This window comes from Tamandua tetradactyla, chromosome 2 (genome assembly GCF_023851605.1).
Source record: "Tamandua tetradactyla isolate mTamTet1 chromosome 2, mTamTet1.pri, whole genome shotgun sequence".
Taxonomy (NCBI): Eukaryota; Metazoa; Chordata; class Mammalia; order Pilosa; family Myrmecophagidae; genus Tamandua; species Tamandua tetradactyla.
Window position 1 is genome coordinate 207,410,255 of NC_135328.1, and position 141,515 is coordinate 207,551,769.

At 50.1% G+C, this 141,515-nt stretch overlaps 3 protein-coding genes and 1 pseudogene across 3 annotated transcripts; 3 read left to right on the forward strand and 1 right to left on the reverse strand.

Annotated features, from left to right (window-relative positions):
* The window catches only part of LOC143658578 (integrin beta-1-binding protein 1-like), an 11,912-nt pseudogene extending 6,211 nt beyond the window's left edge, over nt 1–5,701 (reverse strand).
* A 25,038-nt stretch (nt 5,702–30,739) lies between these two features.
* On the forward strand, nt 30,740–78,406 carry IFFO2 (intermediate filament family orphan 2). The gene is made up of 9 exons (XM_077151083.1): nt 30,740–31,423; nt 61,799–61,859; nt 63,771–63,866; nt 65,053–65,193; nt 66,518–66,657; nt 71,250–71,370; nt 71,550–71,642; nt 72,566–72,696; nt 73,936–78,406. Exons 1-9 carry the CDS (start codon nt 30,762–30,764, stop codon nt 74,039–74,041), a joined length of 1,551 nt encoding a protein of 516 aa, XP_077007198.1. The 5' UTR covers nt 30,740–30,761; the 3' UTR covers nt 74,042–78,406.
* Nucleotides 78,407–79,696: 1,290 nt separating this feature from the next.
* Nucleotides 79,697–111,113, forward strand: ALDH4A1 (aldehyde dehydrogenase 4 family member A1). The gene is made up of 15 exons (XM_077151084.1): nt 79,697–80,001; nt 89,762–89,855; nt 90,838–90,930; nt 96,798–96,845; nt 97,584–97,739; nt 99,474–99,623; nt 99,695–99,769; nt 100,953–101,140; nt 103,609–103,682; nt 105,867–106,063; nt 106,245–106,292; nt 106,954–107,106; nt 107,790–107,911; nt 108,674–108,792; nt 109,586–111,113. Exons 1-15 carry the CDS (start codon nt 79,940–79,942, stop codon nt 109,696–109,698), a joined length of 1,692 nt encoding a protein of 563 aa, XP_077007199.1. The 5' UTR covers nt 79,697–79,939; the 3' UTR covers nt 109,699–111,113.
* An 8,484-nt stretch (nt 111,114–119,597) lies between these two features.
* On the forward strand, nt 119,598–140,229 carry TAS1R2 (taste 1 receptor member 2). Its single transcript, XM_077130683.1, is given in 14 exon segments — nt 119,598–119,603; nt 120,142–120,247; nt 120,336–120,389; nt 120,392–120,459; nt 125,164–125,347; nt 125,464–125,555; nt 125,557–125,947; nt 129,236–129,468; nt 130,620–130,637; nt 138,108–138,151; nt 138,153–138,217; nt 139,355–139,560; nt 139,562–140,087; nt 140,090–140,229. Coding segments are annotated over 14 exon segments (2,133 nt in total).
* Nucleotides 140,230–141,515: the final 1,286 nt, after the last annotated feature.

Below are 141,515 nucleotides of genomic sequence, written 5' to 3' on the forward strand. Positions count from 1 at the left end.
ACTGAGTCCAAAGTGCAAGCTCATTACATTATACCCCCTGCCTCTCCTATTCACTGCCCTTCCTTCCTTCCTTCCTTCCTTCTTTCCTTCCTTCCTTCCTTCCTTCCTCCCTCCCTCCCTCCCTCCCTCCTTCCCTCCCTTTCTCCCTTCTTCCCTTCCTCTTTCTCTTTCTTTCTTTGTTGTCTTCCATTTTCTTTCTGACTTCTCTGGTTTTAATTGAGCATTTTATGAGATTCCATTTTCTCTTCCCTATCATGCCAATTATACTTCTTTTTATAATCTTTTTAGTGGTTGCCCTAGGATTTGCAGTATACATTTACAACGAATTTCAGCTCATTTTCAAATAACATTAAACTAGTTCACGGTATGGTAGGTACCTTATAACAGAGTATTCCCAATTCTTCCCTTGTGTGCCTTATGATATTGTCTTCATTTCCTGTATCCATAAGTCATAATCATCCAAGATACTGCTGCTACTATTATTTCAAGCAAACTATTATCTGTTAGATGCACTGATAATGAGAAAAATAAAAGATTTTATTTGAATGCTTTTCTTTTCTTTATATAGAACCAACTTGCTGATCTTTATCATTTTTTTTCTCTCTCTCTGAAAAACTTCTTTTAATGTTTCTTGCAAGGCAGGTCTACTGGCAATCCATTCTCCTGTTGATGGACATGGGGTTGCTGCCATCAATATTTATTACATCTCCCATGCTGGTGTGTAAGAGTTCTCAAGGTAATGTATGCAGGAGTGGCATGGCTGGGTAGTAAAGTATGAACATCTCATCTTGTCTAGACAGTGTTCCAAGTTGCTTCCAAAAGGGTTGTGTGAATTTACACTCCCACAAGCAGTATATGAGAGCTTGCATTGTTCTATAGCCCTAAAAAAACTTGATATTGTCAGACTAACATTTTTTTTGCCAATAAGGTAAGTATAAATTTGCGTATCATTGAGATTTTGAATTTGAATTTCTCTGATTCCTAATGAGATTGGGTATCCTTTCAAGGTTATTAGCAATATTTGTTTCCTTATCTGTGCAATGCTTGGTTATATTTTAGCCTTTATTCTATTGTGCTGTCTTTTTCTTATTGATTTTTAGGAGCTCTTTGTATATTCTGATCCTAATCTTTTGTAAGTTTTTTACATTCCAAGTTTCCCACTCTTGTGACTTGTCTTCTCATTTTCTAGATGGTGTGTTTTATGAACAGATGTTCTTATTTACAGTTTAGTAGAATGTATCGATATTTTCCTATTTGGTTTGTGATTTTTAAAAGAAATCCTTCCATGCCCTGAGATCATAGATATAGTCTCCTATATTTTATTCTAAATGAATTCACCTGGAATTGATTTTGTATAAATAATCATCCGATTTCAGTTTTTCCCATATGGGTAAGCAGCTGCCCTAGCTCTATTTATTTAATGGCTCATCTACATTATTTTGCAAAGCTACCTCTTCTATAAGTCACATTTCCATTTATGCTTGAGTCTGCTTCTAGACTCTCTAGTCTGGCTACCGGTCTATATCTCTATCCCTGAGCCAATACCACACTATCATAATTTCTGATGCTTTTAAAGGAGGCTTAATTAACACTTTGCAGCATGTATTGATATCTGGTAGGCTTAGCTCTCCTCCTTGTTAACTTTCCTCATGAATGTTTTGGCTGTTTGCTTTTCCTTGTAAATTATAGAAAGGAGGTATCACATTCAATGAAAACCTTGTTGGGATTGTGTTTGAAACTGCATTGAATATATAAATTAATTTGTGCAGACATTGTATTGCTTTTTATAGTTAATATTTGTTTATATTCATCCATTTTTTACTTCTTTTTTTCTTCACTGTTCTATCTTGCCTTTTATACCTTACACCTGGGATCATTTTACTTTTTCCTGAAGTACATCTTTAGAAGTCTTTTGATGAGAGTTTATTAGTGGTTAACATACTGAATTTTAATTGGTTTGAAAATTTTGTCCTTGATCCTAAAAGATAGTTTTGCTGTGCACACAATTCTGGTTGACAGTGATTTTCCCTTAGCCCTTTGAAAATATTATTCCATTGTTATCTGCCTATGGTTGTTACTATTGAAGAGTCTGCTGTTAGTTAATCCTGGTTTCTTTGTTGGTTATCTATTGTTTTTCTCTATGATTGTATTTTCTCTTTGATCATGCTCTCCTATAGGTTCATATTGTGTATAAAATGTGGACTTTAATCCCATATTTTAGACAGCCCCTTCCAACATTAAAAAGTTAGAATGGCCATAGCCCAAACACCCCTAAAGAGTAGGAGAAAGATCAAAGGTGATGGTGGAGTTATATGGAGAAGGTTGGGTTTACCAAATGAGTATGAGTGCAAATCACTATGCTGATATTTCTTTTAGCCTCCAGTACCTTACAGCAGCTAGAAATAAAAACCTAAAATTGTGGAATTGTAATGCATACCAAACTCTGAAATCTGTTCGACAACTAATTGTTGTGATGTGCTTTGAAATTTATTGCTTTTATGGATTTATGTTATTTAAAGAGAAGGAGGAGTTTAACAGCAAAGATAGGATTTAACAAATTTGCATGACTGCTGAATCATTATGTTGATATTTCTGTTAGTCTTTAGTGTCTTGGAGCAGCTAGAAGAAAAAAGGAAAAATCATAGAACTGTAATCCATACAAACTTTAAAATCTGTTCTACAACTACTTGTTAAAATGTACTTGGAGGTTTATTGCTTTTTTGTATATATGTTATATTTCACAATTAAAGAAACATTAAAAAGGTGGACTTTAAATTTTTATATTGCCTGGGATTTACCGTGTTTCTTGAATTTGAGGAGTCACATCCTTCATAAATTCTGAAAAATTCTCAGCCATTACCTTTGTATTATTGCTTCTCTCCCCTCATTTTCTCTATTATTTCCCTATGAACTTGAATGTGATTTATATTCGATCCTCTCACTGTCCTCCATGTCTTTAATCTCTTTTCCATTGTTCATCACTTTTTCTCTGTGCTATGTCTTGGATAATTTCTTTAGGTCTATCTTCCATTTCCCAACTATCTTTTCAGTCCTGTGTGATCTGTTGTTTAATCCAGCCATTTATGTTTTCATGAAATTTTATTGAGATATATTCATATACCATATCATCATCCAAACTGTACAGTCAGTGGTTCACAGTATCATCATACAGTTGTGCATTCATCACCACAGTCAATGCTTGAACATTTTCCTTACTCCAAAAAATAAAAAATAAAAATAAGAATAAAAATAAAGAACAACCAGAACATCCCATACCCTTATCCCCCCCTATTATTTATTTATTTATTGTCTTTATTTTCTTACTCATCTGCCCATACACTCCACCCACTGATTTTTTAAAACTTTTTTATTGTATAGTATAACATATATACAAAGCAAATAAAAAAGCAATAGTTTTCAAAGCACTCTTCAACAAGTAGTTGCAGGACAGATTCTCGAGTTTGTCGTGGGCTACCATATGACCCTCTCAGATTTTTCCTACTAGCTGCTCCAGAATATAAGAGGGTAGAAGGCTTAAATATTTTTTTTTATCACCACAATTGACTTTTTTTCTTTCTTTTTTTGTGAAAAATAACATACATACAAAAAAAAAAACAATAAATTTCAAAGCACAGCACCACAATTAGTCATAGAACATATTTCAGAGTTTGACATGGGGTGCAATTCCACAATCTTAGATTTTTACTTCTAGCTGCTCTAAGATACTGGAGACTAAAAGAGATATCAATTTAATGATTCAGCAATCATATTCATTTGTTAAATTCTGTCTTCTCTGTATAACTTCACCATCACCTTTGATCTTTCTATCCCTCTCTTTAGGGGTGTTTGGGCTGTGGTCATTCTAACTTTTTCATGTTGGAAGGGTCTGTCACTAATATGGGGTAGGGAGATGGAACTATCTGATGTTCTGGAGAGTATGGGCCCTCTAGGTTTCAGGACTTACCTGCTCCAGGGACCCATCTGGAGGTTGTAGGTTTCTGGAAAGTTATACTAGCGCATGGAACTGTTGTGGAATCTTATATATGGCCCTAAGTGTTCTTTAGGATTGGCTGGAATGGTCCTGGTTGGGGTTTAGCAGGTTATGATAGGTAGCAATGTCTAACTGAAGCTTGCATAAGAGCAACCTCCAGAGTAGCCTCTCGACTCTATTTGAACTGTCTCTGCCACTGATACTTTATTAGTTATACTTCTTTTCCCCCTTTTGGTCAGGATGGAATTGTTGATCCCATGGCGCCAGGGCTGGATTCATCCCTGGGAGTCATCTCCCACGTGCCAGGAAGACTTTCACCCTTGGATGTCATTTCCCACGTAGGGGGTTGGGCAATGATTTCACTTGCAGAGTTGGGCTTAGAGAGAGTGAGGCCACATCTGAGCAACAAAAGAGATCCTCCAGAAGTAACTCTTAGGCATACCTGTAGAAGGCTAAGCTTCTCTGTTACCTATGTAAGCTTCACAAGAGTACGCCTCAAGATCAAGGGCATGCCCTACTGGGTGTCCCTAAAGTTTGACACAGTATCAAGGAGATTTCCTGATAGTTCTAGCCATTGATTTTTTTTTTCAGAACAAAATTGTATTAGGAGTACAAAAAGAGGGTCTTTTGTTAATATATTACCAGCCATTGATTTTTTTAAAATTTCAATTAATATATTTTTATTCCTAGACATTCTATTCAGTTCTTTTTAAAATCTTCATGTAATTGTCATAGTGTTTTATTCCTATTCAGTGCTTGATTCTCTCTCTCTCTTCTTTTTAAGACACTCACATTTTAATATAAGAACAAATGATCAACATTTTATACATTTCCTATTCTTCGGAAAAATCTAGAACAAGGAATCACTTCAAATTTCCATAATAGTTCAACATTGTAGATTAAAAAAAAAGAACTATTTAGAAAACATCTGAACTTCCAAATGAAGTTGACTTCCACTTGACTGCCGAATTCAGAATTTCTTAGATGACAGTATGGAATCAAAGCAGTGGATAAAACTTTACAAATGGTTCTTGCTTGTTCCAGGCTGTCACACTGATAAACCATAGGCTGTATGCTTCATTACTAGCATCTGTGGTTTTCAGAGCCAGGAAGCTGCTTCCTGCCCCCAGACCATCCTCATAGCACACCATCGGATGATTAAATACAGAGCATCCTGTGCAGAACATCGTACTGATCTGATGTTGAGACTTTTGTACCATACTTGGAAACTCCCAGAATAGATTCTTCCACCAATGGAACAAAGGGCAACTTGCCCTCCTGCTGGGCAACATCTATATAATTTAACAGGACTAGTGGTCCTTCAAGATTTTTTCCCTCACAGACATTCAGTTTCTCAATGGCACCAACGGATTTTATTTGAAATCCTGCCCAGGCATCTGAATTTTTGTTGCTTTGTGCTGAGCTTTTGGTAGTCTGTATCGAGGCTGGCTACAGTACTAGACCAGGAGTCCCCCCAAGGCTGGAATCGCCACATTTGCTCTTAGTACTGATTTCACTGCTTTGGGAGCTGCTACTACTGTGTCCTTTTTTTGCCATAGCTTGACTCAAAGAAGCTTCCTATTAGAAATGAAGGCTATTTTATTGTCTTCCAAAGTGGCCCAGACAGCACTCTGCACAGATAGCTTCCTCTCTTTCTGACATGATCAATTCCTTTAGGAAAAACCACGTGCCTCACAGCCGCGGGCCCATCTCTGGAGACGCCTTTGGCTGGAATCAGAAGCGTCCTCTCCGGCAGCCAGTGCCCAGGGCAGCTCTTCTTTGATTCTCTTTTCATTTCCTTCAAGTTGAATGTGGTTGGAGAAAAATCCACGCACTGTTGTGGATTTTTACTGTGGAAATGATGATAAACATTTGCAAGTAGCAGGAAGCGGGCATGGGATCAAAATAAAAAATAACAAAGTTAGAGAAATTTCCTCTAAGGAAATAAGTGGAGAGTTGTATGGTGATAAGAATGACCCAGAGAGAGAGGCCATTGATAGAGCAATGTCCTCATACAGGGGAGAGTGGTGGGATCTGTGTTAGTTTCATAGGGCTGCCTAACAAAGCATCACAAAGTAGGAGGCTTAAAACCACAGAAATTTATCCCTCGCCTTCTGGAGGCCGGAAGTCTGAGTGGAGGTGCAGCAGGCTGCACCCCCTCCAGAGGCTGGTGGAGGGGTCCCTATTTCTTGCCTTTCCCAGCTGCTTCTAAGCTGTTGGCATTCCTGTGGCTGCATCACACCAGTATCTAACTCCATCCATCCATGACCTTTCTTTTTCTCTGTCTGTGTCTTATAAGGATGCTTGTCATTGGATTTAGGGCCCATTTGAGGAATCCAGGAAAATCTAATCTTGAGATGATTAATGTGATTGCATCTGAAAAGGCCCTTTTCCCAAATAAAGTCCCATTCACAGCTTCCAGATGGACATTTTTTTTTTCTTGAAGATGTGTGTGATCTGGTTACATTTTTTCTTTAAGGTATGGTTGTTCTATTTTTTTTTTTAACTCTTTGGTTTTAATTTGAGAAGTTGTAGGTTTACAGAAAAATCATGTGTAAAATACAGAGTTCCCTACTGGCCATGCCAGAGACCCAGGTTCAACTCCCAGTACCTGCCCATGGAAAAAAAAAAAAGAAAGGTAAAATACAGAGGTCCCATATGACAGCCAATTATTATTAATACCTTGCATTAGTGTGGTACATTTGTTACAGTTCATAAAGAACATTTTTATAATTGTACTATTAACTATAGTCCATCATTTACAATAAGATTCACTGTTTGTGTTGTACAATTCTGTTTTTAAAATTTTTTATTTTAATAACATATCTGCAACCTAAGATTTCCTCCTTTAGTCACATTCAAATATATAATTCAGTGCTGTTAATTATGTTTACAATGTTGTGCTGTCCATCAGGTGGACATATGTTTTGGGGACCACCATTCAGTCCACTGCAGCGTCCACTGCACAAGGGGAGCAGTTGGCCTTAAGTAGGAGCTGGTGAGTCCACTCATAGCAAGGGGCAGAATGGCAGAGCACAAGGTCCCAGGGATGGAAATGAGGTGATGGATGGGTGTGGGCCCTCTCATCTAGTTGCATCTGCTTTCTTAGGAAGTAGGAAGGAAGGCCATTAGCTGATAAGGAGGTTGGGGAAGAGGTGTCAGAGATATGGGGAGAAAGGAATGAAGTTGTCATCTGGAAAGGTAGGAGAGCAAATGGACTAGAAAATGGAGGGGGATTTCCTGGCAGCACAAAAGGCTAAGTGAGGGCTAGTTGGCTGAATTTAATATGAGACCAGGCAGTGTGGTTGTGTTTTCCAAAACATACATTTGACCGTGGTCCTCCCCTGCTGAAAACCCTTGAGTCTTCTTCCTCCAAACTCCTTTGAATGCCATTCAAGTTCCTCCATGACCCCAGCCTTCTCCCTAGATCCACATCCTGCCCTTTGACCCCAACAACCCAGAGCTGCGGTTCCCCAAATATATTTCACATGCCTCTGCCACATTCTTGCTGTTCCTACTGCTTGAATCGTCCTTCCCCCATCCCTGCCCTCCATCAGTGAATCTGGCCCTGACGTTTGCTTGACTTCCACCTCCTGCCCCTCACCCCACAGTTCCCTGTACAGACTTCTCGTCTATTACAGCTCCCATAAAATCTCATTGCCTTCAGTTGTTTGCGTGTCTTCTTCCTCTGCAGTCTGAGAGCTCATTGCACACTCTTTGTCTTGTCCCCTCTGTGTCCCTGGTGTCCTGCATGGAGAAGGTGCTAAGACTAACTCCGTTGAGAGGATTGATGTATGACTTCTTGATGAAAGCTGGGTCAGGCTGGCAGGGGTGAGAACCAGAGCCATTCATGGAATCACTGGACTGTGGAGAAGAGATAAGAACAGTAGCCAGGAAATATTGCCAAGGCCTGAGGTCAGGAGAAAGCAGGTCACGATTCCCAGTGGAGGGCTGAGGAGGAGGGGTGGTCCAGGAGGATGGAGCGGGGATAGCCAGGAGGCTGAGGCCAAAGGAACAAGGAGAGAGTGGTGCAGGCGTAGAGTTTCATGATCCACAAGGCATGTCTTCAATCTCAGAACACCTGGCATGATAGTCCTCTGCTGTGACCTAGTCTGCTATGCTGGGGATGAGCACAGGCATATCAGGGTAAAGGGAGCAGACTGCTGCTAAATACTCTTCTCTCTGGGAATCACAGACCTTTAAAGATGGGAGAGATATGAGGAGCCCTAGCTCCTCTTTTCCAAAGAACCAAACATTCAACTCACATCCAACCTCCAAACATGTCCTCAGGGGAGAAAGCCAAGTGGAGATCTGGAGTAGCTTGGAACAGAACCTAGGCTGCCTGGTACCCACAAGCTGTGGTGCTCTGGGCAAGTTGCTTTGCCTCTCTGACCCTCAGTCCTCTCATCTGTATAAGAGGAATAATGAAAAAGGATAAATAACCCAATTTAAGAGTGGGCAAAGGACTTGAATAAACATTTCTGCAAAAAAGATATACAAATGGCCAGCAAGCACTTGAAAAGATGCTTAACATCATTAGTCATTAGGGAAATGCAGATCAGAACCACAATGAGCTACTACTTCACACCCACTAGGATGACTAGAATAAAAAAGGCAGAATATAACGAGTACTGACAAGGAGGTGGAGAAATAACCTTCATGCATTGCCATTGGGAATGTAAAATAGCACAATCATTTTGGAAAACAATTTGGCAAACGTAGAGTTACTATATGTAATTCCCAGGTATCTATTTACTCAAGAGAAATGGAACCATATATCCACATAAAGCTTACACACAAGTTTTCATAGCAACATTATTTATAACAGCCAAAGACAGCTGAAATGTCTATCAACTGATGAATGAATAAATAAACAAAATGTGGCATATCCATACAATGGACTGTTATTCAGCTCTAAAAAGGAATGAAGTGCTGATACATGCTATGATGTGGATGACTTAGAAAACATGCCAAGTGGAAGGAACCGCTCATGAAAAACCATATATTGTATGACTCCGTTTATATGATCATGAACTTCTAGAATAGGCAAATCTATAAAGACACAAAATCAATTAGTGGTTGCCGGATGGTGGGGGATGGGGTGGGCGATGGGAAGTGACTGGAAATGGGAAATGTTCTAAAATTAGATTGTGGTGGTGGTGGTACAAGTCATATTAAATATACTAAAAATCCTTGAATCCTGTACTTAAAATGGGCGAATTTAATGGTATGCAAAATTATATCCCAATGAAAATGTTACGAAGGGGCAGGAGATGCCATCTTGCCAGGTTTTTGTGGAGACTGGGTAAGAAATCGTGCATATAAAATTCCTGAGTCTGGAACATAGTAGGTGCTTGTAGCTGATGCAATGGATGCCCCACCTGTAGCCCCTCCCCCTCCCCACTTCCTAGCACGCTGGCTCCCTTCCAGCTGCCCTCACCTCCAGTTCTCTGCCCGAGGGCTTTCTCATGCCTCCTCCATAGGCTGGACGTCCCGGGGCATTAAAAAGTCGCCCTGCCCCGCCATACACACAGCAGTCCTCAGCAAAATGGCTGACAGGAGCCAGTGCATGGAGACCCCAGCCGCCGCACACCTGGGTTGGGTGGCCCTGAAGTGTGGGCTCTGTGCTCCCTCCCAGGGGTCCACAGCAGGATCGCACTCCAGCTGCCCCCAGAGGTAGCTGGCTTGACTAGTCACCTGTGCTGACTGTCCTCCCTCTCACCTGGTGTTGCCCGGGCCCACCTCCCCAGTGAACTACCTGACCAGGTACCTGACCAGGTACATGAATCCTCAACTCGGTTCAGCTTCCTGGTACTCTTCCCTAGCCCTGGCTGTGATTATAGTCCTAGTGGGGTGCACTGAGCCCCGTGACCTGGCCGGCCCATCTACCTCTTGCTCACCAGCATGCTGTACAGCCCTGGGCTCTCTGCTCTGCTCTGAGGAGGTGGGTACGAGGAGGAATGATTTACCTTGGAAGGAGCTGCGGCTCAGAGAAGGCAAGAGATGGACCCAAGGATTGTGAGTGAGTCAGAGGTGTTCGCGATGATAAGAGCTAAGTGAAAGGAGGATCTACTTTGTGCCTGGCACTGTGCCCTAAGCACTTTCCTGGTAGTATTTAACCCTCATATCAGCTCTGTAAGACAGGAGCTACTATTCCCATTTTACTGAGTTGGAAACAGGCACAGAGAGGGGAAGTGACTTGCCCAAGGTCATGCAGTAATTGCATGGCGGTGCCGAAATTCTTACCCAGGGCCTGAGCCCTTTGCCATTGCACTACCCTGCCTTCCATGGGGCCTGCCAAGCAGCCGACCTCCAGCTTTTCCTTTAAGACTTAGAGAGCGGGGCAGGGATGCAGCCCCTCTGGAATCCGGTTTTCCTGGGGAGGCTTCGGCTTGCCCTGACCCTCCTGCCGTGGCCCCAAGACCAGCTGTAAGAACACTATTTGGGCATGTCTTTGGCCAGGTGTTTTTTAACAGATTAATGTTGGGGTGGGGGAGGGGGCACTCAGAGGAGAGAGCCTGGGGGCTGGACAGGAAACAAGGTCACTGATGTGGGCTCCTTGAAGGTCCACTGACTCACTCCCAAGGCAAGCCTCTTCAGCTGTTTCCCCCCCCATAAAAGAGCGTTCACAGAGCACTCTCTGCAGGTCTGTGGGCTGCTCAGAAGGCGGCTTCCAGGCAAGGCCCAGGGCCTGGGGCCTGGGTTTCAGGGACCTCTGGAGAGAAAGCTGAATGGTCCTTGGGCATGCTGACTCCCTCGAGCCAGTAGGCTTGGTTCAGCCTGGGGGCAGGGGTGAAGGTAGAGGTGCTGGGGTGGGAGGGAAGGAAACTCACATTACTGAGTATCTAACCCAGATCTATACCTAAACCCTGCATTGGGCACTGGGGAGTCACACATAGATAAGAGCCCAGTCCGTGCTAGCAGGGAGTATTTATTGAGCGCGTACTATAAGCAGAGGCTCCCACAGGCATTATCTCCCATTGGTTCCAGGCAAAATCTACTGCTGCTGCCCCCATTTTACAGGCAAAGCAGCTGAGGCTGAGAGGCTCAGTCACTTGTCCAAGGACACAGCTAAGACTGGGAAGAGCCAGGTTTGAACACGGGCAAGTCTGTCTCCAGAGCTGCAGGCTAAGCCACCCTATGGCCTCACCCATAGTCAGGGGCATGAAGGCAGCCCAGGGGAGAGAGGGATCTGCTTTGTTGGGGACAGTTGGTCCTCATACTGACACCTGAGCGAAGCTTGAAGGATGAAGAGGAGTTAGGTACAGCAGGGGCAGGGAGCATGTTTCAGGCAGAAGGAATAGCCTGTGCGAAGGTGGAGAGGCCTAAACTAACAGGATGGGTTTGGAGAGCTACAAGTGGTTCAGTATTGCTGGAGTGTACAGCAGAAGCAGGGACGGGGTGAGAACTGACACGGGCACAGAGGCCTGTCCTGTCCTGCTAAGGCATTTGAACTTTGTATAAGTCACCGTCCCTGCCCTCCAGGGGCCTTTACTGAACTTGGGGAGATGAGCCATATCAGCAGGAAATGCTGATGAATAGTCTGCCGGAGGTGCAGGACCTGTGCATGTGGGAGGGCACTGTTGGCAGCGCTTGCCTGGGCCTGGGTGAATGGGGCAGTTGGGGGAGACTTCCTGGAGGAGGGGCCATTTTGCAGAAGTGAAAAATGAGAAGCGAAAGGAGGGCGCGTGAACAAAGACGTAGAGGTTAAAAAGTGTCAGGTGTGGTTGGGGGCCACAAAGGGATGGGAATTGTGGGGAGAAAGAGTGACAAGCTTTGTTATGTTCAGTCCTGCCCTCCTGCCCCCACCTCTTTGGCATCTGACCTGTGTTCCAATCACAGCTCTGCTGCTGAGTAGCTGTGTGAACTTGGGCAAGTCACTAAACCTCCCTGAGCCCCATCTTCCTCCACCTGTAAAGTAGGTGGAAACAAATGATGACAATGAACAAATGACGACCTCCCAGAGCTCCAGTGAGAGATTCCCTCAGTCTCTGCCATCACCAAGACCTTTGTCAAATCGGCCAACCACATCAACCAGGGATCAGCAAACTTTTTCTGTAAAAAGGTCATATGGATATTTGAGCCTTTGTGGGCCATTTGGTCTCTGTGGCAACTGCTCACTGGGCCAGATCTGACCCATGACCTGAAGTTTGCAAACTCCTGAACTAGATTATTATTTCCTTAATAATTTCTTTAAGTCAACTTTTACTTAAATTCATTTGAAAAGAAAACTTTATATCTCACCAATACCACATACCATCAATAAAAGTGATCATAAAAATAAATATAATAAAAGAAAACTGGTGTTATTAAATTCTGGACAGGTCCAGCTGAAGGATCTGAGCTTGGGGCCTTTTCTTTCTCTCTTAAAGAGAGCTACAGAGGTGTCAAGGACATATGGGAACAGGACTGAAACATTTTCCTTGTCATATTCAGAAAAAATTGAAAAAGAATGAACAAGAGGTTTTCTTATTATATAATTCAACATTGACTGTACACCTTGTTTGGACTAAAACCACGCTGGAGACCATGGAAAGAGGCAGTCTGTACTCTAGGAAGCACTGAAGTAATTTTGCAAAGTGCCTAATGTTGCTGGTCGAGTGAGTAGACACGGATGGTGGTGGCGAGACGTCCTGAGTGCTAATCAAGGGTTTCTGAGTATCTGGAGAGAAAAAACGCTATCTCTAACTAGGCTGCAGGGCGTGAATCAACCTTTAAGTGTTTTGAGATTGCTCAATGACAATTTGATGGTTGGTGTAAAGAGTTATTATTGTTAATAAAATACTAATCACAATGATGGCTATGAGTCCAAGTTCGTGCTTTGGAGCATTTTTAAAGGCATCACTAAAATAATAATCTAATAATAATTAAAATTACAGCAAGAGTGAGTCAAGCACATAAGAGCAGCTTAGACCCGAGGGGAAGCCAACCAAGAGAGCCTCATGATCCCACCTGCCCCTTCTAGATGGAGGCGTGCATGGGTGCTGTGCTATAATGAGACAAAAGAGGTTGGGAGGCTGGGATTGTAAGGGCTCAGGTGAGGTCATGGCTTCTGCCATGGGGGCCTCTTGTTGGAGGTCTTGTCTGAGAATGTCCTCATCTAAGAAATGGGGATAACACTTTATCTCAGGAGGAAGGGGCAGGACCAGGCGAGCTCTTTAGGTCTTGTTCCACTTCTGCCAGCTCATGCCTGCCCTGGTCCTCTCAGTGTGCCACCAGCTCCCCTTTGGGGAGAAAATACCTAACTCAGAGGGTGCAGACTTGCAGCCTGGGAACCAAATCTGACCCTTGGATATGATCTAATTGACTGGCATAGTTTTAAAAACAAGCAAAACTTTAGGCATTTATGACATATTGTGAATAACACAGACATTAGAAACTGGCACAATACACAATTAAATCGTTTAGTGAGCTGTCACATAGCAAACAGCTGCATAACCACCAGCCAGGCCAAGAGAGAGAGCATGCCATGGCCAGTCCCCAGAAGCCCCCTGTGCTGCCTGCCAATCATTTGACATTGTCTCTCTCCCTTTATTTTTTATTTTTATTTTGACTGTCTTTAAGCAAGGGCACACATAGCTCAGTGTGCTTCAGGCTGCACCACTCCCTATTGTTTCACCCTGTCCAATTTATGTATTTTTGCTGCCTGCTCAGCCCCTGTAGGCATTTGAGTTGTGGACCTCACTGTGCTAGATGCTCCTTGTCTTAATAGTAGTAGAAACGTTAGTAATTGTCATAATGATAATGATATCAAAATGGCTGTGATTGCTGGATATTTATAACGTTCCAGGGTCTGTGACGAGCACATACGATACAGTATCTCATTTAATCTTCACAGAAATCCTTTCCTTTTTTCCAGAATCCTTTTGATAAGGAATCTTTGTTCTCCCATTTTTCAGATAAGGAAACCAAGGATCAGAGAATTTCAGTAAAATTTCTAAGGTAACACAACAAGTAAGGCAGAAAGGTGGATTTGAGCCCAGGCTTCGAGGGTTTTCCCAGACCAGTTCCTAAAATGAGAGGGGGGTCAAGTGGAGATTGGCAGCTCTAATCCTTGGAAGCAGTGCAGGCTTTGGGGTGCGATATCTGGGCTTCAACCTTCATACCACCATCCTACACACGTTCCTTGGTCTTTTTCAAGTCTTAATTTCTCTATTTATAACACGGGCACAGTGTCATCCCCCACACAGGGTCACTGTCCATATTGTTTGAGCTAAGCGCAGGGCAGAAGTTGCAAAAAATGATTCTTCACTGCATCCGGCCTAAGCAAAGGAATTGCTAGAAGGCTGGGGTCCCTGGGGAGTGCCTCATTTGTATCTCCTTCAAGACTCATTCAAGGTCACCTCCTCCCGGGTTCTAGCAGCCCCATTGTCCTTGCTCTTACTTTCAGATCCCCCAGGACTTTGGTTTATGGTTCACAGCACCCCGTCCCACACCTGCTGCCCCTCCCAGCCAGGTGTGTTTGCTCTCATCTCTGAACCCCTCTGACCTCCGGGAACACTGTAGACCTTACAGCTCATCACTTTTGACCTTCCATGGTCATCCCTAGGGCCTGTCTGGTCCTCTCCATTGGACAGGAGAAGTGCCTTGAGGTCATGGGTTCAGTGGAGAGTAGGCAGTAAAGCTGTGAACTTTTACCTGCCTTGCTACCTGCCAATTCAGTGTCCTCCTTAATTCTTTCTTGGCAAAGACACTGTGCAAGGATGTTATTTATTCAGCCAGATACTGTTTTGGGAGCTAACAGACCTTTTCTCATTTTACCTCATCAGGATTTTAAGGGTAGATATTTAGCCTCATTTTAAGTGAAAGGGAACTGAGGCTCCAAGGAGTAACCCGAGGTCATGTACTTGGAGCTGAGACATGAACCCAGATCTCTGTGGCCACAAAGCTCACGGTCTCCCCAGTACCCCCGGCTGCCCACTTGAATTCCTTGAGGCTGTGGGCCATGTCTCCCCATCCCTCTGTGGACACCAGGAAGGAAGGGAGCTCTATCCCAGGGCCACAGAATGCCAGGGGACTGGAAGATCCTTCGAGGTGGTCTGGTTCAACCATAGCATGTTTCAGACGGAAAGGCTAAGGCCCAGGGAGGGGCAGGAGCTTGTCGAAGGTGACACCTGTGTGAATGGAAGGACTGATGTCCTGAAGACCAGCCCCAACCCTAGTCCTTGGGTCCCACCAGCATACCTGGAGGCATCCTGCTTTGCCCCTGCCTGGGCGCTGCTGCTCTGGCGACTTGCCACCTCTGAAACTGACCCATGATCTACATGGGGGCAGGGAGGTGGGACTGGACTCTAGCTTGGGTGACACAATGTCCAGGTCATGGGGGGGTGAGCTGCGCCTCCCCAGTGGCTCTCCCAAAGGAGAAGTCTCAATCCTGCCTGTGGACTGGGGAGATTTAACCCTTGCCTGACACTTGCGGATGGTGGCCTGTCACAGATAGGGTCACCAGAGGAGGAGGACAAAGGTCAGATGCCTTCTGATACCCGGTTAGCCTGTCTCTTCCCCTCCAAAAACCCCAATGATTGTCCCCAAAGGCGGCCAAGAGGTCCCGTGGATGGAGTTCCATCCCAGTGGCTGAGGCTCGTTTCAGTGCATAGGATGTGGGGACTGCCTGACTTGGGGGAGCCAGAGGGTGGAGGGAGGTGTATTTCCATCCCCTGTGTCAAGAGGCATGGCAAGCTAAAAGGACAGAGTTTGGTTTAGAGAAGGGGTGTGGGCCTTGGTTTGGTGCAGTGCTGACCCCCCCATGGATTAACTGTGTGATGTTCGCTAGTTGCTTGAACATCTGGGCCTCAGTTTCTTTGTCTGTAAAATGGGGATTTGAGCACATCCTCGTGGTGCTGCTGTTAGGATTAAGTGATTACTTGTGCACACAGGGTTGAGCATGGTGACTGACCCTTAACAACTGCTCTGTGGAGTTTAGCTGTAGTTAATTACTATTTCCTACCTGATCTTGAGCTGCTAGGATTGAGCTGGATTAGGTGCTAAATGTTAGAGTTGTGACGTGCCCCAGGCAGTCTTTCCTCCCAATCTATGCTTTTCTTAGAAACTTTCTTTCCCCTCCCACCCAGGCCCCTCAGGGTCCCAGTTTCCATCCCTTGTTGCTGCCTGTGACACCATCTCCTTCCTCTAGCCAGGAGGTCAGCAGGTGGTGACTGGTGGCACTAAGCACCTTCCCAGGGATGATTTCATTAAAAGGGGCCCTTGGAAACCCCTAGTGGCTCTAATGACTTCAGAAGACCTTGCAGTAAAAGATAACATTAATACTAATGACCATTTATAGGGCCCTACTATGTGTCAGGCATTGCTCTGAATTCCTTCCATGTATTATGTTATTTAATTGTCCCATCATAAGTATGATGTAGGGACTTTTTTTTTTGTATGCTGTATGGTGGGGGTCACATTTCATTCTTTTTCCATGTGAATTTCCCATTACTGCAGCACCATTTGTTGAATTTTTTTTGTTTGCTTGTTTGTTTGATTTTTGGGAAGTGCATGGGCCAGGAATCAAACACAGGTCTCCTGCATGGCAGGCAAAATTTCTGCCACTGAACTATCCTTGGCCCCCACCCATAGGGACTTTTATTACCACTCCCATTTTACAGATGAAGAAACTGAGGCACAGAGGAGTTAAGTAACTTGTCCAGCATCTCACAGCTAGTAAGTGGCAGAGATGAGATGCAAACCCACATATCCCGACCCTGCCTAACACAGCACTCGCTGGGTGCCAGGCATGTTTTCAAGGTGCTTATACGTGATTACCTCTATTGCACCCGCCCTGCAATTGAGGGATTTCTCTTTTCAATCAACCCTATGTAATAGGCAGTATTGAAGGTGAGGAATCTGAGGCCTGGAAAGAATGGCTTTCTTTTGTCTTGCCTGCTGTTAAAATATTACCTAGGAGTCAAGGTCAGGCTTGAAAACTACTTTGTCCTTAGCACTACCCTAGGGATGGTGGCAGGGGTTGGGGTAAGAGAGATGGCATCGGATTTGGAGACAGAAGTTTGAATGCTGTCTCCCCTACCACTAGCTTCCTGGCTCTAGGAAAATTACCCAGCCTTGTTGAGCTTGGTTTGCCTCATAAGTAAAATGGTGGAAGCTATGCCCACTTCAAAAGCTGCTGTGAGCCCTTTAAGTGAGTAAAGAAGAAGGTACTATGTACGTACTCGATAATTCGTTTGGCCCCTAAAGCCATGTCTTGTTGTCCTGTATTCTCATAGCCCTTCACTGGAGCCTCTTGGTCCACTTACCAGGTGTAGCCTCATGGTCTAGTTATTTAGGTACATGGGGCTGGAAGTCAGAGACCACTTCCTCCCACTTGGCCCTATGCCTTTTATACGTTGGGACTCAATAATTTTTTTTTAAGTGAAAATAGCTTTTGTGTTTTTCTCCTTTTAAAAGTGATAAGTGCTTGGGTGGGCCACGGTGACTCAGTGGCAGAGTTCCTGCCTGCCATGCTGGAAACCCGTGTTTGATTCCTGATGCCTGCCAATGTAAAAAATATATTTATATATTTGTGATAAGTGCTTATTGTAAAACGGGAAAATAATTTATCTACCTCATCATATAAGATAGAAGAATTAAATGAGATAATGCTGATAGAGTATTATCCTGATATATACTAAAAGTTTCAAATCTATAACTATCATTATTATTAATTCAGAAAACATGTAAAGGTATAAAAATCAAGTAAAAAATCATTTGCTCACCTTTTGGGATGTCCTTACAGATTTTTCTCTCTGTATATACATATAGACATAAAACAAACACTTTTTAAAATGAATCTTTCTGTATTTTATAGTTTGCTTTTTTCTAGGCTGATAAATATAGATGTGTATTAGCCTTATGGGTTGTCATGGGCATCACATTTTATGGATGTGCCATGACTTATTTGTTCAATCCCCTCTTAGTGGGCACCTAGGTTGTTCCTACCATCTTTGTGTGTTAAACTAGAAGGGGGGGGGGGGTAGGATAGACCAGGGCTGATGGCTGAAGTCTTTGCAGTTACAAAACAGCCTCAGGGAAGTCAACAAAACTGACTTGGAGACTTCTGCCTGGCAAGTAATTTCGAAGTTATGTTAAGGACACTGAAGAACACTGTTGTCATTAGGGCCCAGGGTGAGCTCAGATCAGATGCAGTCGTCCTTTTAAGGCCATGGAAGGGCAGTCCTCCGGGGAAGAAGGCCTTTTGACTCACCGCTTTCTTGCAGTCACCTCCCAGTGGGAGTTCCCATTGTGGGGCCATCTGTTTCAGCAGAAATAGGACAACAAGGCTACAGAGGCCCTGCCCTGCTTTTTGCTTTTCTCTGAGGGCTTTCCCTTGACATGTGGGAAAGTTATTTACAAACCAGAAATCGGAGGTCGGTTAGGTGGGATTTTACCCAGCTTTCCTTCTAGTGGAGAAGAGGCGGGAGGGGTCCCGTGGAGTGAGAATTGCCCTACCCTACCTTGCCCTGTGGTTTCTGCAACGCCCTGGCAGTGATCACTCATCCTGGTCCTTCAGTGAACTGCAGGGTCCTCCCTTGCCCTGAGGTCGGTGTGGACATTGCAGCATCCATGCAGGACCTGGTTTAAGGTTTCAGACCTGATGTCTGGAACTTATAACCTGGAGCAAACTGCTTCTCCTCTGCAAGCCTTGGTTTCTTTATCCATAAAATGGGATTAATGGTCCTTCCCACAAATTGATGAGACTACGGTAGAACAAGGTGATGCATGTGCAGCTCTTAATCTGATGCCTGGCAGGTACTAAGTGCTCCATAAATTATTGGTATTAGTATCGATCTGAGCAGGGCCTACTGAGGAATGAGTGAGATGCTGCACAAGGTGCAGAGAGAAGGTGTTCGGTGAACATTGGTTTCTGAGGTCAGGGACCCATCTCTTTAGTCAGAAGTGGACACATCGCTTTGATGCATGTTGTAAAGCGTTCTGATGATAAGAATGAAGGAGCAGAGGTCATCCCTTCTGAGAGAGGGCCACAGGCTTTAGGGTGACCTTGGGGAGCCACCATGGTGGAGCACTTTGCCTCTGCCAGGCATCTGTCTAAGAATTTAATATACAGCATTTCAGTTAGTCCTCACCACAATCCCACAAGGCAGATCTATCATCCCTATTTTATGGGTGGGAAACTGAGGTTCAATATTATACACCGGTAAGGAAATATCTCATTAAGCATTTATGCTTTAGGTTAATTAGGGCATATCAAAGAGAGTGGCCCTGTGTCCTCAGAGCGGGATTTTTGGCTGCCCTGGGAGAGTGTGGAAGAGGGTGAGTGGTCAGGACTGGGGTGACAGGGTCTGGCTTCTTCCCAGGGGAGAATGGGTCAGTTAGATGGCAGCTATATTAGTTAGGGTTCTCTAGAGAAACAGAATCAACAGGGAACACTTGCAAATATAAAATTTATAAAAGTGTCTCGCGTGACCATGGGAACACAGAGTCCAAAATCCGCAAAGCAGGCTGTGAGGCCGACCATTCTGATGGAGGGTCTGGATGAACTCTACAGGAGAGGCTCACCAGCCGAAGCAGGAAGAGAGCCTATCTCTTCTGAATCCTCCTTAAAAGGCTTCCCGTGATTAGATTAAGCATCACTCATTGCAGAAGACACTCCCCTTTGGCTGATTACAAATGGAATCAGCTGTGGATGCAGCTGACATGATCGTAATCTAATTCTATGAAATGTCCTCATCGCAACAGACAGGCCAGGACTTGGCCAACCAGTAAAACAGGTACCCCCACTCGGCAAAGTTGACACATGAACCTGACCATGACAGTCCACCCCTTGTCAATTTGGCAGCTATATATATCATCTTAAACCATACCTAATTTCTAAATAAAAAACATTAAAACACATTTTTTTTCTTTCACCTAACAATACTCAACTGTTCTGCCTATAACTGGAAACATTAACTCTCTCCAGAATAGGGTGCAAGTCCTTGGGTAATATTCATTCTTAAACTTGATATCTTACAACTCAAATAGTCTAACAGGAACAAAACAGCATTACAGTCCTCATTTTTGTAACTGATCATGTGGTTGTAGTTCATATTTATCACTAACTTCTTCCAATACCCATTCCATGTTCCCTTTCCCCTCAGCAAGCACTTCAGCTGGCCGTGGTTCTTTGCCTGGTACGGTGACCCAAACCTTCATTCCTGAAGTTTCAGAGCCATTGGTAGTCTTGCCTGGATTGGGCTGTTGCAGTTTTCCATTGATTTTAATCACAGGGCATGGTAGTACTAATAGCCGCCCTAGGGGATCTCCTATATTCCAAGAAAACTCTTCTTTACCTCCATTGTGTAGTTGCAGTCCTGTTTCCCCCACATAGTCAGGCTCAATCACCCCAGACAATAATGTAATCCCCTTCTTGGCTTGTTGATCTGCCCAAAGTGACCAGGTGGCAGTCTTAGATTCCAGTTCAATGGAAACATTGTTGTTTCTCCTGGTGGAATAACTCCCCCTTTTGGAACTAAAACCTGTAGACCAGCAGAGATCAGGGTCACAGGGACAGGAAGCAAAAATTTTCCTAGTGGCTCACTAGGGGTAATAGTGAGTGGTGCCACTCCCATTTCTACCCCTTGGTTCCTGGACCCATGCATCCTGGCTATGGGAGAAACAGCACCATACAGCAGATGCTGATTCAGAGCATATACAGCTTCCTGGAGAACATTACCCCAGCCTTTCAAGGTATTGCCACTTAGTTGGCACCGTAATTGAGTTTTCAAAAGGCCATTCCACCGTTCTATCAATCCAGCTGCTTCTGAATGATGGGGAATATGGTAAGATCAGAGAATTCCATGAGCATGTTCCCATTCCCGCACTTCATTTGCTGTGAAGTGTGTTCCTTGATCAGAAGCAATGCTATGTGGAATAATACCATGACGATGGATAAGGCATTCTGTAAGCCCATGGATGGTAGTTTTGGCAGAAGCATTGTGTGCAGGGAAAGCAAACCCATATCCAGAGTATGTGTCTATTCCAGTTAGAACAAATTGCTGCCCCTTCCATGAAGGGAGTGGTCCAATGTAATCAACCTACCACCATGTAGTTAAAACTCCACTGATCACTTGGCCTCCATAAGCCCGCACTCTGACTGGTGGACCAGAGTGACGTTTTGGGTCCCCTGGAATGAATGTCACTTCTGAACCAGTGTCTGATAATCCTCAAAATATCTGATCATTTCCTTTTCCCCAATGCACAGTTACCCTGGTAAAAGGCTGTCTCCTTGGGGAAGGCTTGGAGGAAGAGTAACAGTATAAATTTGTGGCAGTGTAACAGGGTACTCCCCCAAAGGGACCTGGCCTCCCCTTCATTCAAGGGGCTCTGGGTCTATAAACTGTCTCAAGTCTGGAAATTGATTAAGGGACCAAGACTCTTTGTTTTTGTAATTCAGGTTAGACTTCTGTTCACTTAACCTAGAACTCTTTTGTTTATCCAGCTCAAACAAGAATTTAGTAGACTGACCTTCTATTGTATTTCTAGGTACGCCTTGATTTACTAGCCAATGTCACAAATCTCTGCAAGTCATATAATTTTAACTCCTGCTTTGAGTTTGCTGTCTATTATAATAGCCACGTCTACCCTGTCTTTGGCGATAAAGTGCTGCCATCTGGCTTCTGCCAACTCGGGATCCTGTCATCCCCATTGTGTTTAAGGATTCCAGCTCAGTGACAGCAGTTCCTATAGTAATATCTGACCTACAGAGGAGTGCAACCACAGAGCTCTTCAGGGATGATGGTGCTAGTCTCACAAATTTATTTCTCACTGTTCTGGTAAAAGGTGCATCCTCCAGACATTCCTGGGGTTTAAGAGTAGGCTTTGCATGACAAATCCACTCTAACATTCCAGTCTCTCTAAGCCTCTGGATCCCCTCATCTACATTATATCGGGGCAGTTCTGACATTTCAACCTCAGGTAATGTTGGCCACCTTTTGATCCATGTTTCAACCAACCATTCAAACAAACTGTTAATACCTTTTCTAATCTCTTGAGCTGTAACATTGAATGCAGAACCTCTGCTTAGTGGGCCCATATCTATAAATTCAGCCTTATCCAGCCTTATATTCCTCTCACCATTATCCTACACCGTTAAAATCCATTGCCACACATATTCCCCTGATTTCTGTCTATATAAGTTGGAAAGCTCACACAGTTCTTTTGGAGTATAACATACCTCCTCATGTGTGATACTTTGTACCTCACTTTTAGGGGCCTGTTGGGACTTTAATCTAGTTATAGGTCTGGAAGAAATGAGGGGTGATGGGGGTGGGTAATGAAAAGAATTAGAAATATCTTCCAAGCCATTTGCTTCAGGGCCTTCATTTGCAGTTTCAGCTGGTGAAAGAGGATTAATTACTCTAGGGCTAATCCCTTCAGGAGGAGGTTGGGGGGTCAACTCCTCAAGGTGGGCTGGAGGTAGGGCAGCTATGTCCTCAGGGCAGACTATTACAGGGTTATCTAGAGAAGACTCAACATGACCTAGGGTTTCAACCTCACTGCCGACATCATTATCAATCCATATGTCACCATCCCATTTTTCAGGGTCCCACTCCTTTCCAATCAATGCCCTCACTTTAATGGCAGACACCATGCAACACTGAGATTTCAGGTTATGTTGTAAAGTTTCTACTCTAGCAATAAGATTCTGAGTCTGATTTTCAGTGATCTCAAGTCTACAGCTACAGGAAACAAGATTTTCCTTCAGGATACGCATAGAAGCTTCAACATCTGTCAGAAGGCGCTTAAGCTTCTCGTTTGAAACCTTAATAAGCCCATCCCTTTCACTCCTTAATGTAGCCAATGTATCTAACAACAGCCAGCCAACATCTCTATCCCTCTTATTTCCACAAAACTGTGTAAAGGTGTCAAAAACATTATCCCCCAGAGCATAGCTTGATACAAGTGAAGCATTAGGAGAATCGAATGGTGATATTTTGACTATCTCTTTTGCCAACTCACTCCATTGTTTAGGAGTGTCATTCTGATTATGGGAATCAAAGTCCTTAGTACCTTTGAATACAGTCAGAGCAGAAAACCATTCATAAAAACCCATTTTTAAGATTCTGTTTCTTAAGAACCACTCCTGGTATCAAGATGTATTAGTTAGGGTTCTCTAGAGAAACAGAATCAACAGGGAACACTCACAAATATAAAATTTATAAAAGTGTCTCACATGACCGCGGGAACACAGTCCAAAATCCGCAGGGCAGGCTGTGAAGCTGATGATTCCAATGGAAAGTCTGGACAAACTCCACAAAAAAGGCTTGCCAGCCAAAGCAGGAAGAGAGCCTGTCTCTTCTGAATCCTCCTTAAAAGGCTTCCAGTGATTAAATTGAGCATCATTCATTGCAGAAGACACTCCCCTTGGCTGATTACAAATGGAATCAGCTGTGGATGCAGCTGACGTGATCATGATTTGATTCTATGAAATGTCCTCATTGCAACAGACAGGCCAGCAGTTGCCCAACCAGGCAAACAAGTACCCCCAGTCGGCCAAGTTGACACATGAACCTGACCATGACAGGGGCCTTGCCTTTCCTTGAGGACCCCTCCCTCACTCTAGTGGGAATGTGACAACAAGAGAAATGCTACAATGGAGAAGAACAGGGGACCCCTAACCCTCCTGTTTGGGGGTGCAGAATGACTTCCAGAAGGAAATGCTACCCTTCACCCCTGCCAGAAAGTCTAAAATAAAAAGGACTGACGATATTCAATGTCAGCAGAATGTGAAGCAACCGGAACTCTTATTCACTGCAGGTGCGGATGTAAATTTGCTTTGAAATTGGAAAATTGTTTGGCAGCATCTACTAATGCTAAATGTGCACGTATTCTATGACCCAGAAATCTATCCCTAGGTCTATACCCAAGAGGAACAAGTGCTTATGTTCACCAAAAGACACATAAGAGAATTCTTATAGCAGCTTTCTCCTGGTTGCCCCAAACTAGAAACATCCTCCATGTCCATCCAAAGTAGAATGAGTAAATAAATTGTGATATTTTCGTGCCATGTAATACTATACAGTAAAGAAAATGAATAAAACTATACGACTGCATGAATGAATCTTATACACATAAAATTGAGCAAAAGTCCACATACAGTATCTGATTCCATTTACATGAAGTTCTGGAACAAGCTAGAAAAGAATCTATAGGAAGAAAAGTGAGAATCTGATTACCTTTGGGAAGATTTCATCTGAAAAGGAGAATGAGGGAGGCTTCTGGTGTGTGGGAATTGTTTTAGATTTTGATCTGGGTGGTGAGACTTGGGCGTATGCATGTGTAGGTTTCATAATGCAATTGATATTCGGGCTTCACTGAATGTCAGTTACACCTCAATTCAAAGCCAAAACAAAACAGTCACAAATGGAGAAGGAGAAGTGCAACCAATGCTAGGATTTGAAGAATCAGTAAGAGCTAGCCAGCAAGGAGCAGAAACAGCCTTTGGCAGGAAGAACCAGCAGCTGCAAAGGCCCAGAGACAAGAGTCCGTGCATTGATTCTATCTTGACTCTGGGTCAACTGGTGACACCAGTAGGACCTGGCCCTCCCTTCTCCATGCCCCTTTCCACTCATTCGAAGGTTCCCACCAATGCTGGGGACTAGGCTGGCAGAAATCAGCCAGAAAATCCTACTTTGACAACTCACTCCTACGGGTCATGTTTGAACATTCCACCCTGTGAGTCGTGGAAGGACCTATAGCCAGAGCGAGATGGACTGATTTTAGAGTTCAACAGATTTGGGTGCAAAACTCAGCTGTTCCATGAATTGTGTGTTCTTGGATAAGCCGCTTCACCCCCATCCTGGGCCTCAGTTTCCCCACTTGTAAGCTGTGTCTTTGATGTCTGGAGTTTCAGACAGTCAGAGTGAAGGAGATGCTGAATAGGTACCTTTCATTTGGCTAGAAACTACTGATAACATGCGATAGCGAATCAGGGAATATGGCCTAAAAGCAAGCACCCCCTCCACCCCTAAACTTCTAGGTCTCCCTGGCCTCGATTACCTGTCACGTGGCGCACAATCTACCACCTAGAACAGTGACTGGTACATACTAGGGGTTCAGAAAATGTTGGTTCATAACAGCTGGCACTTAATACATGCTAGGCACAGTGCCCAGTGCTTTATACATGTATACTTTTTGAATCCTCTCAGCAACCCTATGAACTGTGACATCCCATTTTATAGAAGGGGAAATTGAGGCATGGAAAGGTGGAGTAATTTGCCCAAGGTCACAGATTAGCAGTTGATGGAGCAGGATTCAGACCCTATGCCAGTCTCCACAGCCCCTGCTCATAACCACCCCACTACAGAGCAAGAATAAATGGTGCTGCCCAAGCAAGGCCTCTGGGACACAGGCCCGCAGAGCCCTGGAGAAGGTGCTAGAAGTCACCAGAACTTTCCCATGGCTGCTTGGGTGATCAAGATCAGCGCTCATTGGGGCAGCCAGTGGGACACTCTGGCGCCCTGACTGCAGGGAAATCCACACCCTTTGCAAGGAAGGCAAACCCACCCAGAGTAATTGTTAAGCCAACAAGCTACTGAAGCCACTCATAGGCCTGGAGGTACCCAGGAGGGATGAGGCCAGGCAACGTGCCGCCACTGCTGAAACGTGCAGGAGTCACACTTTCTGCCAAACTTTTTTTTTGGCTGTTGTTGTCATTATTAATTTTGGGGAGGAGAAATGGGGAAGTCTCAAGAATTTTCCTGTGCTGCTTAAAGGATTAATTTTCACCTGCAGCATCATGTGGGACTTGCAACCACTCCCTTTCTTCTGTGCCATCATGTTTTACTGCTGTCTTTTATTTCACCGTGAAGAAACCTGATGGGAATGTTCTAGAAACTGCAGCCTGCGGGTAGGGGTCGGAAACACAGGGGAGAGGGAGAAGTTTATTTTTCTGGCAGCGAGACTGAGCTAAGAAGTAAGAAAAGGCCTTGACTCCTGTTCTCTTACACGTTTATAAGCTTTCCATATTGGCATAAGCAAAGCAAAGAAAAAAAATTATTGAACGCTTCATATCTGGTTTTTCATGTATCAACTGTTTTAACCCTCACAAGCACCTCATGATAGATATTCTTATTAGCTCTCTTTACAAATGAGAAACTGAAATATGGAAAGGTAAAGTGTACAATATAATGAACATTCAAACAAGTAAAATTCAAAAAGAAATGGTTGGGGTGCATGGATAGTTCAGTGGTAGAATTGTCGCCTGCCATGTGGGAGACCTGGGTTCGATTCCCAGCCTGTGCACTTCCCAAAAAACAAACAAGCAAGCAAACAAAAAAAAAACAACAAAAATTCAACAAATGGTGCTGCAATAATGGGACACTCAAGTGGAAAGTGAGTATTGTTGGGGAAGATGAAATTTTCTATAACTGATTTATCATGATGATTGCACAACTTGGTAAATACGCTGAAGATTGTCTAAATGGGCAAAGTATATGATATATAAAATATGCCTCAACTAAGTTGTACAACAAAGAAACTGTAAGTTTTGAAAAATCTAACATTTATTGAGCACTTGTTACATCCAATACTCACAGCTCACTCATTTATCGCAACTCATCTTTCTTGAGCACCTAATATCTGCCAGACACCAAGCCAGGATCTAGGTTTATGATGGTGAACTAGACCTGGTTTAAGGTCCCAGCTTTGATGGACAGCACCATCTGGCAGGTGTGGGAAGGGAGGGGCAGGGGGTGCAGATGAGAAAGAAAGCCAGCAATGAATGACAAGAGGGTGTACCTGGGGCTGCCATGGGTGGGTGTGGCGCTTACGCAACCCAGAGGAAACCGGACTTGGGGGTTGCTGGAAAGGTTTTGTGTATGACGCTGGGCCCAAAAGGATCAGGGGTAGTTACCAGGTGAAATGGCTGGGAGTAGAGTGGGGAGAATGAAAGTCGTTATCGTTATTCTTTTATTCATTCTTTCAGCAACTGTTTATTGAGAGCCTGCCAAGTGGCTTGTGTTTGACTGAAGAAAGGTGGGATAGCTATGAGAGATGTGCCAGGGGTATAAGAAGGACCTTGGGGGTACATTTATGTGCATTTCGCTGCTGAGAAAGTGGAGCTTCCGAGGAGAGGAGACTAGCCAGTTTACACCGCTGGAGCAGAAGTACAAACCTAAGCCAACTTTGAAAGCCCATCTCTTTCCACTCCATCCCTCTGCCTCCAAGAAGAAGCTGGGTGAATTAGACACACTGTGGTGATATGGAGGGCTTTGGGATGGTGCACCACTAGGAACCATCTTTGCTCAGTGGCATCCTCCTGGGGATGCTACTTTGTTTGTTGGAATGCTCCCCACTCCTCCTGTGGGGACCTGACTCTTCAGCTTCCCTTTGGATCTGGGAGAGGGGAGCCAGCATGAAGGATTCCAGGGCCAAGGGAAAGTGGCCACTGACGCCTGCCTGGACTTAGGACTGAGCATTGGATGGTGAGGGATCAAGACTAGAAGTTCTAGATGAGGCTTTGCCACCAGTTATCTGTGTGATCTCAGACTAGTCCCAACTTATCTCAGGGCCTCAATCCCCTCATCTTTAAGATGGGCTTGCTGCACTCTCAGCTTTCTCTGGCTGACACTGATGACTGTAGAAACTACAGAATCCTGGGCAAATCAGGATGGTTTGTCACCCTAGCTGGAAGGACATTAGGGACCACCTCTGTTCAGCCTTCCTGCTTATCTTATCCACAAAGCACAAGATGCCCGTATCTTGCTTTTGCACCTGTGTGGTCATAAAACTATTCTCTAGCCATTTTGTATGCCCATATCATGTGTCTATGACTCAGGTGAAAACCCCTTCAAGTCCAGGTGCGATTTCCTCCATTCCCTTCAGATCTTCCGCTCTCTGCTCAGCTACCTCCTCTGCGAGGCTTTCCGAGTCTGGAACAGTCTCTCCACTCCAACCCCACTCGACTCCCTCTCACAGGACCCACTGTAGCCCTTTATTCACTCTCAGGATGGTCTGGTTGATTGTCACCCCATTAACTCCCTTGAGACCTCCAAAGCTCTCCAGACAGGCTTGTCCACAGTCCCCCTCCATCACTTAAGTGCAGGATCTAGCCCAGAGTAGATGCCCAATAAATAATGATGGACTGGCTGAATCCCTCCAGTGTCAGAACAGCCCTACCATACCCCGACCCCTGAGGAGGGATTCACACTCCAGCTCCAGGGTGACTTTCTTAACAGGTTGATCCTTCCTGCAGGAGACATATCTCAGGGGTGACTTCTTACCCCTTTCTGTTTCATGGACCCTGTTAGGCATCTAATAAAGTCTATGGACCCATCTCAGGATAATTAAAAAAAAAAAATTAGGATTACAATGAAAACAGTTTTACTAAAATGCAGTTATCCAACATTTGAAAACAAATTTCTTTATTAATACATTAAGCAAGATTTAGTGGCGGGTCTAATATGACCTTAATTAAGAGTTGTGGTAGCTTAAGTGGTATTTTAAAATATCTACAATAAATGTAGTATGATATGAAAATATCTGTTTCAATAGACGTGAAAAACCTTTTTGGGGGGGTTGTATGGTCCAGGAATTAAACCCAGGTCTCCTGCATGGAAGGTGAGCATTCTATCACTGCAATTTTCATTAGGGACAAGATCACAATTGTCTACATTCACTAGCAAAGGAAATGCTAAATACCATTTAGGGATTAGTGAAAACAAAGATACAACTTTTGTCAATCCCAAGGTGATGAAATCCTCAGAGTTGTATTAGCTCTCTTGGGGGTTCTTGAACCTCTGCTTTAAGGCAAAGGGTTTTGATTATTTAAGTTAGAAAGATGAGAAAACCATCAAGAGATAAGCTGATGAAGAGTAAAGAATGGTCACCAGATGGGTTTGGATTCAGCATAGCAAGGTTTAAAGACTGGTGAGTTTCAGAGATGAGTTGTAAAAGGTGAATCCGTTTGGGCAGGGAGCGAGGAGCTGGGGTTGAGGGAAGGGAATACAGGAGATTTGCTCTTGTGACTGAAGTAAAAACACATTACCAACATCACAGCCAGAACAAGCTTGCCTTTCCTTTATGTCTCCTTTGTCTCTGAGAACACTAAGGCATTGTCTCTGTCAGACAGGGTACCCGCCCTCAAGCTTACACACAAAGAGAAAAACAAACACAAAAGTTAATAACGAGACAAAAAATTAAATTGCCATTCAAAAAATGCAGCCGGGAGAATCTGGAACAGGCCACATGTTGGGTTAAGTGTACACAATGTGAGCTGTAAGAGATGGAAGGTGGCGTTACCTCCCTTCTGAATTTGTGGTGAGAATCGGATCCGGTGATGGACCTGGTTAGAGCATGCCTTTCAGATCGCTTGCTGTTTCTGAGGTCTCAGTCATCTTTTCTGTAAAACGAGGATAATAACTAAGTATGGCCCCTAACATATATTAAGCACTCAGTAATGGAAGCTATTAAAAATAAGGATGAATGTTCCCAAACTGGTTCAGGAGACAGCGGGAGACTGGACAACTTGGTCCTTATTTAGGGGGAGAGGTCCAAAACCAGATTTGAATGAATGAATGAATGAGGGACTGAGTCTTCCGGTTGACTCGATCCCCCAGGCGGGTTCGGCCTCCATGCTGCCCCCTGAGGCGGTTCGGTAAAATGGGCCCCAGCTTTGGGGTCAGCAGGAGACAAGGGTAGGTGCGTGTGGTGGTGGTGGGGTATCAGTCGGGGCTGGTGAGCGGCAGCAGCCCAAGGAGGCGAGGGTCTTCGCTCCGTCTCCAGCACCCCCCTCTCACGGGGCCGGGTGACAGTGGACTGGGCAGTGCCCAGGCAGATTTCGGGACAAGCCTGGGGGCGGGGGGCGCCGGCGGAAGCGCTGCTCCACCCTGGGAAGGTCGATCTAGGCCGACCCAAGCTACAGTGGGGGTGGAGTGCGGATGCGTCTTCGGATGCTGTGGTACCCCAGCCTTCGTGACCTTCCCGGCCAAGGTCTCCCGCAACCCAAGCTGGGAACTGGGGCGGGGGTTGGGGGCAGGAGAGAGAAGCGGAGCCTCCTCCGCAGATGACGTGGGGAGGAGCGCCGTAAAGAGGGGAGCGAGCTGTTGCCTAGGCTGCGGGCCCCTTTAAGAGGCCGGGCTGGCTCTGCGGCGGCTCCAGCTAACCAGGTTCCCGGTGCGGCTCTGCGGTCCCAGTACCCGAGCAGAGAATCCGAGCCCAGCCGGGCAGTAGAACCTGGCGCAGGGGCGGGCGTGGCCCAGACAGGGAGGTGGGCGGGGCCAGCGCTGTGGACAGCCAGTCTCAAAGAGAGAGAGAGGGCGGTGGAGTCCGGGAGTGGGCGGAGCTATGGGGATATGGGCGGGGCATTCCGCGGGGGCCGGACGTTGGGTTCCTGGAGCACCGCTAAGGGAGCAGGGTAGGCGGGGCTCGATGCGAGGGAGGAGCTTGGGTCTGCAGTGGGCGGGGCCCGCCGCAGAATGGGCAGTGCCGGCTGAGAGTCCTTTGCTTGCGGCTGCCGCGGCCCCTCCACAGCTTCTCTGACAGCCCCGGCGGTCGGACCCGCGACCCTCGCTAGCCTCGCGCAGCCGTCGCGGCCTCCTCCGCTGCCCGAGGAGCGGCCGAGCGCGCCCGAGTCCCGGCCCTTGCCTCAGCGCCCACCGCCGAGGACAGCCCGGCCCGCCGTCTCTGCGGAGGCCGCATCTGGCGCGCATCTGGGACCGCCCGGCCTGCCGCGCTGGAGCCCGCGCCCGCCCTGGCCCGGCCACGCCGGGAGCCTTGCCCGGAGCTGGAGCCGCACCTGGAGCCGCGGGCCCTGGGCCCTGAGCCACGCAGCCGGCGCATGATGAACTCACTGCTGTTCGGAGAGATGGCCTTGGCCTTCGGCTGCCCGCCGGGCGGCGGCGGCGGCGGGGGCTGTCCCGGCGGGGGTGGCGGCGGTGGCGGAGCCGGGCCCGGGCCATCGCCTGTGACGGCGGCGCTGCGGGACGACCTGGGCTCCAACATCCACCTCCTGAAGGGGCTCAATGTGCGATTCCGCTGCTTCCTGGCCAAGGTGCACGAGCTGGAGCGGCGCAACCGGCTGCTGGAGAAACAGCTGGAGCAGCAGCAGAGCGAGCGTGATCGGCGGCTGCGCTACAAGACCTTCTCCCGCGAGCAGGCCGTGCAGACCGGGCCCGAGCTGCTGCGGCCACCCGCGCCCGGCGGCGGCCACTGCAGCGGCGCGGCGGCCGGCGCCAACGCCAACGCGGTGGCCCTGGGCGGCCTGCCCCCCGGCGGCGGCTCGCACCCGCAGCACTACGGCCGCCTGCCCGGGACCATCTGGAGCTACACGCAGGTGCGGCGTACGGGTGGCGGCGGCGTGGAGACGGTTCAGGGTCCTGGCGTGTCGTGGGTGCACCCCGACGGCGTGGGCGTGCAAATCGATACCATTACGCCCGAGATCCGCGCGCTCTACAACGTGCTGGCCAAGGTGAAGCGCGAGCGCGACGAATACAAGCGGAGGTGAGTAGCGGACGCGCCCCCTCCCCCAAGTCCCTCCGGGGAGCGGGTGTCCAGGTCCCGATGGCCGCGGAATGTCTGCTCGGGAGGGGCTGCGGTCGGCCAGCTGGTCGAGCAAGTGGGCTTGGAAGTTGTGTTTGCAGAGCGCCTAACACACTCTTGGTTATCTTAGATCCAAGAATGGGGGCAGGCGCCGGCTACCTTGGGGGATATTTCGGCGCCTTCATTGGTCCGGGCACATTGTTTTCTAGGTGATATCATAACCATAGTGTTATGATGTGATCTCATTTAATCCTCACCATAATGCAGAGTGGAAGGCAGCCTTATCCCCACTTTGCATGTAAGGAAACTGAGGCACAGAGGTGTTATGTGGCTTGGCTAGTAGGTAGTGAAACCAGGATTTGAACCAGTGATTTGAACCACTCCTGGGTAGTCTGTCTCCCACACTAGGTATTCCATCCCCTGTACCCTCTCTTCCAAGGATGTTGGGGGAGGGCCCCCCACCATTCATGGGAGTAAAGAAAATACTCTTAACTTACCCGTTGCCTTTGTGTTCTTGGCTGTAAGTGAAAATCATGTGTTGTTGCATGCTGTCCCAGCTCTGTAAGGTCCACCTGGGCAGGCTGGCAAACCTGACCCACATCAGGTTAGCTGTGGGCTTTTATAAAAGCTTCCCTTCACCCCTTCATCCCATTCTCCCTAGTCCTATGGTTTATTGGGCTCCAATAAACTTAGCCCAAAGTCCCCCAAGAGGAGATAATCTTGGGCTGGAAGACTGGACAGCTGAATGGGTCCAGACTGCCTTATCTGACTTCTGGCTGGACTGGCCAGCACATTCCTGTCCTAGTGCAGATGCCCTGGCTGGAAAACTGACATTACTTCCTGCCTTCTGCTGGGCTGATAGGACTGTCTGTTTGATTGGCTTCCTGAAGGAGGAGAGTGGTCTGTCTGTAGCATCTCAGGTCTGAGAGGTGGGGGAAAGGTGACTTCTGACCCAAGTGTGGGCAACCCTCATTGGAGCCGTGGATCACTATTCTAGGGTTTGGAGGATGCTCTGAGAGGGACCCACTCCTTAAGCCCTGGCACTCCATGAGCGTTAGGTTTCATGGCACAAAGATCTGCCCTGGGGGGTGGGGGGTGGGCATGGGTCTCCTTCCTTTTCCTCCCACTGGGCAGTCTGGGCACTGAGCCAGCTCCATCACCTGCCAGTGAGATTGTCGAACCACTCGGAAGCCTGTTTCCTCATCAGAGAAATGGGAACAATAAAATCACCCAGTGCTGAATGAAGGGAATTGGATGTGATGGTGACACTTTTGGAAGGTATAAAGTACCAAGATGTTATGATGAAAGATGACAGGCATGTGTCATGGCTGGCTGGGAGGAGAAGTGCCCTGAGTCTTGGGTCTCTTTCATGGAGGACCTAGCTTTCTGGGGATAGGTCTTATACTCCTCCGAGGTTGATGAACTACTCTCCAGGAGTGGCTGTCTCTCTTGAGGACTTGAGAGGAGCCTGGTGGCTCACCATGGGGAGGCCACTTGTGGGCAGCCTCTCTGGGGCAGGGTAGCACTTGCTCTTGAAGGTGAAACGTGTGAGGCATAGTCCCTCCTGGCCACCACCACTACTGCGGATCATGTCGTCATGCCCCAGGCTTGTACTGTGTTTGTTTTATTGTGTGTGTGCTTTTTGAACCTGGCTACCGAGGAGATGGAAAAACTGTGCCCAGTCTTTGAGGGAGATGGGCTGGCGTTGAGCAATGTTCTGTACAAGTTGCACCCAGGGTGTGGGGTGTGATGTCAGCTTCTGGCACCCACCTGGAATGGGATGGGTGCTGCCGAGACAGGTGGAAGGCGGGCGTCTCTCTTCCCGCCCTTCTGGGGGAGGTGTGCACCCTACTCTTCCAGCTTTTAAAAAATTTATTTGGTGAACTGGGGAGATGCGTCTTTTCTGGAGGTGATTCAGGGCTTAAGTTAGGCTTTTCCAAAGTAAGTGTATTTTCTTCCCTGGGCCTCAGTTTCCCTATCTGTAAAGTGAGGTGATGGGCTAGAACTGTATTGTTCCTTGAAGTCGCAGAGTTCTTCACAAATGATTTAGGGGTTTCTTAAATATTTACTAACAATTATGTTTAAAAATTTTGAACATTAATACGGTCAACATATGCTCACTCGCATTTAAGTTCTCATTGTTAATTTGTTGGTGCCATCCAGCATGCTGGCTTGTTAGTAGTTGGCCCTTGTTTAAAGCCACTTTCTGCCTTCTCTTTTAGCTGAGCAGTGTTCTGAGATTGCAAAGCAAGCTGCTAAAAAAGTATTCCTCTTTGTAACTACTTATCTGTGCGAGTCAGGATTTTCTTGTTATTCTGCAGCCAAAATTGAAGACAGAATGAAACGGATATGGAATTGTCTTTCATAATCCCAATTCTAAATAATAATGGATCAAAACAGCCTCTTCAGTTTCACTGATTGGGTTTAGAAAAGGTAATTTAGAATAGGTTATATATGTTTTAATAGAACTTTTTTTATTAGAGAATTTGCAGGTTTACAGAAAAATCATGTAGAAAATGTTCCCATTCTCTGTTATATGTATCTTTTTTTACTTTTTTTTTTTTTGAATGGGCAGGCACTAGGTCTCTGGCATGGCAAGTGAGAATGCTGTCTGCTGAGCCACCGTGGCCCGTCCTCTCTTATATTTTTGAATCTACAATATTAACTCAAACAAGTAACTTCGTATTTTTATTTATCTGTGTTTGGATTTCTCATAAGAATTTTTAGGGGCCAGGATGTGATCAGCTTTAATAAAAAGCTTAAAAACCACTGGGGTAGATGATCTCAAAGGGTCTTCCCTGTCTTGACAGTACAGTATATAAATCTGAGTTTGAGCTCCTAGTCCAAAAGAGAAGCCACTGTCTGTGGGATGAGGCCAAGGTGTTCGCCTGGGGTCTTGGCCACCAAAGTCTTCAGATCTTCTAAGGATATGTTGCATGAGCCCCAAGCAGTAACCAATGGAGGGGGGCCCTGTGCAAAGAAAGGAAAGGTTCTTGGGGGTCCTCTGGTCCACTAGAAGAATTTGGACCCTCGATCCTTGCTTGCTTTCCCCAAAGGGCAACCTGGGATGTGTGACTGAGTGTTTTCCAAGGTGGAGGTTTTTTGAATGTCACCTCCTGATTTTTTGCCATAACCATCTGTACTATTACTTATGTAAAATATTCTTATCCATCTTATTGAGGTATGAATTGCATCGTAAAATTCTCAATCGAATGATTTTTAGCAAATTGACAGTTGAGCAACCATTACCATATCCACTTTTAGAATACTTGCATCACCCAAAAAAGATCCTTCATGCCCATTTGCAGTTAATCCTTGTTCCTACCACTTGCCACAGGCAACTACTAATCCACTTTCTGTCTCCATAGATTTGCCTTTTCTGGACATTGCATGTAAATGGAATCATAAGATATGCCTTTTTTGAAGTTTGTCCATGCTGAACCATGTATCAGTGGTACATTCCTCTTTATTGCCGAATATTCTACTTCAATATATTTTGTTTATTTATTTTTATTTTAAATTTAAAAACTTATCTGTGTGCCACCAGTGGTAACCAAGCCATGCTTTGGAAACACCTGTCCAAACCACAGCCTGTGACCTGGGTGCCTGGGCCCCAGCTTTTTTTTTTACCAATGCTTTGGTTTCCCCTTGGTCCCACCCAGTAGAGCTCTGAGACCTGAGCCTTATACCATGTGGGAAATGTAGTTACTGAAACTGTAACTCGGACAAGGTTGTCGAGCGTTGGTTTGGCAACCAAACAAACATTTCTGTGGGTGACAACCCATTGCCACTGAAATATCTTGTTCTGTGTTTGTAAGCTGGGGGCTTTTGCTGGGAGATTCCCCCTGAATTTATCTGAACTTTAAACAAGTGGCGAGGTCTCTGAATCAGCATCCAGGAGACCTAGGTTCTAGGGTCTGGCTCTGCCACAAAGCGCTGTGTGACATTGGACCAATTGCTGCCTTCTCTGGGCTTCAGATCCTCCACCTTTACCTGAGGGTCTCCTTTAGGTGCCTTCCCAGCTCATTGTACACTGTGGGTCTGTGATTTAGGGCAGGGCTGATCTCTCTGCCTCCTAGGATGACTGTGTTCACTGTGGGCCTCCCCTTCTCTCCAGCCCCACCTCGAATGACCAGTGTCCAGGCTTGGGGCATGGGCAGTGCTACCTAGTACCTCCCAGGCTGAACTGAGCCATTTTACTCTCTGCACTGGCTCCAGAAGGCTGCAGTGAAGCCTGTGGTTGTTAAGAAAAAGAACCCTCTAGCTTGGCGGCTGGGAGAAAAGTTGTCCTGGGGTTGGGTGAGATGGTACCAGCCTGGCTTGGCCTTTTGGTGGGGCACTTTTTGGGGGGCCTGAGGCTCCTGGTCTCAAAACCCCTCTAGTTTCCTGGCTTGGTGTGATCTGGGGTCACTGCCCTTTGTTCCCTCCCCCTGCAGGATGCTGACTGAGTGTCCACACACCTGGCTAAATTAAGTCAGCTTGACGGGGTTGGCTGGTTCCTCCCTGGCGGCAGGAGCAATGGGCACCTTGTGTTTGAGAGCTGGAAGGGACCCTGGTGACCATTTAATCTGGCGTTTTTCAAGTGGACTCTTCTTTCTAGAACCCTAAAGTCCAGAGCAGAGTGCCTTGGGGGTGATTCTAGGGCAAATGTGGGCTGAGCGCCTCATACTCAACCTGCAGTGACCACAGCAGTCCCACTTCTGCCTGACTCCCAGATTGGTTCCAAGGAAGACTCAATTTTCAAACAAGTTTCTGCTATTTATAAAAAGAGAGGAAGGAAGGAAGGGAGCACGGAAGGAAGGAAGAAAGAAAGAAAGAAAGGAAGGGACTCAATTCAACTGAGTACTTTCATTTTAGAGATGGGGAAACTGAGGTCCATAGGGAGACTGACCCCTAAAGCTGATCTGGGCCCACCCACACGTCTCATCTGCCGTACAGAGCTTTTCCGCTGCCCGAAGGTACTGCCCACGTCATCTGCCAGGGGTCTGGGCTTTGCATAGTTCTGTCTTTTTCTGTGTCTGCCCTTATGCATTTTTTAAAAGGCGCTTTTAAAGATGGGAGGGACTTTTGTCTCAGCTATTTTTGATTTGAGCTAGAGGGGGCTGGGCTGTGTCAGCCGGAATGGAGGTCCCCAAAAAGGGGTGGTACGTGGGTCAGCTGGAATGGCCCCTGCCTTCCCCGTCATGCCGCAGGTGGCCCTTGAACAGGTAGGTGCTGAGCTCTGAACATCCCAGAGCCAAAGGACTGCCCCAGAAAGCCGGACAGAGGACCAGAGGACTTTGCTCCCTGCCACGTCCCTTGACACTTTCGTTATTTCTGAAGCCGCTGCTGATATGGCTTCTTTATTTCTGATTCGCCCATGAGGCAGGCTGGTGTGGTGGGAAAAGTGTTTGAATTTCATCTCTGCCACTATCTGTGTGTCTCTGGGCAAGTTGCTTGGCCTCTCCCAGGGGTCTGAGCCCCGGCCTCCTCTGTAAGAGAGGCGTGATAACATCACCCCCCGCAGGGGTTGCGAAGGTATAACCCAGCTCCAGTCTTAAGGCCCCAGGGCCTTTGTAGGTGTGTGGTATCCTCCCCACCCCTCTGCAATGTCTCTTCCCTTGGTTTACAGGGATTTCTTGGCATGGCCCTGAACTGCCCAACAAATCCATTTCAGGACACGTCGCCCGGCTCTCTGTCCCGTGAAAGGCGCCAGAGACGGTGTTGGGGGCGGAGGCAGGAAGGGCTGCTGCTTTGTCCAGCATCTAGCAGGGTGCTCTTCCCCTCTTAGCGGTTGATTTGTGCCTCCGGAAATCTCTCACCACCCCCTCCCCCCTTTTCTTCCAACCTCCTTTAAAAGAAACACACAAAACCCTGTCCATCTCGCCCTTCGGTTCACTTGAGAACCGTATTTAAAAGTCTCTTGGCTGGGCAGGCGTTCTCTCCGGGGACACATTTAGAGGGATTTTCAGAGCCTCAAGCTAGAGGGAGAGGAATGAGGTCCCAGAAAAGAAAAAGAAGCAGGAAGACAGCTGACGCTGAAGATTCCTTCTTGTAGGAATGTGAGGCGGGGCTTTTGCCTTGGCGGACCGGATGCACAGCCCCTGGGCTCCCCCAGCGCACGCACACACACACACACACACACATGCACACGCACACACACACACACACACACACACACACACACACGCTCCTGGCCCACATCTCCACATGTGGCTGTATTTGAAGGACACACAGGAGGAGAAGTGGGGACACCCAGAACTGGAGCATGCCCTTTGCCGCAATGAGATGCGATGACTTCCAGGGGAATTGATTTAAACCATGTCATGTATCAGTGATACACAAGGTTGAGGACTTTGCATTTACAGTCTTGGCTTTGATTGTTTCTGGGAGAAGATGTTGGCTTGACGTTCTGCTTATTCCCAATGACATGGATGGCTGATGACCTGGGACAGGTAGTCCCCTGTGTCTGGGATTGGGATGTGTCACTCCTGCCTGACTTTTGTTCGTTGAGCATTCCCGAGTGCCAATAGCTCTCCCCCACTGCGCCCATGGCTTGACTCCCAGTGGAATGTGTTCTGCCTCCTGCTCCGACCCTAAGCTCTGCAGGGACCGGCTCTTCGCCTCCTACTCTCAGAGGCCAGTCAGGGCTGGGCCAGAGTTCATGCTGAGCAAATGTTTGGGCAGTGAGGGAGTGCCCTGTGCCTGGCTGCTGCATGCCGGGTGCCTGGCGGGACACAGGCGACACAGCCTCTGTGCCAGGGCACTTGATAGCTTGTGGAGGGTCACACACCTGGGTTAGGAGTCAGGAGAACTGGGGTTCAGTCCCGACCCATTGTGTTTGATGGACATGCACCTCTAGGTGCCAAATGCCAGGGCCCCCCAGTCTCTGCCTCCAAGAAGTGTGTCCAGCACAGGTGTTAAAGCTGAGCTAGCTTGGGCTAGTCACTTTGCCCCTCCGAGTGTCAGTAAAAGCGGGATGCTGAGCTCTGTTTCCGCAGGTTGCTGGAGGCGTAAATGCAGCTACAGCACTTTATAAACCATGGGATGATTTCACAAGGCAAGAGGGGTGGGTACCCTAAGGAGGGTGAGTGGTTCCACCTGTGAGGTGGGCAGAGCCCAAGAAGCAGGCTGGAAGCGGGGGGCAAGATGGTCCACGCCCTTGCTGGCAGCCTCTGGGGGTCATGCAGTCTCTGGTCATTGCCACATTGCTAGGTGCGTAGAGGGTTCTAGGCCAGGTGGAAGGAGGTTGGTGAAGATTTCTGGTGCTGCTGCCTGCCTACCAGGAGAGCACCTGCCCGCCCACACCGGGCAGGGGCTGCTTGGTTTCCTGGGCAGGATGTGGTTTCTCACTCTCGTCCTTGGTACAAAAGAGGGTGGTTGTCACTCAATAGTGACCCTGGCAAAGGCCCCTGGTCCTCCTGAGGTGCTGTGACCTGTGGAGTCCAGGTTCTGGTCCTCGCATGCCTGTGACGTGAGCTTTGCTTCGCTTGGTCATCTGGGACTGGGATGTGGGAGGCAAGCTTGCCAGTATGTCCTGTGAAGACTGTGTTTTCTGTACACCCTTGCTGGAGCCGTCTGGGCTCTGTGCATGCCAGTCAGTCTGTCTGCACACAGTTTGGGTGAAATGGGGATAAGTCTGCTTAAGGATCTACCTTGTAGAGTTGATACTAAAATCAATTGAGATAACAGAGTATGAAACTATTTTGAAAAAAAGGTTTAGAAATAAGTCCTCATGATGTCATAGCTGTCGTTTATCAAGCACCTACTATGTGCTAGGCTCTGTAATGACCTGTTTAAATAAATTGCTTCAGCAACCCCAGAAGGAATTCAATTCACCTGTTTTATAGATGCGAGGCTATGAGAGGTGGAGAAATCTACCCTAGATCTCACAGTGAGTCCGGTTTGGATCTCTGACCCCAAATTCCGTGCTCTTCCCAGGCAGAGATGCAGGCTGGCCTTGCCTATGCCGCCAAAAGTCTGGCGAAGGCCATCCTGGGGAGTAGAACCAAGGACAAGTGGGCAGGTGGGAGGCGGAGCTGGGGTGTGGGGCTCTCCCTAGTGCCTGTCACAATATTGCCACTGTGGGTGGCAGAGTAGGAAGCGGTTGCTACGCTGGGGAGTCTTCCTGCTGTCATTTTACAGTAATTATTTCTTGAGAAGCAAATGAATCACTGGCAATGGCAGGGAGATGAGCCTCCCAGGCCACTGTACTGGGCTCGTCCAGCCCTTCTGCTCTTTGGAGATAGAACTAATGGGGATCAGGCCCTGGGGAAGGGGGTTCCTGGTCAGCCACAAGGCTGCCCATTGAGGCAGGGGGAGGGATGGGCGCAGAGGACACATATCATTACCCATCAGGTGCTTTCCATGTAGTCCCACTTAAACCTTGCAACAATTCTGCAGGGGGAGAAATTATTTGTCCCAAGTCTCATAGCCAGGAGACAGCAAAGCCAGGGTGGAGATGGGCCTTAGATTCTAAGTGAATGCTCGTTTTATCATGCCTACCTCGGTTCTCTCTGACGGAACACAAGCAGAAGCAGCATTCTGGTGGTAGGATGGAAACTTGACCCTGTCCTGGGCCTGGGTTTTCTCTAACGTTAGCTTTTGGTTGGTGTCATGAATTTTGTGAACTAGTTTCAGCATTCCATGCCTCTTGCTGGGGAAGAGGAGGCTGCTGCCTGTGGATGTCCGAGGAGCCACAGTTCTGTTCTTTTCATGACAGTGGCCGAGTACCCATGGCGTGCCAAGGCCTGGATTGGTCCCCAGGAGCTCAGAGTCTGGGGATGCCGGCAAATGGTTCATACCACATGACAATGTCATGTAACAAGTGCCTGCTGGAACCCTGCCTGTGCATACCAGGAGCACAGTAAACATTAGTTAATTAATTTATTAAGCAAATATTAATACAGTGTTTGCTCTTTGCCTGTCTCTAACCAATGTAATTTACAAACAAACATTTAATGCATGTAGTCATAATAACTCTATGAATTGGGTATCACCACTGGCTCATTTTAGGGATGCCGAAACTGAGCCACAGAGACAGTAAGGGAACTTGGGCCGGTCACTACTCGTGAGTAGATTTGAATCCAGGAAGTCAGGCTCCAGATGCAACCTTTACCTTAGGCTGTACTCAGAATGGGACATGCCCATTGCAAGTAGCTTGCCTGCTCCGAGCCTTAGTTTTCACCTCTGTAAAATGGGGATAGTGAATCTGATCTCATGAGACTATTTGAAAGACTAAGTGAAGCTGGTGGAAACACCTTGTAAACTGGTGAACGTTGTGCCTCTGGGGTCTAAAAGGCTGTGAGCTCTGGAACCTACTCTTGGTGTTTCTTCTCCAACTTTCTGTGCATTCTGGAGCTGATCAACGTTCATGAAATAACTCCCCCTCCCTTGCTTTTATATTATCCCCTCCCTTAAATTCCAAAACAAGCTGTGATGGGATGTTGGACAAAAAACCTGCAAAATTAGAGAGTTTGTGTGGAATTTTGAAGCTGGTATTTTAGTTTCCTAAATGCTATTGGAATTACAATATACCAGAAATGGGTTGGCTTTTATATTTATAAAAGGAATTTATAAGTTTGCAGTTATAAGGCCATAAAAATGTCCAAACTAAGGCATCCAGGAAAGATACCTTGACTCAAGAAAGCCGATGGACCTGGAACACCTCTGTCAGCTGGACGGCACGTGGCTGGTATGAGCTGGTCCTTTGGCTTCTGGTTTCAAACAGCTTCCCCAGGGGCATTTTTGTTCTGCATTTCCAAATGTCTCTGTGTCGGCTCTGGGCTTTTTCCAAAAGGGTTCCCTCCTAAAGGGCTCCAGTAATCAGATTAAGACCCACCTTGCATGGCAGAGGCATATCCATGGAAACCACCTAATCAAAAGTTCCCACCTGCAATTGGGTGGGTCACATCTCCATGGAAACAACTGAATCAAAAGGATCCCACCCAAACAATAGGTCTACCCCTATAACATTGGATAAAGAAGAAGTGGCTTTTCTGGGGTACATAACAGCCTCAAACCAGCACAGCTGGGAAGAGAGGGAACTGCTTATCAGCTGTGTGGTCTTGAGAGCACCTTTTGCCTCTGAGCCTCTGATTCCTTATCTGTGAAATGGGGATAGTCATACTGCATGGGCTGCTTGGAGCCCGGCAGCTGCATGGTGGTAATTACAAGAGGCAGGGGCTTCCCAGGAGAGGAGCAGGGTGGGAACTGAAGGGTGTTTGGGTGTGGGCCCAGGGAGGAGCCCCTCCACAGCCGGGCTGGGCAGGGGCTGTCTCTGAACTGCCTGCTCAGTGCTCTCTGGCCTGCGTGCTCTGACTTCAGGATATCCAGGTTCACACAGCCCCCTGCCTGTCCACTGCTCTCCTGAGAGTGGCCCCCACAGTGGAGACATTGCCTTCCGCCCTCCTAATTGGCCATTTTTATTACTTGAGTTATTTAAGATGGTTCTTGGCTCCCTGCCACTTGTATGCTGTCTTGGGGGAAGGGAAGAGCTACTGGTCTAAGTGGACCTTGTGAAATTCCCTGGCAGGCAGGCTCCTCTCTGGGCAGGGTCAGTACATCTTCCCAGGGCCCATGAGGGCCCCTCTTTTTACCCCTAGCCTGCCTGCGGTAATGGACAGAGGCCATTTTGCAGGGTTGGGGTGGGGGCATAGGGGAAGTAGTACCAGAATAGCTTTGTGAAAGTTTTGCTGCAGAGTTAGTCCACTTGACCAGGGAGACTTGGAGCTCTGGGTGGGATCCTGGTAGGACCCCAGGGTCCCCAAAGCCCGGGGATTCTGGAATTTGCCTGAGTCAGTGTAGCGGCAGTCAAGGAAGGCTTCTTGGAGGAGGTATCACCGAGTTTAGTTTTGAAAGCCCCGTAAGAAGAGAAGTGGGGGCGGGCCATGGTGGCTCACTGGCAGAGTTCTTGCCTGCCATGCCAGAGACTGAGGTTCGATTCCCGGTGACTGCCCATGCAAAAAAAAAAAAAAACCAGAGAAGAGAAGTGGGGAGGGTGTTCCAGGTAAAGCTCGGACAAAGGCCTGGATGCCTGCTCTTTCTTCTTCCTCTTCTTGTCCTCCCACCTTCCTGGCTCTTTTCCTCTTTTGTTTTCCCTCCTCCTGCTCTCCTCGCTGTCTTTCCCTTCTTTCTTCTGTTGGCCTCGCTCCCTGCGGCTGTCTCCCTCGGAAGCAAGAGCAGGGCTGTGGGGAGGGGCTGCGGGCTTCTGGGCTGGGCCCTGCGCTCCTGCCCCCCTCCCTAAGCTGAATGCCGGGACGCGGTGGGTGGCTCTCTGTCCCCCGCTGGGGGGTTGTGTGCCCCTGTGTGTGCGTGTTTGTGAGCACGTGTCTGGCAGCCTCTGTCTACACCCTCTCGACTTCGAGCCCTCAAGATCAGGCCCAGCCTCTGGCCTCCCCAGACCCGTTCTGCTATGGGGCTGGGGTCTTGGCATGGTGGGGGGCAGAGATGCTGCTTTGGGGTGGGGATAGCTGCCGGGTATCAGAGCCCAGTACTGGCCATCGGGGAGCCCTCAGCCTGCCCCGCCGCATCAAGCTCTGGGGCCTGGGATCAGACACTGGGGTGGGGAGGTTAAGCTGCTCACCTTACCTCTCCCTGCCTGGCACTTTATCTGTTCCTTCCCCTCACACCAATGACTTTCTCTTACCCCTTGGCTGGCCCAGAGAGCTTGGGGTACTCTCTGAGGTCATTTCATCCATCCTCCTGCTTCCTGGCAAAATTATTCCTCTGCCATCCCACATAGTAGATGTGCCTTCCCTCTTTTTAAAATAGAGTTTTCAGTATTTCTTTCTCTATCCCCACGCACAGGCCTGTGAGACCATCTTAATGGTATAAACTGAGGTCCAGAGAAGGAAAGAAGCTACCTTGAGGTCACATAGCACAGGAGGGGCTGGAAACCAGTTCTTCTCACTCCTGCCCCCTGAACAGGGCTCCCTTGAAACTCTCGAGCTAAGGGCTCCTTTTGGGGGCCACTAGTCTTTTAAGGAGGGGTTTCAAAAACTCCCAGAAGCCAGAGCACTCAGAGTGAAAAAACCTCAGCCAAGGACATAACTTGGAGCATGTAACGTGGACCACAGAGGCCAGACCCTCCCCTCAGCAGGTCCCACTTGGTGCTGCAGATGAAGCTTTCTTGGCCTTTTCTAGACTGATGAGGAGTCTGAGGTTTCCAGGGGGGTTGTCTCCTGTAACAAAAGGCACTTCTTCGACTTAGGCTTGACCTTGGCTCACTAATCATTTGTGTCTGCTAGCCATGTGCCAGCTCAGTTTCTCTGTGCCTCAGTTTCCTCTTATATAAAATGGGGCTGATGAGACCCACAGGGTTGCTGATAAGCCTCATCCAGGGAAGGCAGTTCCCATTCCTCTTTCTTTGAGGTTAGCTCTAGAATTGAAAGGTTTGTGAACTTTGCCTAAAGTGTCGGAGCTGAATGAATTATAAAGTCAATCCTCCATTCCCTGCAAAGACCACATTCTCCATGTCCCTGGTCTGGGAGTGTGGCCGGACAAACAGTACTTTTGGGTTTGTATACATCTTTGTATGAAGAATCTTAATATCAAATTGCAATTGGGGTTACACTTGCCCTTAAACAAAATATTAACATTTAAACCACTATCTCAGTTGGGGAAACTGAGACTCAAGCTCACTAGGCCACTGGCAAACCTAGAATTAACCTGATACCAAGTTTAGGGGGACCCCCAGCTCGTGGGGTTTTCCTTCCTGAGCCTGGGGAGGGCATAGCAATTCCACATTTTGTTTTTGTTCCTTCTTCCTTGGTGTTCACTGTTGGCCTGTGGTCCAAGCTTTTTACTTAAGTGGGAGCTCTGGCTCTGGACTGAAACTACCTGGGTTCGGGCCCCCTCTCTGAGCCTCATTTCTCCCATCTGCAAAATGGGAATGATGACCTTAGCTCATAGGGTTGTAATGAGGGTTCAGTGACTATTACCTGTGGAGTTCAAAGTGTGGTGCTGACACAGAGAGGGCTCTCTACACCTCAGCTGTTGTTACTGCTCTCTGCCCTCTGCCCAAGCCCGGCCCTCCCAGCCCCTACGCCTGGAGGCAGTGAGAATTTCCCACCTCCTTCCTCCTCTGGCTTCAGAGGCGCTTCCTCTGTGTGCAGGGCGCTTCCTTTCCCCAGCCAAGTGGCCTGCCTGGCCGCCGCAAAAGAAGTTGTGTCCCCTCTCCGCCCAGTTCACTGGGAGGGCAGGACCCGATCCAGCACAGCATGTCATCTGGAGTAAGGCCTCCAGGGCTTGCTGGAGAGGGGACAATCCCTGTCCTTGCCTCCCTGGATATTGCAGCATGTCCAGGAGGGGCTCTCTAAGTCACAGCCTTCTTATGCAGATGCAGAAGCAGCCGCAGGGTCACTGAAGTCCAGCTAGGAGGTGGGGCAGAGCTCGGATTTGAACCTGGGTCTGGGGGACTTCTCACTTCGAGTTCTTGCTGCCTCACTCTGGGGCTCAGTCTCCTAGACTGAGAAACAGGTTCATGGGATATGGGAGTCGGAAGATGGGCTCAAATCCTGACCCGTCCCTCGGCCGGCAACGAGGCAGCCACTTCTTCCTTCTGGGCCTCTCTAAGGCCACGGGCACATGGGTTCCGATCTCGCTCAGTTCCCAGACTGCCCCACCGGCCTGCGGGTAAAGCGCTTGCTTGCTTGCAGCCCTGGGCCGCGGGGTGACGTCGAAGGTCATCTCGGCATTGTTCTTCAGGGTTGGCATCAGAGCAGCTGGGTTTAGGGTTTCGTCTGTGAGACAAAGGCCGCTTTGTAGTTTCTTCCTAGTTTAAGTCCAGGCATATCACCCCCCGAGATGGGAAACAAGGTGGAAGAGATTTCAAGATCCAATAGAGAAGCCCCGAGAGGCTTGGTTTGCCCTCAACTCCTCCAGAAAGGGGCCCTGATCTCACAACCCTGTAGCAACTCACTCACTTCCCAGGCATCCCGTGAGCCCCTCTGGTGCCCAAAGCCTCATGGACGTGTTCTTGAGAGCATCACAACACGCCTGAAAGGTAGCTGTGCTTATGCTCCTTGTACAGACAAGGAGACAGTCTCAGCAGGTGAAGTGACGTGTTCCTCATCGTAGCTAGAAAGTGGCAGAGCTGGCATGTGCACTTGGGTTTCTCTTGCTTAAAAGATGACACTGGGTTCCACCCCTGTTGCGTCTCAAATCAAGCCCAGCTTCAGTAGTGTTCTTCAGAAAGCCAAGGGGGTACTAGCTCCTACAGTGGGGATTGGAAGGGGTTAAGCAGTTCTGCCAGCAGGAGTTGGACTCCCAGCTGGTGTCCTGGCCCCGCGAACCAACCAGGCCATCTGGCCCACCAGCCACCACACTGTGTCCCATCTGTCCCCAGGCAAAGTTATCAGGAGGAGGCTTGCCTGCAGCCTTCAGGGTTGGGTGTGGACTGGGCTCTCTGTCCCCAAGAGGCCAGCCCAGGCCAGTCGGAGAAGGCCCACCAGGCAGGCTGCCTTCTGGCCACACTCCCTGCTGTCCTGGGGGTGGCTGACTTAGGATGTCTCTGAGGAGCAGAAGGAGGGAGAGTCTGAGCTCCCAGGGGCAGTCAGAGTTTCCTTGGGCAGATGGGTCCAGAGAGGGGCAGCACGGGCCCAGGGCAAGTCACTACAGGCCAAGCAGTTTCACCCAGGCCCTGCCTGCTGTTCTGCCCCAGCTTCAAGCTCATTCATCCTGTAAATGCAGTTCAGGGCCTGCTATGCAGGAGGCTCTTGGTGCCTGGACAGCTCCCCAGTCCCAGCAGAGTGGGGGGCAAAGCCTCTGAGGGGAACAAGGACACACCTTAGCCAAGCCCAGGGCCCCAGACCCTGTAGTCTCTCCAGAAGCTTGAAGCGAGGCCTGCTTGCCAAAATGAGCAAAAGAATACCGGACGCTTGCTGTTTACCACCTTTGTTGGGTTTTTCTGACCCAATGAGGCAGGTACTTTTGATAACCCCATTTTACTCAAAGAAGTAAAGTCATTTTTATTAGGTCACCCACTGGAGAGTGGCCGAGCTGGGCATCAATCCCAGATTTGTCTGATGTCAAAGTGTTTTGGAAGAAGAGGCAGGGACAGGAGCCTGGGGACAGGTGCAAATGGCCTCACGCCTTTCTCCAGGTTGGCTCTGTCTGGTCCCTCTCTCTGGGCCTGTCTCTTTTTTGGCTTCAGGTTGAGTCCAGGCCAGGGACTGTGTGGCCAAGGACCAAGTCTCAGGAGGAGCGAGACCCCAGTTGGGTTTGAGTTGAGAAGAGAAGCTGTGCTGTCCGTTTAGCATGGCTGGGGTTGGTGACCTTCTGCCTCTCCCTGCCTGAGTGTTTGGGAGGATTCCTGAAGCTGGGTGGCTCCCTTCCCTTCGCAGGGCCTCAGGGTTCTGTCCTCTAGTAAGGCTGGGCCATGCTGATGGAACCTCAGCCTGGGGGCCACATAGTCAGTGGGGTACATTGTGACCCCTGGAGACCACGGCACATGCTCTCTGACCTTCTTCCTCCCATATGAGGCTGCTGCACAAAGAAAGGAGCCCAGGCCTGGGGGTGGGCAGATGTGGGTCCTTGTCAGTGTCCCCCACTTTATAAGGAGAGCAGGGGCAGGGGAGTCTGGGGATTTTGAGCCTGGGCTCTGGAGCCAGACTACCTGGGTTCATGTCCTGCATTTACCAGCCTCCGAGGCACCTCCTTTCCCTGGGCCTCAGTTTCCTCATCTGTAACATGGGCACAATGATAGTACCTACCTCCTAGTGCTGTTGTGAGGATGAAATGAGTTATAGTGCCCAGCATATACTAACACTTTGTAATGTTAACTATTACAGTTGTGTAGTCCTGGGCAAGTTGCCTCACTGCCTTGAGCCTCAATTTCCCTATTAACAGAATCGGGGGGAGGAAATGAGAGCCTCCAGTAAGATACTAAGCCAGGGGCACAGAAGTTTCTCTGGGAGTCTTTGCTCCATTTCATCCCCACTCGTCTTTATGGGACTGACTTCTCTCTATCTCCTGAGAGGGGCACCCTAGTCCCATGGAGGTGCAAGAGGAACGCTCCATATATATCTGTAGATGTGTGTGTATCTGTGTGTGTTTGTAGGTATATCTGTGTGTGCATGTGTACAGATGTGTGATTGTGCATGCATGTATCTGTGTATGCATTGTGTATGTGTGTGTAGGTATCATCTGTGTATTTGTGTGTCTGTATGCGTGTGTGTGTGTGCAACTGTATGTGTATGTGAATTGTGTGTATATGTGTACAGGTGTGTAATGGTGCATGAGTATCTGTGTGTGCACATGTACAGGTGTGTGTAACTGTGTATGTGCGTGTGTTGTATCTGTGTGTACATATGCATAGGTGTGTGTGACTCTGTATGTGTGTATCTGTGTGTGCAAGTGCGTATGTATGTCTGTGTCATCTGTGCATGTGTATCTGTGTGTGCATGTGTATAGGTGTATGTATCTGTGTGTGTGTGCTGGGAGGCTCCCACCTTCCCCACTGGTTCATATCGAGTTGAATTTCAGGCCCTGCCCCAAACCAGGAGGGTGGTATTAAGTAATGAGTCCATCCCCTTGAGCCGTGTTTAGTCACTAATCCCTCTCTTGGTGGAGCCATTTCCAGTCTAATTACCTGCTCCAGCTGTGCCTGGAGACTTCCCGGACAGTTATGACAATTATGGTGCTGCGGATGCAGGCGGTCCCCGCCTTGAGCCACCCTCAGTTGCCCAAACCTCACGTGTAATTGGTTTCCTTGGTTCTTGTCACTCTTCTTTCCTTCTTCCCTGGTGATTGCTCAGGAATGTTCTTCTCCCTTCAGAGCACTGACCTGGGTCTATCCCAGCTCTGCTGCTGCCTGGCTGTGAGGCCTGGGGTGAGTCACTGGATTCTTAGTTTCCAAACGGCCTGGTCTTTTGAGTGGCTCTCTCTGGTGTTCTGGGATCCTGTGTTCTGTGCTCTTTTCTCCACCCCACATGGAGCCTGTTTATGCTTCCTAGTCTCCTTCAATCCAGATGGGGTGATTCTCACCATTTTCCAGATGAGGAGACTGAGGCCTGGAGAGCCGACTTGCTCGTGGCTGCAGAGCCTTGGTTTAAACCCAGGGTGGGGGCCAGTGTGTCAGCTTGTACGCTGTGGGCTCCACCTGGCCACCTGCCCCTCCTTTGTCCAGGGCACAGATAATAAGGGGAACTTGGAATCCTGGGTGGTCAGCCATAGGATTCCAAGTTCCCCTTATCATCTGCCGCAGGGTCGCAGGCTCTGTGTGAGCATGCTCCACGTGGCTCTTATTAGCACGTTTCAGTATTTAGAAGTGATAAATAGCAATCTTATTTTGATCTTCTGACTTTCACCTACAGCTGTTGTGATTTGTATTACGTTAAAATAATAATTTCATTACAGTTGTGTTTTCTCAAAGAATCTCATTAGTAAGTCTACATAGAGCCCACAAATTTGCTTTTTTTGGCATGGGCAGGCTCTGGGAATCGAACCAGGGTTTCCCACATGGTAGGGGAGAATCCTAGCACGGAGCTGTCCTTATACCACCCCAAATTGGCATTTTAACAAGTACCCCAGGGGATTTTGATGTTGGTCCGCAGATGGGAATTATTACATGGGTTTTAAATATGAAAAGAAACATGAGCAGTCTTTAGAAGTGTAACACACATTATCGGTATGATGTTTAGGTTTGTGGATAGTAAAACTGAATTTGGCTTTTCAGGACTGGAAAAGATGGCATAGACTCCCTTCTCCCTTCTTATCTCTGCAAACTGCAACTTGAAATAATGCAAGAGGCCACCAAAGGAGAACTCTGAAAGGTAGAAAGAAAAAGTCAACTGTCAGGAACCCAATGACTGGAGGCACTACAAGTGGCTGAGTGTGTTACAACTGCACACCCAATAGCAGAAGCTGCCTGAAACCCAGCGTTTTCTGACCCCCAGCCTAGCAACAGAAAGCAATTTAGTTAAAGCTTTTTCCTCGCCGACATGGAATTAGAGGACCACTGACATTGTGAAGTTAGCCTGTCAACACTGGCAGAGGAAATTAATTGGGCTCCACCTGACATTAAGTCACACAGAGAAATCTACTTCTCCAGAGCTGAACTCTCCTCCTCTACCAGAGACACCAAGAAACCTGCCAGCACTGGCAAGGGGGATAATGCCACAACAACATCCCAGCCTGGGAAGTATTTTGGGGGGAAGTATTTTTGTCCATGCAGGCCAGAAAATTGTTTTCTGGGAGGGAGACTCATAATCCACTTTTGTGTCCCTAGCTCTTGGTTCCTGAGTGGGCACTTGGGAAATGTTTGTTGAGTCTATCGTGGGGGAAAGAAGATGAAATCTAAGCCAGCAGCCAGATGGAATTGGGCTGCAGCTGCCGCACTGAGGTTGCGGGGCTTGGGGTGTCTCCAAAAACACCCAGGGTACTTACTCAGGCTTCCTCTGTACCAGGTCTCCTGCCAGACCCTGGGACGTGGCACTGAATTGTACAAGAGGGAGATAAGAAGTCTTCCTGCCTGACTTTGAGGGTCTCCTGTGTTCCCAGGCATTCTTAGCAGTGGGGTGTCCTGCCTGGTGTCCAGGCCCCTGCCCAAGCTGACACTACCCATTCTCCATGCTGGGAGGTTAACACAAAGACCACATTCCATGGCTGATCACAGCCTCCTCTTATCAGGCATTTCCTAGGAACAGGGCTCTGTTCTAAGTGCTGAGCGTGTATTGACTTAGTAGCACAAAGCCCCATGAGGTCACGAGGCAGTGGGCACCAGTCCTAAAGACGGGCAGCCTGGAGCATAGGGGGTGAAATGATTCACCCAAAGGCACACAGGTGGGCGGCACACAGAGGCTTCCCTGTCCCCTGGGGAGGCATGTGGGGTTTCTGCAGCCAGTACCTGGGAGCCTGAGGACAAACTGTAGCCTCACAACCACCCCGTGATTTCCATAGAGCTGCAGAGCCAGAGAGACAAGGGTGCTATTGCAGGGCCTAGAGCTACCCAGTGTCGGAAGAGCAGAAAGAGAAGGGGGTGGGGAACCACATTCATTCAGCCCCTACCTGTATCATCTCCTTCACAAATGGCAACAGAGCCAAGGGGGCCATTACCATCCCCATTTCATGATGGCAAAATGGAGGCTCAGGGGTAGGAAGTCAGTCCTTTGCTCAGGTGCATATGGTACATGACGATGGGATTTGAACCCAGTTCTAGCCAACTCTAAAGCTGGTGCCTTTTTGGCTAGCCCCAGCGGATTGTAGGGGTGGGACGGGCAGTGGAGCTGTGGGATCCCTCGCAGAGCCACGGGGACACAGCGAAGGTGGTAGAATGCCAAGGCCTTTCTCTGCCTGGGTTCTGGGATCTCGAAGTGTGAGTAAACGAGCACAGCAAACACTCTGGCTGGGCTGGTCCTTTTCAAGTCGGTGGCTGAGGCCCCACGGCTCCACATCTGTGCAGAGCACCCTGGTATTGGAATCTGGGGACGTTTTGAAAGCCCTGTGGGGGTGGGGGGGGGCAGTGTTGGGAGAGGAGCTTATGCAGCTCAAGAGACGCTGTCCTTACTGTCAAGAGGCAGCTCAGGCCTGGGAGTTAGACATACCGGGATGGACTCGAGCAAGGCATTTCACCCTCTGAACCTCAGCTTACTTGTCTACTCATCTTTAAAGTGCGAGTGATCGTGCCTCACTCACAGAGCTGCGGTAACAATTACAGATGGTGGGAGGAGAGCAACCAGACTAGTGCATAATAATCACTTTATGGTAAGAACAAGTCCTGTCTGTGCTCCTAGGAGACCAGAGCCTGATGAGAGAGAAAGAAAAGTGAAAATGTAGGGTCCCTGGATGCCTCGATGAAGTCATGTGCCTGGGACTGGAAGCACTGGGACGGGGGTTGTGAGTCATCCTGGGGAAGTCCTGAAGAGCTCCCTGGAGGAGGTGATGAAGACATACCCAAGCACAGAAAAGGCCCCAGAAATCTCGTGGTGACCTGCAGTTTGGGAGCCTGATTCCTGCTCACTGTGACATGCTTATGGAGTCACTTTCCTTCTCTGAGTGGCCTGTTTTATGGGGAGCAGTGCCCACTTGGGTGCGGCTGCTGAACAGAGGCAGTCAAAGGAGGGTGCTGACCAGCACATAGCTCCAGATTACGAGCGTCCACAGAGCTTCTGTTTCTCCAGAGGTGTTTTCAATAAATGACACCAAAGTGGGAGTGAGTCTGAAACCTCAGCAAATATCAAATGCTGGGTAACTGCAGCAGGTGGCTCCTATAAAAACTCTGAACCCTCAGATTGGCTTTGGAGCCGGTGACCAGGGGCTTCTCTAGGCCTTGCTTGGTCCATGAAAGTCAGTAGCTGGCCTGGGAGCACACCCTTATTGCCTCATGCCTGTCGGCAGGACGCGGGGGGACCTCCCTAGCCTGTGGCAGACCTCATGTCCTGAACACATACCCATTGACTCTCATTCATTTGGAGAGGTGTGGAGGGCAGAAGCAGGACATTTGCTGGGTTTTGCTGGTGGGAGGAATGCATCCGACTTCTTACCCTCTGCCACCCCCACTCCCAATGGACGCCATCCCAGCCCAGCCAGGTGACAGCAACACATAGCTCACTCTCATTATCATCATCAACGTGACTACTATGGAAGCACAGTGGCTTTGGAGCCCAACAGTCCTGGGTTCAGATCTGACTGTCATTTCCAGTGCGGTACTGGACCGTAGTCTGTGTCTCTCCTGACCTCTCTGAACATCACTCATGGGGTCGTGAGGATGACACTGACTGCAAGCTTATGTACGTCAGGCACTGTTCTAGGCACCTTTCATGCAGTTTTTTTTCCCGTTGAATATCTGCGAAGAGTTGAGGTGAGTGGTAGTTGGTATCACCGGGGCTCGGGGAAGGTCAGTAATTTGCTCATGGTGACAGAGCTGGGGAGGTGTAGAGCTGGGATTTGACCCCTGGACTCTCTGGCTCTGGAGCCCCTGCTCTTCTCTTCCCTACACTCGCTGGCTTAAACTTATGGGTGGATGTCCCAGCTGGCTTTTGAGACTTTGCAGTTGGCCAGATAGCTTTGTGGTAGGTGCAGGTTGTTTGCCCAGGGAGCACGGAAGGTGTTTTCTGGGGTGGGCCTTTAGAGCACATCTAGTTTGACACCCTGGCATTATGATGGGAAAGTGAGGCTGGAGGAGGGTAAGGGATTTGCTCAAGGTCACACTGCAGGTTAGGGGCAGGGGCAAGAATCGAATGGGACCGCCTGGACAGCCAGGACCTTGCTGCTTGAAGGTGTGTGGGACTGGGGCTGGAGACCAGTTAGGAGCTTTCCCCCCTCTCTCCCTATTACCTATCAAGGCCTGGCAGCTTCCTATGGAGAGCCCCAGATATCATCCAGCTGCCCGACAGTGGTTGCCTGTCATGCCCAGGAGGCAGGCAGAGAGAGTGGAGGTGACTCTGTGCAGCTCAGCTCCACTGCCTGTCGCCAGAGCTCACTTTCTCTTTGCTGGGAAAATTTTCTAGCAACTGAATTGCCGTGCAGCCTCTAGAAATTGCTGCCAAATCGCCAGAGGGTCGGGACAGGGTGGGGAAGTGTCCCTGCTTAAATGGTCTACCTGTCCCTCAGTCCCTCCCTTCCCTAGGTAAGCAGTCAGGGTGATGCCAATGGGGATTGAATGGCCACTGTCCATCAGGGGTACCTGTGTGCCTGCCCTCACTTGACTCTGCTCCCTTAATCTGTCCAGGAAGCCTACACAGTAGGACTATTTACAGAAGAGGAAACAAGAAGACTGGGCCCTTGGGGTGGCAGTCAGCTTTCTTAGTTTGCCTGCCTTTCCTAGTGGGGTTGGTAGACTCCTGTAACCTTTGATTCTGTCATGCCTGTGTGCCTTATGGCAAGCCCTTGGGAACTGTTTGCGGAGTGAATGAGTGGAGAAATGAACACATGCTGCCACCCCATCCCCTGCCTGTCGGTGAGGGAGAGAAAGCACAGGGGTATGGGCCGGCCACAGAGCCCTGATGGTACTACCCAGGATGACTCCGCCATCCCCCAGGCTGTCACCTCCTTGGTGCTTCAACTGAAGGGCCACATTCAGGGGCTGCAAATAGTGCTTCAAATATATCTAGAGGGGTTGGTGGGAATCATATTACAGATGGGGAGACTGAGGCCCAGGGTAGGGAAGGGACATGCCCCAGGGTCATGCAATCAGGAATTTAACCACTTTTTTGGCCTCCTAGCCCAGTACCCTCTCCTCCCCAGGGTGCTACCCTGTGGACATCAGACCCCCTGCCCCCTCCCTGTGCAGCCTTGCCAGACCTTGCCCTCTAGGCTCCCTGGAGGAGGCTGTTGTAGCATGAAAGTGGGTCCTTGTGTCTGTCTGGGTGGCATGCTGAGTGGAGTGGCACACTCAGTGCCGTGGCTCCTCAAACCCAGCCCCCTTCACCAGTAATGGCCTTCCCAGACCATTACTGCCTGCCTGTAATGGAATCAGCAGCCCTGGTTAAGTGTTCACATTAAATTAATGCCTCCTCCGTGGAGACAATCAGTTGGCATTTCATTTGTTTCCTTTGCGGGTGGTGGAACTCAGCTGGGCAGCTGGACCTCTGATGGGCACATCTGCGTGGTGTTCCTTCCCTCGGGTCAGGGGCTCCTGGGGATGGGGCAGTGCTGTCCACAGGGAGGAGAGGCCATGGGGAGCACTGAGAGAGATGGTGGAGCCGGTGTGGTACCCATAAGAGGTGGGGCTTGGGGCCTTGGCAGGCAGGGGCCGGATGGGAGAGTTGGAGGGGGCGATGGGCAGTTTGCTTGAGCTTGCTGGCCCTTCATTTTCTAGGCAGGGAAATTGCTCACACTAGGTCAAATGGGAGAAGGAAGTCGGGATGTGAAGAGTCTACATGTGTTTCCTCATATGGCACCTGGGAGAGAGAGCAGCCCATGCTAGCAGTCTCCCACTCCTCCATTCCAGCCCCACCCCACTCCCACTGACCTTTTTGCTTGTCTGTATTTTTTTTTCTGCCATGAACATGAGTTGTTTGTGGTATTGAAAAAGCAACCCAAAACACAAACAGAAAACACGTGTTGGTGAAGATGCAGAGAAATCGTGCATTGCTGGTGGGAATGTAAAATGGTGCAGCTGCAAAACAATTTGGGGGTTCCTCCAGAAGTTAAACACAGAATTACTGTATGACCTGGCAATCCCACTCCTCGGCGCATATACCCCAAAGATAACAGGGACTTGAACGGACACATGTACACACGTGTCCATAGCAGCAAAAAGGCAGAACCAGCCCAAGTGTCCATCAGTAGGGAGAGTCCCTGTGGCCAGGGTGGAGCAGGAGGACACGGGGCCCACGGCCCATCGAGAAGCAAGCTGCCCTCTGCCCCACCTGCCCACGCTTGGCCCAGAATGAAGTTTTCCACTGTCAGTTCCGGCCCAGCCTCACCTGAGCGGTGTCCCCTCCCCAGAGTGAGTCAGCCAGGACGTGCCTGCCACTCGCCTACCCTGGCAAAGTGGGGACCTGTCCTGTGGTCCCTCCCAGCCCTCTGTCCCAAATTAAAATCAGTCGCTGAGCTCTGATTGCTCTGCGCCAGGGGTGGGACTGGGTGTTTTCACCCAGGAGGGCACAAGTGGTTCTGACAACCGCTGTCTAGAGGTGTGCTCCCCTCTTACAGGGGAGAAAACCGAGGCCCACAGAGGGTACCTGGTTTGCTCACGGTCCCAAGCGGGGAAGTGGCGGGATCAGGACGTGAACCCACAGTCTCTTGAACCCACAGGGACTGGAACACAGAGTCTCTAGGACTCTCCCCCTAGGAGGCCCCGGCAGCTGTCTGTCCCCAGAGCCTGAATTGCCTCGATGGGCTGCACCCACTTTCCTCTGGAGCTGGGGAGCAGGAGCCTTTTTCTCTGGCGGGACAGGAAGTGAAAAGTCTGTGAGTCAGCCCCTCTGCCAGTGATTCCAGCTCGGGGCTCCACACTCTGCAGGCCAGGCTTTGTCAGCCCCTTTCCTGCGGGTCTGTGTGTCATCAGGAGCCGAGGGGGGCTGGGGAGGGGGCGGCGCCGGCCCTGCCCGCCCGGCCGGGGGTGGGGCCCGGGGTCCAAGCTGCCCTCCCCCTCCCCCGGGGGCCGGCCGAGACTTCCCGTCAGTCACGTGGCCGGGCCGCTGCAGCAGCGGTGGCGCCTCAGGCCTGCGGTGCTGCCACATCTGGCAGGGGCGGTGCTGCGGCCTCCCCCCTCCTCCCGGCCTCCCCCCAGCGCTCAGTCCTGCTGAGCTGGAGGCCGAGGTGCGGAGTCATTTCCCCCACCCCCTGTGCTCATTGTCCCGACATCCTCGCCTGCCCTCCCCAGCCCCCACCCAGAGGGGTGGGATGAGAGTAGGGGCTGTGGGAAGCAGAAGAGGGACGGTTTCTCCTTCTCCCTGCTCATTTCCTTCCGGAACGTCCCACCTCCTGGCCTGGTGTCCCCCAGGAGGGAGGCTCTGGCGCCGGTGGGCGGAGCGCCGAGTGAGGTGCTGGGAACGGGGCTCCCCTGAGCCCCCAGACCCGGCGGCACAGACTGAGGTCAGTCACGGGGAGAGGGGCTGCCAGACCCTCTGTCTCACTGGCCTAGCAGCCCTGGCCGGGGGAGGGGTGAGCAGGGGTGGAGGAGTAAGTGTAGCTTGTATTCATTGATTCATTCATTCAACAATTCAGTCAGTAAATGTTTGACTACTTACTTAGCAAATGTTTTGGGTTTGGGGGGTACAGCAGTGAACCCACACGTCATGGAGGTTGCACACAGTTCACTACGGGCTTACGGGAGGGGCTGGGCCTTTAGCCCTGGGCCCGACCCCTGCAATGACTTGTATGTTGGCAGCACCTCCTCTGGCCTCTTTTTTCCCACCTAAGACGGGGATCTCACCCCTTGTTTCCTTCTTGCGCCACATAGCCAGGCACCAGCTGCCTCAAGGCCTTTCAAAATAGGTGCAGAAGGTATTCATCCTGCTGCCCACCTGCCCGGACCCCACCCAGGGCCCTGCAGCCCTGCCTCTGATTCCCCTGCTTGTCATTCCGCTCAGGCACAGAGCCCCCTCCGTGGTTGCCCTTCCCCTGTCCAGCTTCCCTGTCCCTACTGCTGTCTTGTGGGTCTCTCCTGGTAGCTTCCAGGGGCCTCGGGGGTGCTGTGCATCAGCCTGTCCTCCTGGGGAACCTGATTTCAGTATCGTTTCAGAGTTATGGCAGCGGGAAGGTTTGACACTTTGGGCGGCCCTAGAGGGATCTGAGTTGCAGAGGGACAGGAGATGGCCAGGAGATAGGCTGTGGGCCAGCCCCCATCCAGCCAGACCTGCCCACGGCTGGGTGGGCCAGGTGCATGGCTATTAGCGAGTGTGGGGAGCAGAGGGGTTGTTATTGAGTGTCTGTGGGGTGTGTTGGGTACACACTGTCTTAGTGGCAGATGGAGAGACTCAGTCTCTGCGTAATGGGGGCGGGAGTCACGCTCACGTGGCTGAGAGGCTCAGAGCTGGAAGCATCCGCTGGGCCAGGGGAGGGGTCACTCTGCCATCGCCTCGCAGGGAGGCATGCCTCCCTAGGCCGAGTTTCCTTATCTTTACAATTGGAGGTTTGGTATAGATGAGCTCTGCGCCCCCCTTAGCTTAACTTTTGGGGATTCTGAGTCTCCATTTCCCCCTCTGTGAAACAGAAACAACCACATCTTCCCAGCTGTGTGATCTGGGGTGGGATACTTCAGTGTTTTGTGCTTCAGCTTCTTCTTCAGTAAAATGGGAAAAATAATAAATCCTACCTCAAGGTTCTTGTGAGAATTAAATAAGGGGACGCACTCAGCAAGTGTTAGCTGCTGCTGTTAGTATTATGTCGTGATCACTCTCATTATTAGTCTCTGTTGTGTCTGCTCAGAGGCTGGGCTGCTATGAAGGGTGTCTGCAGTGGGAGGGAGAGGAGCCTGGGGTGTGAGGATGGGGCTGGAGAAGCAGATCCTGGGGGTCAGCCCAGCCCTGGAGGCCAGGGCCCTTTTGGGGTATGAGGAGGATGGAGAGAAGTTGGCTTCCCAGCGGAGTCCATTGCTGTCCTTGGCACCTGGGCCTGGCTCCTTTGGGCGAGGGCTGTGCATGATGGGGTGCCACGGCCAAGCCGCCCAGGAGCCGGGTCCCTGGGGCCTGGCCAACTCAAGCTAAGACTAGATAGAGTTCAAGGAGGGAAAACAATTGAAGTGGATGCTGAGGCTTAGGGAAAAGATGACATTTGAGACAAGCCTGGGAGAATGGATAGGATTTCAGGAGGCTGAGGAGGGAGGGAGGGAAAGGGGAAATGAACTCGTTACCTAACCTCTGAGCTTCTATTTCCTTATCTACAAAATGGAGATGGTCCTGAGGGAGGGATTGTGATATATTTTGGATGACTGGAAGGATGGGTTGGTGGATGGATGGGTGGATGGATGGACAGATGGATGGGTAGACAGATGGATGGGTAGACAGATGGGTGGGTGGATGGATACCTGACGTGGTAAATACCTCCAAAAAGGTGTTCAGTAAATGTCTCTCCTTTCCATTCTCTTCCTCAACACTTGAAGTTTTATGAGCTGTGGCATCGGACGTGGAAGGGCTGCCTCTAAGTGATTCAGGCCACCTTGGCCAGGGCTTAAATTGGCCATGTGCTCTGGGCCTTCATTTATGCACCTGTGGAGTAGGGAGGGAGGCTTCTCTGTGGTCACACAGCCCACTGTGTGTGAGACAGCAGGACTGACCACCTGGCAGAGAGAGTTGGGATGTGTGCTCACCCCCGTTTCCTCCAGGGGCAGTTCTTCTTTGGCCACTTCCTCCTTGTGCCCCAGAACGGCTCTTGGACTGCTGGAGAGGACACAGGGCGGCACCCTCATGCTCCAAGGGTTGTGTTTCACTTCAGCTGGTCCTTCTCCAGCTCTCGGTTGCAGGGATCTGGGACAGCACTTTCAGCCATAAAGGGCTCAGGGGCGCGATTCAGCCAGACCCATTTTCTGGCAGTGCTGCCCTTGGTCAAGTCGTTTTGCCTCCCTGAGCTTGTTTGCTCAACTGTGCACTGGGAGTGAGAGTAGGGACGACACCGGACAGTTAGGCTCAAAGGAAACCACACCACCACCACCCTGACCCATCGGAGGTGTGTCCCCTTCTTGATAACAAACAGGGCCGTTTGCTGACACCTTCCTGGTGCCCCATCTTCGCTGACATGCCCTCCCTACTGAAACCTTACCCTTTGTGGGCAGATCCAGGTCAGGGAAAGGGATTGTCTGGGAAGCAGGCGTTGACATTTCAGAACTAACAACTGGGTTGACCAGTTTTTTGTTAGGCTGAGAATTCCCTCCCTCTGGGCTGAGTTGCAGTGAATGTGGGGTGACTGGGCCCCTTAAGAAACCCATCACCCATCCTTTCACCCCAATCAGCCAGAGCAGCTGAAGGGCAAAGCTTTTCTGCACTGTCAACATCAGAGCTGGCGAGGCCAGGCCCTCCCTGCTGCCGCGGCGGAGAGGGACGTAGGTGTGGGCAGCAGGTTCGGTCCATCATGCCAGCTGCTGTCAGCACGTGAGGGTCCATCCTCGGCCTCCTGGAAGCAGGCGAGCCGCTTGTCCACCCAACCCAGCTTTGGAAATAAAATGCCCATAAACGCCTTTGTACCAGTTCATCTGCAGGGATTTGGCTCGGTGAACACCCATGAGGCGTGGGGCATGTGCAGGACTCGGAGCTTGGTAAGCAGAGGGGAGGGGTGCAGGGGGAGAGACTGGATGGTGTGGTCTCCCGGCATCTGGCCACTCAGAGTGTGGCCCGCAGACCAGCATCACCAGGGCTCATGAGAAATGTGGCCTCTTGTGCCCATCCTGGACCTGCTGAATCAGGTCTGCACATTGCCAAGATCCCCAGGTGACTCGGCTGTGCTGTAAAGTTTGAGACACGCTGATTTAGAGCTCAGGCTACATCCAGACCCGCCTCGGTTTGAGTTCCAGCATCCTGCTTTCTGGCTGGGTGACTGCAAACACGCTACTTCACCTCTCTGAGCCTCAGCTTTCTCATCTGCAAAATGGGTCTGGGTAAAAATCCTCTACCCGCATGGGTTATTAATTCACAGTGGGGATTAAGGCAGGCGTTATGTGTGTATGCAGCCCCCAGCCCAGTGCGTGGGACACAGGCTGTGCTTGCCAATAAGTGGTTGCTCTTGCTGACAAATGTGTCTGGAGAGTCAAAGACAGGGACTTGCGTTCTTGCTCTGGGCTGACCTTTGGGAAAGTCATTTTCCCTCCCTGGGCCTCATTTTCTCTGTTCAGCGGGTCTTTGACCCCTGCCCCGTCTTCCCCACGAGGAGGATATAATTCAAAGGAGAGGTGAGGGGGTGCCTCATCCCAAGAGACTGGGGCACGGGTGTGTGTGGTGGTGAGATGTCTCGGTACCAGCTGCCTGCATCCGAGCGAGAGGACGGATCACTCTTCACTCCCCATTGCCCCTTCTCTATTGCTGCTGCTGTTGCCGCAAGACGCAGGAGCGAGGCTTGTCCTCAGAGCCAGGCTGCAGCCTCGCGCCCTGCTCAGCAGCTTTGGAATGGAGTCCCCTGCCCCCAACAGGGCAGTGCGTCCAGCAGAGATGATTCAGCTCAGGACCTAGGTTCTGGGCCTTCGCCTCCCTTGAGGGAAGCCCCAGATACCCCATGCTGCTGGATGGGGGGCAGGGCACCCTATGAGCTTCTCCCCGCTTGAGATTCCTGTCTACCACATTGGGCCTGCCCTTCTCAGCAGGAGTGGCCTGGGGCTGGAGTCCTGGCCCTGCCTTGGCCATACGGGACATCCTTGGCAAATTACTTGTACACCCTGGGCCTCAGTTTCCCTGTCCCTACAATCAAGGGGTCTAGTGAGATAGTCCCACTGGGGTTAGACCCTTCGATTCTCTGACCATTCCTCATTACCTACCCCTCTTTCCTTTGTCCCTGGCAGTAGCCCCAGCCCCACTGCCCTCCAGGTTCTGGACCCTGGAGCCAAACCCACAGCAAATGTAGGCCTGGCAGCTAATGTGGGGGCCTAGTAAAAGACCAGAGAGTGCGGGGTGGGGTGGGGGTGGGGGCCCTGGCTAGGGCACCGGCTGTGGGAGAGGGGAGGAATTTTCCTCTGTGTGTGCAAACAGTATCTGTTTTCTCTTGTTTCCAAAAGCCGGTGACGTAACTGACTCTTCATCCATTCCTCCCCTCTGGCCTATTTTTAGCTGGCCCCGACAGCATCCTAAAAGGTTTCTAGACTGCCCTGCTCTGAGGCTGTGTAGGGGGTGAGGCAGTAGGGTGAGGAAAGGGACAGGCTGGTCTGTCTGTCCCAGGATGGAGGGAGGGAAGGAGCGTGCCCCCGGCCTCTGGGGAGGGAGTTTGCATGGGGAGAGCCGGGTAGGTGCCTTTGGGCCCTGGTGTGTCGCGGGGAGACTGACAAAGAGGCACAGAGGGCTCAGTCTGGAGCCCCACTGCCTCCGCCCTGGCTTTAGCCTTGTGAGTCTCTGCCTGGCTGTCTTCACCTGTAATGGGGGATAATGCTGGTCCCTACACTGTGGGGTTGTCCCAAGAATAGAGTGCCCTCATGTAGCACAGCACCTGGGCAGTGAGCATGCAATAAAGCTGAGCTAGCATGGAGACCGCTATTGTGATTTCATCATCCGACCCCTGGAAGCGCCCCGACCTCACGGCCAGTTGGTGTTGGGGGTGCACCGTGAGCCTGGTCATACCTTCTCCCCTCAGGTCTTTTCTGTTCAACTTCACTCAGTGTGTGGATGAATGAATTAACAGGTGTAAAGCGCTTGGAACACATCCTGGCACAAATAAGTGCTGAGTAAATAAGAGCTGAGCTTATTTGTGTGTGTGGTTTTTTTTGGTTTGTTTGTTTGGTTTGGTTTGTTTTAATGTAATAAAATAGACTTAGATTTGAATCTATTTTTAGGCAAGGTGTTTAATCTCTCTGAACCTCAGTTTCCTCATCTATAAAATGGAACAATAATAGCTATGTAGGAGATTTCTGAGTCAATTAAGGTTTGCCTTCAAAATTGCAGTGTTTAGCACAATAAAAGCTTGTTTCCTGTGGATGCAAAGAAGAGCTTGAGTGTGGGTTACATGCAGCCTTCCTGGTCTCTGAGGGCCAACTTTACTACTGCATCTTGCAACAGTATTGGGGGATAGTATCTGTGCAGCACATTACAGTTTGAACAGGGGAGAGGTGTGGTGGTCCTTTCCACCTTTGTCTTCCCATAGCACTGTGCACAAGCCTCCAGCATGGCACTGGGCTCCGCTACCTGTTGCAGGATGCTGGCTCTGCTCCCACACGCCCCCTTCCCCCCTGCACCCGCCCCCCGGGACAGACCCAGGGTGGGTGTTGGCTTTGTGTCTGGGGGCTAGACTGCTAGAGGACATCACTGTCTGACTGCCTGTCCTTCTTGGCTCTTGCAGATGGGAGGAGGAACTTGCCAAGCGCATGAACCTGCAGACCATGGTGGACACGCTGCAGGAGGTAAGAGCTTCCAGAAATCCCGGCCTACAGAGGCAGATGGAAACCTGTGGTCAAGGGGCAAAGCTGGAGTTGATTTCCAGTGCAGCCTCTCCTCTCTGTTACCTGCTGGTGCCTCAGTCTCTCCTTTGTGTCCCCAAAGGCCTCTTCCTCTTCCCCTACTTGTGGGCCAGCATGGTGTTGCAGAAGAGCTCGGATACGGGACTTGGGAAGGCGCTGGCCACGTCCTAACTCTGTCCCCAGCTTGCTGGAGGAGTCTGAGCCGGTTGCTTTCCTCTCCGTTTTGGTGTCCCCACCTGGGGCTTGGATTCCAGGGTCTCTAGGGACCTCAGGGGCTGAATGCCGGTGGGCACCCAGCCCGGGTGGGTTCCCCACGACCAATGTTGAGGAATCTCCCTTGCCGCTCTGGCTCAACAGCTCTGCCTCTAGGCCCTGCTGTCTGCCCGCCCGCGGTGAGCCCTGAACAGCCTGCCTTCTTGGCTTCTCTTTTCCTCCCCGTCTAAGGGGAATAAGAATAGCAACCCCACGAGAAGGCGTGAAAAGTTCCTTAAAAATTCTTTATTTAGAAAGGGAGGGGTATGGGGTATGGTACGTATGAATTTTTTTCTGTTTTCTTTTTATTTCTTTTTCTGAATTGATGCAAATGTTCTAAGAAATGATCATGATGATAAATATACAACTATGTGATAAAAAAAAGCAATGTTCATATTATATGTTGATTGGTTTTATTAATAAAAATTTAAAAATTTATTTAAATTGCTTTCTGATATTTAAAGCATTTCATCTTTTAAGAAAAATCAGAGACAGATTAAAATAATATAAATGTGTAGAAGGAAAAGAGTAAATGCCCCCCTTTCTTTTGTAAAAAAAATTCTTTTTTCTTTATAAACAAAACGTGTTCAAAGTCAGATATTTGGAAAATTCAGAAAAGCACAGAGAAGAAAATACAAATACCACTAGTTCTTCCATTCCACAGTTGATAAATTGTGAAACTACCCTCCAGTCTTTTCTGTGAAATACACACACACTGTAGAGGCACATGTCAGATTGAAACACTTGATGTTGTCATTTCGGAGATCAGAGATGGCCAAATATTGACAATTTCACATGAATCAAGCTAATATTTATATTTATTTTTAATTAATTTTATTTGCAACTTTCTCTATCTGCTAAAAACATGTGCTGCCTTTCCCCTCCCTCCATGCCGTGGTAACTTCTCATCTACTGTCTGCCTCTGCAGATTTCCTATTTCCAGGCATTTCTTATGAGTGACATCATACGATATTTGTCCTCATGTGTCTGGTTTATTTCATAAGCGTAATGTTTTCAAGGAGCAGCATCTCAGGACTTCATTCTTTCTTATGGCCAAATAATATTCCATTATGTGCATATACATGTTTTGTTTATCCATTCACTTGTTGAAATAACTTGAGTTGTTTCCACCTTTTGACTATTGCGAATAATGCTGCTATGAACATTGGTGTCCAAGTATCTGTTCGGGACACTGTTTCTCACTTTCTTTGGGTATATAGAAGTGGAATTGCCAGGTCATATGGTAATTCTATATTTAACTTTATTGCGGAGCAGCCATATTGCTTTTATCAACCTCATATTTTAGCACATTGGAATCATTTGTTACATTAACCTGCTCTGTTTCTATTAATGTCTGTCATGGATTCTTCCATGCAATAAATACTCCTTTGAAAAGTGTTTTAAGCTGAGTGGTGCCTGTAGCCAGCAGGGCTCAGAGGGAAGCCAGGCCAGGGTGATGCCATGGCACCCCATTCCTTGGCATGCAGGCGACCAATCCAGTTGGATATTGGGTGTCCAGGGTTCTGGAGCCAGGTGTCCAATCACCCCTATCCTTTGGGGTGCCCCGTCCCCCTAAAGCCTCCCCATCTCCATCTCCCGCAGGCGGCACAGGAGGCCGAGGCCATCCAGGAGGAGATGAATGAGAAGATCGAGAGGCTCAAGGCCGAGCTGGTGGTGTTTAAGGGTCTCATGAGTGATGTAAGTGCCACAGCCACTGGCCCCAGGCGTCGTGCCCCTCCCCACCCCCATCATGCAAAATGCTTCATTCACTCTGAGGCGGAGGAGCTCGGCTTCTAGTTAGAATCCTGGCTGGCTGTGTTTGACCCTTGAGGATGACAGATGCATCGGAGACCAGGCACCCACCTCCCACCCCCCTCCCCACTTCCGCTTCCCCTCCGTCTGAGTAGAGATGCATTAATCTGCCGCTTAACCCATCCTGCCCACCCCTAGGGCTCCCCTGACGGTCTGTGTGTGTTCGATGGGGCTCCTTCCCTGCTCGCCACTGGTGGGGGCAGGTGGTGGCTGCCGGCCTCAGGGTCTGGGCATGGCGGGAGTTAGGGGGAACTGGCAGGTCGGAGCCCGACGTGGGGATGAGGGTGAGCCCCCAGCTCTGAACTCTGCAGGCCTGAGAGGCTCAGTGGCCTTCGGTTGGGCTACTTTGTAAAGCTGGGAAAGACCAGTTTGAACTGTGTGTCCTTTTGACAGTTTAGGGGGTGAGGGGGGGCTGTTGGCAGCCAAAGTCTTCTTCCTGCTGGGATCCTGGATTGGCTGCTGCCTTCAGGCGGTGGGCCAGATAGGGAAGGAGCCCGAGTCAGGGCGGCTCAGCCTGGCTCCATTGACAAGGGGGTGGTTAGAAGAAGCTTCCCGGGCCCCAGATGGAGGCCATCTGGCTTCTCTCATTTGGGTCCAGGGGACCCTGCCCCCCCCAATCCTAATTGGTGTGGGAAGAATCCAGGAGAGAGCACCGGCTTGGCAGGCATCCTTGGGGGCACAGGTTGGGCATGTGGACTGGGAAAAGAAGGGAAGTCTTTCAACACTGCAAATTGTCTTTCTTTTTCCTTTGCTTTAACAAAATAAACACCGGCTCTGTGAATCTGCAGAGAGGAAGCCTTCTAGCCCTTAGGGAGACCAGCAAACATGGTCTCAGGTTGTCCAAAGATACACCCGCCCTCACCGTCCCCAGCCCGAGCAGCGTTGGCCCAGACCTTCACTCCCAGGAAAAGCCCAAGGCACCCCTCGAGTCTGCAGGCTGCCCGCCCAACTCCTGTGGTTCTGCCCACCTCTCTGCCCAGCAGGAGCCTGGGACTGCCCCCCTGCCCCCCAACCCGGCCCCTCATGCTTGCTCCCTCCCTTGCTCACGTAACCCCTGCTGTCCTCCCTGCAGCCCATGACAGACCTGGACACAAAGATCCAAGAAAAAGCCATGAAAGTGGACATGGACATCTGCCGCCGAATCGATATCACGGCCAAGCTGTGCGATGTCGCACAGCAGCGGAACTCGGAGGACGTGTCCAAGATCTTCCAGGTGACTAGGGCCGCCCCTGCCCACCACTGCACCTTGCACACCAGCCCTGGCCTCTGCTCCTGCCCGGCCAATCCTTCCTTTCCCCAACATCCGCTCACTGTCCTTCCCCAGAGATAGCGTTCACTCAGCCGTGGCTCCCCAGGAAGGCGTCAGGTCAGGGACTCGTCGTAGGTGCTCCACCTCCGTCGTCTGGTCCGACCGGACCATCCGAGGGCTGAGGGGATGGAGGTCTGGAGGGATGACGTGCTGTGCTCAAAGAAGGGAGTGGCAGAGCAGGGTCTAGAACCTGGTCTCCTGACCCTGGTCCCACCATCCCATGCTGTCTCCTGACCTGTGCCCCATGGCTCTGCGTCCAGCCTCTTCCTCTGGGCGCCAAACTGGGCATCACTCCCATGTTTGGGGGAGCCCTGGTCAGGCCATGGCAGATGGGCCTTGGAGTTCAGAAGAGGAGCTGTTGATCTTGAACTATTCTTTGTTCCCATTGAACGGTCTCTCAATACAATACCCCCATGACTTAGAGAGAAGGTGTGTGTGTCCCCAAGAGAAGGTGTTTTGACTCACACTGGCAAGGGCTGTCCTTTGGGGGGGGCGGGGAGGACATTGGGGTCTGGTTCAGCTGACTGACGGACACATGCCATTCCTGGAAGGCTGCTTCTTGAGTTTTGGGTTGTGGTTTTACCTTTTGCTTGAGCCGAGGACAGTATGGTGTATAGTGGCTTTAAGTGTGTGACTTTGAACATAGCTCGGCGAGATCTTCTCTGGGGCCCTTCCTCCACCTCCACACCCTCTCGCTGCCTCTCTGTTGGGAAGCAGAGGAGACCAGTTCTGCATTCATTTGCCCATGTCTTGTCTGCTTGGAGTGGATGCTTCATGTTCCTTGAGCTCTTGAGCAACCTGCCTATTGCCTTTGCATGTGAGCAAGAGGGCTCTGGGAAGCCTGGAGTGGTCTTGGCCCTTGTGAGGGGTTCTGTGTCTCTTTGGGGCATCCTAGGTAACTCTGTGCCCATTCTGGCCCACTGCTCTCCCCAGTTCATGGGGCTGCTTCTCTGGGGCTGGGGTAAGCCGCTGAACCAGCCCCACCACCAGGCCTCTCAGGGCAGGGGAAGGGTCCGGGCCGCCTGTTTCCTCCATCCTGCATGTCCCCCTACGTCATGCTTCCTGCTAATGCCGCCTGCTTCATAGAGAACGTGTGTCTTTCCCAGCCGTGGCTGCCCCAGCCACGCTCCATCCGTCACGTGGGATGCCGCCTCCTTTCCTGCCCCATGCCCACCCTCCATCTCACAAGAGCCTCGCAGTTACCTTGAGCTCTTCCTTTCTGGTTCAGGTGGTCCCCAAAAAGAAAGAGCGTAAGGTGGCTTCAGACGACGACAACTCCGAGCAGGACGGAGAGGCGAACCGGTTCTCGGATGAAGAGGTGGGTTCCATGAACATCACCGACGAGATGAAGCGCATGTTTAACCAGCTGTGAGTATCGCCCGCCCCCTGGCCCAGCCCTGCGTGCGCCCCTCTTTTTCCCCAGATCGCGACCTGGTGGGCTGGAGCGCGTGCAGCCTGCACAGGGGTTTTGTTTAGCTGGCATGGGTTTTTATTTTTCAGTTCATAAATTTCATTAAACAAACAAAAAATACCAATAACAACAGACAGGAATGAAAACAAACACCGGGCAGGAGAAGGAATCTGAATTCCAGAGGTGCCACACTCTAGTGCTTAAAATTTCCAGTTAGGATTTATGAAAAGAAAAAGGAAAGTATGATTGATACATAAGAAAATAAATACTTAAGAGACAATTTCCCTGAGGAAACCCATAGGTTTATTTGCCATCCATATATCTTCTTCCGTGGGTGAAGTGTGTGGTCTGATTTTTTGCCCATGTTGTAAATGCGTTGTCTGGAATTTTTTAAAATGTTTTTAATCATGAAATGTAACATATATACAAAGAAAAGAAAGAAAAAGCCATCATTTTCAAAGTACACTTCAACAATTAGTTACAAAATGGATTTCAGAGCTTATCATGGGCTACTATCACCACGATCTTTCCCTCTAGCTGCTCCAAAACACTGGAGGCTAAAAGAAACATCAGTACAGCGATCCAGCAGCCACACTCATTCGCCAAATCCTATTCTCTCTGTTGTAACTCCTTGCACTCCCTTTATCTCCCTCCCCTGCCCCAGGGATCCTTGGGCAATGCCTGTTCCAACTAGCCCACCTTGAGAAGGGGTGTTGAACTAAAGGATAGGGCGATGTAAGTAGTCGATAATCTTGGAGCCGCTGGTTCCTCTGGGCCTCAGGACTTACCTGGCAACAGGAACCCTCTAGAAATTATAGGTTCCAGGGAAGGGAATGTATAAAAGTTCCAGTCCAAGCCCTAGGTGTTCTCAAGAGTCGACAGGAATGAGCGTGGGATTTTGGAAGTATTTGGATTCATTTTCAATTTGTAATTTGGGAAGTTTTTCATTTCCATCCTGGTATCCCTGGGCCCTCTTGGCACAGTGGCCTGGAACTGATTAGTGGGTAATGACTTCATGAGACCAGAAAGAGCCAAATTGTTTAGAAGTGAGGCAAAATAGAGTGGGGCGGGGTCATGTTTGTGGGCTGTTCTCGATCCAGGCTTACACCCAGTCCCACCAGTTTTCCTCCAGGTGGGATGGTTGAGTTCATCCAGACCCTGGGTTGCACGGCACTGGCTGAGGAAGGTCTCCCGACATACGCTGAACATCTTACATGGGGAGGGTACTTTACAGATAATCAGCCCGGGAGTCAGGGACTATCACCTTGGTTTTGTAGATGTGAGAACTGAGACTCAGAGAGAGTGACTTGGCCATGAGCACTTAGCTTATGCACAGCAGATTAAAACCTGGGTTGGTCTGCCCGTTTCTCTCAGTCTGTATGCTGTCCAGGCTAGTGGCAGAGTCTGAGCCTGGGTGTTGTCTGGGGTGGGCTGGAGCCAGCTTGTACCAGCTTGCAAAAGCTGATGGTGCACATCTCTTCCCATTCCAAGTTTGGTGATGTCACAGTAGTACCTTAACATTGACCCCAGGGGGCAATCAGTAAATGCCAGAGAACTGGTTTACCAGTCCATCACTGGGTGGAGTCTGCCTGGGGCAGGGACATCATTGGCCTATCCAGGGCCATGTTCTGAATCCTGTTCCATCTTTATAATCTACATATCACCCTAAAATTGGATGGAGGTGGGGAGGGGAGGGGAGAAGTACAACTGCTGGCATTGGATGGCTTGCCTGAGGGCCTTGAGTCAAAGGGCAGGGCTGGGACCGGATCTCTGAGGCCCGCCTTTCCCCCCGGGCCCACCAGCCTGCTCTTGCCTGCCCTCTCTGCATTCCTCATAGTCGGGCACCTGGATCCTGAGAACTCGGCGTTTCCCCAGGTCCATTCCCCTCCAGCCCTCATTCCCATCCCAGCTTCCATTCTTGCACGTCTCAGGTCTGAGCAAGCTGTCTGGCCTGGCATCCCTTCCCTGCAGTCCTGGGTTTCCAAGAGCAGGGCTAGGTGTGAGCTCTTGGCTCTGATGAGTATCACACAACCTCCCAAAGGCCTTCCAGCGACAGCCACTCATTTTAGCAGGTTCCCCTGACATCATATTCATTTCAAAAGCCAGGGGCATGTGGCTCTCCTAAACCTTCCTGAAAGCTCTGGGGCTGACTTACCCTTACAGAGTCTAAAATTCTTTCAGTCCAACATCTTCACCATATAGATGAGGAAACTGAAGCTCAGAGAGGGACAGTGCTTGTCCAAGGGCATGCAAGGAGTTTGTGTCAGCTGGGCCCTTGGTCCAGTGTTCTGTCTTCATGCTCTCTTCATGCTTAGAATCAATTTCCTTCTTCTCCCATCTTATGCAGCCCTGTCCCAGCCCTGGTCCCTGTGCCCGCTGGGCCGGGGTGACTCCTAAGGAAGATGAGGACTCATGGGTGGGGATTAGAACCAGGGCAGGGATGGGGGTCCCTTTGCCTGATACTTCCCTGTATCTACTATTTCCTTGAAACAACTGAGATGGGGGGCTGTATTTTGGGGGTTTGCTGTGGCAAGGGTGACATGGAGGACTTCCAGCTCATTTCATTTTTTGTTCCAACCCTACCCACCCCCGACTCTCTTATGCTTATCTTTTACTGAAGAGCAAAGAGGGCCTTTGATTGGGTTGAAATTTTCTGAACACTACTGTAGTTATCTCTGAACCTGAGGATTGTATGCCCCAGAGACCACACACTGGGTTCATCTGGTTGAAATAGTGGGTCCATGGTACCTCCAAAGAAGTACTGTTCCTGTTTGCATAAAGCTGACCGGGAATGGGAGGAGTTGAAAGGGAACATCCTAAGAGCCAAGTCCAGGGGCTCAAATGGCAAATGGTTTCATCAGATCGAAGTTGAGTGGAGAACAGAGGCTGCAAAAATGGGGGCCTCAGTGTTGCCAGATCAGAACTGGGTTTAGAATCCAATTATAGATTTATCTGGTTGTAAAGTTGCCTAAGTTTAAAAAAAACCAATCCCCTGAAGACACTCCCTCTCTCTCCTGGCTGCCTGCTGACCTAGAGGGCTGGGCCCTCTCCCATTGACATCTCCCTTCACAATGGGTTGAGACGAGGAAAGTTTGCCCCAGGCCAGTTCCAGTGAAGTTTTTGAATAATGCACTCGTGTCAGGGCTGCTTTGTTTAGATCAAAATCAGTTGCATGGGCTTCAGACCAGGGGAAAGAGAAGGAATTTGCCAAGCCTCTTCCCCAGCCCTGCCCTCCAGATGCCTGGGCAGTGGGGAGGGGCTCTTCCAGCCCCTTCTCTTGTCCATCTTCCTGTACTTTCTCCTCAACTGTGGTTTCCTTCAGACCTCAGGCGCTGGAAGGAAGTGAAGTCAGAAGCCCAGTATGTGATGCGGTGCCCGGCCAGCCTCAGGGACTCGCTGGAGCTCTCTCTAGCTCTCCTTTCCCCATCTCTGGTCCCTGGTCTCACACAGCCACCTACAGGCTCCGGCAAGAACTGCTTCTTGGCAGAGAATCAACCCAGCTTGGCTTCAGGGGGTGCTCTAGGCAACGTTTTACCAATTTAACCCAGTGGTCCCTAGATGGGTCCGTTGGCTGACCATCCTGGGAGGGTCCAGAAAGGGACTGAAGGAGGGAGTGTAGGCCATGGGAGAAGCCCGGGATGGGAAGCTAGAAGCTTGGGTCTCACGCCCTCCTCTGCTGCTGATTTGCTGGGTCAAGTAATTTAACCTCCACAGGCATCAGCTTCCCATCTGAACAGTGGGTGTGTTGGACCAAGTGGTCTTTACATCCCCTTCTGGTTAGGACAACTGATGCATCACGGGAAACCCCTTGGTTCCAGGCGAACCCTGATGGATGACCCCCCACTTCCAGCTCACACAGGCTTTGAATTCAAATCAAATTTCCAGCAGGTCACCTAATCCCTCTGAGTCTCACTTTCCTCATCTGTAAAATGGGATAACTGTGCTTACCTCACCGGATTGTCAAATCGTAATATATGATTAGCAGCTAGTCCAGCATCCAGCATATGAGGCATGCTTGGTGATTTTATCAAGGAAAAGAAAAAGCTGTAAGAAACAGAAAGATCTGGCTCTGAGCCCCAGGTTTTGCCACTTGCTAGCTGTGTGACTTTGGACACGCGAGTTATTCTTTCTGGGCTGCAATTTCCTTGTCTATAAAATGGGAATAATAATTCCAACCTTTTGGAGTTGCTGAGAAGATGATGTAAATCACCTTATCACAGTAGGGATGCAGGAAATTGTTAAATGAATGAAAAAAAGTTACAAGACTGGACTTGGGGGGACAATATCTTTAGTTTCTACTAATTGAAGCCTGGCATCTTAAAAGTGTACATTTTTAATTGTATAAATAACATACAAATACATCTTGTATCTCAAAAAACTTAAGCTCCATGGATAAGATGAACGTCCCCTTTGGTCACCACCCCTGTCTTTTCTAAGGGCAGCTTTGCAGGTGGATGCCCACTGGGGCAGCTGTGTCTCTCTCTCCCCATGTGGGCCCCTGGGAGCTGGGCTTCTGTTCAGTCACGTCCTTTGGTGTTACCCCTACTAGGCGGGAGACTTTTGATTTTGACGATGACTGTGACAGCCTGACGTGGGAAGAGAATGAAGACACACTGCTGCTCTGGGAGGATTTCACCAACTGCAACCCATCCATTGACCTGCAGGGCGAGGTGAGCCCAGGACCTGGCTTCCCCAAAGGCCAGGGGTGTGGCCTGGGGGACCCATCTCCCGTGAACCCTGTCCCTCCCCGAGCCTGCCCAGCATGTCTTTTCAATTGCCCCTTCTCCCTGATCTTTCCCCACAGCCCCCACCACCCAGCTAAGTTGTCCTCTTTGTTCTGTTTCCTCAGCAAGAGGAAAACTTAGGCAACTTGATCCATGAGACTGAATCCTTCTTCAAGACCAGAGACAAGGAGTACCAGGAAACAATAGGCCAGATTGAGGTGAGCCCTGGGGCCGTGGAGGCTGCTGGTCAGGCTCCATTGAGGTCCACGCACTTGAGGCCCCTACTGATCCAGGGCCTGTGTGGGCAGGGGCTGGAAGTGTGGGGTCAGCGGGGGTTGGAAATTGGGAGGCCTACCCATTCCTGTTGTCTCTAGGCAAGTCGTGTCCCTCTTGGAGCCTCAGTTTCTTAATCTGTAAAATGGGAACGGTAATCCCTGCCTTCCCTGGAGACCTTTTTATTTTCAATTGAGCTGAGATGATGATCTGAGGATTATCAGAGCTAACATTTGAATGACATTGCATGACACTAGTCCCTGAGCAAGCCTCCCCAGTGTGTCACCATGACCCTATGCAGTTGTTCTCGTCCACCCATTGTTCAGAGGACATGAGGTTAGAAGAGCCTGAGTGACGTGCCCAAAGCCTCATAACCAGGAAGCGAGGGAACGGGATCCAAGTCCAATTCTCTTTGGCTCTGGAGCTTGTGCACTTGACCGCTTTGGTAAATGAGAGCTTGCTGTTACCACACCGAAGAAAAAGAAACCCAGCTCCTTCCTTAGAGGAGGAATCCTTTGGTAGGAAAGGGTTGGAAACATCAGAGACTTAGAGATTTCTATAATCAAGTCCATATAAAGAAGTCCAGAGATGCTAAGGATGGTGGAGTTATCAGAACCACGTGGGGTTTATCAGGGAAGACTGCCCATGGGCAGACAATCTCTTTGACAAGAAGCAGTATTTGAGGACCAAGATGCAGAGAGCAGACTGATATGTCCAGAGGCCAGGGGAGGTTGATGGGTCCTGAGGGCATGGAGTCCCGTGGGAGCCTTGATGGTGCCACCACGGAGGAAGCAAGGAGGGAGGTTCCCAGGGGTCCTGCTAGGAGGAGGGCCCACCCTCACCCTTGTTCCGTGTTGCTTTCTCTCAGCTGGAGCTGGCCACAGCCAAGAGCGACATGAACCGACACTTGCATGAGTACATGGAGATGTGCAGCATGAAGAGGGGCTTGGACGTGCAGATGGAGACCTGCCGCCGGCTCATCAAAGGTTCCGCAGACAGGTATCTGGCCATGCCCTCCTAGGGGAGTCGGTGTTCGTGTCCTTGGGGGAAATGTGTAAAGGCTGCTATTTACAGCCTGGCTATGGTACATCTACCCAACCCATTCACCCACCTGTCTGTCTGTCTGTCCATCCATCCAGCTACCCCTCCAATGATTATTAGATCATCTAAATGCTGCTAGACAATTTACCTATCTATAATCCCTTCTCCCCAACAGTCCTGTCCCCCATCAGTTCAACAGATACAGTGTTGAAGGCCTTTCCCATGTGTGTGCGGTGATCAACAGAACAGTCACAGCCCCTGCCCACTTGGAGCTTACACGCCATTTTCTGTTGAAATGGGGATTGGGGAAGGTGGACGGGCCGTTACTGATTGGGCTCACATTTGTCTGTTGGAAGCAGTTTCCCTTTCTTTCCCATCTTCTGTCTCCGGGCCAGCAGAATCTGTTCCCAGGGGACTGACATGCACCAGGCAACTTTTATTTGCCAAGGGACACAGAAACAAAGATAGAGTCCCTGCCTTCAAGGAACATGCAGCCTTTTTGGGGTGACAGACGTGCTCATGATACGATGAGATAATGTGTGTAAAATGCACAAAATGCACAATGCACAAAATATATGTTCATTGTACTTGCCTCTATGGAGGATATTACTGCAGGAAGTGGTTCATCTGTGGAAGAGGAGAGGCAGCACTGTGGGAAGCAGGGGGAGGAGCCCCCAGCTTAGAGGTCATATCGTAACTCATGAACCCGCCCCCCATCATGTTGTCTCCATTATGCAGATAGAGGAGCAGACGCTTAGGTGGGTTAAATAACTTGCCTGAGGAGCACCAGCTCATCAGCGACATCAGCCGGAATATGAATCTAATGTTGGCTTCCAACTCTGAGTTAATTGGGGTTTCCTTGCGCTAGGTGATTGGAGGGTAAGAACCAAGGTTGATCCATGGTCCCTACCCACTAGGAGCTTGCATTGTAGAGAAGCCAAAGCCCTCAGACCAATTAGAGACTGGTGCAGGGGTGGGGGTGGGGGGTGGTCCCAGGAACTCTCGAGAGCCATGTTCAACTCAAGAACTGAGAAGTTTCTCAAGAAAGCAGTACAAGGGCAGATTCTCTGTGTAGGAGCTCCTTTCTCGGGTTAGACTTCATGGGAATGGCTGTGCAGTCTCCTTGGATCCTGGGGTCCCTTTACGGGTCCCCAGACTGCCCTCTGAGTGTCCCCCTTTCTCTCTTGTGCCTTCCAGGAATTCACCATCCCCCAGCTCCATGGCCAGCAGTGACTCAGGAAGTACAGACGAGATCCAAGATGAGTTTGAGCGGGAGGCAGATGTGGAGCCCATGGTCAGCTGATGACTGAGGCCCCATGTGTCTGGGGGTCTTGGTGATGGAGCTGCTGCCTTCTTCCCCCATGGGGCCAGGAAGACACCTCAGTGTGGGCTCAAGTTCTCACCATACAGACCTCCTCTGCCTTCCCTTTTCTGGAGGACCCGAGGAACTGCTGCTTCCTTCCTTCCTTCCACACCACCCACCACCAACCAGTGCCCCCTCTCCATCCACCCACCCAAGGAATGGTGCTGTCAATTTCTATTGTTCTCCACATTACAAAGGCAGACTTCTGTCCGGATGATGCAGTGTTAACTGTGCCTTTTCCCTTAAGCTGAGCCACTTTGAGCTCCAAAGAATTATTCCTAGCAGGTGTTTTTATACAAAACTCTAAGGTGAGGGCGCCCCCCCCCACCCCCCCGCGGCGGGCATGGTGTAATGTGGTTTTCTACCCTCCTACCTGCTCCTCTGATTGGCCATGAGCTCTGCCTTCCCTTCCTCTACCTGCCAGCGCTGACTGAGCTGCGGCTTGGGGGTATCTGTCTCCTCCCAGGAAGGAGTTGTTTGCCTCTGCACCCTTTCCAGCCCTTGGTGGGGACCTCCTACATGTTTCTCACTTGCTGAAGGAGAATAAGATGGCAGGAGGAAGGGAAGACAAATTTTTATTTTCTTTTCGGATCGAGTGGCAAAGTGGAGGGACAAGGCACTGTGGGGGAGGGTGGAGCCTCACTGTGTTTAAATTACTATGCAAAAAACAAAATTAACAACAACAAAAAGCAGCTTGCCTTATTTCATTGTGGAAGGTAGGCCCTCTCCTGGACCCCTAGTTTTCCCCTGTGCTGGGACAGCCGCAGAAGCTAGGGCAATCTCTCCCGGCCTCAGAGGGGCAGCACTGGCTGGGGAGGGGGGTTTGGCCAAGGTTGGTCATGAGGCCTGGGTTTTTGCAAGGCCTTGGCCTGCCGGCCTGCTTACTTGCTTTGGGACCTCTGTGGGTTGGGGGTGGTGGTGGTCTTTCTTGCCCTGATGACTTGATGCATGCCTCTCCCTCTCCAGCCAACTCCAAGAGGTTAGAGGTCTGTAATTTCTCTGTGAGAAAGTCTGGAGGGGGCCAGTCCTGGTAGCCACCCCCTTTCCAGGGAGGCTCAGGTCAGTATGGGCCAGCCGCCATCTTGGTTCTCTGCTGTGCCCAAGTCACCGGCTGTTTGGCCACTGGCAGGAAAGTGGTATTGGAAAGGGAAGGGGCAGGAGACAGTGAGGGCCGCTGTCACATCGGAGGTGGCGAGATGAGGGGCTTGGGTGAGGACCATCTTTGGTTACGCTCACGGAAATATGCAAGCCCCTTTCCACAGTCCCCTTGACTGACCAGTTGGGGTTTCCTCTGAGCCAGTATCTCCCCTACCTTTGAGTGGGCCTGAGTTGTACTGTTGTATTGAGTATTGAGATCACCCACCATATCTCAGCTTGGAGAAGCCGAGCGGGAATTTTTGTGTGTGTGTAATTTAATTTCTTTTCATACTCAGTACTGTGGTGTGATTTTGCCAGTTTTTGTTTTTGTGGGCCCAGGAGCTCCCCCCTGGAGGTCAAAGGAGCAAAATGTACTCAAGGACCAGAGCTCCTTACTCCTGGATGGAGAGGGGGCACTCTGGCTTTGAGTGGGATTGTGGTCCCCTGTCTTTCCATCCCTGGGTACCAGCGGCCATAAAGGGCCTTCTCTCTTTTCTGTTCCCCCACCTGTTTTGCAGTCTTAAAGCCATTGTACATAATATTCATATAATATATATAGAGAGAAAGAAAGCGTGAAAATGTGTTAGCGACTGTGTGTAATTTATCAGACCTTGGTACCTTGGTGGCCTTTATTATGAGTTTTTTCCATTTTCCTTTTTTTGTTTGTTTGTTTTGTTTTTGTTTTTAATTGTTCGGGGGAGGGGTGTTCTGGTTCCCTGTAGCACCCTGGCCAAGAGGCTTCCATTCCCAGCCTCTCTATTAGCCAGACCGTCCCTTGGTAGGTACTTGGAGGGATGATGGTTTTGGAGGAAAGAAAGCTCCTTCCTCCCCTCCTCACCGACCCTCGTTCTAAAGGTTACAGGGTTCAAACATACCTTATTATTATTGTTGTTGTTTTATTTTTGTTTTAACCAAAGGTTCTCAGAGCCAGTTGGGTTTAGACCTCAGCTGCTGAAAAGGTTTTCCGTTTTCCCGAGGGCAGGAAAGCAGCTGCTATCCCAGGCTCTTCTTTGCCTAGGGCTGAGGGAGGTGTTGGACGACATGCTTTGGGGATCAGGCAGGCAGAGTGGAAGCCAGTCCGGGCTCATTGCTCAAGGTGATGGGAGGATGACAGACATAGCTTTTGAGTTTAATACATTAAAGTAACAGTGTACGTAGCTGAAGGTGACAGTGGTGACAGGTGTCTGGTGGTATTATTTTTGCTTTCCCCCTTGTATACACGGGTCGTTTTTCTCTGGGGATTAGGGTGCTGTGGATGTGACAAGAGAGTATGGAGAAGGTAGGACCCAAGAGCTCCTTCCTGCTGCTCTCCATCGGAAGCAAGGATTTGGGGTAGGTGGATGGGGGAGGAATGGCAAAGGGTGGGGCTGACCTGCCGACTGGGCTGGTTCCTGGGTCTTGGCTTGGCTCCCTCCCTCCCCACCAAATTCTTTTTTGAGTTAGTTGCCAGTGGGCTCCGCTTGTCCCCTCACCATGAGCCCACAGCTTGCCAAGAAAGACCCCAACGCTCACTTGGGGCAGCATCTGGCCAGGTTGGGACGACCTGATCTGTCCTTTGTAAAGCTGTAAATACTTAATTTTGTTTTCTATTTCTAAGCCCAGTGTCATATTGACATTGGTATTTTAGAGTTGTTCTCAGATGGGCTCTCCTGCGCTGCTCTCTCTCACTCTCCTGTGTTGGGGGGTTTTTATACAAAGAGAGGTTTGGGGAGGGCCAGGAGAGTAGTCTTCTTTTGGCTCCCTGGTTGTGGAACACACACACACACTCACACTCACACATTCACACTCTTAGGATACTCTGAACAGATAGAAATATTATCTGCAAGCAAACACATTTTGGTTTCATGTGGCCATATGTCTTGAGGTCTCTAAAGAACCAGGCAGAAATTATATGGCCGTGTGTCCTTCACAGACTTAGCTCTGCGGATGCAGCTCAGATGACATGGAGCATCAAAACCACTTTGGCTTGGGATGGGGGAGAGGGTGTGGGGTGGGGGATAGCATAAGGTGTAACTTAAGCTAAATGTAATCTATTTATAAAGCAAGAGACTCTCATCTATTTTTATGAAAGGAAAGGTTTTTTAATCTAGGGTAGGCAGTCATGGTAGTCCAGCATTTTTCTGTGGACAAGATAATCGTGCATGTTGCTGCTGGATTTAATATAACCAGTCCCCCTCACCCTGTCTTTCCATCCTCCCCTCCTCCTTATCCATACCTCTCGCTTCAGCAGAGAGTAGGACCCACCTCGCCCCATTTCCCTATTCCCTGATTCTCCCATATCCTTGGCCCTTGGAAGATGTTTCTTGAGGGGTGGTACTTGTGAGAAGGATGGGCAGCAGGGAATTAGGAATTGAGGTGGGTGAAAGGAGGGGAAAGGGGCACTCAGGTAGGAGCAAGCCCTCCTTCAGAGGGTAGGCTCGGATTCCTTTCTCTAACTCTGCTCTGCTGAGATCCAGCTCCAAGCAGCTGTATTTGGGAGTAGGTCAAGAAGTAGCAGAGTAGGTCAGTGGGGTGTCAGTTTGGGGAAGACACAACTCCCTTGGCACCCGGGCCTGAGTGTGTGCCGGGTTGTCAGGCAGCTGGAGTAGGAGTGGAAATGCCACGAGCCCAAGGATCGGGCTGCAGTCTTGGTTGTGTTCCTTCAGGACCCTGGCCGAGGGATTAGGGTGCTGGAGCTTCCTCAGCCTTGGCTCTCCAGCTCAGACACTGAGCTCTGGTTCTAGAAGGGCTTCTCCCAGAGTAGGGAGTCTGGAGGCAGCCAGGTGGACATGGGTAAAGCCAGATTCTCTCTGGAACAGAACTTTATATGGATGGAGCACGCCAGGTTCAGGGAGGGCCGTGTGTTAGTATTGGGCACATCCTTCACTGTTCCTCCTCTCAAATTCTCAAAGAAATGGGGCGATGGCCCTCTACAAAGACCCCTGTGTGGACATTTTAGCATCTACCTGATTTTTAGCCCCATCCAGGGAGTCTTTGAATCCCTTGGTCCCATCCTACCCCACTGTTGCTGTTTGTCTGCCAGCTGGGTCTAGCATCAAGGGGAAGGGGGGGGTTTATACTCATTGAAAGACTACTGAACCTACCAAAAACCAACCTGTTTACTGTACTGTTGTAAATATTATGCCCTTTATATCCTGTATATTGGCTTCTTTTAAATAAAGTGAAATGTCTTAGAATTCAGCGTTTGTTGTTTAATTGAGGGTGGAAGTGGTGGCATGGGAGGGGCAAGAGGACTGAAGGTCACATAAAACACTGAAACAAACTAATTAGCCAATTAGTTTCACCTGTTATGTTTGCATCTCACAATAAAATCTCTGGAAGTAGCAAAGCAGAGATTATTAATATACACATTTTGTGGAAGGGGGAGAGGGCCAAAGAGGTCATGGGCTGAGCAGTTGCACAGCCTGGTTTGGGACTGAGATCTGTTAACTACAAAGCCCACTTCTCAAATCTTCCCACAGTACTCAGGAGAGGCCAGCTCCCAGGGCTCTGGATTTGGCACTGTCCAATGCTCTTGTTAATGGCCAAATTCAGGGCCTCCAAGGTCTTCTCCAAGAAGACTGCCAATTCCAATTTTTTGGTATCTTTCTAACTGGCACTCATGTAGTTTTCCTTTCCTACTCTGCACTCCTTGAATGGTTAAAATCTCCAAAGTGTCTTAAATGATGTGTGATCCTGAGGAAAAGGAGGAGCATTCTGAGGTGGGTAGTATCACTCCCATTTTATAGAAGAGGAAACTGAGGCCCAGGGAAATTATGTAATTTGCCCAATGTCATATGGAGGAACTGGTGATTCCTAAGCGGATGTTCGGTCCACACGGCAGGAAAATATAAACGTACATTAGATCACAGTGCGAAAAAAAAAGCTATAATAGCGCTTTAGGAACAGAATGGGTCCGTAAGACTCGGTCACCAGGGAAGAATCCGAGGCTTTGAAGGAAAAGCTAAGGATAGATTACCTCGGGCTTTATCTTTTATTGGCCACAATCTGCTAGGAAGCAGGCCGATTTATCTACCGCCCTGCCCGGGGAAGCTGGGTGGCCCGCCGCCAGGCCGGGAGCTGAAGGGCGGCTGGATCCAGGCCAGAGGCTAGAGGCAAGGAGGGCAGGCTCACCCCGGGGGTCTACCGCCCCGGATGGAGGCGGGGAGCTGGCCGCAGTGCGGTCTTGCAAGAACGACTCTGGTAGCGGGGCAGCTTTCTGGCCTGCCAGCGGCCAAGAGGAGCGGAAGGAGAAGGTTAGGAACTCCTGAGGCACCTGACGCATAGACTTTCCGCCCGCCTCAGCACGTGCTCGTTTCCTGCGCTCTTATTGGCTCTTTAAGTCATTCACTACTGGCCGCCGCATGGTCGCCCCTCTGATTGGCTTAGGAGCGTCCATGTGTTCCACTGATTGGTCGGTAGGACTCACGCCCCCGCTAGTGGTTGGAACAGACCATAAGGACAGGAGGGAAACCGCGTAGATTTCATGGTTTCTTTTTCCTGTTACCTTATTCTGTGTAACAAAGCGACCTCTATCATTTCTAAACAGATAGGGTTTTTTTTTCACAGAGGTAGAGATAAGGGAATTTTGGCTGAAACCAAGCTCGGAGAACGGCCGGTGATCTGCTTCCCCCGCCCGCCCGAGTGGTGCGCTCTGGGCAGGGCATCTGCTCCTCGCAGCGCCCGGGGACGCTCGACTGAGAACCGCGTTGCGAGCTGAAGATGTTGCTGCTGCCGCCCGCGCTCCGCCGCGCCCTGCTGGCCCGCCCCTGGAGGGGGGCCGGGTGAGTGAGCGCCGGGCCTGGGGATCCCCGACCGCGGCAGCTGTTGACCTGGGGTCCGGGAGTCGCTGGGCACCCTTCCTGCCGGACCCCTCAGGCTGCTCCGGTCTACCCCGGATTCCCAGCAGCTCCCCTCCGCCCGGGCGCTTCCTCCACAGCAGCCCACCCGGGCCTTCCTCCCGCTGAGCCCCTCAGCCTCCTCCCCCCAGGCTCCCCCAGGTGGTCACCTTTCTTCAGGGAGGGGTGCCCCTCCCCGAATCCTGCGACCGGTGGGCTACTTCGGGGCTCTTCTGGGTCCCACTCGCGGAAAGTGGCTTCCCCAGTCACTGTCTTCCTGGATTTTACTGAATTTTCGAAACGTCCTCCCCCTCGGCGTGCGCTGACTTCCTCGAGGGTCTCCCCTATTTTTAGCACAGCACGCATCTCTCTCCACACCTCATTTTCACATTGAGGACCCAGCTCTGGGATTCGCTGAGTCTTCCTCTCCCCCCCGGGGTTTCTTCCTCCCTGTTTTGCGCTTCCCCGTATTTTCAAGTTAAGTTCTAAGGGGTGCTTATAATGTACCACCCACCGTGCAAGGGACTTAGTTTACAGCTTATTTGAGGATTAAATGACTTCCCATCTGCAAAGTGCATGGAATGGTGCTTGGGAAGTGCTCCGTTATTATCATTGCAAACCCTAGTGCTGTGGAGTCCGTTTTCCTGCACCCGTGCCCACTCCATGACAAATGTTCTCAGCCCCTTCCTGCTCTGGGTTAGGTGGGGGGAGTTAGATAGGGCACAGAGGGGCTCACACCCTGGTGAGGCTATCCCTGATGGACCTGTGTGCCCGTGTCTCTTTTGGCCTCCCGTTCAGAGCTCGGCAGTCCCTGCCAAGTTCAGTTTGAGCTTTGTTTGTCTGACCCTCAGGACTGTGACCGGTTCTGTCTCCCCTGCTGAGCTGTCCCCTTTCTGAGTTAATCAGTGTCCCATCTCCTTCCCTGCCCCCAGGGATGGCTCTGGGATGCCCAGGACCCAGGTAAGGAAGGGCGAAGGAAGAAAACATGGGAGAAGGGCACTTTTTCCTAACAGAAAACAGGGGCCACACTTGCCATGCCCTCAGCATGGTCCCTTTTGGTCTCTCTCTGCACTCTGAGACCACCCCTCTCCTATGCAAAGCCCTGGGGAGGTGGGGCCGTCACATACATGTGAGTTTACTGAGTACCTGCCATGTGCAGGTGAGGGGTACCCCCAAAGATTTACATGGGAATGGGGCCTTTAGGAAGTTTTCAGCTTAATGGGTGTGTGGAGGGGTAGGTGGGTGGATTGGGGGGGACTTAGATGTGAAACAGTTTGTAGTATCTGGTCAAAAGAAAAGCCTGTAATCATCATAATAATATTTATTAAGCAATCAGGTGTCATGGACTCAGCACTGTATCAAGTGCCAGCTAAGGAGTCTGAAAAGGTTCTGATTCCAGATTCGTGCTCTTGATTATCCCCAAGTTGAGAGGGGAGAGAGAGCATTTTGCAACCAGATCCCCAGGCTCAGGTTTCTTCTTTCTGTGTAGCACTGGCCCTCGAACAGGGCTTCCTGGCCTTGGTGCTACTGACATGTTGAGCTGGATAACCATCCTTTTGGGCGGGGGGTAGGTAGGAGGGGAGTTGTCCTGTGCATTGTAGGATGTTTTGCAGCAGCCTTGGTCTCTACCCACTAATTCCTGGTAGTACCAACCCCAAACTGTTTGGGGGCATTTTTAATGATCGCTCTCAGTTTCCTCTATGTAAAACTCTAATACTTAGAAAAAGCATCTCTTTTGAGTAACTGGTACCAGCAGTGCTTTAGCCTTGCCCTTTTTGCCTTAAGTGCCAGGAATCTCCGAACCAATTTTTTTTAATGCCTTTCTTAAAAAAAAAAAAAGCCTTTCTTAATATATTTTCTTTTTGTTAATGAATACATTAAAAACTGTAAAAGATACAGATAAAGCAAAAAAAATAAGAATCATCTGAAAATTCAAAACCACATAGAAGTGACCATTGTCACCATTTTGATTAATATCCTTTCAACATCACATGCATGTATACGCTTTTTAAAAAAAAAAAAACATAAAAATGGGCACATCCTGCCCATTTATGAAAAATTCCTTTTTCATAGCTTGCTTTTTCATTTCAAAGACTTATCTGCTTTACTATATGTCTCCAGGTTCTGTGCCTGGCACCTGTTAAGGTCTTGACAAACATTTGGTGAATGAATGAATGAAAACCTGTGAATCCTACATTGTTGAGAAGTATTTTATCATAACCAGGCTTGAGCCTCAATCATCAGAAACACATGGCTCTTTATGGATGGCCCAGTAATGGCTGCTGATGACAAGAGCTACCTTTTGCCCTTTATGTGGATGGTTTTACTTCCTTTCCTCAGTAACCTATGATATAGGTGTTACTCTCCTCAATTCAAAGAGTAAACAGCTGTGGCCTTTGAAAATTAAGTGAAACTTCGCCAAGGCCTCAAGCTCGCAAACACCTGGCCCCCCAATTGACTGCTTCCTTTTTCCTTTGACCCTGACTTCCTGCCCTTTTCTCTATTTTCTTAACTCTATCACTGGTGTCCTTGTCTTTGCAAGTTCTCTTGGGAAGAGACAGGTTGGAGATATATGTATTTAAATGTAAACTTAAAGAGCTATCCCAGGCACATGGTAGGCTTACAGTAATGTTCATTTCTGTTCCTTACTTGCCCTTGGTTGCTGGGGGTGGGGGGGAAGGTCTACAGATGACTCAAAACTGGGACACCTGCCATCCAGGCTTGCTTGTAGGCTGGGGTTGACCACCATCATCCTGGGGGGCTTTGGACTCCTTTCAGTCCACCTGCTTGTTCAGTTTTCAAAGAAAATCCCTCCCCCCCCCACAAAACTTTTCCCCACCTGCCCACCGTTTGGAAGGACATAAATTGTCCTGGGTGAGGTACTGGCCCCTCCCCTCCATTTCCTGGACATACTCTGCTGGCTCACTCCAAGTGGTGCCTCTTGCCTGGAGGGCTGTCTTGGTGAACTCTTACTCATCAGTGCTTTGTGGCCTTGGTGACCCAGCTCTTCTGTGGTCCTTCAGGGTCCTCATCTGTAAAATGGGGATAATCATATTACCAGCTACACGCAGGTGGTTGCAAGAATTAGAGACGATGCGACCAGTGGCTTGCTTGGTACCTAGAGTTTGCTCTGTACGCATTTGAGAGGATGAATAAATAGAACCCACAGTGAGTGATCATACTTGTTTCTAAAGTTGGTGAAATCTCTGCCTGGGGACAATAGGCCCTGGCTCTCGCTTGGAACACGTTGTCCCAGCTCTGTTGTGCTTGTCGAGGAGGCTTGGGGTGTGCGATGTGCTAGTCTGCTGCTCCCCAGCTTGGGGCGGCCCCAGCTCTCGCCTTCCTGTACCCAGCACCTTGCTTGGCTCATAAGAGACACTGGGTGGCCTGGATTCCTCCCAGAACAGGGAGCACGAGTTGCAGAGCCAGACCTGTTGGGTTGAAGCCTGGCTCTCCCACTCACTAGCTCAGTGGCCTACAGCAGGTTATGCAATCCCTCTGTGCTCATCAGTGTTCTCAAGTAGAAAAATAAAGATGGTGATAGTAATAGTACCCACCTCATAGTTGTCTTGGGGGTTACGTGGATTCTTACCTGAAGAGCACTTAAAGAATGCCAGCACTGAGAATGCTCTGTACCTCTGTGATTATTGCTGTGGGTGCCCTTTCCCACCTCCACGCTGCCCTAAGTGATTATCCTTGGTCAGGAATATTCAGACAGGAGGGTCCCAGCAGTGCAGCGATGGTGGAGGAGGGGAGGGATGTGGAGCTCATATGTCCTGGGTCCCTTCCCTTTGTCCAGTAAATTACCCCAGAGACAACATGTGTTTCTGGAGGGAAGGGAGAGACCTGCCCTTCTGGGAGGCTCCTTCCCTCCAGACCTTTCCTTTCTTGGCTAGAGCCCTGCACCGGGCCCACAATGCCAGTGGCCAGCTGTGTGACCTTGGGCAAGTCACTGCCCGCTTCGGGGCAGCCTCTGTCTTAGGAGGGAAATAGGTTCCAGCTGGATGGTGAGGGGGACTGATCTGTCCCCTCAGCCCCAGCTGTCCTCTAGAGGAGTGGGGAGGACGATGGGTCTCTGAGATGTTATAGGTGCTTCTGCCATAGCATTTGGCTCCTGAGTGGGGAAGAGCTGCGTTCAAATCCTACTCTCTGACTTAGCTGTGACCACAAGCAAGGAACATAATCTTCCTAAAGCGGAAGTAATAGCAGTACCTCCCTCTGGAGTTTGTAGGGAGGATCCCTGAGATAATCCTAGGAACCTACTTAGCCCAGAACTTGACTCTTAAGTGCTTCACAAATATTGCTGCATGTTTTTCCAGGGCCAGAAGGTAGAAGCAGCTTGTCCTGGGCATGACTACTTCCCCTGGACTTGGCTCTCCCTCCCTCCTGCACTTTCTCTTTTCTCACCTCCACTGCTGGCCCTTATCTCAATTATAAGGTAGATTAGCCTTATCAGCACCCAGATAAGGAAAAGCCCAATAATAGAAAAGACCAAAGCTGAAAGAGGCAAGGCTCATTTCCTTTCTGTAAGGGATCGGGAGCTCGACTCCAGCTGAGTGGAAAGTCCCCCCCAGACCAGTCTTCTTTCCTTGGCCTGTGCCACTCCCCACCCTGGCCCCTGGGGAGTCCAGTGGGCCAGCGTCCAGCCCAAGGCAGAGCAGAGGCGTGCTTGCCTGGAGCCCAGCTCTGACTCTGCTGGTTTAGGAATTATTACAGATGGTGTTTGTTGAGTGCTTACTTTGTGCCTGGCAGTGTGTTAGGCTCAGGGTGTCCAGCGGTGATCAAAGTGGACATGTACCTGCTGTGCGGAGCACAGGAATGCAGAGCTCCGTAATGATGGCCATCACCAGGGCTGGATGAAAAGTCTGGGCTGTGAGATGACCTGATAGGGCCCGATGCAGGCTGTGTGGGGATAGCCAGGTAAAGAGATGCAGAGGAGAATGTCCCTGGCAGAGAAGACTGCAGAAAAGACCAGGGTGGCTGGATTGCAGCCAGTCGGGTGGGGTGGGGTGGGGGATGGTCATGAGGTTGGAAGCCTTGGTGAGATTTCTAGTTTTTTTAGTTTCAGAAGGAATGAGAAGCCACTGAGTAGTTTTGAGCTGAGCTGTGCTTGTGTTTACGTGAGAGAGAGATATAGAGAGACAGATGACGTCATTTCCAAATACAGCTTTGGTCGCCGTGTGGAATGTGGCTTGGAGATGAGAGTGGAGCAGTGAGCGTCTGTTGCAGAAGTCCAGGTGAGAGCTTCTGGACCAGGGTGGAGGCCAAGGAGAGGGTGGGAGCAGACTCCACTCTACTGTGTGACCTGGGAGTTCAGGCCCGCAGTGTACCCTTGGTTTCTCCATCCCTGCATTCCTGAGGTTGCATTGGATGCCCATGCGCCATCCAGCCCTGACCTCCCATGTTCCACTGTAGGACATGTTTTGATATGTGGCCTTTTTAGCTCAGATCCTCGTCCTTGCAGAGGGGCAGGAGGGGCTACTTGAGGTCTCTGCCCATGAGGTCCCCAGGTCCCCCAAGGTTGTTCGGGGAAAGTGAGTAAAATTCAGATTCTGCCCAATGCACATAATAGCACACAACAGCCAATCCATGGCACCGGGGTTTCATGCAGTGCACAAAGCAGATCAGATGGCATATCTGCCCCAAAATCTGCTCCCCTAGTTTAGTCTAAGGAGCTCAGGTTTTTATGGATTCAAACAAGGGGGAATGGAGTTGTTACCATTACCAGGCTAGAGTGACCGTTATAATAGTAAGTATAAACAGGGCTGAGACCAGGTTGACTAACCATTACAATAGTCTAAACAGAACTGAAACCAGGCTAGAATAAATATGACAATAGCAGCTAAAAACAGGGCAGAGACTAGTTGAATTTCAGGTATTAATTTCCACCTATTCTATAATATAGAAAGAGAAAACATCTATATAGTGATTCATTAATCATAATCATTTGTTAGCTCTTTTTTTGTATGCTGTATGGTGGGGTCATATTTCATTATTTTTCCATGTGAGTATCCATTATTGCAGCACCATTTGTTGAATTTTTGTTTGTTCAATGTTTTGTTTATTTGTTTGTTTTTTGGGAAGTGCATGGACTGGAAATCGAATCTGGATCTCCCATATTACCCCCTCATTTGTTAATTTTTAATTTCTTTGTTAAACTTCCTGCAGTGGGAGGGCTGAATGCCCCTCTAAGAACGGTCGAGTTGGATTCATTTCTGTACTCCCAGTGGCAGACAGCTCATGGGTGCTCAGAAAATGAGTAATTCTTCCCGGGTTACTTCTGTGTCACAGCCTGGTATGGAGTAAATGGGCATGGGGTTAGCCAGGTAAGGAGACATGCTGATTGAAGGCAGTCCTGCCTAGAAGGTCTTCACAGATCCTCAAACAGGCCCTGTCTTGTGGGTAATTAATTTCTGCCTTCACCTGAGCCGATGAAAGGCATGCTTGTTAATCCAAATGGCCCACGAGCAAAAAAAAAAAAGTGTTTGACGGGAATCCTAGATTACTTTGGGCTGCAGTTGAGTTTCTCTAACAACTCAGGCTTATCTTTGAACTAGCCTCTGTTCCCCAAGCCATGCTGGGACGGAATGACAGCTCTGTCAGGGCCTGGAGACTTTTCCAGGCATAGAGAAAGTCATGAGGTTTGGTGATCCTGAGGTCACAGTGGGCCTCTGCCCTGGGGAGGGAGGAGAGAGGCCTGCAGGGTGTCTGTTTCCGACACAGCTTGGGAGGAAACAGGGAAAGGAGCTGGTAGCTGCTACATTTTCAGCTTCTGCCATGGGTAGGATATGGTGCTGGGTTTATTCTACCAGCAGCTGTAAAAACTGGGTAGGTTTTGCCTTAAAGTCACTGGGCCAGTCCCTGAGACTGTGCTCCTGGGATTGTCTGGGAACCAGTTTGCTTTGAGAGCTGGGCCTGGTGAGAAAATGTCTTCCAGGGATGAAGTAATATCCTTAAAGACCTTTGCGATTTCCTTAGAAAAGCCTTGGAACAGGTGTGGGGCTGGGGAATGTGGGCAGAGGAAAGATGCTCGGTATTATCCTGTTTTTCAGGTGGAGAAACAGACTTGCAGTTAGTAAAAACTTGCTGAGGTCACAGAGCAAGTGTGGATTTGAGTCCCAAATTTGTCTGCTTCCAAAACCCGTCCTTTCCTCATTACTTCAGAGAGGGGTGCTGGCAGGCCCAGCTATTTAATGCGTGCCCACCACTTCCTGCTGTCCAGCGATTTCTGACTTAGCTGATTAGTGGTGGATGTAGTGCTGCTGAGTCCCAGAGAGGGACAGATGACTTCCCTCAGGGCTGCAGAGGCTGCTGGAATGCTGTGGCCCCTGAGTCCTTGACTCTGCTCAGAATCCCAGCCAGAACCTTCCAGATGCCCCAGGAAGTAGGCTTTGACCTACTTTCTTTCCTGGGGGCTGTTGAAACTTGTGGCTGCTGGTGTCTGTCTCTTCCTAGGTAGGTTTTGCCTTAAAGTCACTGGTCTGAGTTTATTAACCCTTGAAGGGCTGTGCAAGGACCTCTCCTTTCCCAGGGCAGTAGGTGGGAAAAGGAATTGCAGATTTTAATTTGTAGGGCGTGTCTATGGTTACGTCATTTACATAATTATCTCATTAAATCTTTATAGTTAACTGGTGCAGCAGACTCCCCATTTTACTTAGGCTTTGAGAAAAGTGAATTGCCCAAAGTCACACAGCTAGCCCTCAGCAGAGCTAGATTGGAGCCCAGGTCTGTTCTAATACCGCATTTCTTCATTTGGGATGGGACAGGGAAGATTAGAGTGAGGGGAAGGGCAGGGTTTGAGGAATGTACCCCTGGCTTCCTGTGGTATGGGAAGGGGCCAGAAGCACCAGCCCGAGTTGGAGGTGGGGTGGGTGGGTGAGGACATTGGAGCCCTGCCCACCTCTCTGCCTCCCCTTCAACAACCACAAGGTCCCTTCCTCCTCCCTCCCCTGGGCCTTTGCACTTGCTGTTCCCTGTACCTACAATGCTGTTTCCAGCCCTTTTGAAGCCTGCCCATTTGTCGTCTTCAGTTCTTGGTTGAGAGGTTACCTCCTTGGAGATACCACTCAGAAGGCCCCACCCTTCTCCTTTTTGATTTGTTTTTATGCCCCTTCTGTAGTTATGTTTACTGCCCCTTCTGTAGTTATGTTTACTTCTAGAGGTCAGCTCCCTGCGGGCAGAGGCCTGGCCGTCTAGGTCACTGCTGTATCCATAGTGTCCAGAGCGGTGCCCGAGACATACCAATAATCAATAATCTTATAGAATGCAGGAAGGACCTGCCCATATGGTTCCTGGTCATCGTCTCCTTCCTTTGGGGCTCCCAGACTGGGTCTTTGAGACCCTAAGCCCCTCCCCAGTGAGAAGGAAAAGTGGCCCCTGACATCTGGGACTGATCTGACGCTCACAGCCAAGCTCTTTGTTCTGTTGGACATCAGCAGTCTTAGGGCCTGCCGATCTCAGACTAGGTCCCTCTGAGACAAAAGAAACCCACTTTGCAATTTTGTCTAAGCTCAGACAAAAACAAGGTCCCACTGCAAAGTACCAACCACCCCCTCTTTTCTACATGTGTGACTGCTCCCATTTTGTCTGATCATAGGACTGCCCCGCTTTCTGATAGCACCCAATCCAGAGCACACCCCCACATCCTTAAACCCTCTCCCAAATCACCCAACCGAAGGCCAGATCCTGTCACCGGTTCTTTCTAATACTGTCTTCCGAGACTCCCCGCTGGCCTTCATTTTGTGCATTCTCCTTCACCAGGGGAGATGATATCTGGCATTTTCTGAACTCAAAATCCACGGTTCCTGATCATGTAACCGTGAACAAGTTGTTTTCCCTTTTAGGGCCTGGCCTAGCTTCCCTTATGCCTGAAAGGAGACCTGTGATGCTTTCCTAACGCTGAAATGTCGTGTGTGCATTCGTGGACTTGTTGTCAGTATGGTCCTTAGTTCAGGTTGGGGACACCTGGGCCCAGAAGGGATGTCCTCCAGCTGAGAAGTGACTGACACAAGGCCCTGCAGTTACCCACCTGCTATCCCACCCTGTGACCCCCAGTCACGTCCTAGGGGTGGTGGTGAGTGGTTACTGTCAGGTCCTTGGGTTCAGGATGAAACAAGCTCTCCAGGGCATCGGGCTCTAGAAACTCAGTACCCCAAAATAGACATTGAGCCCCCAAACTGGCCCTCGCCATCTTCGTGATCTGAGCTCAGGATGGTCCTCCAAGTTCACTGTCCACGTCTCGCCCACCTGGTGCTCTCAGCCCTTTGCACCAGGGAAATCTCAGCTGGGTCACATCCTGGGAGATTCAGCTCTGGCATGTGCTGCCTCTTCAGCTTAGAGAAAGCAGGAAATTGGGTCTGTTGAGGGTATAGGCTCCATTGAGGGGACCAAAAGGGAGATTCATCTTGTAAATGTGCAAAATACTTGAAGTGTTTTGTATTTATGAATTTAAGCCTCAGACAACTTCGTGAGTGTGTGTGAGTATTCTCACTTAATGGATGTAGAGGCTCAGTGAAGGTGAGCCACGTGCCCAGGGTCGCATGGCGGCAGGACTGGGACTGGGCTCTTGGTTTTGGATCCCAAGACCAGTCAGTTCTAATTCTCACCCCCAGGTGTTCACTTGCGCTGGATTTCAGACTAGGGGCTGGCCTGGGAGCCACCATTGCTCGCTCATCTGTCTGCCTCTGTCCCCTCCTCTTATGCCCAGGCTGTGGTGGCAGCATACCTCCTCCCTGAAGGTGGCCAACGAGCCTGTCTTGGCATTCATGCAGGGCAGCCCTGAGCGAGAGGCACTGCAGAAGGTAAGGGGACGTGGGGGTGGGAGCACCCACCAGGACGTGGAGCAGAGGCAGCCCCCAGTGGGTCACTCCTGCTTCCGCCCCTGCTTCCCAAACTCAGGGCAAAATGGATTTGGGGAGAACTGTGAGTCTGGAGGGTAGGGAGAAGCTGGGAGCAGCGTGGCGGTAACCAGGGGCCACTTTAAGACCCCCAATCTAAGGATATTACTTTTCTAGACTTGCCTTAACAAATTACCATCAGCTGGGTAGCTTAGGACAGCAGAAGTGTATTCTCTCACAGTTTTAGACGCTAGAAATCCTAAATCAAGGCTTCGGCAGGGCCATGCCCTCTGTAGGGCCTAGGGGAGGCTTCTTCCTCACCTCTTGTGTGGTGGCCCTGTGTGTTCCTTGACTTGTGGCAGCATCACTCCAGTGTCTGCCTTTGTCTTCACACAGCCTTCTTCTCCTGGCGTGTGTCTGTCTCTCTGTCTCTTTTCTTTTCTAATGACCCTAGTCATGGGGTTTAGGACCCACGCTCATCCGTTATGATCTCAACTGATTCCATCAGTACCAACCCTATTTCCAAATAAGGTCCCATTCTGAGGTACTGGGGGTCCTGACTTTAAAAGGATAGAAGCATATCCTTTTAGGGGATGCAGTTCAACCCATAACAGAGGTCTCCAGCCCAAAGATGCTTTATGCTTAAAAGCATTTTCAAGTTAATTGCCAGTATCTTAAAACTCATGTGGTTTCACATAAAGTTTGTGATGGAAAGACCCAGCTACTCCCACATGGTGACAATGGACTGGACCTGAGCAGCCAGCTGTCCCCACCCCCCAGGTACAGCAAACTCTCCTTATTGACCACAGACTCAGCTGGCTCCCTTCTTATTTACCTTTTAGCTTAGTGTCTGGGTTTGCAGACCCTGAAGCAGGGTCTTAGGTAGGGGTGGGGGTGGGGCAGCGAATGGAAGGAAGTGTCACCTGCACTCTTGCCCCTCTCCCAGGCCTTGAAGGCCCTGAAGGGCCAGACAGAAGCCATCCCATGCGTGGTGGGGGACGAGGAGGTGTGGACCTCAGACGTGCAGTACCAGGTGTCGGTAAGTCCAGTGGGCGGGCAAGGCTTGGTGCCGGCCTCTGAGCCTGGGGTCTCCCTCTCAGACCAGCACTAAGCTTATTATGCACGGTCCCTGCCTTCAAGGGGTTCATAATCCATTCCCAGGTTTTGAGTTCCAGGGACTGGTAAAATTTGAAAAAGCAATCTTGGATGGATTATCGTAAAACTGCGAATGTCACGCCCTGCCACCAGCTTTGACATCTCATTAGAAAAGTTGGTTAGAAGTGGAAAAGCTAGAGAATTCCAGAATAGAAGGTAATCCTTCCAAAGAAGGGACCGCCCCAAGCCCTGGCCTCTGTTTGGGAATGACTAGTCTGGCTGACCATGAGCCCACCGTGAGGTGAGTGCCAGGGCTGTGGCCACAAGTCACCTCCTCCTGGAAGCTTCCTTCTGGAGCCTGTTCTCCTTCCCCAGCCCCCAGCAGCCCTTGTGCTTGGCGCTGGCTACCCATTGACTGGGGAACAGGTACAGAGGAGTTAATTGCATGCCCCGGCTGGTGCTCTTAAGAGAGATGTGAAAGAGGGATGGAAATCCAGGTTTTCTAGAACCAGTGGCCTTTTATTTTGATTCACATACTGTACAATCTGTCCATCCAAAGTGTACAACCCGTGGCTCTTGGTATGATCACTGAGTTGTGCATTCACCACCACAGTCAATTTAAGAACGTTCTCATTACTCCAAAAAAACAAAAACGAAACACAAAAATAGCCCATATCCCTCATGCCCCCCCCCATGATTGTTGCTTAGCATTGGTACAGTACCTTTGTTACACTTGATGAGAGAATATTACAGTGTTATTGTTAAGTGTAGTAATACAAACGGTTGTATTTTTTCCTATACACCACTCTATTTTAACACCTTGTAACAGTGACATATATTTGTTCTAGTTCATGGAAAAACATTCTTGTATCTGTACTGTTAACTGCAGCCATCATCTACAACAGGTTTCACGTTTTATCCTCTAGCTTTCCTTTTTAGTGACATACACGACCCTGGACTTTCCCTTTCAACCATACTCACATCCATAATTCGGAATTGTTCATTACGCTTACGGTATTGTGCTACCATCACCTCTATCCATTTGCAATTAACCTTATTAAAAATTCTGTACACCTTAAGCATCTCCCCTCTTTCTACCCTCTTTCTGTCTCCTGGTAACCTATACTCTAGATCTCAGCTCCTGGAGTTTGCTGATTACAGTTAGATCATATTATTGAGACACCCCATCTCTGTTTATCCCTAATGTACCCATGATAGTTCTTGCCCAGAAAAGTTTAAAGCAGATACCGACATTGGCTGTGAAAAGAAATGAACAGTATGTAAGTTTGTTTTGAAACTCTATATAATGTGTGTATAGATGGAGTTTTTAGCTTTGTGCAGTACAGCCAGTTGCAAAATATATGCCAGGGTATATAAATGAGGTGACTTCCTCTATGGCATTATCAGCTAGAAACCTGTTAAAAGTTGGAAGACAGTGTCCAAAATGATGACTTTAGCTTTCTTTCTAGCAGAGGCTGTGATCTGTTAAGGGTCCTTTAAAAAAAAATAACTTTTTTAAATTGTGAAATATATATACAAAAAGACAGTAAATTTCTAAGTACATTTTAACAAGTAGTTATAGAACAGATTTTTAAGTTTTAATTTTTTTGTTGTATAGTATATATACAAAGCAAAGAAAGCAGTAATTTTCAAAGTACCCTTCAACAAGTAGTTACAGGATAGATTCTAGAGTTTGTCATAGGCTACCATTCCATCATCTCAGGTTTTTCCTTCTAGCTGTTCCAGAACAGTGGACTCTAGAAGGAATATATGTATTTTTATCATCACAATCGACTTTTTTTGTGTGAAAAATGACGTATATACAAAATAATGAATTTCAAAGTACATCGCAACAATTAGTTGTAGAACAGATTTCAGAGTTTGGTATGGGTTACAATTCCACAATTTTAGGTTTTTACTTCTAGCTGCTCTAAGGTACTGGAGACTAAAAGAAATTTCAAGAGAATGATTCAGCACTCATACTTATTTGTTAAACCCTACCTTCTCTGTAAAACTCCACCATCATCTTTGATCTTTCCCCCACTCTTTAGAGGCATTTGGGCTGTGCCCATTCTAACTGTTTCATGTGGAAGCAGCTGTCGATAATATGGGGCAGGGGATGGAACTAGTTGATGTTCCGGAGAGGTTGGGCCCTCTGCATTTCAGGACTTACCTGGTCCAGGAACCCATCTGGAGATTGTTGCTTTCTGGAATGTTACCCTAGTGCATAGAACCTTTGTAGAATTTTATATAATACTCTAGGTATTCTTTAGGGTTGGCAGGAATGGTTTTGGTTGGGGTTTGGCGAGTTATGATAGGTGGCAGTGTCTAACTGAGGCTTGCATAGAGTGACCTCCAGAGTAGCCTCTCCAACTCTATTTGAACTCTCTCAGCCACTGATACCTTATTTGTTATATTTCTTTCCCCCATTTTGGTTAAGGAGGCATTGTTGATTCCATGTTGCAGGACCGGACTCATCCCTGGAAGTCATCTCTTCCACTGCTAGGGAGACTTTCACCCCTGAATGTCATGCCCCATGTGGGAGGGTGGGCAGTGGTTTCACTTGAGAGTTGGGCTTAGAGAGAGAAGGGCCACATCTGAGCAACAAAAGATGTCCTCGGACATGACTCTTAGGCATAGCTATAGGTAGACTAAGGTTTTCTGCTACATACATAAGCTTTGCAAGAGCAAGCCTTAAGATCAAGGACTTGGTGTATTGATTTGGGTGTCCCTAATGTTTGACACAGTATCTGGGGTTTCCCTGGTGGTAAAGTTTAATAATTTCATATTTTTTCTCCCTTCTTTCAAGGGACTTTGCAAATACTCTTTGATTATCTGCTTAATGTATTCTGGGATGTATCCAGGCATTACGCTAAGCTATACAGGATTAAAGGCTCTCATTCTTATTCTGGGCTCCCTGTGTTTGGATTGTTTAAATGATCTATCCAGACAGGTTGAGTTAGATTTATATGCTACAGAAAATTTAGGTTCTGGACAAAATAAACCTTTCTTCTTTGGGCCTCAATGAGTAGATGAAATTCTAAAATATAGACAATATCTTCCTTATCCCTGTGTTCTGAATGATCTAATCCTGACCTGATTAGCTTCGTTCATATCTCTAAATAAAGGGTCCTTTTTAAATCCTGATAATAAAACTCTACCCATTCTCCCATTCATTCAACAAAATGTTTAACAAGCCCCTCACCACCAGGCCCAGCACAGGTGGGAACGTAGCAGTGAATGGAGCAGAGGGGTCTGCCCTGATGGAGCTGAATTTCATGGCGAGAGAAGGCACACATATCAACAAAGAAATAAACAAGAGCCTTCCAGATGGTGAGAGGTGCTGTGAGAGAAGCATGGTGATGAGCTGGAGGTGTGAAAGTCACATCGAATGGGGTGGAAAGGGGGGTGCTGGCCAGATGACTGAGGACATCAGAATTGAGCCTGAAGGAGGAGGCCAAGCCAGCCACCAGCCACGGGAAGAACCCAGGAATCACCCCCCCAGGCAGAGGAGACAGCAGTTACAGAGTCCCGGGGGTAGGGAGAAGCTCGATGTGCTGCAAAATAGAAGCAGCCAGGGGTGCTGGAGCATAGCAGATGACGGGGAGAGCACAGGAGGCGGGGCAGGGGATCAGTATTGAAAGTTGGCTCTCATCGGCTGTGGTTACAGAGCATTTTTGGAGCACTAGGAAGCCACTGGAGGGGTTGAAGTAGGGGGAGGCTTTCAAATAGAACTCGATTACCCTTTAGAGAGCATGCTTTCTAATTTCAGGGTGGCAGAGTGATTGAGTTTTGTGGCCGGTGCTGAACTTGGATTTAGATGGGTTCAAGTAGATGGCTTGTGGGACAACCAAGGAACTGGAAGGAGAAGGCAGGCTAGAGCTACAGAACGTTGGGGGGCTACCAGCAAGTGGATGGCCAGGGAAGCCTCCAGGGAATGCACTAAGGCATAAACCATGATTAGAACTTAGGACAAAGCCCAGAGGGTCCCAGCTCAGGACAGAGGCATGGTGGATCTTGGGCGGGTCTGCCCAAGTCAGCCAACTCAGCTACCCCAGTGCAGTGAGCCTCTGGGAGCCGTTGAACAGCCTGACCTGCTCCCTGCCAGGTGCTTGGACCTTGATGGACAGGCCAGTCAGAGTTACCCTGCTCTGGGACTTAAGAGGGACTTGTCATATCGGGGAAGAATAAAGGGTTTGCTGTTTGTAGGTGGGTTGCCATGTTGGGGTGTGTCCAGATGGAACCCTGAACAGGCCCATGGTGGGTAAGGGTGGACAAGGCTGCAGGACCCTGGCCTCCACTCCGAGGACCTGAGCATGCCATGTGGCAGAAGTTATCCACAAAGGCGTCCCACAGCCCTTGCTGCTGGATCAGCCCCAGCAGGCTTGACACCTGGAGCAGTCAGAGTGCTGCAGTCTCATAGCCAGTTCACTTGGCTCCAGAAGTCTCTATGGAGTGCGTGCCCAGGTGCCTGGTGGGAGCTGGCTTCCGTGACCTCACTCACTGTGTCCCTGTAACTGCCTATAACTTGCACCGTCCTGCAGATAGATTTCTGGACCTTCCACATCTGTGGCCAGCACCTAGAGTGTTTTGAGGCAGGAATTACACTGGCCACTTCAATATTCCTTTCCCCTGACGCGTTGCTGACCGGCTGGAGGTTTTTGGCCATTTGGCCCTCCTCCCTCCGTTTGCCATTATCTGCAGTCCATTGGAAAGCACAGGATTTGAAGGCCCTGGGTCTTTGCCACCCCCTTGGCCTCCATGCATCATGGACGGGCCAGTCTCAGGTATGGATGGGATGCAGGTGACTGTGACAGGGGTTAAAATGAAGTGAAAAAGCCCACCTTCTGCTGAAACGTGGACCAGTGCCGTCCAGTAGAACTTTCTGCAGCGATGACGATGGAAATGGTCTGTACCCACTCTGTCTAGTATAAAGCCATTAGCCACGTGTGACCTATAAGCACATGAAATGTCTCATGTGACCAAGGAACCAAAGTTAAATTTTAGTAGCCACATGTGGCTAGATGGCACATACTAGATGGCACAGGTCTAAATCCATTAAAAACAAGTGGGGGACAAAAATGGTGATAATTATGGTGTAAACTATACTGCCTGCCTGGTAGGGAGGAGGTGAAACTTCTCCCTGCCCCATTCGTTGAGTTCTCAGTGAGCACTGGCAGGTTCTGTTTGTAAAGGTTTGTCAAGGCTATATCTGGGCTCATCCAGGGGGCTCAGGAAGTAATTGCCCTGTTTCTTGGTGACGTTGGCGGTGGCAGAAATCCTGAGTGTTTTCTGACCCCAGCTTTATCATTTTGAACCTCACGTGGTGACAGGGCCCGTGTACTGAGATGCAGCCTCATACCAGACCTGGTTTGGAAGAATTTTCATCTGTGACCCTGTTTGATCCTCACCTTCCTGCTGTGAGATGGGGGTGTCATCCTTATTTTCCAGATGAGGGAACTTAGAGGAAAAGGGAAGTTACCTTGTGTAAGGCCCCCCACTAGTAAGGTCCAGGCTTTCCCTGAAACACTGTGTGGCCCATGTCCTCTTCTGGACTGTGGACTCTTCTGGAAGGCAGTCTCATCACCGCCTTATCCCATACAGCAGGCACTCTATAACTGCTGAGGATAAACAAATAGAAGTTCCTGCTCTCAAGAGGGCCAGGCGTCTCCAGAAGGTTTCGTGGAAGGAAGAGAGCATGTCAAGCAAATCTGGCCTAGAAATGAGCTCCGAGCCCACCCCTCACCCCACTCCTGCCTGCCCTAGCGTCTCCCTCCTGGGCCGTGACCTCCCTCTTCTCTCTTTTTTCAGCCCTTTAACCATGGACACAAAGTGGCCAAGTTTTGTTATGCAGACAAGGTGAGTCCCTGGACACCTGGGGGTTGGGCTCACTGCCCCCACCCCGCCAGCTTCTGATGTGGAGGTGGGCATGGGTGGATGTTAGTCTCTGTATCCTTTGCTTTTGTGGGGTGGGGTGGGGCTGACACTGAGGGAGTCCTTAGACGTGCAAGGGTTATCTTGACCCAAATGAGAGTTACCTTGGCCGGACCTGGGACTGGGACCTACTGGACAGGCCTCTCGTGGTAGAGCAGACCCTGGTTTACGGAAAGTCAAGTCAGAGAAATCGGGGATGGATAACTGGAAAGCCAGGCGGGAAATTATCATGGCCAGTGAGAGGGGATGAGGCAATCTGTGGGGAATCTGGGAGCTGGCCTCACATTGGCGTCTGGGTGCCAGCAGCAGGTGGACATCTTGGGCTCTGCTCTACCCTAGCAAGAGCAAAGTGAGACCTCGGGGTGGGAGCTTCTGGACCGTGGGTTTGGGAGCACTAGGTCATGGAATAAGGTAACGCTCTTGTAGACCATGAGTAAGAAGGCCAGAGCAGGTTGAGCAGCTGAGGGACTCAGTGCTAACCAACCCGGTGGGTCCTCAACTTCTGCAGACCGGCAGCCAATGAGCTCAGAGCCTGGGTGGTCCAGCCAGTGATAGGGCGCAGCACCTGCCACTGTGGAAAGGGGGCTGAGGGCCAGGGGAGCACGTCTCTCCTCCCTCGCTGCTGCAGGCAGGGTGCCCCCAACCTTTTACTCTCTTTCTTAGGCTCTGCTCAACAAAGCCATCAAGGCTGCCCTGGCTGCCAGGAGGGAGTGGGACCTCAAGCCTGTGGCAGACCGGGCCCAGATCTTTCTGAAGGCAGCAGACTTGCTGAGTGGGCCTCGCAGGGCAGAGATCCTTGCCAAGACCATGGTGGGACAGGTGAGGTGCAGCCTGGGCAGAGTTGGGTGGGGTGGACGGCAGCACTACTCCACTCACATCAGCAGACATCGACTGAACAGCCTCTGGGGGCCTCTTCCTGCTCTGCATGCCTCAGGGGAACAAGGCCTAGGAGAGGGGACAGACACACGTGAATTATTAGACAGTGGATCATGCAGAGCCTGCATGTTTTGCCACGGAAATGTCCTCTCCCCTCCACCTCTTCTGTCCTACCCTAGTCCAGGCCTTTGTCCTGCCCTGCCTGGACTGGCAGTTGTCCTTTGTAGTGTCCTCCTGGCGTCAGGAGTGTGTGAGGGCTTTGAACCCCCAGGGTCTCCCCGCCACCCAGAGGCAAGCTCCAAGGCCTGAGTCCTGGGCCCTGCCTTCCCAGTGCTTGGGCTCACCAGCTGCTCTGCCCATCCCTGCTGGGCTGTCCCCACCTCTGGTGTCACCTGTTGGACTTGGACACTGTCACCTCCTGGGTGTCTGCCTCTGGCCGTGGCTGCCTGGTGAACTCTTACCTGGCAAGGTCCATCCCAGTGACCGCGTCCTCTTCTCAGGCCCCAAGGATCCATCGTTCCTGCCTCTGATCTTCCAGAGCATGTTGTGCGTGCTCCAGTTACGGCAGCGATTACATTGGAACCTGACAAGTTTCTATGTATTTATCAGCCCATTATGAACTTTTGCGGGGGGGTAGTAGTAATATCTTAGCGTTCCCAGCCTTTTTCTGGCCCTCGCACAGTGTCTTCTTGGGGGTTGTAGAAAGCTCTTGATAAATGTTTCGTGACTGAATCATGCTGAGTGGGGAGTGCATGGTCTGCAGTTGGTGTGCTGGGGAGAAGGGCTGAAGGGGATGTCAGTTCCACCATCCCCAGGAACTGAACCTGACAGTGCCAGCTGACTTGGGTTCCGAAGGACAAATGTTAGAAACCAGGCACAGGCTGCTTTTTGGGTCTGCCCATTTGCTCCTTTCCGCTTACCCAGCCCCATAGGGAGGGCGCCCTCTGCTGCTCAGATGTGGTATGGCAGCTCCATACCTTCGGCTGCAAGCCGCACCCCCTGCTAAATGTCTCCTTTGATTCAGCAGCCCTTTGGGGTGAGTGAGGCCTGCATTGACAGGAAGACACACACACTCTAAGATCATATTAAGTACCCCCTTTGTTTGGTGAAAGATTCAGAAGCTTGTTGGAAGAGTCTGTCCCATTCTTGCTGCCCAGAGTCCTTTTCTCAGAACCCATGTTCATTGTCAGAAAGAACAGATCGTCTGCGGGAATGTCTGCAGCCATTGGACATCTTGGTTCTTGGCCCACACTTTCCCTGGCAAGGCAGCGTCCACTTCCCAGGCAGAGGAGCCACCCTGTCCCTGAACTCAGTTTTTCCAGCCTCCCAGAAATTCTGGAAAGTTCTGGCCCTGAGCTTGGTCTAAAGGTCAGGATTGAAGAAGAGGCTCCTTGGACCACCCTCCAGGGTCGCTGTGAAGGCGTGGACAGTGTACGTGAAGTGTCTGCCCGTGACTGCTGCTTATACCCATCCAGCCCAGAGGCCTGCTGTGCCCGCTGGGTGAGGACGTAGCGCAGACATTTGGAATTGAGGTCCCATCCTTCCTAGCTCCGCCACTACCAGACCCTGCTGGGGCCTGGCACACTGCTTGCCATGGGCCCTGGGCCAAAGGTCGGAAGAGGGCTATCAGGAGGCATTTCTGCTCTCTCAGATCCCCTTGCGCCCCTGCCTCCCCAGGGGAAGACGGTGATCCAGGCGGAGATCGATGCTGCTGCTGAGCTCATCGACTTCTTCCGGTTCAACGCCAAGTTTGCCGTGGAGCTGGAGGGGGAACAGCCCATCAGCGTGCCGCCCAGCACCAATAGCGTGGTGTACCGGGGGCTGGAGGTACCCACGGTGGGCAGGGGGCAGGCGGGGGCTGCTGGAGACCCTGACCTCACCACCTCCTCCTTCCCCAGGGCTTTGTGGCGGCCATCTCCCCCTTTAACTTCACAGCGATCGGGGGCAACCTGGCGGGGGCCCCAGCGTTGATGGTAAGCTGGGGGGCGGCAGGTGGGTCAGGGTGGCCACGACTCAGCCCCTTGGCCCTAGCCCTGGGTCATGAACTGCAGCACAGAAAATGAAGGCAGCTCGGGGCAGAGGAAAGGCTTTGGGTCAGAGACCTGGTCTGAGCCCCAGCTCTGGCAAGTCCCTGAGCTTCTCTGGGGGCAGTTTCCTCTTCTGTGAGGTGGAAATAATAAAAAAAAGGTACATGCTAGGGTTGTACAGGTCAAAAGATACCTGCAGGCCCAGTGCTGTCTTAGTATATGGTGGCACTGTGAATGATGACAGTCATAGTTGACTTTTGAATGCTTCCCACGTGCTTTATAGCATTAAGCACCGTGTGTAGTTGAGCTCACTTGATCCTTGGCAGTTCCCAACAGAGTGGGCTCTGATCGTGTCTCTTTTTCAAGTGAGGAACTGAGGCACAGGGCAGTGATTTATTGGTCAGGGCTGCCCAGCTGGTCAGAGATTTGAACTTGGTCTATTTCAGGCTGGGGCCCTTAAAGTCATGGGGCTCCCTGGCCATCTGCCGAGTGAAGGTGGCGTTTGCCCTTGCTGAGCTCCCTGTCTGATGGGGTAGGCACAGTCCCTGCTCTCGGGGAGCCTTTGTGGCTCATTGAGTTGTAGTGGTCTGGAGGCCTGGGACCCCAAGGTTGGGCTGGATGACCACGAGGGGCCCAGCTGCCCAGCTGTGGGAGGTGTGTGTGTGCGCGGGGACGTCCTTGGGCCCCCTGCCCTGATGTGGGACCTGCCTCCCAACCCCCAAGTGCCATGCCGCTGCACATGCCCTCACCCAGAGACCTGTGCAGAGGATGCCTTGTGAGCACTTGCCAGCTGCGCCCAGGAAGCACACAACTCAGAAACACCCAGGACACTCACGCCCAAGGGGTGATGGCAGGACCAGCTGGCACAGGCGTCCAGGGAAAGGGTGCCTTGGCGTGGTGTGGAGCAGACAGGGCGGGGTTGTGGTGTCACTGGCAGAGGCCTTTGGAGCACAGAGTGGAGGGGTGGGGAGGGGGCCATTGCAGCCCCCACCACGGGCACTACAGGCCGGTCCGAGGTTGCTGAGGGCAGGAGACAGCTCGAGGTGAGGGGTGGCTGGGCTGCGGTGGGAGTGGGAGTTGGGGCCGGTGGCCGTCGGCCTCATGAGTCATTTCCTGCCTCCTGGGACAGGGCAATGTGGTTCTGTGGAAGCCCAGTGACACTGCCATGCTGGCCAGCTATGCCGTCTACCGCACCCTCCGGGAGGCGGGCCTGCCACCCAATATCATCCAGTTTGTGCCAGCTGATGGGCCTGTTTTTGGGGACACCATCACCAGCTCAGAGCACCTCTGTGGCATCAACTTCACTGGAAGCGTGCCGTGAGTGCCTGGGCACCGGGGGCGGGGTGCATAGGGAAGTTCACCGGGCCACCACCTTGTCACCGTCACCACCGTCCATGGACCTGGGGCTGTAACCCATAGATCAGCCATCTCCCATACCCACTTGCTTGCTGTGTGGCTGTGAATGAGCCGCCTCACCTCTCTGAGCCTCCATTTCTTCCCTGCACCACGGGAGCAGTGAGTCCAAGTTTGTGGGGATCAAATGAGTTAATGACCAGGAAAGAGCTTTGCAGGCTTGAAGTGCAGCCTGTTCACGCTGTTAATTGGCATTAATGATTTCGATGCCATCTCTGCTACTGGAAAGGGCGTGAGAGAGCTCAGATTTAATTGGAGGAGGAAAGTCAGGAAGGCTTCTTGGAGGAGGTGGCATCTAAGCTGAGACTTGAAGGTAAGGGTTGGCCAGGTGAAGGGGAGGGGGTAGGGAAGAATGTTCTAGGAGAGGGAGCTGAACCTCTGGAGGGAGGCCTCAAGGCGAAAGTGTCTGTTGCATTCTGGGAACCGCAGAGTTCTGGGCCTGTGAGGTAAGAGGGTGGAGGCAGGATGTGGTGTGATACAGGGAGATAAGGCCAGCAACTGTAATCACCCGCATTCACTCATTCAGTCAGCCCCCATGTACCAGGCACTGTGCTGGAGCTGGGGCTGCGACAGTGAACACCAGAGACAAGGTCCCTGCTCTTGGGGTTTAGTCCAGTGGCTGTAAATGCCCTTGTATGGCTGCAAAGGGGTCTGGGCTTTATCTTGGAAGTTGGTGGGAACCATTAAAGGTTCTAAGCAGGAGCAGAGACTCAGATTGCTATGGCAAGCAAGGGCGACCTGGCAGGTGGCTGCTGGCTTTTCTTTGGCCCCTATTAGTGAGTTCCAACCTCTTCAGATTGGGACATGATAGGAAAATGTGCATTTGGGCTTCACTTGAGAAACCGGATGCCCTGGCCACCTTGGGCCTGTGTTTCCATGTGGCACCATTGGCGGCTGTAGATGGGAGTGTGTTCCTGGTTCCCTCCTGTCCCCCTGGCCCCTGGGGTTCCTGTGCCTGGTCTGCCTCCTTTACTTTGCCTGTCTGGCCCTGACAGGTCCCTGCATTGGCAGCCTCTGTGCTAGATGGTCACTCTAGCCTGTGTAAGAATTCTCCAGTGGCTGGAAGTAGAGCCCAGTTAGGAGCCTGTCAGCATCCACAGAGGACATTGGTGGCCAGGGGTGAAGATGGTGGAAATAGGGAGGGACGGGCTGACTCAAATGAGAGAGTAGCAAGGAGGCCTTGTGGTGATTGGCTGAGGGGGGTGGGGCAGGGGGCCTGGTGGGGACGGCTGGCCTCTGTGTGGAAAGGGCATCAGTCCCAAACGTGAGAGAAGGTGAATTATATTGGTCACCTTCAGTTTGAGGTGCCTGCTGGGCATCCAGGTGGAGAGATGTGGATCAGCTAGACGTCTGTTCTGAGACTCAGGGTCCTTCCAGTTCTCCCGGGGGCGGGGGGAACCTGCGGTGGCCTCTCATCTCCTTTGCCCGGCCTCAGGTTCTGCTACCCTCCTTCCTGGCCGAGGGTTACCAGGTGGCGATGGCAGGGTTAGAATTGCTGAGAGAGGCCGTTTCCCAGAAGGCTGGCTCTGCCAGCTGCAGGCCCCAGGGGTCCCTGGCTCTTTGCAGGCGGAGCGGGCCAGGCCCCCATTTGCCATGCTGTGCTGAGCAGCGGGCTTAAAGGTGGGACACTCATAAATTAGTGTTAGCTCCTGTGTTGCCTGCTCCTGGGTGATTAGCATTTTTATTGTTTCGTGGTGCTGAGGTTGGTCACACTTGGGAGCCTGAGGAGGTGGCGCGGACCTCCAGGGTGGCAGCTTGGGGCGGGAACTGGAGCTCCCTCTCCCAGGCCCCAGCGCAGTTTGGCATCTCGAACTTGGGTGTTGGGTTGGGGGTGCTGCTTGCAGACCGTGGCAGTAACTGGCCCTGGCAGGCACTTGCCTGGTTCTGACATAATCACTTTTCTTACATTAGAGCTAATCATAGACCATTCCTGCCAAGTGGGAACTGTTTGCTCCAGGTTGCACATGAGGTTCACAGTTTGAAGCTCAGAGAGGTTAAGTCATGAATGCAAGGTCACACAGCCATGGGTATCAGAGCCAGGACTGGAAGCCAGCATCTCTGACTTCAAAGAACCATCTCCTCATGCCATTTTGATGTCAAACTCTGTGCCGCACTCCCCACCCTCAGACATACAGGCACGGAATGTAACTCTTTTCCAGCTGCCACATCTACTGGGTCCCCTCCCACCACCGCCACCGCCGCCACTGCTGCAACCTGCTTTACTACTACCCTGGCACCCCTCTCTGGATTTTTGGCCCTCTCCTCCTGGAGGCCCCCCCAAGATGGGCTGCTCCCCACCTCCCAGGACCCTCATCCTCTCAGAGGCTGGAGCCCAGCTCCCTAATCCTCTCCCTGCGCTCCTCTGGTTTCAGCACCTTCAAACACCTGTGGAAGCAGGTGGCCCAGAACCTGGACCGGTTCCGCACCTTCCCTCGCCTGGCTGGAGGTAAGGGCTCCTTCCCCTGGCCCCTCCACACCATCTGAGCCAGGAGGAGGGGGAGGTGATGCTGCCTTAGTGCTGGGATCTCTGGGGGAACTGAGAATTGGGAGGACCCTCAGAAACTGAGCCTCTGCTCTGGGATCTCTCACAGAGCATTTTTGCCTCAGTTGTTCATCTGTTCATTCATTCATTTACTCACTAATTCAACAAATAAGTGGCTGAGTGTCCTCCCCTGGCATTGTTCTGGACACTGGCGATGCACTGATGACGAGACACCCACAGACCCTGCCCTCCCATCCTATATGTATGGATGTCCAGATAAGATAACAGCAGGTAGCAACAAGGCTGGGAAGAAATGAAGGAGGGAAGAGAGGTGAGAGGTAAAGGCCAGAAGGGGTGGGATGGTGACTTGGGGTGGTCAGGGGTGGCCTCTTCAAGGGGGTGACAGTGATGCTGAGACCCAAACAGCACGAAGAAGCCATCCCCTCGCACACAGAGGCTGGGGGATGCACCGACCCAGGTACCAGCTGTCCAGTAGCCCTGCCTGCTGTGATGAAAGTGTTCCGTCTGTCCAGAATGGGGGCCACCAGCTGCGTGTGGCTACTGAACATGCAGAGTGTGGCTCATAGGACCAAGGAAGTGATTTTTTTGTTCAATTTAACCTTTATTTAAACAGTGGCACATGGCTGATGGTTGCAATATTGGACAGTACAGGTCTAGGTAGAGGAATTGCCCAAGCGGAAGCTATGAGGTGGGAATGAGCTTGAATTTGGGGAAAAGAAAGAAGGGCCAGTGTAGTTGGGGCAGTGAGGATGGAGAGGGTGGTAGGAGATGGAGCTGAGAGGTTGGCAGAGGCCAGGTCTTGTTGAAATATTAATAATTTTCCCACAAAGAAACGGTTTCATGCTCAAGGAGATTCGGCACATGCTCTGTTAAAACAAAAGGGATTCTTTCCCGCAGGACTTCTCAGAGTCCTTAATGCTCCAATATGCATTGACATCTTCAGGAGCAAGGTCTGATGTGCGATGCTTCCCAGACTCATTGTGCCACAGAATCCCATTTTGCAGAGGCCTCATGGGCCAGGTGTTTTGTGGAGCGCACTTTGGGAAAGTGCCAAGACCTAGAGAACAGGAAAGCTTGTCCAGGGCCGCAAGGGCCCTCTGCAGCAGAGCTGGGGCTGGCAGCTCAGTGTTCTTGACCCTGGGGATGAAGTGGGGCCCACAGGGAGGCAGGACCCCATTCCTGGGCTGGGGGGAACTTTGATGAGGTATCAGGAAGGTGAGCCCTCTTCTGGGCAAGCTGAAGCTTTCAGCGCCCCCCCCCAGTGTACTAACCCAGTCCTACCTTTCCAAGACGGACAACAGCCAGCGCCTTTGCTAGAGCTGTCCATGGTTGGCTGCTCCCCGAGTCTCCTTCCCACTTCCTCCCCAAGGGAGAGACCACTGCTTACTCCCAGCTGGGCCACCTTGGGCATGTGATTGAATCTTTGAGTCTCCATTTTGTCATCTTTAAAATGGGAGTAACAGTGGCGGTCTTGTATGGATTCAGTGGGACGAAGAACATAAAGTGCTTTGGATGAACTCCGGCACTTAGTGCTTTGTAACCATGAGCTGCTGTGGGCTACCATTTAGTCAAGTGGGAAAACAGACCTGGAACGGGAAGTGCCCTGCCCGAGGCTTCTTCTTGCCAAGGAAGCTGGGGAGTGGTTTCCCGCGTGGGGAAGGAGGAAGGGGCCCAGCCCTGTCGTTGGGCATGAGGCTGACCCCCTATCCTCTACCCGGGCATCAGGGGAGGTCTCAGGGAAAGCTCTACCCATTGCCAGACATGGAGAGAGGGTGGGATTGGCTGTTGGGAGCCTTGGGTTCTGGTCCTTCCTTTGCCTTAATATCAGGTGCAGGATCCCCACCTGGGTCTCGTTTTACTTCCCTTGTGTCCTGTGTCCTGATGACCCCTGTGCCCTTTACCCTTCCCCGGGCCTCAGTTTCCTCATCCATAGAATGGGAGAGAGGCCAGGCTCAATGGCTTTTGAGATTTTGTCCAGCTCTAAATTCATGGCATCCACAGCTCCCATCTGCTCGGTACTGGGGGTGGATCAGGGGCTCCTGTGGACTCTGTAGGTCATGCTTTGAGCCCCCGTGCTGGCTGGTGGAGACTGCTCCCTGATCACTGCCCACCCCCCTGTTGCCCTAGAGTGTGGTGGGAAGAACTTCCACTTTGTCCACCGCTCAGCTGATGTGGACAGCGTGGTGAGCGGGACCCTGCGCTCAGCCTTTGAGTACGGCGGCCAGAAGTGCTCAGCCTGCTCCCGCCTCTACGTGCCTGCGTCGCTGTGGCCGCAGATCAAAGGGCGGCTGCTGGAGGAGCACAGCAGGATCAAAGTGGGCGACGTGAGTGGCGCCTTCTTCCCCCTCCACGGCCCAGCGGGGGGCTGATGGGATTGGACAGCTCGGCCCTGAGCGGCTGGGGAGGCTCCTGCATGGGTGGGGCTGGGGCTCGCGGGGAGAGGAGCGCCCTTTGTCTCGGGCCTGCTGTGACTCGGTCTCCTCTCCGGTGTCTCCCTGCTGCCAGCCTGCAGAGGATTTCGGGACCTTCTTCTCTGCAGTCATTGATGCCAAGGTATGAGGCATGAAGCGGGGTGCTCCTGGGGGCTGAGCCCCAGGCAAGTCTGGAAGGAGGGGAAGGAAGAGATGGGCATCCCGACCTGGGGGTGGCTCAGCCCTCTACCTTGATGAGGTAGCTTTGTAGAGAGAAACACATACACACTTGAAAAGGACAGAATTGTCCATACACAGAAGAGAGCTCGTCTCCTGCACACCTGGGAAGGCACAACAAGCCTAAGTGCATATGTGGAGACGCGTGCCCTCGTGCAAACGTGCAAATAGGCATATTCATCTGCTTGTAATGCACTTAGACGTGCACATACATGTCCAGTACATGTATGTGTCTGTGCAGAGGCGTGCCCACACCTACATGCTTAAACATAAAGACCCATGGCCCTTCATAGACCTCTAACGCGTTTGTGTAGGTGTGTGGTTTCTATGGACTACACCTGTAGTTCTGTTGCATATGCATAAACACACCTGTGTACATGTGTGAGCATGCACACCTGTCCTTGTCTCTTACAGTCCCTGGCTTTTGCCCTTTTTGCATCCCCCAACCCCCATTTCAGAAGTTGGGCATTTGGGAATAGGGGTTTTGGGGTGAACGTGTTGGAGAGCTGCTGGGAGTGGTTTCCCAACTGGCCCCTGATGCCTCCTTCCTCTCCCCATAACCCCAGTCCTTTGGCCGCATCAAGAAGTGGCTAGCTCACGCCCGCTCCTCGCCCAGCCTCACCATCCTGGCCGGGGGCCAGTGCGATGACTCTGTGGGCTACTTCGTGGAACCCTGCATCATCCAGAGCCAGGACCCCCAGGAGCCCATCATGAAGGAGGTGACTGGGGTGGGCGGCCTGGATTCTTGATGCGACTGTTTCAGCTGAGCACAGCGCAGGGGCAGGACACTTGGTTCCTCGTTGATGTCTCCTCGTGGACATATCCCCATTCAGAGGATGAGATAAGTGAGGTCCTGAGAAGGAGATGTCAGGTGAGAGCAGAGCCGGGTCTGGTGCTCAGGCCTCCTGAACTCCAGTCCGGCATGCTGCCCTTGACACTGCTGGCCTTCGCCGGAGTCTGAGCCCTTTCTCTGCCTGTGACAGCTGTGGCATGGTGACAGCTGACATTTACGGGCTATCACTGTGGGCCGGCCACGGCTGGACACTTGACTGAGATGGGTGGCTACCATCATTCCTGTTTTACAGATGTGAAAAGGATACTGTGAGGGGATCTTCCCCCAACCCCTTGGTGGCAGCTGGGACCATGCGGGAGGGAGGAGAGATCACAGTATTGCAGGGGTGGGCTTGGTCTGGTTCCTTGGACCATTTGCCAGGTTGGGGTGGGAGCTGGGCAGGACAGGGAGCTGGGCACACCCCTTCCCTCAAGGGCATTCAGCCAGAGGCCCTGCCTGGCACTTTTTGTAGGGGCCAGGGAAGTGGGGTGAGAGGCCAGCGCAGTGAGAGTACAGGGGCTCGGGACATGGCTTCGAGTGCAGGGCCAGACCCTGGGGCTTCTCTCCCAGGAGATCTTCGGGCCTGTGCTGACCACGTACGTCTACCCGGATGACAAGTACCAGGAGACGCTGCGGCTGGTGGACAGCACCACCAGCTATGGCCTCACGGGGGCAGTGTTTGCCCAGGATAAGTGAGTGGCCCAGCTGCAGCAGCCGCTCTGCAGCAAGGCTGCTGTTCTCCCCACTGGTGCTTGGCCCCTTCCCCACCTCTGAGACTCCACTTAGGGGCCTCACCGGCCCTGCCCTCCCGAATATGGTTCCTAGGAATCAAGCTGCCCCTTGCTTTCTTTTCCCCTCACCTCAGCTCTGATGCTCGGGCAGACAGGTGGGTGCACAGAGGCAGCCGGGATGTTGGTAAAATATGCCAATTCTGGTGCCCCACTAATGACCGCAGAATCCGAACCTTCAGGGCTGGGGCCCTTTTGATGAGCTCTCCACTGTGCAAAGTGGCTACCCCCTGCAGCACAGAGGGAAGCAGAGGTGCGGAGGCCCGGTCACTGCTAGTCCTGCCAAGCAGGATTCCAACCTGGGTCCAATCCTGGGGCTTTGCTTTCCCTTCCTCGTGGCATTAGGTGCCACCTCGCGTCTGCCTCTGAGTAAGGGTGGAGGTGGGTTTGGACCCCCATTGGGGGTCTGGGAGTTCTTGCAGCCCCACCCCTCTGTCCTCCCACAAACTGATTGCGTGCTTTGTTGAGTCCCTGTGCCACCCACTTTCCAGAGGAGGGGGCTGGGCTCCAGGACCCAGAGCTAGCAACTGGCCAGTGTCACTTCCGCCAGGCTTGGTCCTCTGCTTCATCTGAAAAAGCAGAGGGTCTAGGGTGGGGGGGCCAAGTTGGATGCAGCCAGGGGTGGGGGCGGCTGGCTGCCCACTCACCACTGCCCTCTCCTTGTAGGGACGTGGTCCGTGAGGCCACAAAGATGCTGAGGAATGCTGCCGGCAACTTCTACATCAATGACAAGTCCACAGGCTCAGTGGTGGGCCAGCAGCCCTTCGGGGGGGCCCGAGCCTCTGGTGAGTTGGCAATTCCTTCATCCCAAGGGGTGTTGTCAGCAGCACAGATGGCACCATTTACTGAGCACAGGCTGTAATGCCAGGTGTTGGGCGAGGCCCTTGGTGTGTGCTGACTCTGCCCTTTCAACCACCTGTGAGCCCCTCATATTTTACAAAGGAGGAAACTGAGGCATGGGGAGGTTGAGTCACTCGCTCAAGGTCACATAGTTGAAAGTGGTAGATCAGGGACTTTAGTTCCAGTGTCTGTACTATTAGCTCATGGTCACTTAAGTTCAACTCCATCCATGGGGAAACTGAAGCTGAGAGCGGTCATAGTGGCCTATTGTCAGAGCCAGGGTTGGATCTCAGTTCTCCTGATTCCTGGTCCAGTTCTCCTGTCATAGTGCTGCCCTGCCTCCAAGACAGCCCTTGATGGGGTGCATGGACCCTGGGAGTGTCAGCGTCCTGTCTGCTCGTCGGTTCCAGCTTCAGCCAAGCTCGGCTGTGGGCACTTGACATAGAGATGCCCTCTGTAAACCTTGGTGGCTGTGACGAGGTTTAGGTTTGGCTGTCCTGGCCTCCCTCATCCTACATTCTTGAGGAAGATCCATCCCTGCCCTCTGCCAGGGTCTCCTCTATGTTCTGCTGCCCTTTTTTACCTTGTACCCCAAGCTGGAAACCTCTGCAGGGCAAATTGCTGCTTGAGGCCCCTGCTAGTGCCTCATTTGTTCCATCAGCCTCCTCCCCACCCCTTTGCCTTCTCCCCAGAACTGTTGTGTCTTTTAGAAGGAAAACGGAGCTGTCTTTTAAACAGGAACCAACGACAAGCCAGGGGGCCCCCACTACATCCTGCGCTGGACATCTCCCCAGGTCATCAAGGAGACCCACAAGCCCCTGGGGGACTGGCGCTACGCCTATATGCAGTGAGCCTCACTCAGCGCCCTGCCCTCCCACTGCCGTCCACCTGTCTGTCCACCCAGACACCTGACTTTCTGACTGCACTGGCCCTATCCCCAGCCCATAGCTGCTCACCTGGCTCTTCCTGGGATGGCAGCTTTTCCAGAGCCAAGGCTTGAGCCCTACTTCCCCGTTGGCCCTCTCGCTGCTGCTCTGTGATGGGCACTGGGAACTGGCTTGAGATTGTATTAGGAGGAACAGGGCTGCTACCTCTCTCCCTGTTGGCCATCCTAGAAATTCCTTCTGGCAGATACCACCTTCATACCTGGCAGCTTTTCCGTCTGTCTCTTTCTCCCTCACCTACGCTGTGGCCTAGTGGCTTAGGATTCTGGGGAATAGAGTGGCTCCTGGGTTACCTTGGGGAAAAGGAGGCAGCTTTGAGGCCCTTGGCCAACCTCTCTACTCACAGAGTCTCTCCCTGCTGCTCTCTGAGGCAGCCAAGTCTCTAGGGTCAGGTGTGACTCTGATCGGCCTGCAGAGCAGGCAGGACATTGCTGCGGGGCATGGGGCACCAGCTGGGCTCACCCTCCTTGGTCTGAGCTGCCTGCCTTCCTCACTATCTCTGCCCCAGACCAACCTGAGCCAGCCGGTCCCTGTGTCCAACGATCTGCCTTAGTCACCGGGTGCCTATCTCCTGGTTCCTCTGTCCCCCTGAGGCCCATGGGATTCCTGGTGGGCTCCATGTGGTGGGACTGAGGGGCCGCCAAGGCGGGGAATGTGGCTGTCCTTCCCCCTTGGGCTGTGATTTTGGAAAACCTTGGAATGTGCTTTTGTTCAGTTCCGGCTTCCCCCCAGCTCTTCTCGAGACCCCTGCCCTCAGCCTGTGTTGGCTGGGACTTGGCTGCAGAGGCTCAGGTCGCAGGTAGTGTTCAGGTGGACGTGGCCTCCCCCTCCCAGCCTCCTCCCACCTCCCCCTCAGGCCTGCCCTTGGGTCTCACTCAGCTGAGGTCAAGGATGTTGCCTGAAGAATTTTCCCTCCAGAGTATGTAAATGACTGCGTGGGTTGTCCCATAGAGACCCACGCTTTGTCTGATGCAGCCATTCACTGGTCCCCAGCAAAGTGTCCTGTGTGGCCAGGGACCTACAAGGTCACCTGTAAGGGGTGACTTCTGAGGATTTTTCTTGGGGGCCCTGAATGTCTGGGCCCTGCCCAGGGGTGGCTGGCGTGGGCTCCATGGGCTGTCCCCGATTGCCCCAGCCCTGCACCCCGTGGCCCATGGCCAGTTGGTGCCTGATGCTGTCTATGCAGGGCAGGGTCTGCTGCGTCCCAGTTCTGTGTGGTCCCTTCTGGGGACAGGATGGTTCCCCAGTTCAGGTGGCTGTACACTGTGAGGAGGCACTGGGGTTTGCCTTGATGCCGCCCAATAAAATGCCTGTTACTTAAATCAGTGGTGGTGTTTTTTTTTTTTTAATATTTTTATTGACAAAACCAAACATACAAACATGAACATTCCATTCTTGGTGTATAGTCAGTGGCTCACAGTATCATCACATAGTTGTGTATTCATCACCATGATCATTTCTTAGAACATTTGCATCACTCCAGAAAAAGAAATAAAAAGAAAAAAGTAAAAGCTCATACATGCCATACCCCTTACCCAACCCTCTCATTGACCACTGGTATTTCCATCGACCTAATAAATTTTAACCTTTGTTTCCCCTATTTTTTTCTATATCCCTTACCACTCCCTTTCACTGATCACTAGCATTTCAATCTACTCTATTTATTTTAACACTTGTCCCCCCTATTTGTTTATTTTTAATCCATATATTGTTTTCTGAATATTATTATTTTTTAAAAACATAACAACATACAAACACGAACATCCTTACCGTGTGATCATTCCAATCTTGGTATGTAATCAATAACTCAAAATATCATCACCATGATCATTTCTTAGAACATTTGCGTCAATTCAGAAAAAGAAATAAGAAAAACAAAAGAACTCATGCATACCATATCCTTGACTCCTCCCTCACATTGACTGCTAGTATTTCCATCTACCCAATATATTTTAGCCTTTGTTTCCCCTATTTTTTTCTATACCCCTTACCACTCCCTTCCGTTGATCACTAGCATTTCAATCTACTAAATTTTAACATTTGTTCCCCCTATTTATTTATTTTGAATCCATATATTTTACTCATCTGTCCATACTGTAGATAAAAGGAGCATCAGACAGACACAAGGTTTTCACAATCACACAGTCACATTGTGAAAGCTATGTCATACATTCATCTTCAAGAAACATGGCTACTGGGGGCGGGCCACAGTGACTCAGCAGGCAGAGTTCTCACCTGCCATCTGGAGACCCGGGTTCGATTCCTGATGCCTGCCCATGCAAAAAAACAAAATATGGCTAGTGGAACACAGCTCTACATTTCAGGCACTTCCTCTAGCCTGTCCAGTACTTTCTTGTGGGGGTGATGGGGGTGACCCCATCTCCTGTCTGATGGCATTGCCAGCATGTTGCCATGTGGTGGAAGTGCCCTGCCCTCAGCCTCACAGGAGGAAGGGCAGACCCTGATGTTTTGGAAGTACCTGCTGGGGGCAGCAGGAACTCTAGTGCCAGATGGCCTGCGTTCATATGCGGACTCCGTCTCCCAACCGTGTGATCAGAAAGTTACACAACCTCTCTGAACTTCTGTCTCTTCATCGGAAATATGGGAATAATATACTTCCTCCCTCACAGGCTGTCGTGAGGATTAAATTAGTTAATTCTTATCACATACTAACAATTCAAAAACGTTACCCCCTGTTTTTGTAATAACTATTAATGTGCCGAAGACTTGGCACATATTTTTTTTCACTTACAATGGCCTTTTGAAGTCGGTGCTTCTGTTGTGTTCCCATTTTGCAGATAAGGGAACTAAGGTGTGGAGAGATCAAGGGACTTGCCAAGGGACTCAGCAGTGGTATCACTGGGACGTAAACCAGAACCAACTGATTCCCAAACTCGTTCTCTTTCTTTCACCCAGGTGTCCACATATGGTGCTGAACTGTCTGGAAAGACCCACTCAGCTGCCAGATAATGCTGTGGAGGGCCAATTAGCTTAGCCTGGAGTCTGTGGGTCCAGGTGCACGTGAGCCCGCAGACTCTGGGAGGGGAAAAAAACGTGTGTCCTGGCTTGTCTCCACCCACAGATAATGTAAAAGGGGCTGTTTCCTGAACTGTACCAACACCTCCCTGTCCGAGGATCCTTTGATCAGGGCTCAGAGCTTGGAGAAGGGGCATGGGAACTCTATCCCTTGGTAGAGACCCCCACCCCCACCCCAGCTCAGCCAGGAGTGCCACAGACGTATGCAAGAGGGAGCTGATTCCAGGCAATGCTGACCCATTCCTGGAGCCTGTGGGTGGCTGTTCCCAGTCTGGAGCTCACGGGAGGGAAATGGGTGGGTCGGGGGGAACCGGGCAACTGCATGTGAGAGCTCAGGCACGCACAGACCCTTGTTAATGACACTGAATGAATGCAGTGGCTTGCCTGAGGCCTCACCAAGACAGGGGCAGAGTAGGCTAATTACTGGCTAAGTGACAGTGACCTACATGGTCTCCATTAGCCTTGAAAATGACCTTACCAGGTAGCCATTATCTACCTTTTGTGGAAGGGATAACGTAAGGTCACACAGCTGGTTACTGGGAGGATGGGATTTGAACCCGCTTTGTGGGTGCCTAGAGCCCACCTGCTGTGTCAGATACCCCAACCCTCAAGCCACACCCTCTACCACATAGTTTTGCCCTCCCCTCCCCGAACTCTGTGCCCCTGCTCTTAAGGGTCCAGTGCCCTCTGGGTGCCCATGTCCTCTTTGGTTGTTTGCAACCATGGTGGCCCAAGGAGCCTCTTCCTGGCCCTCCTGTGGCTGGGGGCCTGATCACTGGCTGGGGCGGAGCAGGAACCATTTGACTGAGGCCAGCCGCCCTTGCACTGTGATCAGCGGGCTGCCACTCGGGTGTACACTCTAAGAAATGCAGGGCCACCTGGGGCTGCCTCCTGGTCACCAGGCTGACCCAGAGCTTTTGGGAGATGGCAGGAAGCTGCAGCTTCCTGGACCCACTCTCTTCATGGAGTCATGCCATTTTCATTAATTCCTGCATCATCATTCCTGTGTGTTCCCTGGTTAGGAGCCACCTTTATTTAAACACAGGCTATGTGCCAGGCATTATGCCTCAGCTTCTCACAGCTTAGGGTCCATAACATTATTCCTGTTTTACAGATGAGGAAACTGAGGCACAGATGGGTTAAGTAACTTGCACATCAGTGGGTTTAAATCCCAGACCTCTTGACTGTCAAGCCTTTGCATTGACCCCCTCTGCCCTCGAACACGGCCCCTGGAACCAGGTAGGCCTGGGCTGGAACCCAGCCTTCGCCCCTTTTACCTCTGCCCCAGGTTTCCTGGGCTTCAGCTTTGAGAGGTCTCAGGGGCTGAGGAACAAATGAAATATTAGAAAGTGCCGGGGACCATGCCCGGCAGAGAGTGCAGTGCTCATTAAATGAGAATTAGTTCTTTTCAACCCCCCAGCATGGCTTCACCTTGGGTGTGTGTGCGCCCAGGAAGGAGGAGAAGCCAGATTTAACTGAGCACCTGTTATGGGCCAAGTGCTTCTGCTAATCATGCACACCAGCCCTGTAAGGAGGTGGTGTCATTTTAGCGCCACTTCACAGAGGAAGAAACTGCTCAGAAAGGGACAGAGTCAAGAGGGGAACTTGCTCCTAGTGGTCTCACCAGCACCCCCTGGTCCAGGTCCCCCGCAGGAGTCCAGCAGCCTTCTGGATGGTCGGCGGGGGTTGGGGGAAGGCACATTTGTCAGGGCCTGGAAGCTGGGACTCATGCTATGGCTTTAGACAACCAGCCAGCCTTGTCCTCCCCTTGCTGGGACATCAGAATGCTGTTCCTGGTCTCTTTACCATGCCCTCCCTCCCAACCCCGAATGCCCAGGGTTATCCTCAGCCCCTCAAGCTTTGGGCACACGGAGGCTGGCATGAAGCTGGCGTTTTATTGGGCACCTGCTCCTGACCTGCCTCGCAGCAGGTGTGGTTGGGAGAAGAGAGGCTGGGGAGAGGAACTGCCCAGACGAGGTCACACAGCCAATAAGGGGCTGAAGCTGGGATTGGAACACAGGTCCGTCTGAGCAGAGTCTTCGGAAGCAAAGAGCCCACGGTCATAAGACCCCAGCCTTCTACTAGGGCTAAAATTGAGTCTCATACCTAAGGACTAACAGGTCCTTAGTGGATATGATCTCATCTCATCACCCCTTGTTGGAAGGACGGCTGTGGGCATTTTACAGAGGAGGGGGAGGACAGGAGTCAGAGCCTACTGGTTGGCCCCTGCCCGCTGGTCCAGGCTGGCCATCTAGAGCCTTGCATAATGGGACTACCCTCTCCCATCTCACCCCTTTATAGTCCTGTTGCCAACTCTCTGAGCTGCGCATCCCAATTTCTGCAGCTGCTTCCTGTGGGACACCTGTCTGCTTCCTTATCTACCTCGCAACCTCCCCTGGTGGTGCCAAGGAGAACTGCCTCCAAAGTCAGTTTGAGCTGGGATCCTGGCCGCACTCCTTGGCTGAGTCACGTCAACCCTCTGAACCTCAGCCTCCTCTTGTGTAGATGCAGATAATGATAATAGTACTCATTCCTCACAGTTGTTATGAGGATTGAATGAGCTGAATGAAAACAAATTTAGTCCTGGGCCTGGCAGCTAGTAAAGGCCAAAAATTGAGTCATTTACTGTTATAATCATCTTCCTTATCTACCTATGTGATGTCTGATCTTATTTCATGACTATCACCTCCTTTGTTCTGGATGGCCTGCTCCTTTTGATATAGCCTTAGGTTTAAGATGGCTTATAATGTGATTCAAAGATTATGAGATCTGGAATGAAACAACCTTTGGTTCAAATCCAAGTGACTATGGGCAAATCCCAGTAACCTTTAGTCTCTTGAAACTTGAGTTCCTTGTCTGTACAGTGGGGATAAGAATCCTTCATACAACTGTAGTTAGCAGATGCAATAATATTCAAAGAGCATTGTAGGGGCTCCATAAGGATGGTTTCCTTTCCCTCAGGCTTTAGCAACTTAATTTTGGCTCTTATGGAGCTTATGGTCATTTGGAACCTCCAGATCTTCTGGTTGGGACACAGTCTGCTTAAGGTCACCCAGCAAAGTTTGAGTGGATCTCTGGGCTTCAGAAGGGAATGCCAACCACAGCAGAGTCCCTCCCGCAGGCCTTTGCTGATTTCCTGGAGCGGGCCTGCCTGCCCCGCACCCGCTTCATCCTAAACCAGATTGGATCTGGATTTCCAGCAGTCTAACTTTCTCCTGGAAGAGGGTGTACTATAGGAAAGAGATAGAGGAAGAATGAGGAAGAGAAGCGAATGGAGAGAGATGGAGTGAAAAAGGTAGAAGAAGAGTTAAGACGATTCCCAGTTCCTGGGGTCAGGCCTCTCCTGGGAGCCCTTCCTTTGCCCCTGCCCCACTTCCTCCTCCCATGGCAGAGGGGAGGAAGGAGGTTCGAGGTTGTCTCCTCTATCCTAAAGCAAATGTGGCCAGTTCCCTTCCTGTGGGCATCCGGGGAAGCAGATGCCCGGGTAAATGGGTGACTTCTCCTAGCTCACCATTTCCATGGCTTGTCCTTCCCCCTCCTGTGCCCACCTGTTTTGCGTAAGCCAGTCACGGTGTCTGCTGCCCTGGCAACCAGAGGCCGCACAGGTGTGAATGCAGGACTCAGGCCCTGGGTCTGGGGTGAGGCCCTCAGCCACCCTGAAGCATGCTGTGTGCACAGCTGTGCCCTTGGCACTGAATGGTGTTCCCGGGCGTTTGTTCCCAGGGTGGCCAGAGACTTACCTGGCACCCACTCACCCCTCCTAGGACATGTCAAGGCCAGGGGCACCTTGGAGATCACCAGCCCAGGGTCCGTGAACAAGCCTATGGGCTGTGATACCCCAGGATTTGTGTTGTTCATCTGCTTTTTTGGGGGGTGTGTGGTAGTGTCCAGGGCTTCCGTAGAATCTCAAAAGGAGCTTCACTCCATGGCCAAATGTTCAAAAGCGCTGAGTCCAGCCCTGATATTTCACAGGGAGGGGAGACTGAGGTGCAGAGATAATGGAATGAGTTGGCCCAGGGCACTTTGCTGCTTGGGGCAGAGATGAGCGAGAAGCCAGGACAGCTGCCTCTCCATCCATGGCTCCTCCTCCAGGCTTTGGCCTTCAGAGATCATCCTTCCCATACTGAGAAGCTCTCCCTGTCCATCACTACCCCCATTTTCATTTCTCACTGAAGCCCCTCGGTTGCTACCACTCCTATCAGTCATTCATTACATCGAGGCTCAGCTCGCTCCAGTCCATGCACTCACCACGTGGCTTTGAACAAGTTATTGCTGTTTCTGGACCTCAGTTTCTTTATCTGCAAAATAGGGAAATAATAGTACCACCACATCCCATGGCAGGACCACCACCTCCTTTGTTCTGGACAGCCTGCTCCTTTTGATAGAGCCTTAAGTTTAAGATGGTCTCTACTAAGGCAATGGAAAGATTATATATTCTGGAGTGAAGCAAACCTGGGTTCAAATCCCAGTGACCTAGGTCATGAAAATAAAAAGAGGTGACAGCAGGGTGAGTGCTTGACACAGAGCCTAGCAGGTAGTGAACCCTCAAAGCATGTCAGCAATAACACTAACATATGCTGATTGTCACCATCATTGTCTCATGCCTCACGCCTGGGAGCTCTTTGGCTGGCAGGTGCCTTCCCTCGTTCTCACCCCATCTTGGCAGCCAGCCTGGCATGGGGCATCGGAGGGCCATCCAGACACGCTTTTGGTTGACTTGATTTGGGCTGTAGGGGAAAAACCACCTGCCTTTCTGGACTTTGGGTGACTGCCCCTCCCTGGGCCTCAGTTTCCCCATCTGACACAAAGCACCTGGCACCCTGACATCTTCTAGCTGCTTGGCCCCCAGTGACACACAGGTCATATCCCCCTGTCACTGGCTGTATAGCAGACACCAGCCAGGCTCCTGGGATCAAGGCTTCCTCAGCCACTCTTGCTTCCCATCCTCCTGCACCCTGCAGTTAAAATCACACCTCAGGGGGCTCCCAGACTATTTAGATGTTCTCTGTCTCCCACACTGTTATCCTCAAGCCTTGTCAAATGACCTGGCCTTGCTGGAGCCTCCAGAACATTCCCAGGGCCTCCCAGCTCCTGGCATCTGATTTTCAGAACTGACACGTGCTGTCACTGTGCTCACTTGTGGCAGTGCCTGGAAACTGATTCTTCCCCAACAATGTAGCCTTGAGGTGGAACCTGCACTGGAGGAGATCCATGATAGTTCTCATAAGCAGAACACATTGAAGCCACGAAGCATAGGGATTAAGAGTTTGGGCAAACTGAGTTTAAATCGTTTAAATCCTGGCTACACCACCTATTAGCTGTGTGAGTTTGGGCAAGTTGCTTAACCTCTCTGAACTTGTTTCCTCATTTGTAAAATGAGAGTAAAAAAGCTACTTTGCCAGGTAGTTGTGAGAATTAAGTGATATAATGCATACAAAGGGCTGGGCACAGGTGGCAAATAACATTCTCAGAAAAGGTGTTATTTTATTGTCATTATCCTCACAATCCCTTACGTAGTTGGCTGGAAGGGCAACTGTGGTCTCAGAAATGCCTAGAATGCCAGCCAGGAAGAGCCTCCAAGGACCCCATTCCAAGGAGGCCAATGAGGCTGGAGTTTGAGGCACGTGGCGTGGGAGAGAGCAGGCTGGAAAGGCAGGGATGGGAGGACGGATGAGCCGGGGCCTGGCAGGGGGCCCTTGAACACTAGAATGAGGAGCTCAGACTTGATGCTGCAAGCAAGAGGGAGTCCTTGGAGTCATTAGAGCAGAGGGGTGACAGGCCCAGAACTGTGCTTAGGGGGTTGAGCTGCCAGTGTGAGGCAGAAGGAGACATCCAATATCCTTCAAGGAAACTTCGAGAAGTAGGGCTCTTTCAGACAGGCATGGAGCCCGTGGGGCCCTTCCCCGCCCTGTGGCAGTTCATTTCATTACAGAAGGGCAAATCTCACACTTTGGCAAACTCACCCTTCTCTAAGGTCTGTCCTGCACCTTGTAGTTGGCACGTGCCATTTTATTTAATCCCCACACCAATCCCGTAAGTCTGGTATTATTATCCCTATCTCAGTGGGGAGGAAAAAGGCTCAGAGAGGTTAAGTAACCTATCCATGCTCACACAGCAAACAGAGCTCTCCTCAAGTTTCCTCGAGTGTAGACACACACATCAGCAGGAAGCAGTCAGGATGGAAGGCTGCTAGCAGGCGCCACGTGAAGACACAGGAGGGTCAGAGCAGGAAAGAAAGTCATGAATTGGGGGGTGGGGACGGAGGGTTTCTTGGTGGAGGCATGTTCAGACTGCAACAGGAAGGAGGAGCAGGGCTTGTCTGAGGCATGGGGAGTGGGGTAGGCAGGGGCGAATATTGGGTTTTCAATCACCTGTTTGTACCTTGGAGCCACCTCCCACCCCAACCCCAGAACCCAGCAGCTGTCGACTTGCCTGTGACAGACCCATTCAATCCGAGCATGAAAGCAGTTCCCCTAAACTCCTGCTAGACCTGGGAAGGGCAAAACAGCATCGCATGAAAAGGGGTTTCTAATCAAATGGATCCTGAATTCACAGTGGTGGTCTCTCTCCATCCAACTTCCTGATTTTACACTTTCCTTTTTGTCCACACTGCTTCCCCTCAGCACTGAGCCCAAGGTCGGGCACCCAGTGGGTGGGCTGTCGGAATAACAGATGGCAGCCTTCGGGGGGGGGCAAGACTCCGACCCCTGTCCCCGTTCCCTTTGCTGCTGCTGCTGATCAAAGGCAATAACCTGGCAATGTAATACGGCATGGAGGTTAAGAGCTGAGCCCTGGCATCAGACAATGGGGTTTGAACTCCAGCCTTACCCCTTAGCTATGCAACCTAGGGCAAATAGCTTAAGTTCTCTGTGCCTCAGTTTCTTCATCTTTGTAATGGGGTTGGTAAGAGTACCAGCTCTGGTGAGCATTAACCAAGATGATGGATGACAAGCATGCAGCAAGTTGCCTGGTTTGTCTCAAGCATTCACCAAAGGTTCTAAACGACAAAGGCTACTGCTTTTTGAGCAGCTTCTATGAGTCAGGTGCCATATATATATGATCACACGCCAGAGGCAGTAATCTAAAGCTTGGGCTCTTTTAGCAACCCTCCTATGTCTCCTGAGGTGAGCACCCACCTCTTTCCTCACTCCCAAAATGTTTGAAACGTCTGGGGGATGAGACCTGTCCTCAATCAAAGGGCAGAAGGCAAGGGGTTTGCCCAAGCTCGCAGGGCTCTTCTTCCAATGGGGTTCTCCTGGACCACGCAGGCCGGATCCATCCCCCACCCCATCCTAACCCCACCCCCACCCCCAGGCCCTCAAGCATCCCCCCCTGGCCCAGGTGCTTTCCCTGTCCCCGTGGCAGGACCGTCACTACGTAAACGTGCAAATCCCATGGTGTCTGAGTCGCCAGCTCTCCAGTGAGGCAGGGCCACCTCCTGGGAATCCTTCTTCGCAGCCATGGGTCCCAGGCCAGGCTCCTGCTGCAGGCCCTCTCAGGTGGCTGAGAGCTTGGAGCACTCCTGGGTGGCTCCTTCACTCTCCATGCCAACAAAAAGGGCATCACCACCTTAACTATCTGCAGATGCCCAAATGCAAGGAGTGGGTCTCCAGTGTGAGGCTGGGCATGGCGGTGGGGGTGGGGTGGGAAACCGGGGCTGGCCCTGTGGTCCTTAGGGCCAGGCCAGGGCTGAGGGATTAGAACATGCCTGACACATGGCCAACCCCTCCATCCTGGGATCCACCCCACTGCCCCCCAGGGAGGCCCCCCCAGAGTCCATGTCACCAAAATCATTGGTAATCGTGTTCTAAAATATGGAACGTTGGTTATCCCATTGTCAGGTCTCTTTGTTACCGGATGTCAGAGCCCAGAGGGTTCTTAGAAACCACCAAGACCACCCCTGGCTCTCGTGGCAGTTGGGATGCTGCCGGTGGGTCCATGTCAAAGCCTAGTCTAGAATCCAGGTGTTATGCCCTTGGGAAGCAGAGTGTAATTTTTCTTTAGCAGATTTTCTGGCTCCATTCTATTTGGCTCAAGACTGGAGGGGAAGGTTTGCATTTTCTGAGGGCTGTGGTTGGGTGGTGTATTTGTCAGGGTCCTCTAGGGAAACAGAACCAACTGGAGATATCTGTAAATATGAGATTTATAAAAGTGTCTCACAACTGTGGGGATGCACGAGTCCAAATTCCATAGGGCAGGCTGCAAGCTGGCAAATTCCGATGAAGGTTTTTGATGAATTCTTCAGGAGAGTCTAGCTGGGTGAAGTAGAGATGAAACTTTTCTTTTCTAACTGCTGATGTCATCATCTCTCCCTTAACAGCTTTCAGTTGATTGAATTAAACATTTCTCATTGTGGAAGACAATCCCCTTAGTTGACTGTAGATGCAATTAGCTGTAGATGCAATCAACTCATTGATGATTCAAGTCTACAAAATGTCCTAGCAACAACAGGCCAGTGCTTGCTTGACCAGACTACCGGGCACCTTCACCTGGCCAAGATGACACATGAACCCAACCATCACAGGTGGGTAGGGGTGATTCCAGGACTGGAGGGGATTTCTTCTGGCCTCCTGTGAGTTCCATGGGATGGCAACATCTCTTAGGGGCTATGTAGGCCAACTTCATGCAAGCATGAAGATCAGGCGACTGGAGCCAGCCTGAGACCTTGTGGAGAGGGAATAAAGGTATTCTTGGAGAGAGGGAGAAAGAAAAGAGAGTACAAAAGATGATGAGGGTTGATTATAAAAAACACACATTTATATGATGTTGGGGAAAGATTACATGCTGGCTTGAGAGGCATGAGTGGGGTACTGATGATGGTACCAACACGTTGTCAGGGATGATTGTGACCCTCAGCAGAGGAAGGGTCAGGACATCCATTCTAATTCCTGGTCTTCTTGCTTCATCCTGGGAGGGCAGCCTGGTCTATTGGTTAAGAGCTCACCACCATCATCTTCATGACCGTCGGCACCACCTCCATCACCATCACCACCTCCACAGTGCCACAATCACCACCACTATCACCACCATCTCTATCACTTCCACTGGTACTACCACCTAGACTTCCTGCCCCATCCTGGGAAGGCAGCCTGGTCTATTTGGTTAAGAACTCAAGTGCTGGAGACAGACAGACGTGGATATGCAATGTGACTCTGAGTCTTGGCTACTGTGAGGCGTTGGGTAAATCCCTTAACTGAGTCTCAGTTTCCCCACCTGTAGGTGGGATAATGAGAGTAACATGCCAGGACTGTCTGAAGCAGTGTTCCAGCTACATAAGCGTTCCTAGCATACACAGGTGGTCAATAATGTTCCTGTTATTATGCAAAGCTTTTTGCACAAGATTGGAAACTCATAAAATGCTGAATATTTTCATGTAAGGTTGCTGTGTACAGGGTCTGCCACCTAGTAGGTCCTCAAAACATGCTGTTGCTATTACTATTGTAACTATCATCACCAGGATTGCAAGTGCCTAATCCAAACTGACATAGAATGTATTTCCAATAAAAGCAGCTGGCACAGGCTGTGGCACACAGCAGGGAGTTACATTGTCATTGCCACTATTGTTTTTATTATATAAAGTAATGGGTACAGGGCCTGACACTGATTAGGTGTTTCACTGATGTTCATATTTTAGGTGAAGCATCTAGTTCAGGATTGAACTCTTTCATTCATTTAAGAAATATTTATTGAGCACCAACTATATGCCAGGCACGGTTTTCTCTGGGGATATAGCAGGGAGCAAAAAAAAAAAAAAAATTCCCTGCCCTCCTGGCGCTTATCTCCTGGGGGGGAGAGACAGAGAACGAACATAAATAAATAGGAGGTGAGATGTGCAATAGAAAAAAGAAAAAGCTAGGGAAAGGGGGATTGAGAGTGTTGGTGGTCAGGCTGGAGTGGGAAGAGGGGAGGGTGCAGTTTTAAGCAGGATGGCCAGGTGACTGTCACTGATGGTAGGGCAGAGACTCGAGGGAGGTGAAAGAATGAGGGAGCCATGTGGGTTTCTAGGAGGAGAGCATTCCAAGAAGAGAGGGCAGCAAGTACAAAGGTGGGAGGCACCTGGTGTATCTGTGGGACTGAGTGAGCAGAACTGGGACCAGGAGGACAGCAGGAGGAGAGGAGGTCAGAGAGGTGAGGCCTGGGGCAGATAGAACTTGGAGGCCCCATAGGGACAGCTGAAGGACTCTGGTTTCTCCTGAGTGACATTAGGAGCTGTTGGGAGGATGTGAGTCGAGGAGGGACATGACACTGTGCGCATTGTTAGAGTCGCCCAGGCTGCCACAGGAGGAATCAACTGTGAGGTGTAAGGGTGGGAGGGTGATGTGGTCATTTGGGCTGGGGATGAAGGTGGCTTGGCCTGGAATGGAGTAAGGAGCTGGGAGCACTGGAGAGGCACGTTTTGAAGGTAGAGCATTTGGATTTGCTAATGTGGCATATGTGTGAGAGAGAGTCCAACCAGAAGGATGGACTAGGCATCACCCAAGATGGGGAAGGTTGTGGGTGGAACAAGTCAGATACATTAAATCAAAGATGTCAGGCAGGTTGGAAATATGAGTCTGGAGTACTTCCAACTCTACTAAGAGTTGTCAGCATGGAAATATTATTTAAAGCCAGGAGATGGGATGAAATCATCAAGGAAGAGAGGGTGGGTGGGGAAGAGACAAGGCCTCAGTCCTGGGGTTCTTCAGGGTTAAGGAGCTGCAGAGAAGAGAAGGAACCAGCATAGGAGGTGGAGCAGGGAGTTAGGGAGAAAACCAGGAGAGTGTGGAGTCCCGGGGACTAAGGGAAAAAATTTGTGACTCAGATGATGAGCCTGCCATGGGGGATGGTGAGGAGGAAAGCATGAGGCTCAGGGACACACGGCAGGTGCTCAATAAATAGCATCATCACTGTGCTGATTGGAAAACAATCAGTTTTTGGGTGGGATCTTTTTGACTAAGTTGTTTCCATGGAGATGTGACCCACCCAATTGTGGGTGGGGCCTGTTGATTAGGTGGTTTCCATGGAGACGTGGCTCCACCCATTCAAGATGGGTCACTTACTAGGGTCCTTTAAGAAGAAACCATTTTGGAAAAAGCTTCAGAGCTTACACAGACAGACATTTGGGGATGAAGAAAGAAAACATCCTAGGGAAAGCTGTTTGAAATGAGAAACCAAAGAGCCCAGCAGATGCCAGTCACATGCCTTCCCAGCTGACAGAGGTGTTCAGGACCCATGGGCCTTTCTTGAGTCAAGGTATCTTTCCCTGGATTACTTAGTTTGGACATTTCTATGGCCTTAGAATTGTGAACTTGCAACTTAATAAATTCCCTTTATAAAAGTCATTCCATGTCTGGTATATTGCATTACAGCAGCTGTAGCAAACAAAAGCAATCACCATGATGTAAATTACTTAATCAAGGGCCTGGCACCCACTAGATGCTCAAGAAATGTCACTACAAGGCTGATCTCAATGATGGTGTTGTAAATCACCAAGCTCTAGATCTGGCACACAATAAGTGCTCAATACATATCATCACCGCCATTGTCCTCCTTGGTCTCACCACTATTACTGTGTTGAGTACTAGCCAAGGGCCGGGCACACAGTTAGGTGCTCAATAAGTGTTCCTAGATGCTACTACCGTAAAAGCATCTAACCCAGGGCCTGACACAGAGGTCATACTCAATACATTTTAGTACAATATTATTATTTTATTACTATTAATCTTTAAAGAACCTAGCCCAGGGCCCAGCACACAATAGGTGCTCACTAAATGTTACTCTGATGATGACTGTGATGATAATACCCAAATCATCTAGTTCAGGTTCCAGCACACAGCAGGTGCTCAATAAATATTATGTGGTGATGGCCACAAGGCAAAGCACTTGGTCCAGTATGTGGCATCCAGTAGGTGCTCAGCGAGTCTTGCTAGGTAATGAGCAGGAGGCTGATGGTGAACCGAAGCACCTTGCCCAGGTGCAGTGTTACCAGGCTGATGACGGTGATGATGCTGACGTGGAGCAAGCAGCTCAAGGCATGTGCACAGTAGGTGCTCCATAAGCGTTATCACAATGGTGCTGCTGCTGCAAAGCACCGCACGCAGGGCCTGGCACACAGTAGGTTCTTGGTCTTTTTTTTGGGGGGGGCGGTGCATGGTCTGGGACAACAGGTTCTAAATAAGAACAACGAAGACCCTGTTGCTGATGGAGTAACCCACCTACCCCAGGGTGTGGCACACACTGTGCTCCCCAAATGTCACCAAGGAGAGGACGGCGGGTCTCGCGGGGTCCTGGTGCACGGTGTGTCCTCACTAAGGCCAGCGGTCCCTCCCCGTGGGGGATCACCTATGGTGCCGTCAGGGCACGGGGCCGGGTGTCGAGCCCCAGGTGGAGGCCCCGGTGCTGCTGCTGCGGGACCCTGGCCGGGGCCGGACCGCCAGGCTGGTGTGCAGCGACCGCCACGGCCGCAAGGACGGCCTCCTGCTCAGCGAACGACCGGCCCGGGCATTGGCCTCGCCTTCTAGGAGGTGCTGCTGGTGCCCTGGTCTGACCTGGCCAAGATGCCGCCCGGCATGCATGCCTGGCAGTCACCATGGTCAAGTTGCAGCAACGCTGGGTGTGCGTGGAGGTCGTGCTCTCCCCAGACATGGCCCTGCACAGCTTCCACAAGGCGCGGCTCTGTGTGGCTCATTTCTGAGTCCCGGGCCATCGATTCCATGTGGCACAACCTCATCAAGCTGCACAAACTGGCACCTTTTTTTAGGCTTCACCACCTGCTGGGGGGCCACCCCAAGCTTCAGCGAGTTCCACATGTGCCGTGCCTGGGCCAGGCCACCGGCATCCAGTGGGGCCAGCCTGCAGCCCACTTGCAACCACGACTGTGCCACCTGCTTGGACTTCACTGAGTCCTTCAAGGTCATTCTCCTGCTCCCCGGAGAGCACACGGTCTGCAACGTTTACTTGGCCCACCGTGGCCCACGCCCTGCAGGGGGCCTCTCGGGCTGGGTCTACCCCTGGCAGGTGAGGAGCAGCCTGCCGAAAACCACCGCCCCTCAGAGCAGGCCCCAGCTCCCGGGCTGCCATGGAGATGGCAGGGTGCCCCTCTGCTCTGCTCTAGCCCCCACCCTCCTGCAGTGGTTTCTAGGTAAATGGGTGTGAGAAGACAGGGGATCCCACTCCCCACCTCCATCCCTTACTCATAGAACCCAAGGTCTTAGTGTTAAAACAAAATTCCTTTTTTCCTTAGTTTAAGCATCACAGTCCACGTCTTTAGAGATTCCAGGTGAAAGCCACTTGAAGGACACCCCAAGGTGGTGGGAGTCCTGTTCCCCTCACCATTTCTTCTGGGCTTAGGGCCTAGGGCGGAGCTACTGCCCATCCGATGCTGAGGTCTGGCTTCAGCTTTCTGGGTCTCCTCCTTGCCCCCAGCCCACTGGCCCAGTTCCGCACCGCCTCGACTCAGATCGGGAATTTCTCTTCTTGGTTCAAACACACACACCCACATGCATATACACACCCAACTCACACGAAGCCTTTGGGGGTGTAAAAGATTTTACTGAGGTTCCAGAGAAGTGGAGGAGACGTATAGCAGAGACATACATGAATGCTTTGATATTAGACAGCTCTCCTCGTAAACAGTCCCTTGGCTTCTTCAGTCTGTGCTGACCTCACACATAACTCAGCTGCTCCCCAAATCTTGCCCACGGCTCCTCCTTATTTTCCCCTTCTGCCCTTTTCTAGATCTCCCCACTCCCCAAATTTACCTGCCCACTTATTAAACAGAGCGATTGAGTTAGCCCTGAAAAAAATCCCTCACCTACCTTCTCTCTATTTATCTCTATTTCACCATCCCATAACCTCAGAGCCTAACCTTAAACTTAAGCACTTAAAAAATCAGTTATTCTTTAAAAGCAATTTTGGTGCCAGCTGGTAAAATACTGTATTTTGCTATGCATCCTACTACTTAATATATGTTTTTTTTTCCTGCTACTTAATATTATCCACAATTATCAAGGGGCCTTCCCTGTTTTTGGGTGCAGGAGGGAAGCAGCACATGCTCAGGAAACAGCATAGCAAGCTCATGGCCTTTCAATGAGGTTGACAATCTCTGCGTAGGGAAGCTGCGGGACCCGGGCCAGAGGGACTCGCCCTTGACCGCTCGGCATTAAGGAGCAGAGCATGACTTTTGCCTTAGTTTTCTACGGCTGTTGGAACAAAGCACCAGAAACCCAGTGACTTAGAATTATAAAGGTCTGAACTCAGGCTCTCTAAGGACTGGCTCCTTCTGAAACCCATGTGGAGAAGCCCCCGCCTTGGTCTCCTCTGGCTGCTGGCGGCCTGCGGGCGGTCTGGGCACCCCTTGGCTCGCAGCTGCAGCACATCAGTCTCTGCCCCTCTGGTTGCGTGGCCCTGGGCCTGTTTTCCTTTTCTTTTAAGGACAAGTCTTAGCAGGTAGAGGGCCCACCCTAGTCCAGTAAGGCGTCCTCTTAACCCATTCCATCCGTAACGACTCTATTTCCAATTAAGGCCACATTCTGAGGTCTTGGGGTTTAGGACGTCAACAAATCTTTTTTTTTGGGGGGGGGGGTCACAATTCAGCCCATTGCAGCTGGGAACCCAAGACAGGCCCGTTCCACTGTGGCTTTCCCACTTCACGCTCCTGCGATAGCAGGAGTCGTGATGGGAAGCCCTCTGCCCCCACCTTCTCCCAGCAGTGGAGGTCAAAGGGCACTGATCACAGCAGCCAGGGTACCCAATCCCGTTTCTTGAGCACCTACAGTGCCAGGCCCTGTTTGGTGCTGTGGGAGAACCAGAGCTGAATCTGCAGGAACCCCACCCCAGGAGGAGGCCAGGGCAGCCAGTAAGATCGTCTCTAAGTGCAGCTGAGTGGGTGAGTAGGGGGGTCAGGAAAGGCAACACTTAGGTAGAGGGGGATGGCAGGCACTGGGCATCCCCAGAGGAGAGTGGCAGAGTTGGGGCCAGGCTGTATGACCGTGGCCAGAAAGAGCAGGGGGCTAGGGGAGCTGAAGGGGAGCTGAAGGGGAGCTGAAGCCCATTAAGAACTGGATAAAGGAGGTGCGGCTTTGATCTGGAAGCAGAAGCGGGCCACAGAAAGTCCCCAGCAGAGCACTGAGATGACGTTTTGAGATGCCCAACAAGCCAATTTGGGGTTAAGGATGGATGAGTGGAGAGAGAAGAGGCAGGAAGCCCAGCCCAGCCCATGTAGACTTCCTGCAGGGCCTCTGCTGACATGACCAGTGTCTTTGTGTGAACTGGAAACTGTCTGTGCAGACACATAAGACCAAGATGCCCTTTGGTTCAGGTGGACACAGCCCTGCACCAATCACATGGCCTGGTGAGCCGAGGGTGGGCTGGCCTCCAGCCATCCCTCCGCAGTGCCTTAACTGGATCCTCCCGTGCAAAACTATGTGGCACTTTTCCCTTCATCCCCCATGCTGGGTCATGTCACTTTGCTCCTATTTATTTTTGCCACAGCCCTTATTTCAAGTTGTTAAGTCTGTTTATTTACTTTCTTATTGTCTATTTCCCTCTCTCTCCTTCCCCCCAGCGTAAGCCTGTGAAATTAGAAAACTTGTCAATCCTACTCACTGCTGTGTCCCAAGCTGCAGCACTGGGTCTGGTCAGAGCCAACCCTCAGGTAGAATACTAATTGACGAATGAATGATTTTGACAGCTGGTGGATCACGTATGTGTCCTGCACTGTACATGAATTGTCATTCATCCCTAAACACCCTGTGAATAGATGCTATCACTGCATTGTTGCTCTCCCATGTAAACATGAAGCAGGTTCAAAAGTGGTGACAGTCACCCACCCAGAGGCCAGGCTGACTCGACCCCTTTTCCAAAGTTTTGTGATGGTCCCAGAGGCAGGGGGTGGTGACACAGTGGGGCAGGGGCAGCATAGATGGAGAGGGGAGGCAGGCAGGGTGGCAGAGGGGGTGATCATGATTCTCAGAGATGGTGGCAGGGCGGATACGCTGCTCATGGGGGGCTATGGGGAGTTCAGAGTAGGAGGAGGCTGGGTGAATCCAGTCTGGCAAATTTGAGGGACTGTGGCTGTCCAAGTGAAAATGTTGATAAGGTTATTGGAACCATAGAGGGTCAGAGTTGTGACGACGTCTCAAAATCTTCTGGTCAAATGCTCTTATTTTACTGCAGAGTAGGGCCACAGCCAGGCTCATTTGCACCTGTTCCCCACCCACACGCACTTTTCCCCACACCTTTCTCTCCACCTTTGTCCATCCCTGGGGCATCTCAGATCCAGCTGATCTGTTCATAGGTCGGCTTGCGTCTGGTTCCAGAGAAAGAGCTCTCAGCCGCAGCCTCCCAAGCTGCAACATTGTCTAGAAGACTTGTTGTTCATATTGTGGGTGTGGAAACTGAGGCTAGTGGAATGGAGAATTTCTCCCAGGTCTGATGCCAGCCCTGCTTCCCTTCTCTCTGGCACTTCCGCTACTTTGGGAGATCTGGAAGGTCAACTTCACCCTCCTAGGCCACTAAATCTTCTTCAACCACCAAGGGGATCTATCCACGGGCCTGGAGATCGTCCGGTGGCAATGGGACCTGAGCCAGAACTCTTTCCAGAGCTTCACCTTCGACCACCCCACCCACCAGCAGCTGAAAGACCTCTCCTCCATCTCCTGGCTAGCCTTCAGAGGGGTGATGGGTGAGCAGGGCCCAGGGGCAGGGCATTGGAGCTCATCTAGAGTGGTAAAAGCTCCTTTTACTGAGGAGGGCACCCAGAGGCTCACTATTGATAGCTGGTGGATCTCTATGTGCAGATGTAATGTCTGGGTTCCTGTACTTCCCCCATTGACTGAGGACAGTGGAAGTTCAGGGCTTCCCAGTACCCCCGGAAGAAGGGATCATGGGCCTCTAGTAAATAACATTTGCTGAACATGTGTGCCAGGCCCCATGCTTTTCTATGGGACAGGTGGAACTATTCTCCCCATTTTTTGGAGTAGGAAACTGCAGGGGATAGCAGGACCTGTCTAAGGCCACACAACTAGTCCGAGGTGGAGGGTCTTTGTTCACAGCATTCAGTCTCCATCCTGTTATTAATACCTATGCTCCTGGTGCAGTAGCTATGCCTTCAACTGGATCTGTCATCTGTATATCGAGGGAGCCTTTGTTTTGCCCCTTTTAGATAGTAAACTGGAATTCTGCTGGCGTGGGGTGGGATGGAGACCCAGCCTTTTGGAGAGGGGAAGGGGATCCAGGAATATAAAAAGTTCTCAAAGAAACTTCACCACTCTCCTTTGATAATCACCCTCTATGTGCGGGTACACACACACACACACACACACACACACACACACACACACACACACACACACACACTTCACCCCAATTTCCAGACAGGTCAAATAATGACAATGAAGAATGAGCCTTTGAAGGCACTCCAACTCTGTTCTGCCTCTTCCAGTGGCTGCCGGGGTCCAGTCTTCACTTCAATTGTGTTCCAAAGCTTCATTATAGGAGTGAGGGGGTGGTAAAAAGGGAAGCTAAAATGCCACAAATCTTACTGTCTTACTGAGAGCCAGCTACTTTTCCTGAATAAATAATCCCCAGGTGGCTGAAAACATTTGGGTAATTTCAAGAGTTCTGAGAAAATTGAAATTGACCATTTTTGCCAGTTTTCTTGTTGTTTTTATGGAGAAGAGACTTTTCAGGGGTTGTTGCTCTGCTCTTTTCATTGACGTCACTTCCCAAGACAGCAACTGTGTACTGTGGTCCCTCTCATGTAAACATGAACTGTTTTCAATACTTCTTATTCATGGGGATTGAAAAGAATACATTCACCAAATCAACAAGTGCAAGAGATTATGTCGTTCTACTCTAGTAAAGATACCATAGCTAACACAGCAGCCACTTGGTAAACTTAATGGTGGTTCATCTCATCTCTCATGCTTCCTCTGGTTTTAGCAGGAGCCATTTGGGTGAATTAAATGAGCATATGATGGAGATGACCATACCTGCATCTTTTAGATCTTAGGTGGTAATGCTAATCCTTGAAATTCCTCCCAGGATGAATGACTATCTTGGCCAGTGTTTTGGTTTGCTAAAGGTGGAGGGATGCAATATACTAGAAATGGATGGGCTTTTATAAAGTGGATTTATTAAGTTACAATTCTAAGGCCATGAAAATGTCCAATTAAGGCATCAACAAGAGGATACTTTCACTCAAGAAAGGCCAACCATGTCTGAGGTTCCTCTGTCACATGGGAAGGCACATGGTGGCATCTGCTATCCTTCTCTCCTGGGTTCTGGTTTCAAAGGGATCTTTCAGGTTCTGGCATCTCTTGTGGTATTTCCTTCTATATCTCCAAATATCTGTGTCCTGGTTTCATCTCTCTAACCTAAGACAGAAACAGAAACAGAAACAGAAAAACAAATATTATCAGAAAACAGAAAACAACAGAAAGACAAATATTATCATGCCTCACTCATCTGGACTAACTTTAATATGCAAACTTGGAGAATTGAAGTCGAGAGCATGGGTTAACAGGTTGGGACCTATTGCAAAGGTTCCAAGATTGTAAGGTCTTACAATAGTCACACATATTCAGGAGTTGTGAGTGTTATTTCTAAATTCTGAAATACTGAGCTATTTGTATATAACCTGGTTGTTCCCTGAAACTTTGGATATTTATGTTTCACCTGAGACTCTGAGTTAGAGCACTGGAGCAATGAAAGTCAGCATTACTCCATACATCAACTGTTAAAGAAGTTGAAAAAGTGATCAGACTTCAACCAAAGATATGAATGAAGCTGATGTGAATGGGACTAAGGCAAATCAAAATATTGGATAAAGGACGATATGGTCTATATTTTAAAACCTCAACCGTGTGAGACCAAAGGAAGGATGTTTATTTTGTACAAAATTTACATTTGGGTAGCACATTATCTAATTTAACTTTTATGGTCAGTTTATTTGGACATCATGATTACATGGAATCTTGAATAAGGCATGAGATCTTGTTCGTTTGTACAGGTTGGTATGAGTCCCAATATATCCCAGAGTAATTTGGGCAGAGAATAAAAAAGTATTTGCAAAGTCCCCTTGGGGAACTGGGAGAAAGGATGAAATATTCAACTTCCCCATCTGGGGAATTCCTGATAGTCCTGCAAGCAGTGGGGACAACCAATTCAATAGGTTAAGCCCTAAATCTTGGGACTCGCCCCTATGAAACATTTTTTGCAAAGGAGAAGACAAGAAAATTCATGATTATGCCTAAGAGACACCCCCAGAGAACCTCTTTTGTTGCTCAGCTATGGATTCTTGAAGCCAAGTTAGCAGGTGAACTCACTCCCGTCACGCCCACGTGGAACATGACTCCTAGGGGTGTAAATCTCCCTGGCAATGTGGGAGGGATGAACAAGGCACTCCACATAATGGGACTGAGAAAGCCTTCTTGACCAAAAGGGTAAAGAGAGAAATGAGACAAAATACAGCTTTAGAGGCAGAGAGATTTTAAATAGAGTTAAGAAGTTATCCTTATGCATTATAGAGATATCCCTTTTTAGGTTTTAGTATATTAGAAGGCTAGAAGGAAATACCTGAAATTGTTGAACTGTATTCCAGTAACCGTCAGTCTTAAAAATGATTGAATAACTATAGCTTTTACAGTGTCACCATGTGGTTATGAAAACCTTGTGGCTGACACTCCCTTTATCCAGGCTATGGACAGATAAGTAAAAAAAATAATAGTGGGGTATGCTGGTTTGGAACTACTACGTCCCCCAGCAAAGCCATGTTTTAATCCTGATCCAATCTTGTGGGGCCATACCTATTGTTTAGGGTGGAAACCTTTGCTTGGATTGTTTTCATGGAGATTGATTCACTCAACTGTGGGTGTGTCCTTTTGGTGGACTGCTTCCATGGAGATGTGACACACGGAATTGTGGGTGTGGCCTTTTGGTGGACTGCTTCCATGGAGATGTGACACACGGAATTGTGGGTGTGTCCTTTTGGTGGACTGCTTCCATGGAGATGTGACACACGGAATTGTGGGTGTGTCCTTTTGGTGGACTGCTTCCATGGAGATGTGACACACGGAATTGTGGGTGTGTCCTTTTGGTGGACTGCTTCCATGGAGATGTGACACACGGAATTGTGGGTGTGTCCTTTTGGTGGACTGCTTCCATGGAGATGTGACACACGGAATTGTGGGTGTGGCCTTTTGAGTAGATGGAGATGTGACTCTGCCCATTCAAGGTGGATCTTGATTAGTTTACTGGAGTCCTTTAAAAGGGGAAATTTTTTGAGAAACCTCAGATGCAGACTCTCAGAGAACAGTTGTTTCAGAGCTGACAGAGATGCAGACATTTGGAGATGCTTGGAGTGCCGACAAAGGTGCTTAGACAGGAACGTTTGGAGACACAGAACCCAGCAGATGTAGTCATGTGCCTTCCCATGAGATGTTAAGCAAGCCCTAACCCAGAGTTGTGTTCTGGAGGAGCTAAGCAAAGGCCCACAGACAGAGAGGAAACCACAGGCTTCAGAATCTGGAAGCAAAGGAACCAGGAATCAGGACCAGCAGGTGCCTTTCCACGGGACAGACATTTCTCAAGCGAAGTATCTTTCTTTGGATGCCTTAGTTTGGGCATTTTTATGACCTTAGAACTATAAACTTGTAACTCAATAAATTCCCTTTGAAAAAGCCATTCTGATGCTGGTATATTGCATTCTGGCAGCATTTAACAAATTAATATGGGGTGGGGGGGGCAAGGGGTATAAAAAATTGGGTGGAGTGCAATGCTAGTGGTCAGTGAGGTGGGGGTAAGGGATGTGGGATGCGGTGGGTTTTTCTTTTTTCTTTCTTTTTCTGGAGGGATGCAAATATTCTAAAAATGATCATGGTGATATGATATTGTGAGCCATTGATAATATATTTTGTATGGGCTGTATGGAGCATGAAGATCTCTCAATTAAAATATTTTAAAAAAAGATGAGTGTTCAATCTGCCACCTCAAGGTAGAAGTCTCCACCCTCTCTCTTCAATGCCCTCCAGAGAGGCTTTTATCTACACTACTGCTCTAAAGTTGCTTTTGTCAAGATCCTCAGTGTCTCCCCATGGCTCAGCCAATGGTCATCACCAAAGTCAATCCATGAACAACATTTGACACAGCTCACTGCCTCCTCTTTTTGGAAGCAATATATATTTTTAAAATTTTATTTATTTATTTATTTTTATCATCACATAGTTGTATATCCATCACCATGATCATTTCTTAGAATATTTGGATCAATCCAGAAAAAGAAATCAAAAGAAAACAGAAAAAAGTTCATACATACCATACCCCTTACCCCTCCCTTTCATTGATCACTAGTATTTCAACTACTAAATTTATTTTAACATTTGTTCCCCCATTTTTATTTATTTTTAATCCATATGTTTTACCCATCTGTCCATAAGGTAGATAAAAGAAGCATCAGACACAAGGTTTTCACAGTCACACAGTTACACTGCAAAAGCTTTATCATTATACAATCATCCTCAAGAAACATGGCTACTGGAACACAGCTCTATATTTTCAGGCAGTTGCCTTCAGCCTCTCTGTTATGCTTAACCAGCAGGGTGATATCTATTTAATACGTAAGAATAACCTCCAGGATAACCTCACGACTCTGTTTGGAATCTCTCAGCCACTGACACTTTATTTTGTCTCATTTCTTTCTTCCCCCTTTTGGTCGAGAAGGTTTTCTCAATACCTTGGTGCTGAGTCCCAGCTCATTCTAGGATTCCTGTCCCAAGTTGCCAGGAAGGTCCGCACCCCTGGGGGTCATGTCCCACGTAGACAGGGGGAGGGTGGTGAGTTTACTTGTTGTGTTGGCTGAGAGACAGATGCCACAACTGAGCAACAAAAGAGGTTCTCTTGGGGGTGACTCTTAGGCCTAATTTTAAGTAGGCTTAGCCTATCCTTCACAGGGTTAAGTTTCATATGAACAAACCCCAAGATTGGGGGCTCAGCCTATTGCTTTGGTTGTCCCCACTGCTTGTAAGAATATCAAGAATTCTCCATTTGGGGAAGTTGAATTTCTCCCCTTTCTCACTATTCCCCCAAGAGGACTTTGCAAATACTTTTTTATTCACTGTTCAAATCCTTCTGGGATTTATCGAGGCATCATTTTGGACGAACCTACAAAATATCATGCCCTATTCAAGGTTTCATGTACTTATGGTGTTCAATTAAGCTGTCCACATAAGTTATATTAGGAAATGCACTAGTCAAAATTAAATTTTGTGCCAAGTATTTTTTGCTTTAGTCTCACACACAAGTTAAAGTTTTAAAATATTAATTATCATCTATTTTCAACACCCTGCATTACTGACATCCCCTTGTTCTTCCTCATGCAAAAACATTTTTAAATTTGTACATTTAGTCACTATCATTATATATTCTAGGCATTCCTAGATTATACCATCTCAGTCTTTATCGTATATCTTTCCTTCTGATTTCATTTGTGCCCCCAGGCCTCCTCCCTTTATCATTCTCACATTCAGCTTCATTCAGTGTTCTAACATTATTGTATTATAGGTAGCACTGTGCTATCCATTTTAGAATTTTTACAATCAGGCCCATTGCACAATCTGTGGAAGCAATATCTTTACTTAGATTCTGGGCCATTCTTTCTCTCTCTCTCTCAATTGTCCTACATCCCTGACTACCCCTTCAAGGTCTCTATGCCAATTTGAAAGTGTTGCATACCCCAGAAAATCCATGTTCTTTAAACCTGATTCAATATTGCTGGGTGGGATCTTTTTGATTCTTGTTTCCATGGAGATGTGACCCACTCAATTGTAAGTGGGGCCTTTTGATTAGGTGGTTTCTACGGAGATGTGTCTCAACCCATTCAAGGTGGGGTTGCTTATTGGAGGTCTTTAAGAAGGAACTATTTTGGAAAAAGCTTCAGAACCCACACAGCAGAGACCTCTGGAGATGCAGAAAGAATATCTGCATATATTTGATATTTATGCTGTTTGAAGAAAGCCAGGAGGGAAAGTAGCAGACGTTACCATGTACCTTTCCAACTGACCGAGAAACACTGAATGTTATTAACCCTTTCCTGGCTCAAGGATCTTTCCCTGGATGCCTTAGTTTGGACATTTTTATAGCCTTAAAACTGTAAACTTGCAATTTAATGTACTCCCTTTTTAAAAGCTGTTCCATTTCTGGTATACTGCATTCTGGTAGCTTTAGCAAAACAAAACAGTCTCCATTCCTGGTTCCTCCTCGTCTGCCTAAACATTAAACACTGGAGAGAGTGTCAGGGCTCAGTCACCGGAATTGTTCTTGTCTCTGTCTACACAGATTTAAATATCATCTATATGTTTACAACTCCCAAATTTACATCTTCAGACTGGACTTCACGTAACACCTGCCAACTCAAACCTGCTCCCCCAAGACTTTCCCTGTCTTAGGGAAGGGTAACACAGTTCTTCAAATTGCTCAGGCCAAAAACATTAGCATTGCTTTTGGCTCCTTCCTCCCTCAGGCTTCTCATCCAACCCCGCAGCCAACTTTGAGGGTTTACCTTCAGAATCTGGTCTCTTCTCACCTCCTCCACAGTTACCTCTTTAGTGGGAGCCACCATCATTTCTCACATCCTGCCTGGTCTCCTGTTTCTGTCCTTGCCCCTCACAGTCTGTACTAAACACAGAAAACAGGGCAACCTTGTTAAAATGAAGTCAGATTCTGTTACTCCTCTGCTCAGAATCTGCCACTCGAAATAGACACCAGAGTATTTTGACTCTATGCCTTTGAATGGATCTACCATTCTTCCTGTTCATTCTGCTCAAGCCACACATGGCCTCCTTGCTGTCCTTCTCCTATGCCAAGTCTCCCCCACCTCGAGGCCTTTGCACTTGCTGTCCCTCTGCCCAGAACAGACTGCTTCACGAGGTGATCCTTCACAGCCTGCACGTGTGGTGACTTCGGATGACCACAGGGTCCTCTCTCCATGGGGCTTTATTTTTTGTCCATGATGTTTTTCCCATGTATCATAGTATATATTTATATGTTTATTGTCTCTCTTCTCCCATGAAAACACTAATTCCATGAGAGTAGTTCACTGCTACATTACCAGGGCCTGACATCAGTATGTGTTCAATAGGTTTTTTTCTGTTTTATTCCAATTTTAGTATATGTGCTGTTGAAGAAAGCACAGCCCAATGACTTTGAATGAATGAATGAATGAATTGGAGGGTGAGATTTCAAGGGCAAGAGGTAGGATTAATTTGATTACTCAGGGACTGTGAAGATAAGAGTTTAGAAGTGAGGAGTAGACACATAGGGAGAGAGGGGTGGGGTAAGCAGGTCAGGAGAAGCTAGGGATGTGTGCACGTGTATGCATGTGTGTTGCGTGCACGCATGTGTGAGTGTATGTACATGTTTTTGGTGTGCTCATGGCTGTACATGTGTGTGGTCATATGGGAGGCAAAGAAGACCAGGGAGAACCTGAAACGCTTGGCAGGGGACCAGACTTCTAATTTTGACAGATGGAGATTCCCTAAGTCTTTCCCTAGGAGGAGAGCAAGACCTTTGGAAAAATCATCTGACAGCCATGTACAAGAGAGACTAGAGAACAGAACATGGAGACAGAAAACCTCTGAGAGGCAGGAATAGAGGGCTTCTGGGGCTGAGTGGTCCTACTGTGGCTGCTTGGCCTGGGCCTTTGGTCCTTCTCATGGGAACTCTTGAAATGCCCCCCTAGTGGTCATGCCTCCTCCATGCTTGGCACTCTTCTAGGATCTGGAAATATCACAGTGAACACAATAGACATGGTCACCGTGTACCCACCCTGCTCACCTGAAAACCCCCTGGCCCTCCATGAAGGTTGTGTTTGTTAGGACTCTGGCTTGCATATGACAGAAAGTGATGTAAACAGAAAGTTAATCTACTGCCGCAAGTCATTGAAAACGCCATGGGTAGACAGTGAGGCTTCACTGGATCTGGGTCTCATTCCTTCCATGTCTCAGCTACTTCCTTGTGCGTGTTCTCCCCCTAGGGAGACAAGATGGCTTCCCAAAGCCCCAGGGTTATGCTCGGACCTCTCAGAAACCTCAGAAAGTCTCCTTCTCAACAGTTGGGTGCTGATACTAGAGGCAGGCCGATGAGGTCTTGGGCAGGCAAAACCAAGGCTCTAATGACAACTCCTTTTCCCACTCCCCAGGCAGGGGCCAGGCGTCCCTTCCTTGAGCCTCCTACCAGGTGGGGAGAGCAGGAGGCTGCCCAGAGTACGAAAAAACAGGGCTCAGTTCCTTGCCCTCCTTCCCCAGGTCCCCTTGCCCATGTGTTCCAAGAACTGTCAGGCTGGGCAGAAGAGGCCTCCATCCCTTCTGCTTCGAGTACCATGACTGCCTCCCTGGCTCCTTCCTCAGCCAACTAGGTACAATGCACAGTGCCCATTCCACCCTGCCCTGTTCTGGGTCTCCCACAGGGGACATAAGTGTCCAAAGGCCAGAGACCACATCTAATTCCTTTTATATTTCCCAATACCTGGCATAGAGCAAAATCCTCAATACAGCCTGGATGACGAAGGGAGAAGGGACAACATTCTCCAAGGGCAGAAGCTGCAACTTATCCCCACTCCACAAACACATAACCCAGGACCCAGGGATGGCGAGCAAGGAAATATTCACTGGATGGTGAATGAATGAATGAACCAATGGCTTTCCCAATAGAAGGAAAGTTTCTGGCCAACAGGGACATTTTCTCATTTTTCTCTTTGGCCTCCCAAGTGCTTAATATAGTTCACAGCTGATAACAGTTGACCAGTTAGTGAAGTTCAATTACTTTCTTGATTAGAAGAATTCACATCTCCCTCTATGGAATAATAACTCCAGGAAAATGGGGACAACGTCATCTCTTTGTCCACAGTAGTGTTTAGCGTAGTTCAGAATCGGGGCTCAAAAATTGCTTTTCATGATTTTGCTGACCTGTAAATGCAGTGGATGAAGACCTGTAGCAACAAAAGCCCTGACTACGTTCCCAGCAGAGCACAGAGTAAGTGCTCCACAAAAGTCCGTTGAATGATTTTTCTAGCCTTCCTTTCCCAATTGGTTGGGAGCCCCCAGAAGGCAAGGTTGGGTTCTCTCTGTCTTTCTGCGGTCTCCCACCCCTGGTGCGTATCATAGTGAATGGTGCTCAAAAAAAATTTTGTTGAATGAATTATTCAAATAAATGGCTGAATGTCTCTCCCACAGAAAGGGTAAGGTCTTGGAAGGGAGAGATAGTTAGGCTCTGAGTTAAAAAGAACTTGGCTCAAGTCCTGCCTCTGTAACTCACTGGCCTTGTGACTTTGGACAGATTACTTAACCTTGCTGAGCCTTGGTATCCTCATCTGTGAAATGGGGCTGCTGCGAGGATTTGATGAGCCACTGCATGTCCAGGGCTTAGTGGATGTTGGCTGTCACTGCAAGAGTTGTCCTTAGGTCTCTCTACACCCTGGAGGCCTGGCCCAGTGCAGGGCACGGAGGATGTGGGTTCATGGAAGCTGGGTTCAGCTGATGGGAGTTGCTATGAGCTTTTGTAGGTGAATTTGATGGCCAGCCCTGCCTGAATTATGAGTGGTCCCAAAGGAATGACACATTTTGCTTCAAGTGGCAGCTGGTCTTCCTCAAATGGCATAAGATGCCCACCATCTTTGTGATCGCGCTGGCTGCCCTGGATGACCTGATCATCCTGGTTGTCTTCTGGAGGCACGTCCAGACACCCATGGTTCACTTGGCTGGGGGGGTCTAGGTGCTTCCTGATGCTGACACATGGGGCAACCCACCCTCACCCGCTTCCGCCTTCAAGCCCTCTTCTCTCTCTGCTTATATACATCTATATATCTTGTATCACCCTGAGCTCGTTCCAGGTTGTCTGCATCTTCAAGATGGCCAGCCTCCTCCCCCAGGCCTACAGCTACTGGGTCTGCTACCACGGGCCCTATGTCTTTGTGGTGCTCATCACAGTGCTCAAAGTGGTCACCGTGGCAGGCAATGTGCTAGTTATGACCATTGTCCCCACCACCCACACTGACCGTGATGACCCCAAGATTGTGATTCTCTCTTGCAACCAGCTACTGTGCTGGCTGCTGTTCAAGACCACCTTGGACCTGATGTGAACTAGACTTGGTGGGCTTCAGCTTTGCCTGCGTGGGCAAGGAGCTGCCACCAACTACCACAAAGCCAAGTTCATCACCCTCAACATGACCTTCTACTTCGTCTCCTCCATCTCCCTCCGCACCTTTGTGTCTGTCTTCCGGGGGTTGGTCAGGGCCTCTCAGTCACTGTGCTCAGCCTCCTGACCATCAGCTTGGGCTTCTTCAGCCCCAAATGCCACATGATCTTGCAGTGCAGCACGCCAGCCTACTTCGATGGCATGGGCCAGGGCTACACCATGAGGAGGGACTAGCCCTGCTCACCGGAGTGTCAGACAGCCTCAGCTTTGGGGGATGGAGCCTGGAGAGCTTGCTTGTTCAACTCCAAGGGGATGTCTGACTATTACCACCTGACCCTGGTCTAATTTGGCATTTCTTAGAAGGTCTCAGCATCCTGGCCATTGTTACCCACTTAGCAATGGACACCTAAAAACACCCACACTTTGTTTCTTCTCTTTGAGCTGTTGCCCTTGCCAGGCACTGTCACCCCATCCCAGGAAATGACCCAAGGTGACCTATATCGGTTTCCAAGGACAAAGTCTAATTTAGCCTACATCTGCCATCTGGTGGTCACAGTGGGTATCTGCAGTTTCCAGCTCAGGGGCCTTCAGGGCAGCTCCTGGTACTCTGGACTCAGGTTGGTGCGGGAAGGTGGGGCCTACTGGTTGGTGTGAGCTCGGAAGCTGGGCCGGCATTGCTCGCTGGCTGCCGCAGGTGTAGGCTTCTCATCTCCCAGATTCCCCCAGAGCTCAGACCCAGCTTTCTATTTCATTTCTAAGTAAAGGCTGGACACAGTGGGTACTTCAAAAAGGCTTATGAATAAACCTCACTTGGGTGAAATGAATGAATGTCCTTCATGTTTTCAGAGGCCCCCTGAGAAAGACAATGGGCTGTGGCACCAGAAAGGCCTGTTTCAATCCCGGCATTGCCCCTTCCAGCCGTGTTGTGCCAATGATTTGTTGTCTCTGAGCCTGTATTTTCCCACCTCCAAAATGGAGACAACGTCTGCTTTTCAGGGACATTCAAGGATCAAGTGTGAAGTGCCTATAGGAGGTGGTCAATTTAAATGCCAACTGTTGCAAATCCATGTGTTTCCGGAACCTCAGGGACAAAATAAGTTTGTGCTTCCTTTTTACACCCAAATGTCTAAAGTACGTGTGCTTGCCCATAGGAAATTTCCGGGGGGAAATTACCCTGCCTCAGAATGTTGCCTCCCCCCAAATTCTGGGTGTCACCTTGGGGGTGCTTGGGCTTCTTGAGGCTCCAGAGTCAAGTGTTTGCTGCTACTCTGCCGCCGCCTCTGTTGACACCAGCCCTTTGGAACAGCCCATATGCTAGTCCTGGCTGTTCTCCTGTCCACCAGGGAGCCAGAGCTCTTCAGTGCCGAGGCCTCCAAGCTGCTGCCCAGAGAGGTCGAGTGACCGGCTCAGGGGCACACAGCTTGCAGGTGGGTTTCAGAGCCTCCATGGTTTTCACTGCACTCAGACAGAGAGAGAGGAACCCACTCCTGCAGTCACATGCACCATGACCTTCTCAGCTC

Excerpts from the sequence above, each read along its gene's own strand:
- IFFO2 (XM_077151083.1), top strand. The coding sequence starts at position 30,762 with ATGATGAACTCACTGCTGTTCGGAGAGATGGCCTTGGCCTTCGGCTGC. Across the intron at positions 63,867-65,052 it reads TTAAGGGTCTCATGAGTGAT|CCCATGACAGACCTGGACAC; the intron begins GTAAGTGCCACA and ends TCCTCCCTGCAG. Across the intron at positions 71,643-72,565 it reads AAACAATAGGCCAGATTGAG|CTGGAGCTGGCCACAGCCAA; the intron begins GTGAGCCCTGGG and ends GCTTTCTCTCAG.
- ALDH4A1 (XM_077151084.1), top strand. The coding sequence starts at position 79,940 with ATGTTGCTGCTGCCGCCCGCGCTCCGCCGCGCCCTGCTGGCCCGCCCC. Across the intron at positions 106,064-106,244 it reads GCAGGATCAAAGTGGGCGAC|CCTGCAGAGGATTTCGGGAC; the intron begins GTGAGTGGCGCC and ends CCCTGCTGCCAG. Across the intron at positions 107,912-108,673 it reads GCAGTGTTTGCCCAGGATAA|GGACGTGGTCCGTGAGGCCA; the intron begins GTGAGTGGCCCA and ends CTCTCCTTGTAG.